The sequence below is a fragment of the Lampetra fluviatilis genome, chromosome 15 (assembly GCF_964198595.1).
Source record: "Lampetra fluviatilis chromosome 15, kcLamFluv1.1, whole genome shotgun sequence".
Taxonomy (NCBI): domain Eukaryota; kingdom Metazoa; phylum Chordata; class Hyperoartia; order Petromyzontiformes; family Petromyzontidae; genus Lampetra; species Lampetra fluviatilis.
The window spans coordinates 7,494,712-7,608,399 of NC_136289.1; the positions used below are offsets into that span (position 1 = coordinate 7,494,712).

General features: G+C 44.8%; 7 protein-coding genes across 13 annotated transcripts; 3 read left to right on the forward strand and 4 right to left on the reverse strand.

The window, feature by feature from the left end:
• Positions 1-4,073: 4,073 nt before the first annotated feature.
• On the reverse strand, positions 4,074-15,476 carry LOC144936144 (uncharacterized). The gene is made up of 7 exons (XM_078863041.1): positions 15,331-15,476; positions 10,813-10,946; positions 8,061-8,217; positions 7,219-7,507; positions 6,154-6,438; positions 5,098-5,331; positions 4,074-4,492 (listed from the first exon to the last, which is right to left on the reverse strand). The coding sequence occupies exons 2-7, from the start codon at positions 10,929-10,931 to the stop codon at positions 4,200-4,202; spliced, it is 1,377 nt and encodes a 458-aa protein (XP_078719167.1). The 5' UTR covers positions 10,932-10,946; positions 15,331-15,476; the 3' UTR covers positions 4,074-4,199.
• Positions 15,477-20,356: 4,880 nt separating this feature from the next.
• RPL9 (ribosomal protein L9) lies at positions 20,357-25,540 on the reverse strand. 2 transcript variants are annotated; one of them, XM_078863042.1, is made up of 8 exons: positions 25,435-25,540; positions 24,158-24,205; positions 23,638-23,753; positions 22,449-22,544; positions 21,698-21,830; positions 20,885-20,965; positions 20,621-20,737; positions 20,357-20,495 (listed from the first exon to the last, which is right to left on the reverse strand). In XM_078863042.1, the coding sequence occupies exons 2-7, from the start codon at positions 24,201-24,203 to the stop codon at positions 20,631-20,633; spliced, it is 579 nt and encodes a 192-aa protein (XP_078719168.1). In that variant the 5' UTR covers positions 24,204-24,205; positions 25,435-25,540; the 3' UTR covers positions 20,357-20,495; positions 20,621-20,630. The 2 variants fall into 2 exon arrangements, with proteins under 2 accessions (XP_078719168.1, XP_078719169.1); XM_078863043.1 differs by having other exon boundaries at positions 25,476-25,497.
• Positions 25,541-27,902: 2,362 nt separating this feature from the next.
• LIAS (lipoic acid synthetase) lies at positions 27,903-34,744 on the forward strand. Of its 2 annotated transcripts, none has more exons than XM_078863047.1 (11): positions 27,903-28,916; positions 29,649-29,788; positions 29,890-29,983; positions 30,126-30,206; positions 30,739-30,895; positions 31,325-31,382; positions 31,505-31,633; positions 31,994-32,139; positions 32,957-33,027; positions 33,795-33,906; positions 34,022-34,744. In XM_078863047.1, exons 1-11 carry the CDS (start codon positions 28,749-28,751, stop codon positions 34,075-34,077), a joined length of 1,212 nt encoding a protein of 403 aa, XP_078719173.1. In that variant the 5' UTR covers positions 27,903-28,748; the 3' UTR covers positions 34,078-34,744. The 2 variants fall into 2 exon arrangements, with proteins under 2 accessions (XP_078719173.1, XP_078719172.1); XM_078863046.1 differs by having other exon boundaries at positions 27,904-28,916; positions 29,640-29,788.
• A 986-nt stretch (positions 34,745-35,730) lies between these two features.
• Positions 35,731-46,343, reverse strand: UGDH (UDP-glucose 6-dehydrogenase). The gene is made up of 12 exons (XM_078863044.1): positions 46,173-46,343; positions 43,780-43,960; positions 42,839-42,940; positions 42,319-42,519; positions 40,847-41,044; positions 40,263-40,410; positions 39,119-39,213; positions 38,060-38,190; positions 37,728-37,867; positions 37,461-37,552; positions 36,576-36,686; positions 35,731-36,030 (listed from the first exon to the last, which is right to left on the reverse strand). Exons 2-12 carry the CDS (start codon positions 43,948-43,950, stop codon positions 35,920-35,922), a joined length of 1,500 nt encoding a protein of 499 aa, XP_078719170.1. The 5' UTR covers positions 43,951-43,960; positions 46,173-46,343; the 3' UTR covers positions 35,731-35,919.
• A 2,093-nt stretch (positions 46,344-48,436) lies between these two features.
• LOC144936149 (Rieske domain-containing protein-like) lies at positions 48,437-54,926 on the forward strand. 2 transcript variants are annotated; one of them, XM_078863052.1, is made up of 5 exons: positions 48,437-48,465; positions 52,300-52,383; positions 52,961-53,098; positions 53,729-53,763; positions 54,445-54,926. In XM_078863052.1, the coding sequence occupies exons 2-5, from the start codon at positions 52,347-52,349 to the stop codon at positions 54,709-54,711; spliced, it is 477 nt and encodes a 158-aa protein (XP_078719178.1). In that variant the 5' UTR covers positions 48,437-48,465; positions 52,300-52,346; the 3' UTR covers positions 54,712-54,926. The 2 variants fall into 2 exon arrangements, with proteins under 2 accessions (XP_078719178.1, XP_078719179.1); XM_078863053.1 differs by lacking the exon at positions 48,437-48,465 and adding an exon at positions 48,904-48,955.
• A 192-nt stretch (positions 54,927-55,118) lies between these two features.
• On the reverse strand, positions 55,119-92,899 carry RFC1 (replication factor C subunit 1). Of its 4 annotated transcripts, none has more exons than XM_078863049.1 (25): positions 92,849-92,899; positions 90,118-90,399; positions 82,904-83,042; positions 80,797-80,928; positions 76,140-76,450; positions 75,245-75,313; positions 74,598-74,684; positions 73,189-73,243; positions 72,130-72,353; positions 71,903-72,007; positions 70,935-71,114; positions 70,331-70,435; positions 69,513-70,002; positions 68,714-68,820; positions 67,799-67,913; positions 66,829-66,917; positions 66,297-66,434; positions 65,223-65,318; positions 63,355-63,453; positions 62,562-62,716; positions 61,014-61,131; positions 60,247-60,392; positions 59,484-59,697; positions 58,383-58,604; positions 55,119-57,064 (listed from the first exon to the last, which is right to left on the reverse strand). In XM_078863049.1, the coding sequence occupies exons 1-25, from the start codon at positions 92,849-92,851 to the stop codon at positions 56,918-56,920; spliced, it is 3,828 nt and encodes a 1,275-aa protein (XP_078719175.1). In that variant the 5' UTR covers positions 92,852-92,899; the 3' UTR covers positions 55,119-56,917. The 4 variants fall into 4 exon arrangements, with proteins under 4 accessions (XP_078719175.1, XP_078719174.1, XP_078719177.1 ...); XM_078863048.1 differs by having other exon boundaries at positions 74,598-74,687; XM_078863051.1 differs by lacking the exon at positions 75,245-75,313.
• Positions 92,900-92,920: 21 nt separating this feature from the next.
• Positions 92,921-113,178, forward strand: KLB (klotho beta). Its single transcript, XM_078863404.1, has 7 exons — positions 92,921-92,978; positions 99,425-100,263; positions 102,482-103,028; positions 105,494-105,756; positions 108,937-109,884; positions 111,092-111,293; positions 112,754-113,178. The coding sequence occupies exons 1-7, from the start codon at positions 92,921-92,923 to the stop codon at positions 113,152-113,154; spliced, it is 3,258 nt and encodes a 1,085-aa protein (XP_078719530.1). The 3' UTR covers positions 113,155-113,178.
• The last annotated feature ends 510 nt before the right edge of the window (positions 113,179-113,688 follow it).

Sequence of the window (113,688 nt, forward strand, 5' to 3'; positions counted from 1 at the left end):
TGTGTATACTGTATGGAGGTTCGCTCGTGATTGTCACGTGTAACTGTAAGAAACTTCGATCGTCATTGTTGCCAAGGTACAGACCGTATGGAGCTTTGCTTGGAATTGTTAACAGTGTATGGAATGTTGGGTACTTGCTTGTGATTGTTTACTATGTACGGATTGTCTGGAGTATGATTGTGTGTTGCCATGTGGGGACTGGATGGAGCATTGCGCCAAACGATTTACTGTACGAACTTCGTATACTGCATATACTGTATTAATCAATTCGGCGATTCTTGGCGTTTGTGTATAGTTTTTTTGCTCTCAAAATTCGAATGCCCTGAGTCCCATGGTTAATGTTGAAGGGGATTTAGAAATGACAGGTTCGGTTTGTTTCAAACTCGCTGGTTGGTTCCTGTCCGTTGTTGCACAGATGATGTCTTTTGTGCGGGAATGCTCCTTGTGTTCTATAGGGATCGGGGGTGCGTTTCCGTTAATTGCCGTCAAATTGCGTTGCTCTCCACTCGGTTGGTACAGCTGCATGCTGCAATGCGAGTCTCGGAGATGATGTGTACGGATACGAGATGTGAGGTGTATTGTTGTGACCATTGAATATTCGGGATCGTCACAAATTGTGCGTCCCTGTTCGGCATTGGATCAGTTCTGTGGGGGATCATAATTCACATTGTATGTGTTGTGATGGTGTTAAATTGCGATGGTGACATGCTGCCAGGGATTTGGAATTGTGCTGCTGGCTGTCACCTATCTTGGGGCGCAGGTCCTGACCAGGATGGCCCAGTGAGTGTTGCGTGTCTAACATGAACGTTGTGGTCCCGTCATGCAATGGCTGACGGCTTGACCTGACAGCCCGGAGATTGAAACACTCCGTGGTATGTCTAGCCTAGTGGGCTGTGTGCTCACAGGGCTCGGAGAGTGTGGTCCCGTCATGCAATGGCTGACGGCTTGACCTGACAGCCCGGAGATCGAGACACTCCGTGGCTTGTCTAGCCTAGTGGGCTGTGCGCTCACATGGCTCGGGGAGTGTGGTCCCGTCATGCAATGGCTGATGGCTTGACCTGACAGCCCGGAGATCGAGACACTCCGTGGCTTGTCTAGCCAAGTGGGCTGTGCGCTCACATGGCTCGGGGAGTGTGGTCCCGTCATGCTGTGTCTGACGGCTTGACCTGACAGCCCGGAGATCGAGACACTCCGTGGCTTGTCTAGCCTAGTGGGCTGTGCGCTCACATGGCTCAGAGAGTGTGGTCCCGTCATGCTGTCTGACAGCTTGACCTGACAGCCCGGAGATCGAGACACTCCGTGGCTTGTCTAGCCAAGTGGGCTGTGCGCTCACATGGCTCAGAGAGTGTGGTCCCATCATGCTGTGTCTGATGGCTTGACCTGGCGGCCCGGAGAGTGAGACACTCGGAGGTGCGTTGAAACAGTGGGCTGGAGATTCGTAAGGTTCAGGTGGAGTTGTCCTGTTACGTTGAGACTGTATCCCTCAGTTGTTAGGGTGCATGTTGTGCAATGAGTGAACGATGGGTCGTCTCAGCTCGGTCGGTACAGTTATATGCTGCGATGCGAGTCTTGGAGAGAGACTGGGTCGTCTCAGCTCGGTCGGTACAGCTATATGCTGCGATGCGAGTCTTGGAGAGAGACTGGGTCGTCTCAGCTCGGTCGGTACAGCTATATGCTGCGATGCGAGTCTTGGAGAGAGACTGGGTTAAAATCCCCCCCGATATGGCCGACGCGTGCTACTGGTTGTGACGCCGCGTCGGAAAGGCGGTGGGGTGGTAACATGGAAATTCCCCGCCCGATATGGCCGACGCGTGCTACTGGTTGTGACGCCGCGTCGGAAAGGCGGTGGGGTGGTAACATGGAAATTCCCCCCCCGATATGGCCGACGCGTGCTACTGGTTGTGACGCCGCGTCGGAAAGGCGGTGGGGTGGTAACATGGAAATCCCCCCCGATATGGCCGACGCGTGCTACTGGTCGTGACGCCACGTCGGAAAGGCGGGGGGGGTGCTAACGGGTGACTGTCATTGCATGCGTGATTCTAACGGGGGGGGGGCTGTGCTGGAGCGTAAATGGGTTAGCCAGTGTTCATGTATATTTGTTGTTAATTCCCCGTTTTCTATGCGGTTCCCTCTTACCCTCGTCGATTCTGTATATATTACGTGATTGTATTTCTTATCGGTCGCCGGTCATTTATTGATGTTGCTGGTTCGGAGGCACACCTTTTCGATGTATCACAGTTGTGTTACAGCCGGGGACGGCTGTGTGTTTATACAGGGGGGGGTGATGTAGTGACAGAACGGTCACTACTGTGTTGGCCTGTACGAAGGCTGTGGGCCCCAAGGGGGTGCCTGGCGGGTCACGTGGTGGAGGGATTCGGACCTTCCCAGGGGTGGGGGAAGTGGGGCGTGTCCTGGGAAGGGAGGCGTGGCCTGAAGAGAGCCAGCCACGCCGGGGCGGAGCCAGCCACGCGAAACCAAATATAAGCGTGGTGTGAAGGCAGAGCGGGGCTGCTGTTGTACTGTACTCCAAGGGGAAGACATCACGAGTCGTCAAGTCCCGAGTCGTCGTCCTGGGCCAGGCAGGCCGTTGCCTGCCTGGTCCAGTCTGTGTCGTGTTCCAGAGTGTTAGTGAGTTGAGGAAGGTGGTCACCACCTCATGTAGAGTGTTATATTATTTACCGTTTAATAAATAGTGTTGCCTCCAAGCTGCATGTGTGTGTGCACCTAATTAGAACCTACTACTACACATGCATCACCACCTAAAGACGCCAAATGTAACCAATACGATATTTAAGATACGTAATACCGCAATTATAGTACAAACGTAGACTACTGAACACTACTTTAGTTGTACTATAAATGGTGTCAAACATTTTCCCACTCTGCTACACAACCCTTACACCTGCAGCATCTGCAAAACTTGCAACACATTGTGCATACCACATTGAAAAGCATGGAAACAATCTATTGCCATCATCAGCCATGATCTATCTATATATATAAAATCGCGAATCTGTCTGTCTGTCTGTGTGTGTGTCTGTGTGTCGCCGGACCATACGCAGTTTCATTGGACGGCGGTTGCCCCTGGCAACGGGTAGCGATGCATTCGCTGCGGGGTGGACGCCATTTTTAATTCCCGTTAAAATATGCGCACGCATTAACACGCGACTCTGAGGTAAATTCATCAAAGTTTCACGTCCTCTTCACTCCCCTCCCCCCACCCCAATGTGTGCAATTACTATTATAGGGTCGGTAGATAATAAAATTATAGCGATTAGACAGTATTATTGTAGCGCGGGGGGGGGGGGGTGGCACCCGTACCCAGCCTCAGCCGGGTGGCCAATTTAGGCGAGGCCGGAGGCTCTGCACGGTACTAGGCCTCGACACCCCACCACCCTACAGCGGATCGGCGCGCCTCACTAAAACCCTACAACAGATCGGCACGCCTCACACAAACCCTACAACGGATCGGCGCGCCTCACTAAAACCCTACAGCGGATCGGCGCGCCTCACTAAAACCCTACAAGGGATCGGCGCGCCTCACTAAAACCCTACAACGGATCGGCGCGCCTCACACAAATCCTACAACGGATCGGTACGCCTCACACAAATCCTACAACGGATCGGCGCGCCTTACACAAACCCTACAACGGAAGCGTAACGCATTGTAGTGTCGTGGTTAGCGCGCCGCGCTACGAACCCGGAGACCCGAGTTCCATTCCTGCTCACGGCCACCACCGGTGACGATTATTTGAACCGGTCCTGGGCCTCCCCTAGGTCGACTCAGCCTCAAAACGAGTAACTGCTGTGGCGTATGAACATCGCCACTGGGGAGACAAAGGCGGCCGGGCGTGGTGGATCCAAGTCCCGGGCGAAGCTTTGTAGTACAGCTAGTTCACTGATAAAGGACCCTCCCCCCAAACTACCACCATCTCTCATGGTCTTGTTATGCAACATTCCACAGACAACCTCTGCTTCAATGTGATGTCAATAATTTGAAATACACTGTGCAAAGGGGAAGTTTTGTGATTAAATTGTAAATACATTGTAAAGAAATCGTTTTAAGAGGTAATTAAAGTATACATTTATCTCAATTTGTTATTATTTGCAGGATGTCAGATGTCCCCAATAACTATGAATGTTCTTCCAATAATTAGTCTGACTTTGGGAGGTTTTACTGTACCACAGGAAATTCTGAACTAAATTCCTAACTCACCTTCAGTCTCTGCAATAGCCTTATTGGCTTGGATATTTTGACGTAGAACTTGGCCCTTGCAATTCGAACCATCTCCTCCTTCAGAAAGGAAGCTATCTGTACCACCTGATGGTCCTTGCATGAGTCGGTCCTCTGAGTCCACTGTGTCAGACAGCTTCCCAGATGATGGCTTTGTCTTAGCACTGGCTGGTTTCTGGGAGGTACTGTCCAACTGTGAGCTGACAGCTGGACATTTAGATTTTTTCTTTGCCTTTGATTTCTTCCATGCATCACCACCTAAAGACGCCAAATGTAACCAATACGACATTTAAGATACGCAATACCGCAATTATAGTACAAACGTAGACTACTGAACACTACTTTAGTTGTACTATAAATGGTGTCAAACATTTTCCCACTGCTACACAACCCTTACACCTGCAGCATCTGCAAAACTTGCAACACATTGGGCAAAACCACATTGAAAAGCATGGAAACATTCAATTGCCATCATCATCAGCCATGATCTATTCACTGAAAAAGGACCCTCCCCCCAAAACTACCACCATCTCTCATGGTCTTGTTATGCAACATTCCACGTAGCTCTAGCATACGAGAAACACAAAATAAATTACTTGCAGATAACACGCAAGCAATTGGGAGTGATTTGCTGCACAACTCCTCTTATCTGTAAAACAAAATGTGCGGACAATTGGACACTATTCCATAGTAAAGGCATGGTTAAGGATATATTAATAAGAAAAAAATAGAGCTGCAGATAATTTCAGCTTTTGTGCATCTTTTACTGTTCCTGCGGATAATAGAAGTTGCAGGTAATATGGCCGTGGATGAAAGAAGTACTGTATTACTAACACATCTACCAAACTAGATTCCTCACTGACCTTCAATTTCTGAAACAGTTTTGTTGGCCTTGCAATCTCCTTCGGAAGGGAACGTTACTGCACCCCGCGATGATCCTGGCGCGGTGAGCTCTTCTGCGTTATACAGCTGCTCAGGTAATGGCTTCGTTTTTGCAGTGGCTGGTTGCTGTGATGGTGAGGAACTTCCTGACTGTGAGCTGACAGCTGGATCTTTAGGCTTTTTCTTCACCTTTGATTTCTTCAAAGTATCACCACCTTCAAGGCCAAATGTAACCATCGATATTCAAGATATGCAACAACACATTTACGGAAACAAAAGACTACTATATATAACGTTTGCACCTCTATCGTTCTGTGTGCACTTTTAAGTTTTTGTTCTATTTTATAGGTTAATGTGCATGTTTATTATCCAGAGCAAGTAATATGAATTTTTAAAACAAGTTCTTCTTTAGGCACAAAAGAACATGTCTTCTCTCCCGAGTCTCCTCATTCAATGTATTTAACTACTCTGTTCGTGGAATATCAATGTTGCTGTTACATCCTTGTAAATTGTTTTCACGTTTTGGTTTCTGAGAGCTGGGATGCATCAATTTTTACCCAAATAATTTTTTCATATTTTACAAAGGCTCAGCGTATTGACGGAACTCCTCTTATCCGCTGCGACCAATCGCATGGGTCCTATTACCCACGAATTGACTCCACTTATCTACGGTGAAAAATTGCAGATGAGTAATTTACCACTCATCTCCTGATTATTCACGAAAACATTGTGTCAAAGACGCACGAAGAAACACAAAATACATCATGTGCATATGACTCATGAGTAATTAAAAGTGATTTGCTGCACTACTGTCTGTAAAAAAAATTGCGGGCAATCGGACAGCATTCCGCAGAAAAGCTGCACATAACGGCAGATATATATAAAATCAGAAGAAACAGAGCCGGGGATAATTTTACTTTTCTTGAAACTTATTGCTCCCGTGGATAATACAAATTGCAGGTAATAGAACCATGGATGAGACGAGTTCACCTATACTATATATACCAATGTACCAAACTAGATGATTCCGCACTCACCTACAATCTCCAAAACAATTTTGTTGGACTGAATATTTTGATGTGGCACATGGCCCTTGCGATCCAAACCATCTCCCTCGGAAAGAGACATTTCTTCGCCGCCTGATGTTGCTTGGGAGATTTGGTCCTCTGAGTCCACCACCTCACACAGCTGCCCAGATGATGGCTCAGTCTTAGCAGTGGCTGGTAGCTCTGATGGTGAGGTACTTCCTGAATGCAAGCTGACAGCTGGATCTTGAGCTTTTTTATTTTTCTTCACCTTTGATTTCTCTCGTGTATCACCACCTTCAAGGCCAAATGTAACCATTATGATATTTAAGGTATGCAGCAACACAATTATAATACGAAATTCTGCTTGTCAAAATAAATTTAACAAAAATGTTAATATGCGAATATTTGGTTTAATGTTTCTACATCAGCAGCACCATACTATATTTCCAATATATGTTTCACAAGAGGCTATTTGTTAAACTACACAAATGTAGCAGTACTATTCGTTTTAGTTACTCTAAAGGGACTATAGAGAATTTGAACGATGCACAGTACAGTGGAGGGGGGAAGTATTGGTGCAATTAGCATACTTCACTATGACTGACAAGTTGAATTTCCAGCCACAGTTAATGTATTAATCAATGCTCATTGGCTCTTGGTCAGCAATATATCAATATGCTTTCAGAATAAAGTTTGAAATCAGTGAATATTACCAGCTATGATGTATGACTCACAAACATGGACAATAACAATGTAACAAATTAATAACTTTAAACACAGGTTTACAAATATGGATAAAAAAAGAGTTAAAAGTGCACAAATAAGTAGAAAGATATACATACTAGGAATTGCACTGATAGACGGAAAGGGAAAGCACTGGTCGTGGTATGTCAGTCAAAGAGTGAATGTGTCCAAGAATATGACCACTGTGGAGACAGACCAATGATATAAATCAGCTCAAGTGCTGAAGTGAGATGGATTGTGGCATTGTAGGATCTTCATTCAGCAGCTGATTGATAATTTTTAATGATCTGGTTCATGCTGAAGCACTATAATGTAAATTCCATAACTTACCACCCATCGGTGATAAATGTGGACCTTTATCTTCAACAAAAGTTGTCTCTTCTGTTCCCCCTGATGCCCCTTGTAGGGAGAGATTGTGCAGTGCATGCTGGTCACTTTGCTGCTCATCTTGAGACACAGAGGCCTGTCCATCTTGCACATTAGTGGGAGCTGAAACATTGTCCATATGTTGTTTATTATTTGTTTTCTTTTTTCTTCCACCTCCTAGCAGACCTAAGCAAACCTCTATATTTGTCCCATTGCCCACTCCAAAATTCTGCAAGGGACTGCCATGTAAAATCTGAAACACAATAATTTTTCCATTACTGCATTGCATCTTATTTGCCACGATATTTTGAAATGTAAGTTAATCTAAAACTGATCAACTGTGTAGTTATTTTAAAGTAGTGTTTATTAAACAATTTAGTGAGGCGGAAGGTGGTTAAGCACCTTGCGCTATGAACCTGGCATCCAGAGTTCGATTCCCAGCTATGGATAACACCAGTGGTGAACGATTTACGAACTAACTTTGGGCCCTCTTTCACCATTCCATTCTGCCCAATACAGGTACCAGCATAATTGTGAATAATGAAAAAACAACCCCTATGACTGACAAGGTGTGGGGAGGCCCTCATCCAGTAATGGATTGAAAAGGAACTGTACATTATTCATTACTAAATTATAAAGTACTGTACTAACCATAATTCAATAAGGATATAATGTAAATGTCTATTACATTTCTGTAATGATGGAAAATCACAATACAATGCAAGTATTTAAATTAATTAATAAGTACTAAGCAGCAACTGTACTGATTAACATGAACAATCGACCTGGACTGTTTGCTCTTTTACCTTTCTGCAGCCATAAAAAAATGATGCAATTGTTGGGATTTTAACCCCCTTTTCCCCAAGAGATTCAACAACATCTTCGAGAGTAGAAGCAGGGTTAACTGTTATTTCCCAAAGAAGGAGATCCACATCTCGTACATAAATGGAATATTCTGCAAGCCTAAAAAAGCAATTGGCAGCCAGAAATAAAAAAAAAAGTCAGCATTAGTCAGCAGTACATACTGTAAACAACTTTACATAATACTATACATAGAGCTTTGAACACAATCACATTTATCGTTCAGTCCTGATTACCTCTTGACCTTGGTTACACATTTAGAGACATGTAATGCAGTTAAAAAGTTAACATCACAAATTTAGGCAGAAAAGTCTCTCCCAGTCCCAGGACTCTTTATCAGGAGGGTCTTGCAAAGTTTTTACAGTTGGGGGCAAAGATTGTTCTGTGTATTCCAAATGATAATTTTTTTTTAATTCAGACTATTGATATCAGCACACATTTACCTACTCTTGCAAATTACATCATGGATCTTAACATTCACGGTGAAACAGACGGCACATTTTCGTATATTTACGGTGAGTTCACACGCAGTATTAGGCAGCGCAGGTTCTGGATTCAAACCGTGAACCCCTGCAACAAGCAGCAAAATGCACTACCTCTAGGTCATGTCACCGCCACTGTATAATGTAGCATATGACAGTATCCTTTAAAAAATGTGTACAGTGCTGTACTTACAGTAATCACTTTTTTTCTATTTATAGTATGGAAATGTCCCTAGGCAACCATGGCAGTTACGTTCGTGAAAAAAGCAAAACCGCGGTTGGCAAATAGAGGGTTAGGATAACCACGGCGGCGGTCACACTTGCCAAAGCCTAAGTTGCCCGAATTAGGTTTTGACGAATGTGTATTTTATCCACAAATAACATCCACAATAACATAGCTTTAAAAAACAACAATACATGTTCAAATATTCCATGACTCAAAAGAATTTTGTTTTATTTACCTTTAATACTGAGCATTGAATTTCATAGTGATGAAGATGGTGATGAAGATGACGTTGACGAGGTCATGGGGGAGGTGGTTATTAGAAGTGTCTTGATCTGTGGCCATGCCTATGTGAAGGTGGCTGGGTTACTTTGTGTGGGATTGGAAGGGTGAGCCGGTGTGTTGGGTATGTGGGACGCACACCCAGGATGATTGCTTTGGCTGTGTGGCGACCGCCCAGAGAGTGGGGTAATTGGGGAACAGCTGGATTTAATAACGGAATAATTCATTAATGGAGAGCTGTCTCTTTAAAGGGGGCTGAGCCAGAGATCGAAAAAGGTCTTGGGGGATGGTTGAGCTGGTGCCGTGGGTGCGGCTGGGTAGCGCTCTGCTATATTTTAAGCTGTTTTTAGGATAACTTTTACATTATTTTAAATCAAATAAAGAACACGTGATGGATACCACTCCTGCTGTGGCAGCTCCAATGAACTCTAAATGCACCACCTCATAACAGAAGGAAAAGGGGCTTTGCCCACCCACTTGGTTGCATGCTGAGGTTCCATGTTTAAAGGCAAAATTAATGCAAATAATTATAATTGAAGGTCAAGAAACATGGAATAATGCGTAGCAATACGACAACGTCCACACTACAACAACCACTATGCGAGAGAGAGTGTTGGTGGTGAGAAGGAAGCCGGTAGTGGGGGCTAGGAGATGAGATGATGCACGGAGGGGGAATACAGATACGGGTAATTTGAAATTACAAGTGGCAGCCGCCATGCTAAATCGCGGATACACGAAACTCCATACCGTGGTGAGCAAATTGTTATCACGAAGGAAAACCATGAGTACATAAATACCGCAGATGCAAAAAATCCGCTTTGGTGAGGGATTGCTGTATTTTTATGCACAAGTTATTGGTTTGCGTAAAATTAATTAGACCACTTTATTAACGATACAATTTATCCTCTAAATATGAGTGGATATACCAGGTCCTGCATCTAAGACGTTGTTTGGAGAATTATACAAGTATAACCCGTAAAAACAAAGTTTTTCACTATAAATCCTTTATATGTGTGGCATCGGGGCGGCTAGAGTCCTCTCGTCCTCTGGCTTGAGATGGCTGCCACCTATGGGTCAGAATATTGTCTGGCAGTATTAAACAATTGGTAATTAAAAAAATTTTCCCTAAAGTGTAAAATTTTGGAATTTTTTTTCACGAAAATGCATTGTCACGCGCAACGAGTCTGTGTGCAAAATGTCAGCTCGATTGGATCACGGGAAGTGGGTTAAAAAACGACCTAAAGATTTGCACGGTCCTAAGCAAGCAAGCGAACTTAATATAAAGGATTTAAAAATGGGACAAAGGTGACGAGATATTCACTACCTCGCCAGGTATACAGGAGGTCGTGGGTTCGATCCCGACTGAGTATGTTACATGTGCAAGTAAGCTCTATTGTGATGTGCTACTTTTCTCGGACAAATATTACAACTGATCCGTATTTATTGTAGGGGTAGTTTTATGTAAAAAAAATGTTGGATTAAAAGTACTACGTGGCCTCACATGAACAAATATGGATCATTGTCTTGGCTTGGAAACCTACGTTTTAAGTTATCTTAAATTTACAGTATTGTACTGTACTGATACACAATGGTTGCAGTATCTGTACTAGTTGTGTTATTACACTTTGTGTAGTGCGTCATGGACCTCAAATTGAGCTTGGCCTCTTAAAAAAATTTCCAACGAAAGGTGTCATTGTTTACAGCACCTACCATTGTGTTGTTTCTTGGAGCTCCCAAACTGTTGATTGTTGCACCTTGCGCAGTGGAGCTGCAACCTCAGTTTGACGGTTATGTAAAGGTTGCCAAACACGTTCGGTGCAGGAACACATTGTTGGTTGCTGTTCCTGTACAGAATGAAGAATACATTTGTTATGAGCCTTTGCTACACGGCACAGCAGAAATCCAATAATTAACGATTGGCTCCCGCAATTGGCAAAGCGGTGGATTTAAACTGCTTCGCAGACCGCAAATCGCGATCCAAGTGGAGCTGCAGGGAAAGCGAAAAACGATTAACATACGACAGATTTGCTCGTATTGAAGATTTGCTCCATTTGGATCTTAGAATAATACATTTATTGCGGATTAATTTATCAACTAGGCACGTACCGTGCATCCCCTGTATTCCTCAAGGTTTTTGCAGATTAATAAAATTTCAAGAATAACTCATCCCATAATCCACGACCCTACGCGTCGGCTAAAATGATTTTTTTCGTAATATAAGGTGAACCTCCATGGTATGCATGCTTCGGATTACAGGATTCGTTCATTCTTCCCCCCCCACCTCCCCCAATCAATGCTGATTATAAACACATTCCCACTTGTATTAAGATAACATGGGACATCAGAAAAGCTGACTGCAGTGCCTCGAGTCTTCACCTTTCTGATGTGACATAGCTTTTCATTTCAAACAAATTCCTGCGGAAGGAGCTGGTAGGAAGGTTGGGTTGCTCGGTAAATGGCCAGGGTCAACGGTGGCGTGGTGTATTCCGCAAATATGCCCGACTGTGAGGCACAAGCCGGCGTGAGTAGGTTAAACGTTGAGTTTTATAAGGGCACCACGGGGTGACCAGCCCCTCGACACCCAGCCCCTCCACACCCAGCCCCTCCCATCCCACCCCCACCCTCCCCACCCAGCCCCTCCCCACCCTCCCCTCCCCACCCAGCCCCTCCCCAGCCAGCCCCTCCCCACCCTCCCCTCCCCACCCAGCCCCTCCCCACCCTCCCCTCTACACCCAGCCCCACCCCTCCCATTTTTGGATGCATGACGGACGGACGGACACAATAATCCCCTGTGGGCTGGTGTAACCAGGAGGTTCCTACCAGTATTAACTCTGACGTGTACAATGCATCATCTTAATGCACAACACAGTTATTGTACAACTCAATGATTTTACATGACAATGTCGAAGACAAGTTGACATTAAAAGCACTGTACGTGCCAGGACATTTATTTTTATTTTAAATTTTTTTACGTTAAACGAAATAACTCTTTGCCGTCTAAAGCAACTGTCAACTGTACCACGTCTTGCAGCCCTGGATATTCATTATTCACAGCCAAAAGCGACTTAACCTCCCTGTTAATAATCTGTAATTGTACAAAATTGGCCAAAATTTAACACTCGGCATATCGCCTCCACCGACACCCCTCTATAAGAACGCTATATTTCGAATTAAAGCTTTCGTGACTGCAGGGATTCGTCTTCTTGGTTCTTTCGGTAAAGTCACGTAGAAGGGAAATAATAAAATAATAAAAATAAAACATAATAAAATATTTTTTAATTTTATTTATTTGTATTATTTTTACTTCATTATTTCCCTTCTACGTGACTTTACCGAAAGAACCAAGAAGACCGCTACAATGCCTCTCGCTGTACAGATTTCGTGTAAACGTTTAAATCGCCACCCTACACAACACCTTTGGTGGCATCTTTTTCACAAATCTACCGGCACGCCCCGAACCCGTGTCCAGAGGGCCTCCACCCCGCCGCTTTCTCGCTCAAGCGTTGCCAACACCGGGAAAAAAAATCACCAAAAAAACCTACACAAATGTTCGATAGATTTTGGCTCGATATACATTATTATTAAAACATTTGGCTGGACGATGTAGCAACAAAAAAATCCTTAAAACATGTCACGAGACACTTTAACAAATACTGCACAAGGCTGGTTTATGTCTTGTGACTCCCCAATTGACTACTCGCATTGTTTTTCCTTTACATATTCATGTCTGTCTTAAATAACCCTTACTTTAAAAAAACATTACGCTTTAGGAGGGAATGAGATGGCGGGTCACGAGTCATGTGAACCATTTGGCTGACAGTAACAGCACTGTGTTAAGCACAGCAAACTCACACAGTCCACACAACACGTACCTTATAGAATCCGCTCATGAATATACATAACAGTGTTATGTATATTGCGTCGCTCGGACACAATTGTCACGGGGGGAAAGAAAGAAAAACAACCTCAAAGGTCACAAAAAGCCACTAGCGACGCACCACCGAGTTTGCTACTCGCTGCTTCCGGGATTCTTATGACGGCAAAGAGGAAATCGCCTCCCACAAACTTCCCAAAGTCACCACCCATGGACACAGTCCAACAACCACTAACTAAACAGCACTGCCATGCTTGTCAAACCCTTGTCAGTGTCCTACCTTATTACAGACCAAGTCAGAACGTATTGGTCACCCCGTGCAACTTATAAATCTCATCTTTCATCCTACAAAGTCCCATCACAAGGAGAGTAACACAAACAAGTAGACACACAAAAATGCTCTTATTGAAACGGCTGTACGCCGTATGGACGTGAAAACTCAAAACCCTTGTGCAAGAATACGGGGTAAACCGTATGGGTTGACAGGTATGCTACTATACACTACACTATACACTACTATACACTACACTATACACTACACACTACTATACACTACTCTATACACTACTATGCACTACTTCATACCTGTCAACCCCTTGTCAGTGCCCTACATTATTACAGACCAAGTCAGAACTTATTGGTCACCCCGTGCAACTTATAAATCTCAACGTTCATCCCACAAATTCCCATCACAAGGAGAGAAACACAAACAAATAGACACACAAAAATGCTCTTATTGAAACGGCTGTACGCTGTATGGACGTGAAAACTCAATTCCCTTGTACAAGAATACGGGGTAAACCGTATGGGTTGACAGGTATGCTACTATACACTACACTCTACACTACTATACACTACACTATATACTACACACTACTATGCACTACTTCATACCTGTAAAACCCCTGTAAGTGCCCTACCTTATTACAGACAAATTGAGACATTATTGGTCACCCCGTGCCCTTATAAATCTCATCATTCATCCCACAAAGTCCCATCACAAGGGAAAAACACAAATAGACACAAACAATTGCCCGTATTGAAACGGTTGTACGCCGTATGGACCTAAAAACTAAATTTCCTTTTGGCTGGTGATGTTCGACAGGTCCAGGTATCGAACTCGTGCGGCCAGGTTAATGGCAGGATCGAGGACACGTGTACGATGTGTGGGTACCACTTCCTCCTACCTCTTCCAAGACGTATGTGGTGAGCGTTTAAGAGAAAACCAAATATGAAAAAATAATAGGGGCCGTCCATAAATGACGTCACGCGATTTTGGACGATTTGACCCCCCCCCGCCTCGTCACACGGCGTCACAAAAAGTCAGACCCCCCCCCCTCAAATATGACGTCAGAAAGCTCTGCCCCCCACCCAAACCATATTTCCATTTTGAAAATAAAACATGCTTCAAATCGCTTTAAACTATTGTCATTGTAGTGCGTATTTAATGTGGCGCTGCACTCTGATGATGTAGGAGTGTTGTTATAACAATTATTGTTGTTATAACAATTCCATATTTATTTAAATTTGCGCATTTTGATGTGACGTCACATTTCTCAACCCCCCCCCTCCTCGTCACACATCGTCACAAATGTCTGACCCCCCCCTCCCCCTAGGTGCGTGACGTCATTTATGGACGGCCTCATAGGCGTTTACCCTTTCTGAAACTGGTGTTGAGATGTTCAAACACCAAATGGATACATTTTACAAGGAATAAAGTACTGCATTAACCAATTGTGGTGAACATGCACACAACCATGCTGTGATAATAAGATGCCTTTGAAACTAATTGGCCTGCACCAGAGACAAGAGCCTTCTCTTTAGGGCCTCGTCTCACCACCAATGTCAGAGCATAGAACAACACCACAAGGTCAAATATATCCTCTAAGAGGGGTTCTCATGAAGCAGTCGCGTGATCAAATAAATGACATCTTTACCTTGTTTTACACACGCCACATGCACTGTGCAGTGCACGACTGTAGCCTTCTGAATTGTTAAAGAGGCTTACAAGTTAGTTTCGCATCCGAGGTGCGTATATGTACCGTACATAGCAATGTAATACCGTATACTGTAGTAAAATATGCACCAGCATACTAATTATAACTCACAATTTTCACGAGCTAGGCTGGAACCATGACCGACACGATGTGGGGGGAGGCCTTCAGCGAACAGAGGAATAACTACAAAACGGTGCCGTGAAAGGAGATCGATTTGCAAGTTGTTCCGCCTCTTACAAATGAAACCGTACGCTCGTCAACACAATGGGATACTTGTATAAGCAACGGTGAAGATAGCCGTCAAAAAAACAAAATAACGTATCTACCACGCATCTAATAATGCTTTGACACACGGACCTTGATCAATCCATGTCGCCGGATGGTTGTGAGCACACAAAAAGCCTCCGTCGTGTGCTCTCCCTGTCCACCCAGCAGCAGTAATAATAAAGCTGCCACAGCAGAAACTGCCCGACAGGAAATTCCAATCCCACACAGAACTCCCCCTCCCGGCCTCTCCCCCATCGTTTCCCCATAATGATGCATTTGTTACGTTTCAGTTCTGTTAAGCCATTAGGGGGTGCACATCATCATCATCCGTTCGTCAATATGTTGCACACTCGAAATGAAGGACGTGGGCCAGGTGCTCCAAATCGAGGACAAACACATTAATTGTGGTTAATCTGTAACAAGTAAACCTGTAAAAACAAAGTTTTTCACTATAAATCCTTTATATGCGTGGCATCGGGGCGGCTAGAGTCCTCTCGTCCTCTGGCTTGAGATGGCTGCCACCTATGGGGCAGATGATTGTCTGGCAGCATTAAACAATTGGTAATTAAATAATTAACTTTTTTCCCCTAAACAGTGTAGCATTTTGTAAAAAAAATTCACGAAAATGCACTGTCACGCACAACGAGTCTGTGTGCAAAATGTCAGCTCGATTGGATCACGGGAAGTGGGTTAAAAAACGACCGAAAGATTTGCACAGTCCTAAGCAAGCAAGCGAACTTAATATAAAGGATTTAAAAATGCAACAGCACGTGTGTCACACACAGCAACCGAGTCGCCATTAACAAAGTGACTGGTGTACAAGTCTGGTTAATCAATAACAGTTTCACATTGCCTTTAGTGGAAAAGACTGTATGGGTAAGAGGCGACTTTGGGGAAAAGTGGGCTACGATATGTGCTATGTGTGCATTTGATGTGCCATGAAGAGAGGTCATTGCCCAAACCATCGCTGTATATTTCTTTCTGAGGCCACTGTTATTGATGAATGCGTTTTGTTTATCGTGCACCACTGCCAACGCAGCTCCAGCAAATAATGTGTTTAATCATCAGCCATAATCCTCGGATTGCCACTTTTTTTTCCAGATATTTCTCAGCCAGCCTTCTTGAGCCACCAAAATAGCAGCTGTAATAAAAATAAGCAATGACCAAATCCACCACGAGACGAAGGCCTCACTACCAAGTCATTGCAATTTCTCCTGATCCTGCAATGTAAAAATCCACCTAACATCTGCACATTAACTTATTCCATTGCTGCATCTCCTCGGCACACATCCTCTAGGAACACGTTACATTCCTTGGCTCCCGGTCATTTTTTTTAACCGTGCGTCACAGCAACGTTTCCTGCCCAAAACCACTATGAAATGTATACTGTACAGTACATCGCATCAAATATTAAATTGACCCCTAACTGGGAAGTAACTATTGAGCAGTGTCATCAAATAAATGAGCATGGGGACGCCTTGCAAATTGGCAGAATTATCATTGTTTTTTTACCCTTTTATCTGGCAACAAAACTGACACCTTTTTTACAAGGAGTCATGTTTGCATTGACCACAATACCCACGGTCGGAATGCAAACAAAAAAAAACAACTCTGATAATGTATGCACTGTCCTTGAAATTGATTGGTCCACACCCGAGACAGCTTTTCTTAGAGCCGAGTCTCACATGGTGTTGGGCCAGATGACGCCAAAAGGCGCACAAATCAAAGACAATGCACCATCAGAGTATGAGAGCTCGGGGTAAAAGCATTTACGCAATTGGAACCTCCTTTGCCAGTAGAAAAATATGCTACTGGCAAAGGAGGTTCCAATGGTGTAAAAGTGGCAGAACTCTCTTATTCCCATTGTGCCAATCTCAAACAGTCGACATCTTCTCAGCGTGATATAACACTCACTTATCGTTTCAAACTGGATCTCAAAATAGGCCAAAACGTCGGCTATCATATACTTATCTTTTAAGGTAGTGTTATTGACGAATGTATTGAGTTTCTGGTGTGCTTGTGCACGGCAGCCAATGCAGCATCGCCAATTAATGTATCGTCCGTGTGCTGCTAAAGAGACCCAGAATGTCAAAATCCGTCCAGACTTAGCTTGCTTAAACAACGATCTCAACGCCAGTAGGATAATGGACTAAAACATTGTATTTACATGTGGAAAGAAAACAGATGTCTGCTTATACATTGCAATGCATGCAGTGTAATGCACGTATATGCACTTTGCGTCTTGAGGTAATTTGGCTTATAAGAGTGGCCAAGTGGTGTACAGCCATTCATCGTCACTCCACGACCGGATGAGGGCCTCTTCACATCGTGTGGGTCCTGGAGGTTATTTGGCCATACTTCTCCACACTTTTCAGTGCGGGTTTCCCACGGGTCCTAATATAAATACCAGAGGTGTGGACTCGAGTCATGCGACTTGGACTCGAGTCAGACTCGAGTCATGATTTTGATGACTTCAGACTCGACTTGGACTTGCCTCATCTTTGACTCGACTTGACTCGGGACTCGAGAGCAAAGACTTGAGACTTACTTGTGACTTGCACAACAATGACTTTGTCCCACCTCAGAGGTGTGGACTCGAGTCATGCGACTTGGACTCGAGTCAGACTCGAGTCATGATTTTGATGACTTCAGACTCGACTTGGGACTTGCCTCATCTTTGACTCGACTTGACTCGGGACTCGAGAGCAAAGACTTGAGACTTACTTGTGACTTGCACAACAATGACTTTGTCCCACCTCAGAGGTGTGGACTCGGGTCATGCGACTTGGACTCGAGTCAGACTCGAGTCATGATTTTGATGACTTCAGACTCGACTTGGACTTGCCTCATCTTTGATTCGACTTGACTCGGGACTCGAGAGCAAAGACTTGAGACTTACTTGTGACTTGCATAACAATGACTTTGTCCCACCTCTGATAAATACATTGCAACAATGGGTTTTGTTGCACGTTGATAATTTCTCTTCATTTGCTAATGGAATTGGCATCACAGCAGTTATACTGTGCACAGGACTGCATTTTATAGAGTATGTTAATTTGCTCGTATACTTTATGCTTTGTTAAATTCGAACAAGTTAAGAAAATTCATGCATGAATTTACAATGTGTACACATTTTTGGGGCAAAACATAATGCATTACTTTAATACTCTGCCGCAGTGCAATGAAAACACAGGTGTTTTTGTACAATGTTCCTTTTCATAACAAAGGGAATGTTTGTCTTACATGTTTGTGACAGGGAGGCCAGCTTACATAGTGAGGCCCTGAAGAGGCTCGGATTACACCCAATTCAGCAGAAGTCCCCAACCTGCCTTTATTTTCAGCACAGTGCCACAGTATACGAATGTTGGATACATGTGTAGTGTAACGGTGGATTCGAGTAATTAATGCACGGGGTTTCAGAGTTTATTTTGTACAACACTCCTCCTTTACGATCTATGAATGTAAATACCTATTCTACAATTACATAGCCTGTAAAGAGAGAGCCAGCTGTTAATGATTTTTTTTATTCGTCATGCTTTTTGAGAGAACTCCTCCGATACCATTACCCTATTACCCACGACTCCGGTTATCATCAGCAGTCGGGTCTGTGAAAAAAAACTGTAGCCCTATTCTTTGGATTAAAAATGGATAAGCCTGCATAAAATAGCATCCGCAATATTGGTCACCCACTTTACCATGGATTCGATTCCTCCTGTATTGTACAATATTTTTTTGTTCAGGGGCGCAATTAATTATTTCAACGGGCCTATGAAAAAAATGTATTGAAAGGTGCAATACTCACAAATAAGTGAGTCTTGCTTTCATGTGCATGTCAGTTCGCAAAAAAGCCTGGAGTTCAGCAACACCAGTAGCGCTACATTTTACGCTGTATTTTTCGGAAATGTTACTTTTAAAATTTGTACCAATTGTTATTTTTGTCATTTATGGTGAATTGTTGGAAACAATTATTCTAATTAGAAATGCTTGAATTCTTAAATTTTTACTTATCTGTTCAGTGCCCCCTTGTGACCGACTAGGCTCCTAAGCGCCGCATACCCCAAAGTTGCGCTCCTGCGCTACCGTGGTCTTAAATAAATGTAAATATTTTCTTAACATTTACGTCTTTCTTTGCTTTAGTGACAAAAAAACTGACTTTAAATTAACCTGCTTTATTCTAATACAAGTCCTGCAATTTCAAAATCCTCACTCCTGATCTGGTGAAATGGCCTAGCAGTAGCACGCTCATCACTTGTTGCAGGTTAGCGGTCTGAATCCAGCAGCCTTCACGATTAATACTGCGGGTGTATTAGCCGTAAATATACGTGCCGTCTGCTCTAATGTACATTTAAGACCCAATTACATAATTCACAAGCCTTAAGTACATAATAGCTACCGTTTCAGACAAGGGCCCTGCTTCATAGGAGGCCATGAGTGTATGAGTTCGACAGATTTGGGGAAATTTTCATCCAGCAGTGGTAAAATGTTATTAAAAATGTGTTATTCGGGAGATAAAGCACATGAAATCCCGACAATTATTTAGTTTGAACGAAATATTCTATACATAACACATGGGAGAGTACTATATAAAGTCTTGCCTAAAAACCCAGCCTTCCACATCTGACAAACGGTTTGAAATGAAATTAGCACTTTTCTTATTGTCCTAAAATGTCAACTCCTACATAAGTTCCAGAGCAGATGTAGAACCTGCCTTGAGGAATCGTCTCCCGGTCTTGTATTTACCAATGGCAGCTGCCGAGGAACAGCGGTACGACTAACGCAAAGACTTTACTATTTTGTATGTTATTTGCTCACAAAAACCTTCCCTAGATCATGGAAAGTATATAGGGAGTACTCCTGTACCTTAATTTGAAACATTTGAATAAGTGAGATAAATGACAAAGTAAAAACGTGACAACTCTTGAACTGAACTTTGAAAATAAATTACATGTACCGTTATATGTACGGTACTTCATTGTATGAAAATCTGTCACCAGATTTAATAAACGGTTTACCATCTTATTTTCTTGGTGAACCAATTGCTTAACCATATTGGAAATATGGTCAAATTACTTTATTGTATATTTAACTTGGGCACAAAAATGAAGCCAGACAATAATTTTATTTTTGTCATTTTATTGTGGAGAATGTCCGGTGGTAAGAACACAGAAAGGACTCCGTCTTCTGAGCACTTTCACCATTCGCAGCACTTCCTTGGAATGATGGAAATCATCATCCCCATGGCAGCTTGCGGAACCCTGCAATGGCAGTTACACACACATGTAGATTTAGAAAAAACTATTCAACACAAAACAGGAAAGCTAAAAGCAATCAAATGAGAGCTGAACACTTGCTGCCAAACAGAAGTGATGCGACAGGCTACCTTGGCTCATTTAGCTCTTGAGTTCCAGGACTGTGGTCTTCTCGCTCACGTAGATGCCATCGAGGAACTTGCGGATGTCCTTGTTTTTAACAGTGGTGGCCTGCTGAATGAGGGCAGCTGGGAAAAGACAATAACACGTATTAAGCCTTCACGCACACAACAATAAAATCAGGCCAGCACTCATACCAACGCAAGATTCACTACGTTTAACATTGGCAAATTATTGTATTCACGGTTACACATAATAGTTGCACATACACTCACCAGAATTTGAGACGAGTTCAATGTCATTCCCTTCAAGAATGAGCTCATCCTTCTGGTTGGTGGAGAGGGCACATGTCACACCTGTGCAAAAGAATATAGTTAGTGGCATGTTCTAAAAATTAAACATAGCTTCTCAATACCTCCCAGCTTACAGACACTAAGAAGCTAAAAAAGCCAGCAGCTGTCATATCATTTTCACAATTCATTTTCAAACAACACATCATGGTGTGCAAAGTCGTTGTATTAAATCTGTATTTCGGGCATGTAACGATTGACCAAATGATCCATTAAATCCAATTATAATGCTCATGAGGCATTCATTGGATTGCATTATCATATTTTCTTAGTCAAATAGAATGTCAAACCACTGTTGAACGAGGGTCTCCTCACACCCTGTCAGCCATAGGATATTTAAACCAAATAATACAATGCTGGCAAGTGCAAGTTGGCGGAGTTGGGGCCCAGGACTGATGGGAATTGAACTCAGGTCAGCGGATTCATGTGCGGGAACCACTGCCCCTTGGCTTCACGAATTTTATGCAATTGGTTTGTGGAAGCCTTACAGCCACTACTGATTCTACATGCACCATAATATAAATTAAATTGTGCCCGCAAATCAATGAATGATTATGTTGAGCAGACGAATCATTGCCTGCAGTCTATCAGCCAAAATTATTTTGTGTCCTCCAACATTACTTCGGAAAAACCCCTTTCACATTGGAGCCACCTGGTGGTTGAATCTAAGACAGCCATTTTCTTCCCTCGGAGCATCCCATATATTTAGTGTGTCCCTTATGTTTGGACTCCACATACCAGGCCTCATCTGCACGCGTCGCGTGTACTTCTCGCCCAGGAAGTTGCGGATCTCCACCAGCTTGCCAGTATCTTGGACCACCACATTGATGGGGAAGTGGGCATACACCGAGCGCATCTTGTACCGGAATCCCTAATTATATGCACAACACGGGGGTAGCACAAAAATCAGGTCAACATTTAAGTTTAGTTGTACTGTTACCTGGTGGAACATGTGCACAGGTAAACTATGTATATACAAATCATACGTAATAATAAACTAGACATCCCAATATACGCTTTTCCCAAAATACGAAGATACGTAATGTCACATTTATCCATGAATGCTTCAGTTTCAAGACTTATTCAAGATTTAAGAATAGGGTTTCCCCTTTTTTCTGGCAACAAAACAGGTGTTAAGATGTTAAAACACCAAACTGAAACCTTTTGCAAGGAATCATGTCTGCATTAACCACATCAACTTGTGGTGAAAATACCAAAAAAAACATGCTGACAGTATATGCATTGTCTTTGAAACCGACTGGTCCACACCAGAGACAGCTTTCTTTAGAGCCTAGTCTCAAACAGTGTTAGACCAGAGGACGCAAAAATTATTCAAGATTGTCGTGAATTGGGATGTTGGGAGATTTGACAAATTACATTTCAAGGTGTGCTATTTTGGATTTTGGAGAAAACCTGAGACGAGATAATTTAACCAAGATGAACATTAGGTCCTACGATCATAATACAACCACATCTGTTGTGAACTTACCAGCGTCACCCCCTTCATCATGTTCATCACGTGGCTACAGATGGTCCGCACCGTGGCAAGCTCCTTGCGATTGCCCCACCATTTCTCCACACGCAACTGCAGCCATGGAGGAAAATGTACCAAAGGCAATTTAAGGATATTGCCTTCAATTTTTGATTGTAATTACAATACTCTGCTGTTATTCAGATACATATCAACTGATATCCATGTAGTGACCCTGAAAAGCATATCTCTATGTATTCTTGATACCCCCCCAAAAATGCTTCCACTTATTGTTATAACAATAACCCAACATTTTTCTCTCTGGTTCTCAATGTGCATGTCATTTTATTCTGGAGAAATTTTAGTCTATAAATTTTAATTGTATTATGTTCATCTCAAAACCAGACCACACCATGTAAAAGTGTGTTAACAAACAAGTAATGCAATGGCTACTAAATAATAATTTAAGTAATGGCACAGGAGTTCAAAGTTCATGTGCCGCAAAACAAAGTAGACATTTTTGGATGTCAGGGATCCATAAAGTGACCTGGAAGCCAATCAGGGTTGGGGTGGCACAAAAAGGATGGAACCAAAGGGCCATAAAATTACATAATAGCTATCACATGATCATTAAGTTGTTGCACACCATATCAGCCGAATAGTAGTTTCTACCTGGGATGGCTTGAATACGTTTCACGTGAGGTAAGGCATGTTAAATTCACTTAACGTATGTCAATATTACAATATGAAATTATTCTCAATGTGTTAAAAACACACAAATTTGAATTGTACCCATAAAATGCACATTCTGCAGGTATGAGAATAGGTTTACCCCTTTTTTCTGGCAACAGGTGTTAAGATGTTAAAACACCAAACTGAAACCTTTTACAAGGAATCATGTCTGCATTAACCACAATACTTTTGGTCAGAATGCAAACAAAAAACACTGATAATATATGCATTGTCTTTGAAACTGATTGCTCCACACCAAAGACAATGCATATATTATCAGTGTTTTTTTCTTGTTACTGGCAAAGGAGGTCCCATTGATTCTGGGGGTATGTTAATATTATGGAAAGTTTTTCTAAATGATTAATCAAATTGTCTAGTCAATATTGCATTTACCCCCAAGTGAAGATTTTTTGCCAAGTGTGCTAACTCCCAATATGAATGGATTTTCCTGTATCCTACAGTTGACAAGCCTCACCTTCTTCTTGTTCTTGCCGAGCAAGCTCAACTCCAGATTGATGTGGTTGAACTCCCTCTTGAGGACTCCCCTGGGTCCTTTAACAGTCACTTTGCGCCCCTTCAACATCACCGTGACTGTGGGATAAAGGAGGAAAATAAATGTTAACATTGCTTCACGGCAAATGCAATGCTTTTGTGCGAGTCGTTTTGGCGTACTACCTTCCAACTAAGCTGAAGATCATCAACGCATCGACATCTATCCGATAATAAAATAACTAAGGGTTTGTAAAAATGTTGTTTCCAAAAAATCTTCGGCTCTTTTGGACTATTTTTCAGAAGTTTGGCTTAGAAGGTAACGTCTGCCTGCTTTATTTCTACATATTGTAAAACACCTTTCCGTTATGCCATAGATACTAAATAGTGAACTCTCGATTATCTCACGTAATGGTGGAAGGTGTGGCCTAGACAAAACAATTCTGAGTTACATCAAGAACACAAATGAAAATTGCAAGAGCCAAAGGGGGGGGGGGGTATCTCACCATTTTCGGGTATGTCCACGATCTGATTGCTCTGGATGGTCTTCATTGCTGCGGAACAAAAAAAATACAGACGCTCATTGATTTCACTTTGCAAAATATACACCCTTTTGAACCGTAGTTGAAATAACTTGAATTACATAAACATTTGTATACATAAGCAATTTTCTAATTATGATCACATCCAATGCAGGTTTTGACACCAACTATTTCATCAATCAACTAGTGGCCAACATCATTGCCCGATTGGAAACGCCTAAAAGTTAAAATATCTTTTTCCACAGATTTTGATAGGAAACTAATCAACAGCAAAGATATTCACGTCTTGCCTGGGTCGGCTATGATCAATGGCCAACCATCGGAACCGAAGCAAACAGGTTCAATTTTATAGTGTACTCCATGACAAGCACGTAAAAAATAATTGCGAATACTATGAAGCACTTTCCCATTAAAGCCAAAATGTTTGTTTATACAGGGCAACTCTGAATCAGTGCCAAGTAACAAGAATGGAAAATACGGTACAGTACCAACTACCGCGCCGGTATCAACATCGCACGCGGTAGTCGCTAGATTCGGAGTACAGTACTGGGAAGTTAAAAACCAATATAGGCCATTCTACTTAATACGCCTTAACTATTTTCCAAATAGATTTTTTTTACTAAAAACCACGCAAACTTTATACACCCGAGTTTTATCAACTAAAATTACGAGTGTTCATGTAAAACACTTTTGTCGATCAACTGCTGGATGAAGGCCTTCCCACGTCGTGCCGATCCATTGTTTTTTTTAATACTATACTTCAACCACGCTGGTCAGTGCGGGTTGACGACGGGGAGCATAGACGTGGGAGCATAGTATAATACAACGGATTTTGATGCACTGCCCTCTGCTACCCACAACGTATAACACATTTATGCATGATGGGGCACCCATACAAGCACCATCCCGGGCTCAATCCTGCTAGACTTCCTAGACCTGGTCGGCCGTATTCGCGGTGATTTGGTTATAATAGATTTGCTCTCTTTTGTAAAAAGTTACGAGAAGAAACTTGTAAGACACAACTTGGGTTGCCCATTGAGTTACACGTACAGCACCGCACTGTACTAAGCCACGCAAGGCCCCAATCGAGTCCTCCTCCGCGGTCGACAAACATCGACCTACAATAAAGAGCGCGCCCATTCCATCGGTGGCCAACATTACGTTAGTCGTGAACACAGTAAGTCGCAGAATGCAACGCGGCGTGTAGATTATTCGCGAGAAGGTGTAGCGAGGAGGATTACCGCGGATGCGAAGCGCGCAGGTAATGGAGCCGGGGCCTCACCTCCTCCGGGTCCGAGAGAGAAAGGACGGGCGCGCGCGCTGATTGGCCAGTCGAGATCCCGCCCGCGCGCGTGTTCTCGCGAGAGTTCGCGCAGGCGGTGACGTCACTCGAAAGGGTTTGAAATACGTGAACCATAAAAGACATTGGCCACAAGGATGAGGAGTGAATCGAATTGTGATGTTCGATAAACAAACGTGAAATTAAAAGCGATTGCTTGATTGAATATTGAGGTGGTGCTCAAATCCTGGCTTACAGCCCTGAGCCAGTGGTGGTAATTCCACATTCCTATGGCCGGGGCGAGTTTATCTACACGATAACTATTGTTGACTTATTATAAAAATGACTTAATGTAACAAATATATGGTCTAGTTATACTATTTTGCCCACAACATTTACGATTCGAGTCCGACGTTTCGCTGGTGATTACAACCAGCTTACAATCTCCAACAAACCTGTCAACACCAATTCAGTGCTTAGCTTATTACAGACCAATTCAGATGTTACTGGTCACCCCGTGCTCTCACTAACCTCAACATTCATCCTACAGTGCCATCACAAGGAAGAAACAAAAATAGACAATAAGTAATATTTTTTAAAAATGTTTTAAACACGCTTTAATGAAATGTACCGTATTCGTAATATCAGAACTCCACTACTCCAGGAAGTGGCCCCGAGGCTTGCCACGACATAAGGGGCCTTATTCTTAGGTTTTTTCGGTAAAGTCACGTAGGTAAAACATCAAAATTAATAAAAAAATAAAATAAAAATCACGACGTTTCGGAGGCAACACAAGTCTCCGTCATCAGGTGGGACCGTCACAGCCAGATTAGCTGCATCAAGTGAGGCAATGATTCAAGATGTAATCCCTTAAAAGCAAGTTGAGGGGGGAGGAGAGGGTGGGGAGCTCATCAGAATGTGGTAGCCAATGAATGGAACGTATCGGGAGGGAGGGGGGCGGGGCTCAAAGACGGCACGGAGTGCCACGTACAACGCATCGGGAGGGGGAGGGGGGCGGGGCCAAAAGGATGGACGAAGGCTTGGACGTGGTTGTGCGCAAGCAACTACTGCTGCACACGACAACGCATTGGACAGAGAGGGGGGGAGGGGAGGCCTGATACACATGATAGAAAAGAACGAAAATGACCATGTATAAACATGGGCATGTATAAACATGTGTATCAGGCCTCCCCTCCCCCCCTCTCTGTCCAATGCGTTGACGTGTGCAGCAGTAGTTGCTTGCGCACAACCACGTCCAAGCCGTCGTCCATCCTTTTGGCCCCGCCCCCCTCCCCCTCCCGATGCGTTGTACGTGGCACTCCGTGCCGTCTTTGAGCCCCGCCCCCCTCCCTCCCGATACGTTCCATTCATTGGCTACCACATTCTGATGAGCTCCCCCCCCCCCTCTCCTCCCCCTCAACTTGCTTTTAAGGGATTACATCTTGAATCATTGCCTCACTTGATGCAGCTAATCTGGCTGTGACGGTCCCACCTGATGACGGAGACTTGTGTTGCCTCCGAAACGTCGTGATTTTTATTTTATTTTTATTAATTGTGATGTTTTACCTACGTGACTTTACCGAAAAAACCTAAGAATATGAATCCTTGCAGTCACGAAAGCTTCAAATCTAGAATAAGGGGCCGTGGTCATTTACAGCCAACGTCAGTTGACCGTGGAAAATTAGAGCCAAACCGAAACATAACATATACAAATGATTGTTTATAACATGTTTTTATTTTTAATGATACAATATAGTCTTGTCATCAGTATGACATAAGTATACCAAGTTTGCAGTGGATACCACATTGGGAAGTGGGTTAAAATTTAGTTACAAAATTTGAGGATACAACAGAGCGATTATTGCTTGTGTTGCAGTCGAAACGTCGTGAGCATTTTATTGTTTAATATTTTGTATTATTTTCTTATTTCCCTTCTACGCGACTTTACCGAGAGAACCAAGAATATAACAACAAAGTGAGTTAAATAAAAAAGCGTGTAATAAAAACACGTTGCCGTGTTATTGAAACGTCTGTACGCCGTATGGACCTGAAAACGCAATTTATCTGTACACAATTACACGGTAGCCCTTATGAGTTTGGCAGCTACGAAGTAATACTCTATCCGCACGTTTTGCTTACGCGACAAACCTCTACTAATCTGGCCGTGTCGCGTGGAGGTGGTTTTAACGACACATTTATATTTGACACGATCTAAACCCGTCCAAACAACAACACCAACAACACCACAACCCCCTCTTGTTATGTATGGAGAATGTATTTGCTATAAAGCAGTTCAAGTTCATTGATTAGGTATGTATAGCCATGTGAGCCATTCGGCTCTTGAATCGGATGCAACCGCAACAAACAAAAAACAAAAACATGAACAGAAAACATCTTAAAGTGACTATGTGACTAAGTGCAAACAAAAAATCAAAGAAAAGACAGCAAAATATTGCAGAACAAGCACCAACGCTGTGTGCACAAATCCCAGTGGGATGCAAGTCAAACAACAACAATCACAAGACAACTTAGATTAAGGCCATCAGTCTAACTCCGTGCTACAACAAACAAACATGGACAAACCAAAAAACTTTTTTTTAAATCGTCACCGGCGATTTGGTGGCCGTGAGTGGGAATTGAATTGGGGGGTGGGGGGGTTCGTAGCGCTCACCGCGACTACAACACCACCGCTCCCCCACCGGGGGCGGCATCATCACCACCATCATCGGCACCATCGGCACCACCACCATCGTCATCGTCACCATCGTCATCGTGCCCCAGCAAGACCGGGCGAGTCGAGAGCCGATCGCGCGGCGGCGCTCGTCGCGAGCAATCGACGGCGGAGTTGATGGATGGCGGTGGTCACGTGTTAGTCGTCTTCTTCGTCGGCGTTGTCGGCGGTGGCGGCGGCTCACTTCTGTGAGCGCGCGGTGCGGCCACCTCCTCTGACACCACCACCAACAACAACCACCAAACAACATCAACCCCACAACCACCAACCACCACCCACACCACAACCACCAACAACACTAACACCACAACCAACCACCACCCACCACCAACCACCACCACAACCAACACCAAACACCACCCACCACAACCAACACCAAACACCACCCACCACCACCAACAACCACCACCAACAACACCAAACACCACCACCAACAACACCAAACACCACAACCACCACCAACACCACAACCACCAACCACCACCCCAACCACCCACCACCACCCCAACCACCCACCACCACCAACCACCTCGTCCCGTGCGACGATGCCGACCTCGTCGCGGGCCCCCTTGGCGCTGGGCCGCGAGCTGCTGCTGCTTCTCGTGGCCGCGACTCCGAGGAGGAGGCCGCCGCTGCCGCTGCTGGGCCCTGCGTGGCGCAGCAGCAGCGCGAACTCCGCGTCGACCTTGACGGAGGGCGGCCGAGAGCCGGCGGTGAGACGGGACCCCCCTCCCCCCTCTCTGTCTCTCTCTCTCTCTGCCTGGGATTCAGCCTGGCCATGACTGCCCACCTCCACCCACCCGGGTCCGTGGGTTGTCCGTGGGTTGTCCCTCTGGTGTTGACGTTGGGGTCCAGGCGGGTGTTGGTGCCTGACCCCCGTGGTCTGGTGCTGTACACTGATATCCTCGGCTGGTGCCTGCCTTTATTGAGGTCCTGACTTGGTAGATACAGTATCTTGTGTGTCTGTGGCGGTTACATAGAGGTCATGTCTGTTATATAGGTAAGATGTCTTGTCCGGTTCCTCCATCGAGTTTATTATTGGTGCTTATCCTTGAGGTCCTGGAAAGTAACGACAGTCCCTTGAAGTCTACTTCGAGGTCAACATTAATCTTCAGGATTTATATAGATGCTGCTGTGGGTGTTCAGGAGGTAATTGAGGGGACCCACGGGTCTCCAGGAGGTTCTCAGCCGTCTTGAGGCCCTAAACACGTCCCCTGTTGCTCATAAAAGTACTGTATTGTATCACTTGAGTCCCCATAGATATCCAGAAGATACCTAACCTTAATGCTCCCTCCCATGGCTCTCCCAGGATATCTAAAGGTGCACTTGGGACCTAATTCAGTCCCTTTTTTTTAGTTGCCATTGATCTCAATAGTGTCCTGTGTACATTACTTAAGTGCAAGTGTTTTTGTATTCCTTATATCCATGTCTGCAAGGCTGGGCAGAAGGAGAAAGTTGATGCCAGAAAACTAAAGCCGTTGCTGGAGGACGGGCCCGATCTGAAAGAGTTCTTGTCAGGAGAGTTGGCAGATCGGAGCAAATGGGATGAATATAAAGGGAATCTGATACGTGGAAAAGGAGAAAGGTAAGACTACTTGTGCACACAGAAGACGGCATCCACATTTTATTACAAAATAATACATTACTTGCATTTAACCCTCTTTTAAACTGATTCTATCTTTAAAGGCTAAGGCTGCCTCCATGGCTCAAAACGAAAATTCCAGTCGGAAAAAACTACAACCGATTGAAGAACACACTCCGGGAGCTGAATCTGCACACGGTAAATGCACTTTTTGTTACAGCTTACCGCTCTAGATTATAATACATCATTTGGGGTGACAAAATAATCCCCCAGATCGGGCATCTGCATTTAAGTGATGTTCATGTCCGTGTACATTCTCTGCCTCCCCCATTGCTCTTAGGTGTGTGAAGAGGCTCGATGCCCCAATATTGGTGAATGCTGGGGAGGAGGCGAGTATGCGACAGCCACCGCTACCATCATGGTACTTTTGTGATTTTTATGTTAGCATTTACTGAATGTATAAGTCATCATTATCGACATCCTCATCTCCCACTTCTACTTCTCCCACCATCTCTTGTCACCTTCATCTTTCTCTGTTGATTATAGCAACATCACAGCGGGAGTGGTGGTAACACATTCCTGCGGAGGGAGCTGGTTGGAACATTGGGTTGCTCGGTCAATGGCCAGGGTCAACGGTGGCGTGGTGCATACCGCAAATATGCCCGACTCTGAGGGCGGGCACAAACCGGCGTGAGTAGGTTAAACGTTGAGTTTTATAAGGGCACCACGGGGTGACCAGCCCCTCCCCACCCAGCCCCTCCCCACCCTCCCCACCCAGCCCCTCCCTGCACGACGGACACAATAATCCCCTGTGGGCTGGTGTAACCAGGAGGTTCCTACCAGTAATAATAATGTAAAACAGCACGGGGAGGTCGTGCCGGCGTGAGGTTTATGTGGGTGTCACGAGCGAGTGCACAGCTCTTGACAATGGTGGCACTGGCGGTGCGTTGCAGCTCATGGGAGACACGTGCACACGGGGCTGCCGCTTCTGCTCGGTGAAGACGGCGCGCGCGCCTCCTCCGCTTGACCCGGCCGAGCCGCACAAGACGGCGCACGCCATCGCCGCTTGGGGTCTCGACTACGTGGTGCTCACTTCGGTCGACCGCGACGGTGAGCGCGGTTGTTGAATGTGGTCTCTGGCTGTGGATGCATCGGCGTGTGAAGCCCGTAGTGCTCCGTAGGAAATAGCAAATGGATGTAAGTTCGAATGTTTTGTCTGCATTGGGTTGTAGTGACTCGGCGATACCCTCATACGATTCGATTGCATTGATTTTATGAATTGCACATCAGAGATTAATTAGGATTCATATTGTGGTCTGCTAAAGGAAATAGGAAGCGGGATTACTTAATTTTTGTTTGCAATTTAACAACAATGTGTAAACGATTAAGTAATGCAGATGCCGGCGCGAATTTTTGTAATGTTGCTGTACTTTATATACTGAAACACACGTACGTAAGTACACACCCTTGGCTTGCATAAGTCGCGAACATGTACACAGTGCAAACGCCTACCGCTAATAAAATATTTTCTTTCCCAAGACATATCTGACGGTGGTGCTGCGCACATCGCTGAGACCATTCAGCATCTCAAAGAAAAGTACGCTTCCCTTTTGATACAAATCCCATTCACTTCCTTTTTAGTCCCAAGAACGCATTTTTATGAATTAAAATAAACTTAAGAAATGTGTTTTTCTTCATTCCACGTCGGCTCATGCTCAGGAAGCCAGAGCTCCTGGTGGAGTGTCTCACGCCCGACTTCCGGGGTGACCTCGCGGCTGTGGCGACGGTGGCATCGTCGGGCCTGGATGTTTACGCGCACAACGTGGAGACCGTGCGGGAGCTGCAGAGGTGAGTGAACCACTCATGTTTTGGGAGCACGTGTGTTATCCCCGCATACACGTGTCTCTGGGTACTTTGTTTTCCTCCAATATGCAAAACATTCCTTATGTAATTGGTCAATTGTCCCACTGCAGAACCCTCCTGAAAAGGGTCCTGAGACTCGGTGAGGCTTTCCTGTAAAATAAATTACATTTATCTGTGTTTTTGGAGAGGATGATAAAGACTTGCATTTGTATCAGTTGCTTTGGAGATTTAAAGCACCCCTCTGTACTATTTAGTACGTCTGACATAACCCTGTACTTACAAGTGAGCTCATTGCTGGAGTTTAATTTTGGAGCTCTATGCTTGTGTAATGTTTACCATTTACAGGAAGGCACGAGACCCCCGCGCCAATATCGACCAATCACTGAGCGTCCTGAGGCATGCTAAGGCAGTGCAACCGAGCCTGCTCACCAAAACCTCCATCATGCTGGGCCTCGGAGAGACGGACGAGCAGGTGATTTCTACCATGAAAGGTGAGTGAGCAGCCCGACCAGACAGACAGGGAGTACTTACGTGAAACAAATGTGACACATGTGGGGCATGTCGGGGCTGGAGGGAAAATGCAACCAAAAAACAAGTAGCTTATATATACAGTAAAACCTTGGATTGCGAGCATAATTCGTTCCGGAAACGTGTTTGTAATCCAAAGCACTCGTATATCAAAGCACTCGTATATCAGTTTTGATCACGGGACGCCCGGCAGACAAAGCGTATACACGTACTACTCGTATTGCAAGACCTCGCTCGTTTATCAAATTAATATTTATTTAAAAAATGTGCTCGTTTTGCAAAACACTCGCAGACCAAGTTACTCGCAATCCAAGGTTTTACTGTATATAGAAATGCTGTGCCCTGGACTGGACAATGCAGGTTTTAAACTTTGTTGGTGAGAAAAAAAATCCGTTAAAATCACAAGTGCGTAGCTTTAGAATCCGTGATGTCACTGACTTTGCACGGATATGTTTTAATTAGTGAATGCATCGCTTTTGCTACAGTACCATGGGAGAGTACACAACCGTAATTTATTAACATCTTTTATTTTCTCACCATTAAATCTTGCCTTTTATCGAATATCCCGTGTCACACAGCCAGAGTACGTAACTATAAGGGCTGCTTATGGGTTGCGTCTTCCTTTAATAGAGCAAAGCAGAACATGGCACAGCAAGGATCAGCACCTGACCATGCAGCATAGTTGAACAATATTTCTATTATTGCGAGTGGAGAAAATTTACTTTATGACAGTGACGCATTACCTCTTGGCATTACATGTGCCATATGTTGTTGTGGCAGAAATCCGAGATGCTGGAGTTGACTGCCTGACGCTTGGGCAGTACATGCAGCCTACAAAACGACACCTAAAGGTATGGCTCTCGGGAGAGCTTATCAACAAGTCATGCATGTGCCTCTATCGAGCAGACCAGCTTTTTGCTACTTCCACCATTATTCACATGCAGACCATCACGTGTCACTTCAAATAACAATCAGAGAATACATATCGCATGCATGTCAATTAACTAGTAGACAATCGCTCTAGATCACATGACAAAAGCTGTGCCACTACTCTATGCTATACAAAAATACTGAGTAAGTCATTGACCAAACATTCAGCGTAAGTTCCATCTGAGAAGAGTCTTGAGGATAATTCAAAGGTTTCTTGAATAAAAGGTTATTCGTCTTTTAAAAAAACATGAATACAGTAATTGGGATCCCTAACTGAAAAGATGTAGCACAAACTGAACTAAGCAAGGGAGCATAGCTCACCTTGAATGGGGTGCACCTGAAATGGCCACATCGCCCTTTCCACTTGCCTTCCTTTTGGTTATCACAGACAATGCCATTGTTTGGGCAGAGTGCAGCCCATGCACTGTAGTGTAAAAGAATCCTGCAGCGAAATATTAATCCTATTCCAAACCCCAACTCTATCCATCCCCATAGTTTAAAAAAATATTTTATTATATTTCAATCAGAGACCAGTATAGAGCACAAACCACAAAATCCATCCCTATAGGTAATGAGCCCTTTAACACATGCATTACCCCCCATTGGGCCTCAAAGGGAAGTAATCGGCAGCAGAGCAACCATATTTTTAGCGCCTCTGCAGTGCAGGCCGTTTGTGTGCGGATGCCAGGTGGAGGAGTATGTGACCCCGGAGAAGTTCCAGCAGTGGGAGCATGTGGGGAAGGAGCTGGGCTTCATTTACACGGCCAGTGGACCACTCGTGCGGTCCTCCTACAAGGCTGGTGGGTGCCCCACGGGATCGGAAAATATGATTGCGTTTCAGAGCAGTGCGTCTCGATTGCCTTGTGCCAATGCGTTTCACTGACATCGCCTTGTGCCAATGCGTTTCATGTACAGGTGAGTTTTTTCTGAAGAACCTTCTGCAGCAGAGGAAAGTGGACGAACGTGCTTAATGCAGGGCGGTGAAGGCGCTTAAATGTGAAGGCTGCCGATGGAAATGAAAATTTGCTGTCTTTACAGCAGTGCCTACAACACAACACCATTGTATAGCTGCTCTTGAGGGTAGCCAAGGACAACAATGTAAGTCATTGGTGCAATTTATCCTCGGAATAATCATTGCGTTATTGTTTTCATTATAAAGCTACTTGCATGTTTCATCACCCTTTATTATTTCAGGGTTATGAGTTGCAGGATATACATTGTTTGCTTTGTAAAGGTGGTAGGGGTGGAAATAAGTCAGTTTAATCTTTTTGCTTATAAACTCCAAACATTGCACTGGAGCCTAAAACTCTACACATTATACATTACATCACTTCTAAGCATGGGAAACTGTTCAAAAGCTAACAGAATTAGTTGAAGCACTGCGGGTTAATTTGTATAAATGTACCATTTTGACTGCTGTGTCAAGCAACTGAATTGTAATAGCTTTAAATAGTTTTTTGCTTAAGGCCAATGATATAATTGTCAGCAAGTCAATGAATGTTTGATTGAATGCACTAGTATTTGTTGAATGAATTAACGTGACTCTTGGTCTATGATCAAAATAAACGAAAACGTAAACAATATTGCTTTTTATTGTTACAAAAACAACTACAGCATATTCCTGATTAAATGCTTGGAATGGTCCATGATTATAAAGATAATAAACGTGTAGGAATTAACATTTGACAATGTAATATACCATTAGAGTGTTAAAGTACCAACTGTGCTAAACATACAAAAATATGAATTTAAACAAATCGAAAAATTATTGCAGTATATGAATGCTCCCACTAATTAAATTAAAATCATTCAGTAACATTTTAAAAAAATCGGAGCTCATTACTGTTCAGGTTGAAAAGACAACACACAATTGTATGAATGTTTGGAGTTATTTGTTCCTCTGCAGCTAAACTCTGAACCCATGAACTATGAAACCACTGATTAATGTCAAGGTTGAACTGTGCCCATATGTAGAGAATAACTCTACTTCTCTCTGAACTAAAAAGTACAAAATACGTAAAATAATTCAAGTAAACCTTCAGTACACACGATACACATGGCAACCCTGGGAATACTCAACTTCAAGTGTTATGGTGACGCAGCCTGTGAGCTTAGAATTTCAGCTGTGTGTATAATAACATGTATGGCCAAGACATTTGATTAGCCACACAATAGGTATGGCCTTTCAACTTATCACAGCCAGGACAAAGGGCTTTAGATTACACTGGAATAGAGTGCTTGCAAACCCTAGCATTTTGAAAGGAGGAAATGCCTCATTGGACCACCGACCAAAATTCTACCACTCATAAGACAAAAAATCTGATGCAACAAGGTACAGCCAGCAGTAATAACTGCCTTGTGATTGGTGCAAATACGTCGTGAAGGCAGGACACTACCCCACTCTAAAAACTACAAACATTTGTACCCAAGCCTCTGCCAAATCCAAACACATCCAACATTTAAATCAACTGAAATGTGCAGTGGTGCATGGACTGTCAAGAATCCAGTTGAGCATCCGCAAGGCTTTATGTAGGTACATGTCCTGTTTAAACCACAGCGAGGTGCCTCTTGAGCGGATTTCACATTGGTAATAAAAAATTCGTATGATCAATACAATACATTATCAGTTGTTGGACTCGTCTCTTGAATGATTAAACATGCAACGATTTTGTCGTTTTGCCAAGCGCGTGGTAGGATTCGGGCAACGGCTCGGGCACCACGGCACATTTTCTCTCTTCCCTTCGCTCGTGCGGTTGGAGCTGTGCTGCCCGTGTGTCATGTGACTCGGAGCCCGGGCTCATACCTCCTCCCCCTCAGACCTTGGCGCGTTTCGCTGGAGGCGATTGCAGCTCCGTGTTCACGTCGGCGGCGCTTGGCGTGAACGGGATCCCGTTCTTCACCACGCGTTTCCCGATCGTCTCGATCTGCTCGCTCCGACACGTGGAAAGTGTCATGCATCATACGGAGCGAATATAGAGAGGCCGCGTTTCCAACATTTATTCTCGGTCATCAAGGCCAAGTGCCAATGATGTCTCCACAACTCAGTGTAGTTTAATTTATGCTGGCGGGCGGATCATGAAACTGCGACACAGTTGGCAAAAAGACCCCTACGGTCTGCGCTCAGTTTCGTCACCAACATCTGGCTTTAGTTCTTTGCCTTGGTCGCTGACCTCTGGGTGAGACTCCACTGCCCATCTCGGTGACCTGCCTTCCCCTTAACGTGACCTGCCGCCTATCAATCTATTTTTCCTGATTACATTTACAACGCTTTCTTACCATATATTCCAAAACTTAAAAGTTGCTTTCACTGAAATTCCAACCATCCGCTGCATTTAGGTCCAGAGATTTCTTTACCTTATTTGGGTAAAGCTGTCCAACGAACGATCGACGCAACATGGCTCGGAGGAATATAACACATTTCAAGTGTTTAACCGGAAATTATTTTAAACAATTTGAATCGTGGTAGCACCTGGAAGCCGATGTGCTGCAGCTTGTTGTGCAGCGTGTCCAAGATACGGCGGCCATCAAACAGGAACGCCGGCTTCAGCATGCCCCCGTAGATTCGTTCGTAGTCCAGCTCCTGACAGCGCGCGTCGACGAGGGCAGTAGCGACAGAAAAGGGGATGCCGTTCAGTCAGGTGCAACTGCCAGGATGGATGTTGCAGTGAAGCGAATGCAACCTCGAGTCGCTAATGCTGACATGAGGTAACGACAGGCGTTGAGTCAGCTGCTGGCCTTAACAGTAGCCACATTACAGGGACATTTAGCGTGATACACTTTGTAAGTAGAAAAATATTGAACTTCCTTCGCGCCGTACATAGCCAACCATGCTAATCAGAGGTGTAGGAAAATAACTGGCAGCAGTCATTAAATATCTACACTTTTATCCATGTATAGGTCTGTATCATTACCAATATAAAGTAACTGTTTTACTGTATATCCATCCAGACGGAGTTGGATGGATTTATCCAGCAGTGGATAGACAATGGCTGCTCCTGATGATGGTAACTTTTTCACTCTCACACTAGAGTAACTGCGCTATACAATGTTCTAGAAAGTCACATTTAATATATATTATACAGCACTACTAATATCCCCGTGAATAACCGTGGCAAATATCTCCTTGCCTGACATGTAGTTACTTCATCTCATTTGAGCTGTGCCATGTTTGTCAAGACAGGTTTTTTTCTCACTTGGCTGCTGATGATCATGACAATGTCAAGCACAAGCACTTTCAATACTGCCGGTAAAAGTAGCAGTCACGTCGGCCCCACTGTATACACGCGCGCGACACTCGGCAGTCGGGGCCTGGCGCCGAGTAAACGGCGAGCCTGAGCCCCAAGACGAAGCTCACCTTGAATAGGTCCCACTCAGTGCAGATGACGATGGCGTGAGCTCCCTCGCACGCCTCGTACGGGTCGCTCACGATCGTCACCAGCTGCGAAACTGACGGCAGAGGAAGGGAAATCAAAGGGCGGCTTCAATCCCCACACGTGACACATCGAGAAGAAGTCAGCATGCTCCGTCAGCAAGCTCCCAGCATCATGAAACGACCTCCACTTATTTCCGTGTTCGCTAGCCTGCTGTCGGACGGTGCGCGCGCAGCGATTCCTTGGCTCACCTCTCTCAGGCTCATCGCCGGAGATGGCCGGCTGTGAGAGGTCCTGCACGATCTGCTCCTTCTTCACTTTGGGGTCGTAGATCTGCAGGCGTGCGCCCTCGTCCATCAGGTACTTGCTGATGTAGATGCTCGAGGACTCCCTGTGGCAGAGGACATGGCACAGCGCTTGATGGGCACGATGCCCCGATAAGAGTGGGACATTTGCACCCACGAAAGCCACACGTGCATCGTGTATCCAAATCAATGAGAATGTAAACACAAAGCCAAGTTAATCGAAATTAAGGCCTCTGTAAAACGTTCATTCAAAGTAGATTTTTTTTCACGGTTCCCACCTTGTATCCCCCGTGTCCTTCTTGAACGCGAACCCGAGCAAAGCGATCTTCTTGTCTGTCACCGTGTTGAAGAGGCAGCCGATGATCCTGGTGGCGAAGCGCCGTCGCTGATACTCGTTGATCTCGATGACCTGAGCCGCCACAGAACCGGCGGGTTGAGGCAGTACGGCAGAACGAGTGCACGCAGGGAGGGGGATACGAGCAGGCACAAAGCACATCGGAGCAAACCAACTATGTTCACATGTCCTTTTCACTCCAAATGTGTAAACATGCCCATGTTTAAACTCAAAATATTCTGATAAAAAATACAGACTGCTGCCATGGCGCAATAGTTAGCACACTGGACTTGCAATCCAGAAGTTGTTAAACAATGGATCAGTTGAAACAATGGGTGAGTTGCTTCAATTCCCCTGCCTTTCTCCACCCAGCAGTACAAATGGGTACACCTCAGTTATTCGATTAGTAGGTTGCGTGCTCTCAATCTTTCTTGAATGGAGGCCCTTCTACCAGCTGGGCTGCTTTGCCTTTACCACCTTCACCCTTCAATAATAAGTCCTCCCCGGCTTGTCGGCCATGGGGGTTATTAGGTTATATGTCAAAAAGCTCAACAGTGCAAGTGGGTCAACACAGTGGAGTCCCAAGATCAGTTCAGATATCACTCCTCGCTGATGATAGTGGCTGCGAATCAATCTCAGACCGCCGGGTCCTTGACGCAGTGCGCTCACCACTCCACCACTGCTCCACCCAATGTTTAAAACAGGCAATGCAATTTGACATTGTACCTAACAGGAGATCGTGCTAATACGTCAATAACAATTTAACCACACTACCACCTGGTTAGGGTGAAGGACACGGATAAGGGAACACCTGATAGCCTATTGCTCAATACCGGTGAATGAAGCAAGAATAGAGTTCACTAAAAATTCTAGCACGCGAGGTGTAACTGGACAAAAGTGAGTCAACGACCGTTTCAAAATTGTAAGGCTATGGACGTAGTGGCACTAGGCTCATGTGCACATTGAGCTTTTTTTCCAGTGAGGAGTAGAGTGACGCACTCACCTGCTGCCAGTAACGTGCCACCTCTGGGAGGTTGAGTGCTTCACACAGGTAGACCAGATTGAGCACGTCCTTCTGGAAACAGCTGCCTCCAAAACCTGCATACAGCAGCGACAGCCACAAGACACGAAACATGCTAAATTGCAGTGCACTACGCTGCCACTGGGCCTAGGACCAAATCACCTGGAATGCACCCCAATGTCATTAGATCTCTAAAGCTAAGCAGGATTGAGCCTGGATCGTGCTTGGATGGGTAATCACCATCCACAAAACAGGTTGTCATTGGGCTTGCGGGGCTAAGTGGTGGGCAGCAGAGGGCAGAGCGGCAACATCCATTGTACTTCCATGCTCCCCTACATCACCAACCCACACTGACCAACGCGGTGAAGTATGGTCAAATAACCCACACCGTGTGGGCACCCCTCATCCAGCAGTGGATTGACAAAAGGACTGTACGTGTACATAAACTACACTGTTTATGTACACGTATATAAACGGTACAAGTACATAAACTGGGCAAAGCAGAATGAGGACAAGGGTATGGCAGTGCTCACAAATGACCGAATCAGAATATTTATTTATACTGGAGGAATAGATGTGCCAGTGAAATGTGCCAGTGAAGACAAGAATCCTGGGATCACTAGGACAACACGGACGTACGTGGGTGTGTGTAGACTCCCTCATCTACACCAGCCTGAGGGTGTGCATTGGTCTTGAGGGTGTGCGTGGCTGTATGGTCTGGTCACTTAATAGGGAGTGCAAATTCACGTACGCCTCAAGAGCACAGATGTATGGGTGAAGTGAGCTCCAGACCATGAGGAAAGCAAGGGAAAATGAGCAACTTCTCACAGAGTTAAGATTGAATGGGAGCTTCAATAGATAGACTCGGCTGCTGGAGCAAAGAGTGCGTGGAGAGTACAGTGAGATGAGACGGTAGGGGTAGGAGTCAATTGAGGATAGAGTTGAAAGGGAAGGGTAGTGGAATGCATGGAGGGTAGTGGAGTGAGATGAGAGGGTATCGAGGTAGAGTGCATGGAGGAGTTGTCAAGTAAATTTAATTTTTGTTTACAACAGGAGTGGAGAGGACAGTCAGGCGACGGGAGGGGTGTCACCCTGTCTATGGAGCCGTGTGGCCACATTCTCGTACCAACGCTGGCCTTGAGGAAGCAAGAGCCGATGCGCCGGTCGGTGCCAATGGCGTGCGCCACTTGCTCTACGTCAGCGCCCGTTGCTTCGCACACGGCGCTGATCGAGTTGATGCTGCTGATACGCTGAGCCAGGAACGCGTTGGCTGCCTGTGTGCACGCAAGGCCTTAACATTTTAAAAATCGCGTTATTCACTGTGAAAGCGTTTAAACTTTTTGATAAACGTTTACATTCATTGTAGATTTTTACCAAGCTATCGTCATATACCGTATAAAGATTACATATGGATCCGAGTACTGTGTAATGACTGTATATACATTGTAGCTGGAAAATGTTGGAAATATATCTGAAAAAATGAGAACTAGTCAAAGGGTTTCGGTGAATAAATTCACAGATGACGATGTTGACAACCGAGACAAACATATGACTTGTGATGCCATCGCATGATGACGGACGATAAAGAGAATAATGGAAATTCGATGACAATAAAAAAACAACCAAATCAACAAAACAATAACGTAACATGCAATACAAAGTGAGAAGCAAAAAACAGAAAAATAAACCAAATAAAAAGTAAAGGCGCACAAGTTTGGAGAGCTCTGAGGACCAGGTGTTGGTGGCGATGATCTTGTTGCTCGGCACCCAGTGCAGGTATACGGCACTCAGCGCCGTCACGGCGCGCTGGCCCTCGCTCGTCTCGTCACCGCCAATCAGAACGCGGTCCGGGTTCTTGAGGTCCCGGATTGCCGTGCCCTCCGCCAGGAACTCGGGGTTGGACAGCACCTACGATGGGCACGACGAAACAAATCGCAGCAAGTGTGCGTGGTCCATTAACGGACACACGTGTGTACAGCGTTGAGTTAGTCCCTTTGTCCCTCCCCGGGACAGAGAGTTCTCCTTCGAGGGATAAATTTGACTTGTGCTGGGCTTATATTGAGAGCTGAACTAGGAAGAGATTAAAATATAAAATTTAAGATTAAATTCCTAAACAAGCCATACCCAAGGTTAGTTTGCCGAGTTTGGTTAAGGAAGCCAGTTTGGTTAGTTTGGTTTACGAAGCCAGCTAGAGCTCCTGGTCATTAATCTGAGTCCCTATCACTTACATTAACTGTTAGTCACGTAACAATGTATTTATTGATACATGCATTACATGTTGTGTCAAAGAATCAATTATTTACAAGTTCTGCAAATCATACGTAAATATACCCTAACCTAAAGATGCAAACAAGACAACGTGATTCATATTTTTTTCAGCCGAACTCAAAAAGCAATGATTAATATTAACTGAGGAATGCTACAAGCTAAGAAAATACAATAAAGACGATACAAAGACAAACATTTATAAAAAATTTAAATTAATTACTTGAAATTCGAAAACCTACAGAATTTCCGGGGGGGAATGATCATTACACGTCTATGGTAAGTTGCCAAAACACAGTAAAGACCAAGACGTTTTCTTCTTCCCTTCATTCATGTAATGTTCTGACTCACCTCTACTGGGCATCTGTGAAAAAGAGCTTCATAACTCATCGGATTCCTCTAGTATAAATATTCTGATTTACTGTGCCGGTAACATGGCCGAGCGGTAGAGTGTCCTAACTTCCCAAATACGAAACATTTCCCACAAATTTGTGTCAAACTACTGCAGACTGCGCGGTGTCTGTGAAACAACATAGTGCCTTCGTGATAGGCTAACAATATAAAAATGGCACGAATTGATTTGTTTAACCCTTTCCCGTTCCGAGATGTGTGCAAGCTGTTGGGTGAGTCCTGTTAACCTCCGAATCTCGAGATGTGCAAGCGGTTCAATGTTAATTTTATTCAGAGACACAGCGCCGATTTTTTTAAAGACATCGTACTCACTGCAGAGAACTGTAGTGACACGATCGCACTCTCCGATAACGAGTGCCAAACTGTTTCCGCGCCCCCCCCCCCCGCATGGCCTTTTTACTTCCGATTCCATTCCGATGATGTAATTGTACGTCATTGGAACGGGAGAGCAGTGAGAGCCACTGCTTGGACCTCCACTGCCACCACGAGCAACCCCGTTAAAGCACCTGCAGGTGCAGGTCGGGCTTTGTGTTGGCGTCGAAGATGCGCTTGATGCTCTCGGCAGCGCGCACGGGCACAGTGCTCTTCTCCACCACAATCTTGTAGCCGGTGGAGAGGCCCACGATGCGGCGAGCGCACGCCTCGATGTACTTGAGGTCGGCCGCCCGGCCCTTGCCAATGCCGAAAGTCTTGGTGGGAGTGTTCACCTGTGGCACAATGCAAAATGCTTTTAGATTAACGATTTAGAAAGACTTCCCTTCCCCAACCGGCACGAACCAGCATGGCCAATTATGTTCAAACAGCCCCCCTATGACCAGCACTGTATGGGAAGGCCTTCATCTCGCTCTGGATTGACAATGGGATGTGATTAATATAATTATTATGAAATTTCACTCGGGATTTTACTTTTATTAGCCTAGTAAGGCAGATATGACCAATCTCCAATTAGGATTTTCTTTTCCCAGGTAGCTCCTATGCGTACTGGATAATCCATCGGACTATGATTTCTCACACCAACAAACCCACCGAGATGAAGATGAGGTCAGCTTCTTTGATGGCCACATCGATGTCCGTGGAGAAGAAGAGATTCTTGCCACGGCACGACTCCACCACCTCCTGCAGCCCCGGCTTCAAGCGAGGACAAGCCCAGAGCGAAAACAATGAGTCATCATCGGCGATTGTCTATCCACTGCTGACCTCCCCATGTCATCGCGAACCCTCACGGCCCTGTCAAGCCACAATACATCCCCCACTCCTGCACAGTTCTCATGGTTCTATCTCTACGTAGTCATCCATGCAGCCACATTATTTCCTTTGGCTGCCATTCCATCTACCAGTGTCATTTTTCAGTCATCATCGCTTCCAGCGAAGTGTCCTGACAAAGCTCACTTACTTTGCTTGAAGGCAAATATGACATCTGCAATGTACATTTGTTTTTAACTCCATGCACTCCTCTATCTATTACTCAGCATTATTAGTTGTAAACTATTTAGATTTAGTTTTACTGTTGTGTCAGGGATGCTGCTGCTATGTAATAATTAACACACTGGACTTGCAATGCAGAGATCACTGGTTTAATCTCCTGGCGTGACAGTTAAAAGTGGGCAAAGTTGCTTAAATCCCCCCACCTCTGTCCACCCAGCAGTATAATGAGGGGTGGGGTAAACTGTGGGTACTTGCGTCTCTTCTAAGACGTCTGGCCAGCGTAAAAGAGTAGGATAAACGCCCTCTCGAGGGGCTTGCCAAAGCTCCCCCTAGCTGACATCCTTTCGCAAGCTGCGGCATGAGCAATTAATCGTGGGGCTGCACCCTTTTCGCTCCATGTTTTGTCACCCACTTACTCGACATTGGTCGTTTTCCCGTTATGTAGAGCCAAACAAGGCCGATGGATACTGTCCTTGGGGCGGGGCGGGGCGGTGGACGAGAGTGGCATCAGGAGAGGGCATTAGGAGGGGGCAGCGTCTCACCTCGAAGATGGGCAGCGTGGGCGAGTTCCAGGCATGGATGCGCTGCTCGTTCACGTCGACGACGGTGACGCGCACCTCGGGGCACATGTGTGCGATCACGCTGCACGTGGGGCCGCCCACGTAGCCCGCGCCGATGCAGCAGATCTTGCGCACGACCACGTTCTCCGCCATCGAGTCGGGCCTGGTGCGCCGCAAGACAAACATATCCCCAACGTGTGGCATTCATCAGACTCAAAGGATGTTATTTCAGCCGGTAAGGCCCACTGGGCGAAACGGCTCTTAGATTGACGGCGATGGTGGCAGTTACAGGACATTGCAGGGTAGGAATGTGCAGGCTAACGGGAATAAAAACCAAAATTACTTTTTATTTCTACGAAACCCACGCCAACACTTGGCGCAAAAAGAACAGTTCTCTAAAAGAAATCAAACACAGTGTAAACGATCTAACGGAGTTTTGGATCCAATGATGTTAGCGAACACCTATTAAGGTCAGCACGAGTGGTGTGGCCAGCACCACATCTGGTAGCCTCTGTCCTGCCCAGTGCTGATGCGCACACACCGCACCAGGCTGAATCAACCGAGTGGAGACCCAGGATCCGTTCATATATTTAACAGGGATGTTTGGCTGTGGCAGGGAATCAAACTGGGGCCGCTGGGTTCGTAGAACTATGCCATTGCGCCCCAAACACACGATCCATACACACACACATACAGATGTCCACGTTTTTTTTTCCTACCCAAACACACAATCCTGTCTCTATTGGTTGTCATGTACAAAAGAAAAGTGAGCTCACTGCTGGATATTCCGGGGAGGAGGCAAGTGTGCCTTCGTTCTTACCAGATGTTAAGTCGGCTTAAGCAGAGCTGCTATTCTATTTGTGCGTATGGCAATACGTCCAGGAGCTAAATGGCCAGTGTCCACGTGTTGATAGCCATGACGAGAGGGCCTCAAACTGTGGAACACAAAAACGCACACGAACTCTCCTTTGTGATGCTACGAATGTGGCCACATGTGCGGCACCGTGTCATAAAATACGTTTTACAAATGACATTGGCCATGCAAATCTGTCCGGTCAGCCTGAATCATCCCTGTGTTAATAAAATGGTTGTAACTCCCAGAGTATCGGGGTGCACAATTTCAAACATGCAGAGAGTATTGCCAAATACTCGTGTGCTACGTAAAGTCAAAGTTTACGTAATTTGAGGAACGTCAAAAATCCTCCATTTCACCGACCCGCACTGACCAGCGTGGTGAAGTATGGCCAACCTCCCCATGACCGACACGGCGTGTGGCAGGCCTTGGGTTGACACAACACTGTGTACATTGTGCTTGACACTCGCATAGCTGTCAACCCATTACGGTTTACTCCGTATTCTTATGCAGGGAAATTGAGTTTTCAGGTCCATAAGGCGTACAGTCGTTTAAATACGGGCAAAAAAATGTGCTTTAATCTATTTGTTTGTTTCTCTCTCGTGATGGGACTTTGTGGGATGAACGTTGAGATTTTCTAAGGGCACGGGGTGACCAATAAGGTTTGAATTGGTCTGTAATAAAGTTGGCGCTGATAAGGGGTTGACAGGTTTGTAGTGGTGAGTGTACTCGTGGTGAGTGTACTAGTGGTGAGTGCAGTAGTGTACTAGCGGTGAGTGTACTAGTGGTGATTTGTCTATTAGTGTTGGTCTGTTATAAGGTAGGCGCTGACAAGGGGTTGACAGATATGCACTCAGGTCGTGAGGTTTGATGCTTTCCAGTGTACACAATAATTATTTCAATGCTCTCCACCATTCACTATCCTCCCTATCGCATTGCTACTGTTGTTGTTGTCAGCCTGTAGCGTTCTCCTGCGAGACAAACGCAACCCACATTTTATTACATTTCTTCCTTTTAGTTGTTATTGTCAAGTCGCGACTTCCGTACTCTTTGAATGAATCTGATACTCTTGCCTGCTCTCGGTAACCACTTCGTAATGAACGTGACTGGTGCGTTGGCTTAACCATGCATACAAAAACGCAACACGGGCGTCCAATAACAGCCTCACCATACATACGGAGCAAGATAACTTCAACACGTCAATAACTGCCTCTAATGAAAACATGTATGATATATTATTTTAACATAAACTATTACATGTTATTTAAAGCCAGTGTTGTAGACCGTTTTGTGCTAATTGTACACCATGACCAACGCAGAAAGCAACCATCGCCAAATAATGAGTTTAATACGGAAGAGCCGACGTTTCGGGGCTTTGCCCATTGCTCAAAGCAGGTAGCTAATGCCGATACATCTTCGGTTAGTAAGTCGTGCTCGTCATGTGGCGTGCCCATGTCTGTCGCCTTAACAAGCAACAGCATTGAGGTGCGTGTCAGGCGAGTTGAGGTGCGCTGCAACGTACTGTCTGTCTGTCTTCTGCTGTTACAAGACGTGAGATTCCACCCTCGCTCCGTCGCTGCTGCTGCTGTTGATGCTACAAGACGTGGAATTCCACCCTCGTTCTGTCGCTGCCGCTGCTGCTGCTGCAGGACGAGACGCAGCCACGTGGACTTCGCTCTCAGCTGATGGGGAGGGGGCGGGCCGGCGGGTCGCGGAGTGATGACGTCACGGCAACGACACGCGGAGACAACACAAATGACGTCAACACAAATAACGTCATTTTACGCGTAGGCCTATCGCGACCAATGTGATTGTGTCCGTAATAAGGAGGACAACTTATTCAGTTTTTAAGTTTCATTTATTAGGTAAAGCCCTGTGAGCCATTCGGCTCTTGAATCGGGTGCAACCGCAACAAACATTTCACATTTTTTGTGAAACAATTAACAATTATGGCTCATTAAGCTGGTTTGTAATCAACAGCGAAACGTCGTACTCGAGTTGTCAATGTTGTTGTGGGTTTACTCTCCAGCGCACCCATCCGATGAAATCTTCATTTGAAGCTTTCGTGACTGCAGGAATCCATACTCTTTGGTTCTTTCGGTAAAGTACTCTTGCTGATACTCTACCTGTACTATGTACTTCCAAAAAAAATCAGCAGACTACCTGCTGGATATCCTCACTTTTTCGAAGAACAAATGTGACCTAAGGTCTCATTTACCAGCTTCACATTCCCTATTGCCGTACAAATACTGGAGGAAGGGCCTTTGCTGTTGATGCCCCCAGGGTCTGGAACGCTATCGCCAATAAACTGCAATTCTAGATTTGAAGCTTTCGCGACTGCAAGGATTCATACTCTTAGATTTTTTCGGTAAAAAAATAAATAATGAAAAGTAATTTTTTTTTATTATTTCTTTTATTTTCATTATTTCTTTTTACCTACGTGACTTTACCGAAAAAACCTAAGAGAATAAACTGCAACTTGAGTCACTACCTGTGAGATCTTCACTCAAAACTGCTCTAGAGGAGCTGTACACCCCTAGCTGCCACTGCTATGGGGCCGTCCATAAATGACGTCACGCACCTAGGAGGAGGGGGGGGGGGTCAGACATTTGTGACGATGTGTGACGAGGGGGAGGGGGTTTGAGAAATGTGACGTCACATCAAAATGCGCAACTTTAAATAAATATAGACAACACGTTCTACTTAATTACATATACTTTTAATAAATGTTTTCTCCTGCAACATCAGAGTGCAGCGCCACATTAAATACACACTAAAATGACAATAGTTTAAAGCGATTTGAAGCATGTTTTATTTTCACAATGGAAATGTTTTTGGGGGGGGGGGGGGCAGAGCTTTGTGACGTCATATTTGAGGGGGGTCTGACTCTTTGTGACGCCGTGTGACGAGAGGGGGGTCAAAAATCGTCCAAAATCGCGTGACGTCATTTATGGACGGCCCCAATGCAGAGTGGCCTGAAATCAAATGCATAGCGCTGGATTACCGCTGCAAAGTATGATCTTGTTGTTTTTATTATAGTGTGCTGATCTTTAAAGGTGCATTGCAAATTTTTGATACTCATGCTGTTATGGAGTGACTCATGCTGCCAGCTATGGCTACACAGTTTGGTCGTACATGTTATGGATATCGTTTATTGTTCAAATTAAATCACAGTTCCTATGATCACTGTTACATTGTTTTTATAGCTTTATGTTGGTGATTTCGAAAACGTATGGTTTAGCCATGTTTGTTTGTTGAAGTGCAGAGCCTGATAACTTTCATCTAAATTGTCTTATGGTTGTTATTGTTTGACTTGCATCCCACTGGGATTTTTGCACACAGCGTTGGAATACGGAGCTTTTTCTGGAAGACTTTTCTGTTTTTTCCTGGATGTTTCTGTTGCGTGTAGTCACTTTCAGATGTTCTTCGTTCATGTTTTTGTTTGTTGCGGTTGCACACGAGTCAAGAGTCGCATGACTCACAGGGTTATACCGAATGAAACTGAAAAACAAATTGGCACGTTTTGTTTACACGACAAATCTCACCAATCGGCTGTGTCGGGTGGTGGCGGGTTTAACGACACATTTAAGTGATTTAACTCCCCCTACCTTTTTTTACGAATAAATGACGTCACGCACAAGAGACACACAAGTCACGGCACGGAGGGAAGGGGCCCATGAACGCGGTAATGCGTCATGTAATTGTGTGCGGCGTGACGTCATTCTCCAGAACATGCCTTGCATGTGACGTCACCAGGCGGGCGTGGCTTATTGCCTTTTGACGTCACTCCCGGCTGGGCACGCGAGGCGGAATTGGTACGAAGCGCCGGCAGCAGCGCACGAGCATCGCGATTGATTTAACGATCGATTATTTATTTGCAGACTCGTTTGTACTGTTTTATCTCCGCGCGATATGTTAACTGTTAATCGATGTGACCGAATCTTTAACAAAAATCGATTCGTATGCGATTATGATTAACGATCGATTTTTCCGGATCGTTTGGATTGTGTTGAACCTCCTTTGCCAGTAGCAAAATATGATAATTGTTTTTTTACCCTTTTATCTGGCAACAAAACTGACACCTTTTTTTTACAAGGAGTCATGTTTGCATTGACCACAATACCTGCGGTCCGAATGCAAAAAAAAAAACAACTCTGATAATATTCTTAGGTTTTTTCGGTAAAGTCACGTAGGTAAAACATCAAAATTAATAAAAATAAAATAAAATAAAAATCACGACGTTTCGGAGGCAACACAAGTCTCCGTCATCAGGTGGGACCGTCACAGCCGGATTAGCTGCATCAAGTGAGGCAATGATTCAAGATGTAATCCCTTAAAAGCAAGTTGAGGGGGAGGAGAGGGGGGGGCTCATCAGAATGTGGTAGCCAATGAATGGAACGTATCGGGAGGGAGGGGGGCGGCACTCAAAGACTGCACGGAGTGCCACGTACAACGCATCGGGAGGGAGAGGGGGGGCGGGGCCAAAAGAATGCACGACGGCGTGGACGCGGTTGCTGCTGCAAACGCCAACGCATTGGACAGAGGGGGAGGGGAGGCCTGATACACATGATAGAAGAAGAACGAAAATGCCCATGTTTATACCAATGCTGGCTGAACAATGAAGAGAGTACTGTTAAACACTGGGGATGTTAACACTCGGTAAAGTAAAGTAAAATAGTGCCTGTCAGATAAGATGGTCCAAAAAAGTGTAATTAAGTCTTTTTTGCGTGGTTGATAACATCTTTCCAATGATTACTAAGTTTGTACCCATCATCACCGTTGAAATTATGTCTGTGTTTGTATATTTGTATGGCTTCGTGTACAAACCTTTGATGGTAGCCGGGAGGTTTGCAGAGAACCTTGGTCTCGGAAAAGACAATTTCATGAGAGCCCACCGAGTTATAGCAATGATTGGCAACGGCCGAAGAATCAGTTCTGCCGTGTTTCAGATCTGACTTGTGCTCGCGGACACGATCAGAAACATGACGTTTCGTTTCTCCAATGTAGCAATCACCACAAATGCAACTCAATTTGTAGACTCCAGGATACTGTAAGTCAGGAACGACATCCTTCACAGATGGAATCAGATCACGGATTTTATGCACTGTACTGAATCGGACTTGGATCTTATGTTTGTTTAGAATTTTGGAGATCTTTTTGGTCACGCCTGCTATGTATGGTAACGTGATAGTTTTGGTCGGAGTTTCATGTGGCTGTTTCTGTGTGGTGGGAGAGACAGCTTGGCAGATAGTACGGTCAGAGTATCCATTCATCCTGAGGGCCCGATGTACATGTCTTAATTCACCGGTCAGGTGGTGTTGGTCAGAAATGCCATGGGCTCTGTGGTATAGCGTTTTGATGAGAGAATTCTTTTGAGATGGGTGGTGGGAATCCGGTTTCAAGTAGGAATCTGTGTGGGTGGCTTTCCTGTAGACAGAATGTCCCAAGGATCCGTCAGGCCTCCTCTCAAACAGAATATCCAAGAATGGTAGTTTACCGTCTTTCTCCACTTCCATGGTGAATCTGATGGATGGGTGTCTAGAATTGATGTGGTCCAAGAAGTGGTTCAATGCTGGGAGGCCATGTGGCCAGATGACAAAAGTGTCATCCACATACCTCTTCCACAGGGAAGGACGCAGGGTGGATGTCTGGATGGCGTCTGATTCAAACTTTTCCATGAACATGTTGGCTATAACTGGTGACAAGGGGGAGCCCATAGGGGTACCCTCATTCTGTTTGTAGAAGGTGCCATTCCAGGTAAAATAGGTGTTGGTGAGGCAATGCTTAACCAGCGCAGGTGCATCAGAATTCAATCCATGTTGGACTAAGTCCTCAATTATTGTTAGGGTGTCCGGTACTGGGACTTTGGTAAACAAAGATACTACATCAAAGCTGACTAGGATGTCATCAGTAGATAGTACCATGTCCTTAACCATAGAGACTAATTGGGTTGAGTTTACTGCCGAAGAGGTCTTTCCTGTGAAGGGGAGCAGAGTATCTGATAGAAAACGGGCTGATAATGTATGCACTGTCCTTGAAATTGATTGGTCCACACCCGAGACAGCTTTTCTTAGAGCCTAGTCTCACATGGTGTTGGACCAGATGACGTCGCCGACCGTGCTAATCGAAGGTGCGGGCGGAAGGACAACAAACTAAACGCAACAACAAGCAGTTCTAAATAAATTCGTTTTCTAGATTTAAAAGCGAATAGCTCCAGTGGTCTCATAATATCAGAAAATTTATACTGGAGAAATCCGATGAGCTTTAAATCTTGTTTTCACACATGTCCAGTAGTTTCACAGATGTCCAATATCGGAAGGGAGAGCGTTCCAGACGGCCGCGGAAGCGCATCCGAAAGCGCGCGATGCGGTGTTTCTGGACAGCTTCAATTGATGAGTGAATCGAAGAAAAAAATCGATTCGTATACGATCTGTTGCATGCATTCTTTGGGGCGTAACAATAGAATGTGATCGATTATGATTAACGATCGATCAACCATTGAATGGCAGATCATCCGCGACTGCGAGGTTCCGTCTATTGGTCTGAACGACCCACACCCATAGTTGTCTGGGTATTCACGGCACCACGGTGCCATTCTCGCAGGGAAAAGCTGCTGCCGTGGTTGCCGATGGACATCACTCGGCTTGTGATCCAGTGGGCCGTCAATTCCATTCAATTGAAATAATGGTGCAATTTTTTAAAATAAATAAAATGCTCTACCCCAAGCAGGTCGCGTGTGGCGGTGGGTACGCTCACCTCCTACCCTTCCACTTTGACAAGATCAGTATCTTATTCTTGGTTCTTTCAGTAAAGTCACGTAGAAGATAAATAATAAAAATAAAACAAAATTCTCACGTTTCGATTGCAACACAAGCAATCATCATCAGGTGTGAAAACCACAGCAAGACTTTTTTTTTTCAAAATTTGATAATTTTATTGCTTAATTTTTATTATTTGATGATTTCCCTTCTACGTGACTTTACCGAAAGAACCAAAGAGTATGGATTCCTGCAGTCTCGAAAGCTTCAAATAAAGATTGGAAGAGTCAAAGTGGAAGAGTAGACCAAATACCCTCTTGTAGTAGAGTTCGCTTTGGTGGATACCCCTTGAGCAAACATTTTAATGATAGGGGCTGCACTTTTACCATTATCACTGTAGCCAGGGTGGCAGAGAACCTCCTCGCGATCCAGGGACGACTCTTTTAAGTTATAACCACATTGAGGCGCTTAAGTCTATGACCATATCACCCGGATCGCGCCAGATCTCGGAAGCTACGCGTGTCTGAGCCATCAGAGGCTCAATATACTGTATACGTACACATTTTGTTGTGATGCAGTGGCTATGACCCGTCACTCTTGAGTTCTCCTTTGGCAAAACAAATACACGTTACGAGTGCTGAAGGTGATGGATTTAATTTACACCAGTAGCCACGCAAGACGCTTTATTTTATTCCTATGGTTATAGTACTATTTAGTACCATACTTTTCACCACAAGATTTCCGGTGTAAAAAAAAAGACTTTTTTTGTCAATCGGTTCACACCTAGTTATAAAGTTTGTTTGTACCTGTGTTTTTTTTTCTGTGCAAAACTGCCGAAAGTCCGGAAGTTTGACTTGGTCATGGAATCGGGGCTGATGTCTGTGTGTGCAGATAAAGGCCGGGTCTTGACATTTGACCAGACTGGTGGATGAGGCTCTATGACTTCAGAACATCAAGCAGATCAGCCAAGTCATGGTGACCCATTTATATCTTCCCACCCCACTCCAATTTTATCCAGACTGTTATCGGTGTAATTTCATGAAATGAATCCATGTGGCACGATTACCTGCTTCGTGGTTATAAATATGCATAGCCGATTTCAAAACAACCTTAATTGTCACAATCTCGCAGATAAGTGTAACCCTTAGTTAGAGTATTATTTGGGTCTTTCGGTAAAGCCACGTAGATAGAAAATAATAAAAAAGATATAAAAATATCACGACGTTTCGATCGCAACACAAGCAATCGTTATCAGGCGAAAAAATATAGCGGAAGAGCTGCTGAGGCAGAGAATGGCCCACAAAAACAGACATCACAGAATTACTTCTGCAATCCCAATAGGGGGCAGCACTTTTCCACCATCTCTGGTGAAGTGAGGTTCAACGGACGACGGTCAAAGCAATATTTGTAATTTTCAAAAGCTGGAATTTGGCGAAATTAAGTGCAAAACTATTTATTTGTGATTGTTTTTTGCGTGAAGTCATTAATACCTTGTCTGAGACTTGAGATCCCAGTCGAATCGCTTTGAGATAATATTCTATTTCTTTTAAAGACTCGCAGACCTGGCATCACTTGGGCTCTGCCACAGAGCTGGCAAGCGCGAGAAAGAAACGAGTTCGTGTTGGTGGCCGAGACATCGCTGTCTTCCACCACAAGGGACAGTTTTACGCCCTGGACTGGCGCTGCTATCGTGGGTCCCTTTGCTACGTTCGTGTGCACTGTGCAGCCAATGGGGTCATCGTCACTGATGTTGGGGAGGCTAAATTAGTTGTATCTGTATTTCTAGGGCTTATATTAGATATATATATTACAACCACAATTTACAACACTTGAAAAGTAAATCTTGACTTAAAAGTTTTCGTGACTGCAGGGATACATATTCTATGGGTCTTTCGGTAAAGCCACGTAGATAGAAAAATTATAAAAATATCACGACGTTTCGATCGCAACACAAGCAATCGTCTTCAGGTGAGAGAAGACGATTGCTTGTGTTGCGATCGAAACGTCGTGATATTTTTTATATTTTTCTATCTACGTGGCTTTACCGAAAGACCCATGAGAATACTTGAAAAGTAGCTATTAGGCACGATTGACCTTATATGGTTATAAATACTGTATGCATAAGAATAAGGTGGTCCAACGTTTTCAAAACAACCTTAATTTGACAAGCAGGATGTTATGGATTAATCTGCTTCCAAAACCATTGGCTTCATACAAGATTTCATATATTTTTGGAAATTGAACAAATTTAAACTGTGACAAGGACAATACTTAAAATGAAATTTAAGGTATGGTGCTAATCACTTGATTTCTTTTCCAGATGCAGGAGGACCTTTGCACCAGGGAGACATTGAGGTGAGAACGTCAAGTTGTGACATCAGGTTATAGACGGCTCCAACTCAGGCAGCAGGTGTACTACACAATTTAAGAGTCAAAATGCAGGTTAATCGTAAGAGATGTGGAGGAAAATAGGGTAGTTAAAATTGTATGAATAGGCTACAGGTGGAAAGTGGAAAGCGTCGGAGTGAAAATAAATTATTCATGAGAGGTTTTTGGGTTAGATTGCGCAGATTGTGAGATCTAACCCAAAAACCTCTTATGGATAACATTTGGTCGTGAAAGCTATGCATTAAACTAAAAACTACAAGATCTTAGCCCTTTCCCATTCAGAGACGTATGCAAGTTTCAGGGTGGGTCCTGTTCACCTCTGAATCTCGGAACGCGCAAGCGGCTCAAGAGTTAATTTTAGAGGCATATCACTGTTGTTTTAAAATACATTTTACCCACCGCAGAGAATTGAAGCGACATGACCGCACTCTGATAGCTGGCGCCAAACTGTGCCACATGCCCTCCCACATGACCTTATGGGAGCCTCAGTACCGATAAAGTTATATCTTAGTTTTTCTTCCGGTTTCGTTTTCATGATATACACATACGTCATCGAAACGGGAAAGGGTTAAGAGCTAGAATGACATTCAGAAAGGTCACTCGTAGGCAGAATAAACTTTTTTTTTACCAAGATGTGTTTATCTACAGGAGCTTCCGGATGGTACGGCTTGCCTTATCTGTCCCTGGCACGGCTACCGCATTGGGCTGGCATCTGGCGAGGGATTCTATAGGCCCGCAAATCCCACGGGTTCGGCGCCCACCAGCGACTGGTGCTCAAAGGGCGTACGTCAGCGCATGCACCATGTGGAGGTGCGGCCCGACGAGAGCGTACACGTGGCTCTCTCCGACCTCAAGTCACCCCGCGAGTCCGACCGATATGCTTCCCGCAAACCGAAGAAAGCAACATTCAAATAATGTGGAGATATATTTGAAACGACGAAACTGCTTTGATCAATTTTCTATCAAAGTGGGCGTTTGAGTCGAGACAATCATGCTCAACCTCTGTGCAAAAGTTGATAAAAGGTTTAGACATACATTTTTTATATTTGTAAATTAATGATGGAAAAAAGTCAGGGTTGCACTGCCTGAAAGGAAATGGACTTAAGGATTTTACATAAGCAATTGCATTTATTAGGCGCTTAAATCCCAGGACATCTCAAAGCATCGTACAAAGCGCAAAACCACGAAAATACAAAGGATAAAGTGGGCATAGTTAAAAATCTAAATATATATTTACATCCATTGTCAATCTGTTGTAGAATGCCTCCCCACAACATGTTGCGGGTTGTTTGACCGTACTTTATCACGCTGATCACTGGGGCCAAGGCGACACTGACTGGGAATCAAACTCAGGTTGCTGGGTTTACAGCTCAATGCCCTAACCACTGCAACCATCAATCCATCCCCACAGCTCAAACATTTTCTGTATGTACTGTATATTGCTAGGTTTATCATGTACAAATTGTTGCCTGCATATGGACCGAAACGGCACTTGAATTTCTTTCAATACTGGCAATTTATAAATGCATTACAATGTCACTTTAACTGTATGACATTTAAACAGTATAATGCTAAACATGTTCATGACAAGTGGACATTCACGGGCATGATTAAGTTTCACGCTTAACTATATCAGTAATAATTTTTTGTTAGATATGTGTTAGAACAAGTGAAATAACATCATATTTTTTGGAATGAACATATGAAGGTAAATAGTTCATGGTGACCATTGCCATTTACCTGTGGTAAAACGAGCAGAGAACCAGTGGCATAGCATTATTCAGGGCAATTCAGATTACAATAGCACACGTGAGCCGACACACAGTACGAATATGATGCATTGCTCAAGTGTTTATTGCTCATCTTGACATGCATGTTGAGCCCCAAATTTTTTGTTCACTGCAGGCAAGATGCCAAGCGAGACACACAAGTGACAAATGCGAATTTTTGTATGCAAAAGAGTCTTGATATTTTGACATTCCCACTCATAAAAATGGACTGGAGCTTTAGAAACAATCGAACAGCGTGCTGTGGTGATCCTTAGGAAAATTTGTTGTTTGAACAAAAGTTGGTTTTGGTAAAATGTTAATGGGTTTACTGGAGGTTGATTCCATCAAAAACATTGTTTTACAAAAATAACACTTTCTATCGGTCAGCTACAATACAGGTTTTCTAATAAGAAAATTTATTTTTACCTAAAAAACCTTGTTACAGCTTTCACCTAGGAAGAGCATACCTTTGTATAGTATGAGCTTATATGCAGAACACATACTTATTTACAAATTTGCAGCCTAGGACATGGTTTTAATGTATGGATCATGATGCACTGTGGAAAACCCATGAACCCACCTGCATCGTAAGACAAAGCAGCAACCTCAGTCCTATATACAATCACTACGAACTCCACAGTTACAAGTCAAAGAAAACAGGCCCAAGTGCAAGGATGAAACTGGGACAAACTCAACACCAACAGGAGTTGACTTTTACTTGTTCCTTTTCAGAAAACTGAAATACAGTCGTGCGAAACCTTAGCGATTACCCAACCAGTGTAAAATGGGTAAGATGTATGGTTTGTCAATGTCAAGTGATTTGGCTTCATAACGTTGATCGTAAAAGTCACGGCTCTCTCATGTGTTTCTGGGTTACACTGCGTGCTATTTGGCACGATGTCTGAAGTTTCACCTCACATGCTGGGAGCTTCATTTTGCTCCATGTGGTGCGAAACGTCCAACATCGTGTTGAACACATAGGTATCAGCGAGCTGTACAGGACAACTGCGAAAAACCTACGGAGGGTTGTATATCAAAAACATTTACAGCTCAAGTGTTTGGGAACCCACTAGAGGGTCGGGAGGATCTTGAGAAAATGCTGTGTGACTTTTAAATCCCAAACATTCCTGTAAAGAAAATCCAGAGGCATTCTAGTGAGCACCTCTCCTTCAACACACACATATCCCAGTGGACCTCCGAAAAAATTAAACACCACTTCTTTAGAGTTGATTCAACTGCATCATTGTGTGGGCATTTGGGACCACTCAAAGCCGCCGTGGTGCACTCATCATCAGCCAACTCCGGGCCCTGCGGTTCATCGTTATTTACAATCGGAAGTGACTCTGCGAGCGCTACTTTGTCTTTTTACCCTTCCCGACCCTGCTACTCGCTCCAGCCCTGCTGCTTGCCCTGCTGCTTGCCCCGGCCTTGCTGCTTGCCCCGGCCTTGCTGGGGGAGCTCGTTTCCTTGGATGCTTTTTTCGCTGGCTTCTTCTTTTGCTGTGGATCGACGTGAGAGTAAACGAGCATGATCACAGTGAGAATTGCTTTGTTACTTCAAAATGTACAATATCTTACATATGTTAGCATTAATGTGTAAATATACAGCCCGTTTGTCAAACCACTGCTAGATAAGCGCTTTTGCACACCGTGCAGGTCATGTACAATACTTCACCAAGCTGGTCAGTGTGGGTTGATGAAGGCGGGGAGCACAGATGGGGGGAGTATGGAATGGCTTTTTCTGTCCTGACCACCACATAGTCCCACATCCTATAACAACCTATTCTGAATGGTAGTCACCCATCCAAATAATATCCCAGGCTCAACTCGATGTAGCTTCTGAGATCTGTTAAGATCGGGCGAATTGCAAACGATTTGGCAATTCGCCTGGATACTATTCTTAAATGTTAATATTTAAGTTCGCTATGTTTTATCGTAGCATGTCTTCACATGTTTTTTCTTGCTCCTCTGCACGTTTGGATTTTAGCTGTTGTCATCAAGATTAACATGCTGCTTCAATGGGCACCCACCTAAAGTAGCTGTGATTGAAATTTTATAACGAAGCATTTGAGAAAACAACTGACTGAACATAAGCCAAAAACTGCCCGCAGGCCAGCGTGACCTTGTTAAAGCGGGGGGTATACAAAGTCAGGGGGGCAAACAACACAGTTAATGTTAAAATACTTTAAACAAATATTAAATGCTAAACAGAATAAATAAAACCGTTGAATGAATAAAAATACCATATGCTTCTGTCCATGCATTATGCTTTAGCTGTCACACCCTTGGATATACGGAGAGTGTGCGCGATGCCTATCACTTATATGTACCAATTGTAACGTCTTGTCTAGGCCCCTCAAACTACTGCAGACAATTTGTTTATCAAATGAAGCTCACAACTAATAATAAAGGGGTGTGAGCCAGGGCTCGGACCCCTCCAGTCCCGCCAACGTCACTAAGGCTACTGCAGTCACGGTAGGGGGCGCCACGGTGGTGACGTGTTAACTCCCTTGCCTGGTATACAGGAGCTTATGTGTTCGATCCTGACCCTGACACCTGTATCTTTGGAGTTTGCATGTTCTCCCTATGGTCACATGGATTTTTCTCCGGGTCCTCTGGGTTTTCTCTCCACATTTAGAACATGTGTTTTGAGTATTTGGCCTACTATACATTTCCATATGATGAGCCGCTTCATTGAGCTATGATTTGTGGTTATGTCGCTTCTGAAAAAGAGCTATATAGCTTCGTGGGCCTTACCCGGTAAAATAAACATAGTTTTAGTTTAGTTTATAGTTTAGTAAATGCCCCCCCCTCCCACCTTAATCATGGCGTCGGCGGAAATGTCCATGTCATCCTCGTGCTCGCTGGCCGAATCCGGCACAGCTGCAGCTCCATCGCCCTCTGCTCCGTCGAATCCTTCTCCCTCCTCGTTCGATCCACCCCCTCCAGGGCCTCGCCGCCCCTTCTTGGGGCCCACGGCCAGCGAGTACGGCGTGAGGTGCGATTCTTTGTTGTAGGCCCGAGTAAACGCCGCCTTGACCTGCGAGCCCACACACACGTGGGTGATATTGGAGATGTTGGCCGAGCGCCAGTGTACAGCCCTTGCTAGGTCTATGGAGTATAACTAAAATAAAAATATATGGGTCACTGCTGCATACCTCTCCCCACTGTTTGTCACTCTACTCCCTGCCAAGCACTCTCCACTCCACAAACCAAGACTTTTTATAGACAATCTGCATATACAGCACTGTCATTGAGAACTAATAAAAATAACATTCCATGCAGGTAAATAACATGAAAAACTTTTAATTATTGGGCAGTCAGCTTGATGCAATGATTTATCCATTAAAAACGTATTCAAGAGGAATGCATCAACCGTGCATGTGAGATTACTTAATATACACAAATGTTCCATTAGGATATTATAGATGAACGGCAGCATAGACAAAGCATCTGCAAAACAATACAAAAAGAGACCAAATAAATGACAAAAAAAAATCTTGAATCATGACAGAATTGTGACATCCAATTAATTGAAAGAGAGGGGTAAATGGTCACATGCCTATGAGGTTCATATGCACATCGGAGTGGCACTGATAAATAGAAAGATACCAATGGCTGTAACCACGAGTAATGGAAAAAGAGCCGAGGAGTCTCGTGTTGCACTGGAAGAGGAGCTCTGGAGGCATACATCGCGCAATCTAGGTTCTTGTTAACTTATACTGAAAACGCATTTCTTTAGAACAGCTTTTTTCTGTTTTTATTGTTGTCCTTCCCCCGCACCTCTGATTAGCATGCTTGGCTACGTACGGTGCGAAGGAAGTTCAACATACATGACATCCAGACAGTGAGTGCAGCATAAGGTAGAAAAAGGGGACTCCGGGGGGGGGGGGGGTAAAGCACACAGGGCCAAGCACACCTTAGGGTCAAGTTTGGCGAGAGGGTCGGTGCTGCCGTGGAAAGATGACACTTCCATGAGGCTGTCCACGTCCTCCTTGGTCAGGCAGTAGTCATCCATGAGGCTCAGTGTCTGCGCGACGCCCTCCGAGCCCCGCGTCTGCAGCGGCCGCGCCAGCTCGTTCCGCAGAGCGCCCAGGTATTCAAGGTTCACGGCGCGTTGGCACGCATGTGTCCTGCGCGACACGGCAAGCGACGAGACAGGTAATTGCTTGGTGAGGCTCGCTCACCCAGCGCAATGAGTGCTGCTGATTGACGACAGACGAAACGAACAAGTCTGAATGAAGACGCTAATTAAAATAATTTAAGAATGTTATGAGACATGAGTGCACTGACGACCAAAATTGGAGAATCATGAATGTATCCTATACTTAACCAACAGATTAAATAAACCCATTGAGACACATTAAACATGGCCTCTTTTGACCTAATAATTAATTTGCAATATGTTTATGAAAATATTTATATAATTGGCTGACCTGATAATATTGCAGAGGGGTGGGAGAGAAATTGTATGATCCTCTTACCAACATTTAATAGGAGGGGACCACACTTTTGATGGCTTTAGTCGACTAGACCAAGATAATAACTCGATGAAGACAAGACGAAAATTCCGTAGGCTGTCGCCAAGGAGACTAAGACTGATTAACATTTTTTTAAAATGCTGTCTAAACACCGCGACAGAGGGAGGGTGGAGGTAAGGGGAGCAGTGGTGGTGCCCGTACCGGAGGCTCATGTGCATGGTCAGCTCCTGCAAGATCCGCGCATTCTTGCCCGTTGTGGAGTGACGACCGAGCCAGCTCGGGAAACTGGGGAACTGCGACATGTAGCCCCTCATGAGCTCCCCCGGGATGACGCTCGCAAAAATGGCCTGTCCCGGGAGACGCGGTGGGGCGAACCAGACAGCCATTCCGTTACAACTTCACAGTCAGATTTTTAGTGACCCTTGCCTTATCTGCTCAATAATAGCAAGTCACTATCTCATCTCATTGCATGTCTCTGGAATTCCTGCCTTCCCCTGGCTGTATGCGGAAAGCAAGATGTTTTCCCTTCATTCAGGATACTTTCTCTGTTCTTCTCTGATTAACTATCGCTCTCCATGAAGCATCTTTCCTCTGGGCAAATGCCACTTGGCCACTTCTGAAAAGAACTGAAAAATTATTCTCTTTCCCATAGTGTGCATGTACCCCCCTGCCCAGTTGTACAATATCTGGAGATGAAGTTGCATTTAGATGCTATTTACATCCGAATTATATTTTTTGACAGTGGCCCCACCCTGTCTACTCCTCTGACAATCACACCAACTACTCAGGCAGCCCAGTGAGATACCCTGTATCATGAGTCGAGTGTGAAGTCAAAACATTCTTAGGACAAAATCCAAACATCTGTAAATGCTTCAAATCACCGGGATAGCCTTTTTGTAACTGATACTGTCCCGGCCAAACCAGAATGTTTGGTAACTCCTTAACAGCACACTCGGTAGCATTCTCACTTGTGTGGGCAGGAGGCCCCACGACTGATTGGAGCGAATCTGCCTGTCGACGAGGTCCCCCTGAGCGATGCTGTCGGCAGTCTTGCTCAGCAGGGTGAGGTGCTTCTTCATGTTGCCCCTGGTCACGCGTCAGAGCTACGTTATACACGGCAGTGATAAGATGGTAGGTGGAGGCATCCCTGCAATAGGCTCCACATGGCAGCAGCTGCGGCAGTACCTGCAACAGTACCTGCAAACAGCCTATGGGCGCAGGGTTTAAACACATAGGCAGCAACATAACCAGAGTGGCCATAAGGATCATTGAGATATACTTAATTTGGAGCTTTCGTGACTGCAGGAATTACTCTTTGGTTCTTTCGGTAAAGTCACGTATAAAGAGAAAATAATAAATTAAATACTAGCATACGACGTTTCGATTGCAACACAAGCAATCATCATCAGGTATAAATGAAATAGGAAGAACGTAATCAACCAGGTAGGGTGTTGACTGTTATGTTATCCGACTCTCTGTTGTATTACATTACATTTCTAAGTATACTAGATTTGTGTTTCTATTTCATTTATACCTGATGATGATTGCTTGTGTTGCAATCGAAACGTCGTATGCTAGTATTTAATTTATTATTTTCTCTTTATACGTGACTTTACCGAAAGAACCAAAGAGTAATCATTGAGATAGTGAAATTGCATGATGCTCATGAAGTCAACTCAGCCACTGTTAACAATATAAAACAACAAGGGGAGCCACTTATGACAGCTTGGGATGCTTATTCCACCACTACTCTTTGAACTCTATTATTAGTCATGGCTTGACTCTGACTTGGCCTCGAACACAGCTCAGCTCAGGTTTGAGCCGCTCAGTTACGTGGTTGGGATCATGCTAAAAGCCCAGCTCAAGTCAAGTTTGAGCCAGAGCCAAGCCTGAGGGAAGCTGTGACAAACAAGCAAACTGGAGCAGCTTCAACATTCGTGTCTCGTAAGTAGAACTTGTGCTGAACCAATGCTGCTGAAATTACGCACTCCCAGAAGACTGTGTGTATGTATGATGAACTTCTTTCGCACCGTATGTAGCCAACTGTGCTGACATCAATGACTTTTCAATATCGGACCCATTGATGATCCTGCTCATTTTTACCAACCTGCACTAATCATAGCTGTTAAGTATGGTCAAACGACTTCGACCAAATATATAAATATCTCCCTTCAGAAGAAACGAAAATCTACCGAGGTGCAATGGAGGCTGCTGATGAGTGATGCGGTGTGTGTTTGAGCGTGTCATCCAATATCCCAGCATGCTTGTGCATCTGTGTCTAAAAGTACATAACCATGCAATCGCCGGGACATATCGGTCCGAAAACAAATATTTCCAAATCTAAATGTTTGCATAAACATTTTTGCACTTTTTTATTGTTTTCTTTTACAGGCAACTTTGTACTACAGACAGATGGCCTTGAACAGTTTCGAGAAGCACTCGGGCAGCATGGGTGGCTGAGTGGGTGGCTAAGTGGGTGGCTCGCGAGCTCACACGCGCGATGTGCGCTGGCTCACCCTGCGGCCAGCGGCCGGACATGCACGTAGTTCTCTTGCACAAAGAGTGGCGCGATGGAGTAGTCGTGGAAGAAGAGGTCGGACTTGTCCATGAGCGACATGTGCTGCGTCTCCTCGTCAGCAATGAACACCTTGCGCGCCACGTCAAAGGGGCCCTGCGCATGCGCGCAAACACAGAACCAAACAAAGACAAAGATCCTCCTTGGAGCTTTTTACAGGCTGTTGGGGCAAGTGCTGTTGGCGAGCACCTATGAAGGGTTGGTACGGCACATGAAAGGTTATTGTGACCAGCATTACGTCTGGCCGCCAATCATTCCCCTGGTTTGATGTTTACACACCATGCCAAGTACTCGTTTAAGGATTTGTCGACCTCGGGGAGGCCCAGGACTCAGGTTCAGATAATAGTCACTGATGTTGCCAGTGGGACTAACCACTGCACTACCACTCCCCACCGACAGGCACAAAGATGCACACACACACACACAACACCGTCATCCACACTCATATAGAAATCGTCACAAAGTGCTTATGTGATATCACGCTCACTTGTGACTACAGCTGAAAGGAATATTGCCCGAACAAGTGACACCAGAGTAATGTTCCGTTCAAAGTTTGCACGTGATAGTTATCTTACAGATTTTACGATAACTATTACAGTTTCAACAGAACGTCTCAGTGGAAAAGCGACGACGTGAATCGTGTTGCGAGTGACGGAGACTCAAATGTGAAGGCAAAGACAGGCAGAGTCGATGGGCATACAAGCGAGGCTCGCTATTGTGAAAGTCTCAATCACCATTTTAAGGTCCTTCTTGGCACTTTTGGCGTCAGACTTGGCCTGGTCGTACGTGAGGGCCTTCTCTCGTGCCGACCACACACACAGGTTGTGCAGCACCTGTCCAAGAAAACGCACAGTGCGTATTATAAGCACATAACATTACTGCATAACATACATACAGGAGAGCAGCACAGTGGTATGGGGCGTGCCACGATTAAATGGATGGTTGCAAGTTCAAATCCCAGTTAGGGACAGAATTCATCCCTCCGAGTATGTATGTGTACATGTTACCTGGGACATAGCCTCGCATATACGCAGGGTAGCTAAATGTGTGTATTTATCCCTGGTTATAGCCGAGCATATAGACGGGGCCGCTATGTGTGGATGGCTACCGATTGGTCTCCATGAGGCCATCCAAGCCTCAAGGGTCTTCCCCTTCCCTTCTTGCCCGAATGCCACACTAGAATCGAGGTGGAATCTTTCCAATTGTGTGCACAGAGCAATGGTACTACCCACCTGTAATCAGTCAGAATTGCCATTCTGGTCAGGTAAAACTAGCAATGTTTACTTAGCTGAGCATACCAGAAGCTCTTAAAATCCAGTTTTATAACAGAAGTGCAACAGCATCTCATTCTATTGCACAAACCTTACATTGCAGTATTCCTGTTGGAATCCTATTTAACGTAATAAAAGACTTTTACATGGGATTCGCCCATAGAAGAAACATGATTTCAGCAGGAATTGCCCAAGGTAGATCCATAGGAATCGAATACAATTCCTGCAGGAATCGGCCAAATCGCTTTGTCCTTGGGATTGTGTGTGAATGTCACGGCAATGTTGAAATTGCTAAAACTGGTGAAGTCTGTAAACATAAAATTAGCACTTTCCCAGGTTCATGTGTGCAGGTATTTGCTGACTTGCAGCACCGTACGGTTTTATTATGCAAGTACTAAAACCGTGAACGTAGCAGTATCTGCAGAACATATCAACAGTAAAGAATATTTCCACAGCTCCACTATGAAATAATGAGACGACAGCAATAAAGGGCTCAGTCCAATTCATTTTCTAGTTTGATCTACACAAAGGGAGCACAGACACACTAAACTTATCACAATTAACATTCTTTAATGGCTCACTTTATGCTTGTGAGTCAACCTTTGTAATGCAATAATGTGATTATTGCATTAACCGTTTATAATGGCATCATGAGTTTGATAATCCCAAAATATTTCAACACTTGCACCCGCAACGTTATGCAATATAACTTTACAGTGCCTCTCATGCAGTCCATCTGACCTTGGATTCTAGATACAGCATTATTATGATGCAGAGCTGTGGCTATCAACTACTGAAATAATAAATTAATTTATAGATTATTAAATTACTAGCACTGCCCGCCCATTTGCATGCCCACAGGTCAGACAGCCAGCAAATCGTTTTTATAATTTAGCATCACATTTAAAAAAAATGACATCCAATATGTACATCATAAGCATTAATAATTTCTAGTGGTACTCGACCCAGGGTGGGCCAGGATTAATGATATCATCGTGTCAATGTCCCACGCTAGGCGTGAACTGCGGTGAGTTTCCAGCATTTTGCAGAAAAATAAACGAATAATTTCATCAAATTATTATCAATAACAATGTCAAATAAAAATGATATTATTAACTTGCATTATAAACTTTAAATCAATTGTATTACCAACACTGCTTGCAACATTAGAAACCTTTTACACCTGTGGGAACAACTGTTCTGCAATTCTGTAGACTTCGACCACAGCTGCCTAGAGTTGATGCAGTTTCCCAAGCAATGCTGCTCCATCAACCGCGATTCCAGGCTCGAGAAGTGAGAACACAACTGCGGGCATGGAGTGGCTACCAGACCTGTCGGATGTCCTGATTTGCTGCCAGGATGATCTCCTGCATGGCGGCCGGAGGGATCTTGAGGCCTTCCTTGAATGCCACGGACATCATGGCTCCCTGCCCCCGACATGCGGCCAGCAACAACAACAACGAGCGCAATTCACGCGTTAACTGGGTCGTAATAATAACAATAATGTACATGTACAACGCTTGTGTCAAACCCCTGCTGTCTGATGGCCTCCCCACACTGTACGGGTCATGGAGGTTATTAGATCATTCTTCACCAAGCTGGTCAGTGCGCGTTGCCCACAGCGTAGCCACCCAGGCCAAACACAGCCTGTTTTTGCACTGTGGTATCCCATCCAAGCACTATCCAGTATAATATGTTCAGAGGCAAATTATGAAAATAAGAATAATGTAATTTAATAATTAATTATTGTCTTTTTTTATCCAGGGAAGCTTCAATGCCTTTCAAGACACCTTTTCTGGAGGGCCCTGCAGTGGGCTGTGTGGCCAGTTCTTTTTAAATCCTTTATATTAAGTTCACATGCTTGCGTGCTTACGACCGTGCAAATCTTTCGGTCGTTTTTTAACCCACTTCCCGTGATCCAATCGAGCTGACATTTTGCACACAGACTCGTTGTGCGTGACAATTTATTTTCGTGAAAATTTTTTTCCAAAATTTTCCACTTTTTAGGGATTTTTTTTTTCATATTTAATTTAAAATACCAATGTGATAAAAATGAAACTCTTACTCAAGAAAAACAGAAATGAATAATAAAATAAAACCGATGCCACGCATATAAAGGATTTATAGTGAAAAACTTTGTTTTTACGGGTTAATTTTTTAATGATTACATTCAATGCAGAACAAAAATGGTGAAATTCCATGCAGACCAGAAAAAAAACATTCAAAGGTCTGCCATTCAAAAGGCACTGCCATTTTCTGGCTACTTCACAAACTATGAGAGTCTTAAAACTCTGCGTGAGCCACCCAAGCGCTGGGTTAAAGTCGCGGTCCACTATATCTAACTCATAGCTACACCAGGAAGAGATGACAACCAAAATGCTGATCGACTAGGCGGAAGCGGGCACCTTGATCTGCTCGACGCGTGGTCGTGGGAAGCGGAGGTCGAAGCAGTAGTTGGCGAGCGAGCGGATCTTTGCGTGGTTCCGATCGTTGCACATGCAGATGACGGGCACTTTGCTCTGCTTGATGAGCGCAATGAGCTCCTGTGAAATCACACGACAAAACACAGCACCACCCGCAACACGTGAAGGATGATTCACAGCCCGAGGCAACAATTTGACCTTGCAACATGTGACAGTGTATGCTGGCGTGACTACAATCTCACCCAGACTAGATTGGGGTGGTAGTTGTTCACTGCTAAACCTAGATTGTCATTTCATGATTAAATCTGGGTTTTATTGAAAAGTTATTTTTGTTCACAAGCAGATGAGACCCGCAATCAGTTAATAATGAAAACCACACAAGCATGGTCGAAAATAATCTAAGCTCTAATTATTACCAAACTATATAATTTTGATATAGTATATATGGAGCGGTGATACATGGGTTAGCGCAAAGTACTATGAACCCGGTGACCCGTGTGATGTGCCCGCTCACCTGCATGCCCCCCCGATCCTCGTTCCCAGCCATGCCGTCCACCTCGTCCATCAATAGAACGTGGCGGTCGCTCACTGTCTGTGCCGTGCCTGCACGCGACACCGCCGCAACCAAGAGACATCGCTTGCCCCATTAAGAACTTCACACGAAACCCAGGACCAGTGATTTTATCTTCCTTTTTTGGCTTTTTCCCAATTTTAAAGAACTATTTTCTATTTGACCAGGTAATGCCCACTGAGCTATATAGCTCTTTTTTCCCCGAAGCGACCTGGCCACAAATGACAGCTTAAGGAAGTGGCTTATGTGGATATTTATAGCAGCCAAATACTCTGAAATGGATGTTTCTAAATGTGGAGGGAAAAACTGGAGGACTTCAAGAAAAAGCCACGCAACCACAAGGAGAACATTCAAACTTCAAACATACAGGCATCAGGCTCGGGATCAAACCCACGGGCTCCTGCATACCAGGCGAGGTAGTTAACATCACGCCACCATGCCGCCCTTTTCATTCCAATTGCGCTGTAGATGTCAAGACACAAAGAATCCAATTGGATCTTTCACAGAGCAGTGTAGCCCTTCGTGCAATAAAATGGCCCACAGAAGCAGATATCACAGAACTACTTCTGAGATCTAATAGCGACAGGACTCACTGTGCCTATGACCATAAACAGCAAAGCAACATGCTTGGATGCTCTGTCTCCCGAGCACTGGCATTCAGATATACCGGGTACATTAGCACTGGTAAAAATGAAAACAATCGTTGTGGTACTGGCCACATAACTTCTGCGTGTGTCACGCTGACCTAAATAAATATTGGCTCACAGCAACAAAACACATCATGATTTGCTGAACAGGAGATCTTCATATTTTTATGAAATTGTATTTGCTTTTAAGTGTGTGCTCCAACGATGACGAAAGCACATTCTCGGGAACAATACATCAAAGCTGGTGTTTGTGAGCGAATACATGCCGTGGTAGAAGCCTTCAATGCTGGTGTTGCGCAAGCAAGTCGAGACCTCATTCTTCATGCTGTTCTTGCTGCGACGGTCACTCGCATTTAGCTCCACGAAACTCAAGCCCAGCTCCTGCCGCCAACACGTGCATACGCACATGTATAAAGATCGATCGTACAGTCTTGAGACTGTCCGGGCAAGTTCTGTTGTCAAGCCCCTACTAATCCCGACACGACTAAACTCAAAGACAAAGATCCCCCTCATAGCTTGAACAGACTGTTGGGGCAAGTGCCGTTAGCGAGCACCTATGAAGGCCGGCATGGCACATGAGGGGGTGGGTGGCCAACACCACTCCCGGCCGCCTTTGTCGAGGCTGAGTGGCTATATTTACCCACTACCCCACGTACTCATTTGAGGCTGAGTCGACCTAGGGGAAGCCCATAACCAGTTCAGATAATCTTCACTGGTGTTGGACGTGAGCGAGAATTGAACTCTGGTCACCGGGTTTGTAGCGCAGCGCGCTAACCGCTGCACTACCACTGCCCACGACTAAACATATAAATCCCCACAAACACAAATTCCCACACCCATATGCACAAACACAAAAACATGTACAAATGCAAAAGCACACATAGACACATGCACACCCCACACGCAGGCACCATTCACCACCCACCACACATACATACATACACACACACTGATCACCATCACATTCCATTGACCACCAACATTATTCATGCAGATCTCTCCAGGCAAAATACACGTACATGTCCACAGCATCATGACACGGCCGAATAAATGCGGCATTCTTGGTGTCGCGGTCTATCCCAGGTGGCAGGCAATTGTCACTTCTCATAACCCAAGAGGGTTCTTACGCAGAGAAGAGTGACATCACCTCCCAAGGGAGGCAGGTGGCTAGGACCTCTCACCTGGCACACGAGGGCGGCCGTTGTGGTTTTGCCTACGCCGGGAGGTCCTGACAGCAGCGCAGCCTTGAAACCAGAGCCATCATCCTTCCCGCCGAACCTGAACCTTCCTGCAGTGTCGAGAGAAGGGCCATGTTTGAAGAATAAATCATCTCATGTTTCGAGTGACCATTACGAGGATTACTAACATTATGGTTCTCAGTGTGATTTGGGAGGGAGCAGTGGTGCAAGAGATAGTTCACTGCGCTACAAATTAAGCTACCTGAGCTTGATTCCCAGCCACGGCTAACATCAGTGGTGAGTTGTATCTGAACCCAATCTGACTCACACTTATCACCATGTTGAACAACCCCCATTGTCCAGCAGTAGATTGAGGAAGAGCTGGATATTATTAGTTTCTACTTGTCATCAAAGTTAATTTTCAATCTCTGGCTCTGAAAAAAAAATTCAGTTAAGACAGTATTTGTTCATGGCAAAAGTGGAAGGGACATTTCAGCCAGTTCTTCACTACTGGCAACAGATGGTATGTTGAGGTGAGTCACGCCTCCCGTAAAGTCATGTGCGTGAAAACAACGCAAGGGGTAATACCTGTCTCAAACTTTTGAACAAGGGAAGATTTCTATATACCTGTACCCACTAAAATAGCCACACGAGATACCTTAGCTATTGTACTTGAGTCTCCATGGCTAGCAACGTAGAAATTCCTTCTAAACAGCACACAAATCCTACAGACGTAACTACCCTCTGCTGGCAAACCATCTGAGATCTAAGGCTCCTTGGAAAGCACGCATGGACTCCTCACCTACGCTAGGGGCGGCCTTCCTTCCACCGCCACTTGCGCCTCCGTGGTTGCTGTGCCAGGCGCGCAGCCAGCGCAGTAGTTTGTTGGCCGGGCTCTGGTCACCCTGTTGCCCGATGATGTTCTTCAGGGACTGTGGCCTGTAGCGGTCTACCCACAGCAGGCTGTCCCCTCCCACTTCGGGGCCACTGCCCTTCTTGGGGCTCCTGGTCTCAGCCGAGGGTCCTCTGCCCGTCACCCTCCCAGCCCAGCCAGTCTCCGTCCGCTCCGTTCTCCGCTGCTGCTCGGCAGCGGAGAAGAGCTGCTTCCGGGTCACGGTCGAGGTCTGGTTGGTGCCACCGGCCTCCTTCGTGGGCTTGTCTGGAGACGTGCTAGTTGGCTTGTCCGGTGAGGTCTTGGTCGGTTTCTCCGGTGAGGTTTTGGTCAGTTTGTCCGGAGATAACTTTGTCGGCTGGCTAGGAAACTTCTTGGCGGCGAATTTAGCCTTGGAAGCCTGCGCGCACGAGAGATAATCATGCGCTAGGGCTGGGAGTTGAATATCACCGCGCCTATCAAAGACACTTCATTTGCCATCAGCTTCACCTTAAGCAAAAACAGAGTGTAGTTCATCCGGTAGAGACCTTGTGGATGTTAGAAACTGTGAGCACAGTAGTGCGTGTTTTATAAACAGCAATTAGATCACAAGAACCTGCTAGAAATTTAATAATTGCGATTGTAAAGAGGATAATGTCTATTGTTACCGATCATTATAAGACAAATAACTTCTTTGTAAATTTAGATCAAAGTCACGGCAGTGCAAGGCTGAATGTCATAAGTCGGACCTCCGTCTCGGCGGCGATGGTGTACTTGCTCTTCTTTCCGGGACGTGTGCGGATCAACTCAAGCAGCCCATCCTCGTCCAACTGCTTCACTCGGCAGCTCTCGGCCTGGATCGGGGGTGACGGCACACACGGGCACACACGGCCACCCACACAGGCACACAAGCGCAGCCACACACACACACACGGGAATGGACAGGCATGCAAGTGCAGGCAAAGATTCACACAATCAGAACCATGCAGTCACATACATGCACAGACACACATGCACACACAGGGAAACAGAAGATTAGCTATTGTGGCCAATTCAGCTGAATCATAAAAATCCAATAAATCACAAAACAATATTCATGTAATGGATACGTGAATGTGTACAATATTGTTATTAGCAAATAAGTGTCCTGTCCACTGCAGCTGAGCTTTGTTAACCATGGGTTGCAGTTTAAACTGGCAGTGACGGTAAAATATCGGTAAAATATCCTCTGCTGGTGATTTCAAAGTGGTAGGCCTCATGTAGGCTACCGTCGGTTCCCCATCCCTGGTCCAGCGCATTCGCGTGCGTGCGTGCGTGGTCATCGGTGCCCGTGTGCGGATGAGCGCGCGGCACCTTGTCCAGCTTGGAATTGCCGGGGTCGCGGCCGACCACCAGGTAGTCGGTGCGCTTGCTCACGTTCCCCGTCACTTTGCCCCCGTAGCGCTCGACGAGCGAGCGAGCCTCTTCCCGCTCCAGCGACTCCAGCACGCCCGTGATCACGAACGTCAGCCCCTCCAGGCAGTTCTCCCCTCCCTTTGGCGGGATGGCAAACAAATAGCAGCCACACTTAAAAAATGGTGAAACGCCCCACCTGCAAATCTACCTCGTGAATTGATTAAATGGCGACAGGTTTATTTCCTGTAATTCCTGTTGCTATATGCTCCTTGTACCGTTCCTGTTCTGCTGTAATGTGCACTGATGCCTACTTTATTGGAGGGTGATATTGGCACATAAAATAAATATTGATTGATTGAGAATTCAGACGGTGAGAAAAATTAACTTCCTCAGAAAACGACTCCGAAAGGCACCTCTCGATGCCCTCCAAGTGTGTCCCCCAAACAGACAATTCGAGCTTTATACGTAATCTAAAACCTCAGAGTTGTGCTGGTTCTATGTTTCTGACCCTGCCACCAATCTACCGGATGACAGGTGCGTATCATTGCCACTGCGCATGTGAAGAAGCTTCTTTAAGGAGTCGGCAAGGAGCGGAGTAGGGTTAGCGCAACCACGGTGAAACGCAAAAACTGCACTTGTCATGATTCACAACTTTAACTATTATAGATTAAATGTATGCTCACAATAAAAGCAATGACGCCTGCATGTAAAAATAAAGCATTCACAATTCATAAAAATTACATTTCTTTCAGGCGAACACATAAACAAGGCAGAACATTCCAGACAGATAATGAGACAGACTGTACTAACAAGACAAAAAAAAGAACCGAATCTGACATAGAATGGTGTCCCTGAATCGTGACAATTCATCGTATCACGCCGAGCATGGGGAATAACTTGTTAAGTGCCGAGCGAACATTACATGCCTGTGGGATCTCCTTTGACCCGAGTGCGCGCGGACCATCCCGGCTGAGGTAGTGTCTGTATGCAGCCACGTTCTGCCGTTTCTTCTCAGAGTCTTCCAGGCCTTTCTGAAAAACCAAACGGGGAGGGTGATGGGCGAACCTAAGCCAGCAGCGTCGTGCTTGCCAAATCACTTGCTCATGTCAAATTCCACATCCGGCGAAAGTGGCATCTGTGTCGACAGTGTCACCTCAGACTTGGGCGAGGTCTCCGTGCTGCCCGTCCTGGCAGGAGAGCCCACGGCGGCACCCTTCGAACTCGGAGAACAGTCGATTTCCCTCTTAACCGGAGATAACTTCACCGCGGACAGAGGTACCGCTTTGAAGGGTGACCTTTTGGGTGCAACTTTTGGCTCGAACTTCACCAACGGTGGTGGAGCCGCTTTGGTTGGCTTCGCGGGTGACCTCTTCCTCACTAAAGGAGAAGCACAGGGATTAGTGTGTGCACAGATAAAAGTATACCCGTGCAAGGTGTAAGGACTCACGTGGACACATGGACTTACATCACGGAGCCTACTTTACAGTCCTCCTACAGGGTCAATAAGAACACATGCAAATTATGAACATTCTATGACAACAACAATTGGCTACATGAAAAACATGCTTATTATGTCTGCGGGGATGCATAGTTTAACAAATGCCAAGGTTCTGGATATTCATCAAATGTTTATCCAACAGCTCTTATCTGTTTTTTAACATTCGCCAACAAGTCCCCACTGCAACCTAATGTGGCTCGAAATGTGAGCAAATGTTTTGAATGCGGGTATCAGATTTGCTATTCAATTAAGTGCCCAGCAACTATCCTGATATCACTATTGCCAAAGCTACATTACTATAGTTATCAATACCGTAATTGTTTGAATTATCATACCATTATATCATCACATTATGAAAATCCAGTTATACTAATCATAGCATAGCGTAGTGGCCGATGGACAAGACTGGTGATAAAATGGCAGCCCAAGGAGAGAACCCATTTAAAAAGCGACTGCTGCAGAGATGGAGCGATGAGATCAATATCTGTGCAGGAGTGACACGTATGGTAGCAGCACTGGACTGACAGAGATGGTAAAGGTGTGGAGAGGTCTTCATCCAAAAGTGGATAAACAATGGCTGATAATAATGATGAATCTAAAAATCACCTCGTGAGACAATTCCATTAAACCAAACTCGCACTCCACTATGGTGGAGGATGAAGTCTCACTGAGGGCCCCTGAGCGTGTGAGAGTGTGTGACGGCGCGTCTCGTACATGCAGGTTGTTTTTCTGGCGTCTTGCTGCTGCGAGCAAATGACTCCACACGAGCCTGCGATAAACACAACACAGTGCGCGCATTCACTCGGTGCTCCAACCGAACGCCTTCCTCCACTAATCGTGTAACACGTGTCCCTTTCATGCATGCTAACACCAGGTGAACGTGTTTCCCCCGCTCTAGCACAGCTCATCTCCATTGGCGGACCTGAGCCAAGCGGAAATTCCACATTCCTATGGCGAGGGTTAATCTATTCACAAAAAAAACACCGCTGACTTTGCACGAAAGTGGTAGTTATATTATTTACTACAGAGGGATGATGGGCTAAGATGACCCTTAACTCGGATTTGAATTAGCAAATTTTCAGCCGAGCGAGTTAAGCGATCTAAGTGCAGCACCACCCGGCCAAATTAACATACTTCTTACTGCAAGTAGGCAACTTTTTAAGGGTTTGTAAAAAAGATGTTGATCAGGAAATTTTCACTGGTTCATGTAACCGGCCGCAGAACACTAGCCACAGGTGTCTTGCCCCACGGCAGATGGGGAGCGTACGTTCACAGGAAGTTCCTGTTTTTTATGCTAATGTTGGTCACGTGACCAGGAAGTGACGATGTTAGATTTCCACTGTACCACGCGGGCGTCAGCCATTACACAGATAAGTCAAGATGGCGGCACGCATCGCATCTCAGTGAGACCACAGCCGCACTTGTCCATTGTGGGAGCTTAAGAAGCATTATCTGTAAGTTGTTTATATTCCTATAATATTGGAAATGCTGTTGTAATGTTGGAATGACCGTTATAGCAATGTAAATGCCTTTATGGTGCCGTTAAGTTGTTGTAGTAAATACGAGGCCTAGTTAGTAACGAAGCCTGTGACTTTCCTTATTGTGGATGTTACTTGTGATTTAGTAGGTCGAGTCAGACTTGTGCCTATGTTGCGATCCTGAGAGTGATGACGAAGTATCTCATCCACAGTTTAGTGTTAAGTGTAATGCTGTACATTTGGGGTGCAGTGGGATGAATACACTATGTGCCTGTATGCAACGCACCAGCTTGTGCCTTTGTCTAGTTGTTCAGGGGTAATGTGGGGGCCTGGTCCTTCCAGGATCTATTGTTATCTGAGACAATGTTCTGATGCTGTGGTGTTCATTGTGTGGGTGTTTCCGAATTATAACAGATGCTGTATCTGTGTTTTCTCACCAGTTTTACCTGTTACAATCAATAAATGACGATCGGAGTTGGACGGTCATCCTGGCTCCGAGGGTTTATTGAACACATGGTTATCTACTCGACTAGCGGTGCAACGCAGCGCACAGCGAGGCCGAGATAACAGGATTTGTTCGCTGTAACACCACCCTACATATGCGTATCCATATTGCCGTGCTGGTCTTAGTCAGTGAGGCGGCACCTTCTTGTGCTGCGGAGCGACCTCCTCCTCATCCAACATGGCGAGCGTGCGCGCAAATTCCTCATCCTCGTGCAGCTGCTTCTCCAGCTGCTAAGAGGAGGAGGGGGGGGGGTAGGGTTCAGAGGGGTCAGAGGCCAACACACCGCCCTCGTCAGACAGCATGGACAAGCCCTGCGGGGAACATGTGTCCCAACGGTCGGATAGACGCAAGCACGGTGTGCAGCGTGCAAAGGAAAGCCCGCTAACTTTGCTGCTATCTGTCCTGTGCAGCACAGCGTCAGTTCGATCCTGTTTGGTAACTTCCAACACTTGGGTTAGTAAAGTAATTTAACACCGAGTCACCAACCTGTGTGCAATTAACTGTGTGTATCAACTCCATAAGTGTAAAAACTTTGCCTTTTAATGCAGTCCTGTGTATGTATATATATATTTGTATTCATAATTGGTGGCAGTGTTATCTGAACCGGTTTCTGGCGCCCATCCTACTCCTTCACCTACCCACAATGATTAGCATGATAAAGTATAGTCAGAAAACCCCCATTCCAATATGGCATTGAGAGGCCTGCGTCCAGCAATGGATTGACAATGGGCATTACAAAAATGCAGTATTATAATTCATAACTCTTTTTAAGGCTTAAGAGCCATACCTTGGAAACGTCATCTTGTGCAGATGTCGGCTCACTGGGGCTAAACGATTCATCAGTGCTGTCTGATCCCTGCAATAGCACAGTAATTTCATACAGTTACATAATATACTTATCATTGCAATTGGATTCATAACTCGGTGAATATTCCATGTCTGATCCCTGCAATAGCACAGTAATTTCATACAGTTACATAATATACTTATCATTGCAATTGGATTCATAACTCGGTGAATATTCCATGTCTGATCCCTGCAATAGCACAGTAATTTCATACAGTTACATAATATACTTATCATTGCAATTGGATTCATAACTCGGTGAATATTCCATGTCATAAAAAATTTCATGACGGCACAAATCCTGGTTTGCTAATTTCAATCATGGTCTACCTGCAATACACAAAGCATATGTAAAAAACAAGGCAATCTAAATATTGTGCCCTGGCTGAGTAAACTCAACAGGGATTATAAGTAGATGCAACTTAAAATGTCCCTCAGGTATTTCCTTTTATGCTAGGCTCACAACATTTTGTACTGCTCTTGTATGTAATTTCAGTAAAAAAAATTCTACATTTTTCTTACATCAACACTTTTTTTTATTGTTTGACGCATCTGTTTTGCTGTTTATCAATTTAGAGCCAGATCTCGCTTGAAAAAAAGACACCGCTTTCAGAGTGCTCTTACCTAGTTTAAACAGTCAATAACCAATGTATTGATCAATTAATCGGTAAAACACACCACCAGTGACACTTTGGCAATGCAGGCACAGCTTACAATCCAGATATCATGCGAGTTGTGGTGGTGAACACGGTAGACATGCAGGATAGAAAAATCCGCCGTCGCACCACCCAGTTTTAAACAACACAAGCACGCTGCGATTGGGAGGCAGCACTCACTGCTTTGCGCTTGGCCACAAGCGTGCGGTTGGAGCGCTGCACGGAGGTCGTGCCGAAGTATTCCGACACGGACGTGGGCACCAGCTTCACCGGCGACGGCTTCTTCTCCTCCACGTGCCGGCGCGATGCCGTGGCAGCAGCAGGCGCCGGCTGGGGTTTGTCACCGCGGCGGGGAGACCGCGGAAGAGCCCTCGGCTCGCTCGGCTTATTCTTGGGGCTCGATTTGGGTAGCCGCGCGTGCCCGTTTGGGACTTTGCCGGATGCCGGTTTCGTTTTGCCCTTCTTCATCTCAGGAGAGGAACTGTCTTCATCTGGCCATGGAGAAAATTTCATGTTACACAGTGGGCGCTTTTAAACGGGCTCGTCAGATAAACTGCAGTTTCTCACTGGAAGTGTAATGTTTGTAATAATGGGTCTTGACACAATAAGCGAAGGGCCACTGATGAATGGATCGGATGGCGATAATACTCTGTGATCCACATGGTCACAATTTTCAGCCTTCCTATCTTACTCTGCTACGAGGACCCAAAAGTGCAAACTTTTATCGGCTGTGTAGACAATGAAAGCAGCTTTAATAATTAAAAACGCTTATTCAATGGCATATGTATTAGAGAAGTTATATAGTTACGTATATATTCGTTTGCTAATTTCCATACAATCTAATGAAGTTGTTACATTTGTTTTTCCTCACTTTTGAACAAGGCTTCAGAGACATTCCACAGCACAATACTGGCAGCCTGCAGTTTAGTGAACAGCGCACTAAACAAACAACTAAGGTTCAAAAATCAGGGCTGTGGCCTTTTCTTTTTGTTCACGAGCAAAACGTGAACGCCTTTCAGTGCAGCCAGACGTCTGCTGTAATCCTCAGTGAGGGCCTTAACTCCCTCGACATCATAGCTGGTTTGGCCGTGAGAAATTGCAAAGGGTAAGTGTCCCTGAAGGTTTGATCATCCCCAACAGCCCTGGAAGCAAAGAGTTCACGGCCACTATCTGTTTGAGCCCACGATAAAGGGGTGCCCACGTTTATAGTACCTGCACTTTGTACTTTGCAAAACAAGACAATAAACATTTGCATTTACTCTGTTCATTTTTGTGAAGGGATACGCACAGGGTGGGAGGAGTTGTGCAGATTTCTGGGACAAAGTCCACCATATTGACGCTTCAATAATAGTGGCTTTCACAACAGATCAGATTGCAAATGCTGCCCTGGCTCGGCATGGTTCACTCCAAATGAAATGGAGTCAAGCAAAAATAAGGAGTCTTCTTGATCTCTCTAAACACACATTCACTCTTCCCACAGTGATGGTGCAAGCCGCACTTGACTGCAAAGATTATATGAAGCAACTACTTAATTACATTACATTTGTGTGAAATAGTTAATGGACTAATTACAAAAAATTTCTGAGCGGTATTAGAATTGAGCTTTTAGGTGCATCCCCCATTTTCTCATGAAAGTGGGACCCCTTGGGACCCTCACCTTTTGTTTTGTGTGCTTATTCCTCATGTCAAACAAAGACAAAGATCCCCCGTATAGCCTTAACAGACTGTTGGGGCAAGTGCTGTTAGCGAGCACCTATGGAGGCCGAAACGGTACACGAAGGGGGTGGGTGGCCAGCACCACGCCCGACCGCCTTTGTCTCCCAAGTGGCGATGTTTACACATCGCACCAGGTACTCATTTGATGCTGGGTCGACCTAGGGGAGGCCCAGGACCGGTTCAAATAATCGCCACTCGTGTTGGCCATGAACGGGAATCGAACTCGGGTCGCTGGGTTCATAGCGCAGCGTAGCGCTAACCACTACACTACTGAGCTTGTTGGTGCATTCCCCATTTTCTCATAAAAGTAGGACCCCTTCAGCTATTTGGGACCCTCACCTTTTGTCGTTTGCTTATTCTTCACGCCACCACTGCTTTCACATACAATATTTGTATTTACATGGTCTTCAAATTCGACTGCATCTCAAGACATTATATAGAAACAGAGGGTATATTTATCATGTAGAGAAAGGGTTTAGTATATATTGGGGTATAGTGGCCGCACAGTGGTTAGCACACTAAGTTATGAATCCGTTGCACTAAGTTTGAATTCCTGATGATGGCTAACCTCAGTGGCGAGTCATATCTGAAGCAGTCTAAGGCACCTCCTCTTCACCAATCCTGACCAGTGTCAAGGTAAAAAAAAAACCACCACGACAGGCACAGCATGGGGAGGGCTACATCCAGCAGTGGATAGAGAAAGGGCTGAAAATTATTGTTTTAATTGTATTACAATACATTAATCGCTTTTCAAAACAAACAATACCAGATCCTTTCTGATACATCTGTGGTTATTCAAATGCATACGTTCAATTCGGCAGTCAGAGCTAAGTCCTTCATTTGGACATCACGATTATAACCACGTAATCAATTGCACGAACGTAACATGAACATCACCTTCTGACTACACAATCAAGTGTCAAAGTCAATCGTAACCTACAAATGGCCAGATATGTTAAACCAAGCGTGTGCGCACATCTACATTGTGAGCATACTCCAAGCGCACTGCTGCAGTGCCCGAGCCCACAGCAAATTAGGCAAGCAAAGTATTCTTATCAGTCGGCAGCCTTGAACTTAAACTTCAGCTCGCACACTCAAGCTGAACATGCCCACCATGACTGCCCAATCACAGTTTAAGGCATCCGACCGTAGACAACTGTAACCAATGGTGAGTATCGTAGCAACGACATTTATGTGAACTAAACAGAGTGTTTTAGTAATATTCCTATTTGCATTTCAATACGTGCTCTTTGTGTTACAGGAAGAAACAAAATTAAACGGTAATTTCATTTACCATAGTTATTCTTTTGCTTAAAGTCCTTCAACTATTTCTTGTAACTATACTTCATTTCCACCGATTGTTATCACGACGATATTATCCGAAAATGTGCTTAAAGTTCATAATTTCTTAATTTGACACTATACTTTTGTTTTTACAATCCAAATTGTGGAGACCTTTTTTTAAAATAACTGTGGAGATCTGTAGTGAAAGTACCTTCTTGCGCGACTTCCCCTCTGATACGAATTTGTTACTTTATTAATATAATTTCAGGGTATATAGTGGTATATATGTTCCTTTATTTAGACTTTAGTTTGTGACAGCTTGCATCAATTTCCACCGAATCAAATTCCTCTGCATAATACCAAGAAGTATGTACCACATTTTGGTACATACTTGGTATTTGGGCTCAACATAAATGAGCAAACTAAAAGTCACGTGCAACAAGTTTTCAAAATAAGTTTAAATATTTGTTGGATGAACTGAACTGGAAAGACATCAAGAGTATGTGCATGGACCTTTAGCAATTGCTGAAGGTGTGGCCGGGGTTCAGAATTTTTAAATAAAGCAGCGGACGAGTGCAGGTTGCAGTGCTTTTACAAAATTAAACTTGATTTTGAAAAGCAACATACCTATGTGCTCAAGGAATAACGTTTTTAATCAGTACATATTACCCGCTGTGATAGATGAATCACAAACATGGACACTGATGAAGGTTATAGAACACATTTTACGAGTGCGCAAATAAGCTTGGAGGATTTGTGTGCTTGGGATTACACTGATAGAAAACGGGTCAAAGGAAAAACACATTTTGGATGTAATTTTAGTGGGCTGAGAGAGGACTGATCACGAGAAGGGATGATGACTGATAGTTTTCATGATTACATCAACATACATTAAGCATTAGGGATAGCATGAATCAAAATAGTTGTGTATGTCCAAACATTTTGTAACTGACATTTCATACATATGAAAGTGCAGGCAAACAGCACGTAAACATCTCCTGACTGGAAAAAATTAATTAAATATACAAACAGGTCATTTAAATCATTTACAGTCTTTGCTTTGGCCTTGACCTTAGTGAAGAGGGAGTGAGAGTGGGTGGCGTGGGGTAATAACCATGAGATGACTTTTCTTTTACTGTAAACCCAGTTATCAACGTCGGCCTTGACCATGAAGCTCCGATGACGTACTTAACCCCGACTCCAACAACGTAGGTAAAATACTCTGTGCGTGATGAGGCCAGCAGCGACAACGTGGCAGACACCCGAAAAAATACGACAGCATTATTCACATCTCTCGCTGCCAACTAAACAAGTCACGTTGCAGGCAAAAGCCACAAAAGCGTATATATGTAACTGCATACTTTGACGAGGCAATCAATGTACAGGATTCTGTTTAAGTCTGGTCCATGAAGGCATTATAAACTCGGTGTTGCAGTTGTATAGTGTACATTCTGCCCATCACTCGTTAACTCAAATATCCCACGATGTTATCCTCTACACAGCAAGCAGACACACTATTCTAGATTTGCAGTTTTTCGTTACTGCAAGGATCCATACTCTTTGGTTCTTTCGGTAAAGTCACGTAGGTCAAATTTTTTAAATAAATAAATAAGCCGCCCAAAGGTGCTTGAAATAAATAAACAATCCCGCTATCACAAATACAATCACAATTTTTTTTTCACCTAGTGACTTTACCAAAAGAACCAAAGATTAAGCAGACACACCACAAATAGATATACTGTAGCTCAGTGAAAGATCGCTTTGTAGACAAGTCGTATGGCCTCTTCACACTGCGATACGTGCAAAAGTAATGCAATTTGATCAAGGTTGTGCCTACCAGAATCGGGGATGGTCACCACTTTGCTCGTCTTGGAAGTCTTGGAGGTCTTGGTGGCAGCTGAGGTCTTCGTGGTGGATGAGGCAGAACTGTGGCTTTTCTTTTGCGGGGGAATCTCTTCCAAATCCGAATCTACACAGCACAACGTGCGGGTTCATTTTGTTTTTGAGAATATACAGATGATAATCTTCAACCTTGACGTAAAATTAGTGATTATAACTTGAAAACCCCTTTTCCACTGGTTCATCCAAACCAAGCCAGCATGGGGCCCTCATGGTACAGGTGGTTTTCCACTGGCTATTTGCCATGCCAAGTTGGAACCAAACCATGATAGACTATAAACTAAACTATTTTTTATTTTACTAGGTAAGGCCCACTGAGCTATACAGCTCTTTTTCACAAGTGACTTGGCCACAAATTATAGCTCAACGAAGTGGCTTATCACATGGAAATTTATAGCAGCCGAATACTCTAAACGAATGTTTATAAATGTGGAGGTAAATACCAGAGGACCCGGAGAAAAATCCACACGACCACGGGGAGAACATGCAAACTCCAAATATACAGGCGTCAGGATTGGGATCGAACCAACGACCTCCGCCATACCAGATGAGGGAGTTAACATCTCGCCACTGTGAATCAGACATCTGAATCTAGCACGGGGCCAGGCAGGGGCGCAGCTAATGACACTCTCATTGTATGTCACGTTAGTCAGTACACTGGGAGGACACAGTGTCATCCCACATGCGTCTTGAATAGTTCGTTGCATGTGACGTCAGCAGCATGGCTTGGATTCTGCAGTGGAATTTTTTTAGCAACTCCTGAGCTGCGCTGGGTTGGCTCAATACTGCCATGGCACAGCTCAGTTATACAATGAAAGAGAGATACAAGGCAAAATCAAGGAGCAGCAATTTGGGAACACGCATTGTTGAAAATGATTATGATATTCCAAAGACCATGTGACTCGAATTCACAAATATATGACGTATTTCACACAGCTCATGACGAACACATGACTGAGTACGTCTATATTGCTTTGGCCCATAAATGTTTCACCATCTGTTTGGCTATGCCAAGTAATAACTCCAAATATGATTTCACGATCGTCTATTGAGCCTAAAATAAAACCTGAATTGCTAATAAAAGTAAATAAATTAATGTCACGATAAAACCAGCAAAGCGTGACAATGTTTAACTAAAGAAAGGTTCATGTGAACATTGTAAATGTGCCAAGATAGTTTTATTTAAACATGTTGCGGCCCACCAACAGAAGCAAAAAGGAATGCAAACACAGCCGTGCAGCTCTGTTTTATTTACACGGCCTCCTTTAACTCGGCCCACCACTTAATCTCGCCTTCCACTTATTGAGGACCAAGGGCAAACACTTGTGAAATGACATGCTTGAGGCTCTCAGCAGAGCCACTGCTAATTTCGGGGATACCCTATCTCATTGGGGCATTCAGTGTTTGGGTTGAGCACTTTAAGCTCCCACACGCCAAGGAGTCTGTAAATTATGATCAGATTGCTGGGCTCCGAGAAAGGGGAAATGCCGTCATCCACAGTAGTGTATTTTGGTTTTCGTAGGTTTGCAAAAAACACTCCACATCTTCCCCGCACCTCCGATTAGCACGGTTGGCTACGTATGGTGCAAAAGAAGTTCAACATACATGCATATATACAACAGAAACATGATTTCAGTACGTAAATAACCCTGTAGAAAATGTGTTTAACTTGGATGGGAAGTTGCATTAGTGAGGGTGGATTTTAACTAATTAAATCCAGTTCATGTAATCATTAAACAAAGTTCTCCTCAATTAGTCTTCTAAGGCACAGCCAAAACAATCATCACGGTATTAGAAACATTGTTTAAAAAAACCTGTAATTTTCAGAGTATTTTGACCAATGTCAGTTCAATCATTCACGGAAGCCAAAATGCAATAGGATTTTCATTCATATAACTTCTAAATGCGACCGTATCTCTAAGGCGCGAGATACAGACATAGTGGTAGACATATGTTATAGAAAGAGGCAGTCAGTCTTAGGCAAAATAAATAGCTGGTCCCTGAGGCCCAGTATTTAAGGACTCAGGCTCCGGTGAGAAGCTTACCCGAGTCTGAAATGATTCCACGCTTTTTTCTGGCCTTCTGCTTTTTTGTGCCACCCTTTATGTCGTCTTCATCATCATCATCATCGCTGTCGTCGTCATCACTTTTGTCGGCTTTCTTTCCGCGGACGCGGCTCTTCAGCTGCAGAGCGACACAAATCGGACGTTCGTTAAACGCTGCCCGTACAGATCAAATGCCATAAGGAGGCAAGTGCCGCCCTAGCATCGTCCCAAGATAATAATAAAAAAAAAAGCCTTTTTTTACTTACACTACCCAGTTCTAGTTTAGCTAGGTGATCATATAATGTGGCATGACCATTTCATTAATAACAATATTCAGCGGCAGTTTTCCAAAATTGCAGTTTTTGCTACATTGTTCAAACTGCGTTTCATCACCAGATGAATAAACATTTAAGTAATGGAGACCTCGGTTCATAGCTTGCTGCTAATACTCATCACAGTGTGAATAGAGAACAAATACCTGGTGTATTTTTACTGCCTTCCCTCACTCGCTTAATCATTAAGCACATTTCCTTTAAACCGATAGGACTGTTTGAAAAATTGTGTAAATATTAAAGGCTTCTCGCCGTTTCTATTAATGAAGAGTAGGTGCAACGGTTTCCATTGACATAACCCACATGCACAAAAGTAAAATGTCCGAACTTAAATTAATGTGAAAACATAAACATCCCGTTTCCATGTTTTCCAACCTTCCTCAAACACTAAGGGCCATGTGTCCTGGTTTCAGTAAATATCCCTTCAAGATAATCAGGCATGTAACAATTTGGGGTTGCCATTCAGTTCAAGTACCGATTATCTTTTGTTTCAATTTAACCATCTCATTTGTATTTGTACAGTGTTGTTCACTGTCCACTTAACAATGACACACCATATGCTTCAATAAAAAATAATTAATTCTCACACTCCCGATTCGATGCAAGTATCGCAAAATAGCATTAATTTATTTTACTCCATGAATTGATACATTCGTTACATGCTTTTACCAATGTTACTTTTTTCTTTATGGTCGTATGTAATTTTACAGCCGTTTGTCAATCCAGTTGGATGATGGACTCCTTAAGCCATCATAATATAGGTTTAAGCCCTGCCGGTCATTGGACCAGACCTCACCACACTAGTCAAGGCGAGTTGGTGACGGGGGTGCCTCTGACAGGTTCAGATATCACTTGCCACAGTCATGCACGGAAAATGAACAGAGATCATAACGCAGGGCGCAAACCACTGCACCAACGCACAATCCCAATTTGAATTCACAACTGAATATTTCTAACCTGACGTTCAGCCCCATTTGTCTCTGGAGTTTAGATTTTATTATGATGCTTCAGACAACCGAATTGGAGTGTATTGTTTAAATAAATCATCATAATCCACCAATCTAAAAAGCCACTGCCAGAAGACCTTCCCGCACTGCCAGAGATATAAAATTCTTTGCCAAAAATAACACAGTTCTGTGGTGTTTTTAATGCCGTCATCAGAAATAATCATAAATACACGACACATGTTCTGCAGTATCCTGACACAGCAAACAATGTGGCAGAGCCTAGAGATTAACATGCCACTTCCCTAAATCACCCTAAAAATAATTTGATTAGAAAATAATACCCAAAATGCCAGGTGTCTCAGACACAGCTGCCGTGGAACAACTGTTCTTAATGTGACTGGATACTAATTCAAATTAAAAGATAATACTCCGCAAAACTCAAATTTAAAAGGTTATATTCTTACCAAATAATTTTGTCATCATCATAAGCCATAGTGAATCCACCACTGAATAAAGGCACCGCCATTCCTCACCATCCCATGAAACAATAATCCATAGAGCACCTGCACATTAGCCGGATCTCATCACTCCATCCTCGCAGTGGGATGCTACTTTTGGCTGCGTTGGTTTGTAATGCATTGTCCCCCTTGTGATTCATAATCAGTATTTATCCTGGAGAAATCCGATGAGCTATGAAGCTCTTTTTCACAGATTCAATGAACTGGTCAATAATGCACGGTCACAAATCGATGAAATAATTTTTTTTTTTATCTTCAGTATATCCCAGTGACTGGAGAAGTCATGTAAACCCATTATACAAACATATGAATAGAAAACCAAAAACACCAATTTGCAGACATGTTCAATGCACATGAGCCCATGGATGGATATTAATCGATAAAATAATGCATGGTTATACCATTAAGTGTCATTATCCAGCATCAGTAGCTGAGTTGGTAGAAAAGTGGGGAACCCACCGAAAAGCATGAGAGTTAATATCCAAATTACTCTTTGGTTCTTTCGGGAAAGTCACGTAGAAAGATATAAAATAAAATAATAATAGAATACGCCGTTTCGATTGCAACACAAGCAACCATCATCATATATTTCCAAGTTTACTATGTTTGTTTTCTCATTCATTTGTACCTGATGATGGTTGCTTGTGTTGCACTCGAAACGTCGTATTCGATTATTTAATAAAATGTATTTCTATGTGACTTTACCGAAATAACCAAAGAGTAATTCTTGCAGTCACGAAAGCTTCGAATCTAGTTTAATATCCAAATCATGTTTCGATTTAAAGCTTTCGTGACGGCAGGGATTCATCTTCTTGGTTCTTTCGGTAAGGTCACGTAAATACGCTGCCAAGCTTAGCAATGTTCATTGGAGCGCTGTCTTTCCGACAGCTCTGTTTCTTCACCTGAGGATGGCTGCTTGTGTTGTGGCCGAAACGTCGTGAGAATTTTATTTTATCATGTTTTATTTTTATTATATCCCTTCTACGTGACTTTACCGAAAGAACCAAGTAGATCCAAATCATGATCAACCTAGCCCCATCACGACTCCTAGGTCCATTAATATGAGTATAACTGAGTGAACGATAACTTAGTGGGACATCAACAGTAGATATTCTGCCATAGAAATATAGAATATCTAACACTGGCTCAAAACAGTTAACAAAAATGAACAATGCTCGGCACTCGTTTGAGGATGGGACAATTAGACATTTGAAATTTGACCAACACCATTTAAAACGCAATAATTGGATGCTTTCTCTAGAGGACTTCGATGGTGGGACGGTGGTTACCAAGTGTAATGAGGAGGCAGGCGGCCAAAATCCCTTCGAGGTTTACCGTTTTCCACCGCTGATAACGTCTACCTAACGGACTGCCTTATCGCTGGGGGTCACAGCTGCGTCACAGCGTCAACAGGTCTCCTTTCATTTACGGCCGCAATCATACACGTGCATTTCAAGCCAAAGCCGCTTACAACATTCAGCCCGCGCACACACACTGATGTGCAAGCAGTTTTTGGAATGTGGCTAGTGGAGGCATTCCTGCACCACTAGTGTTTGAGGTAAATAAACACATATATACAGGGCAGACAGGCAACACACAAGACAGTTCTGCTGAAATTCAAGAGCACACTCGTTATGTTGTGATGAATTACAAATTCATAACTGTTAACTGAGCTGTTCTGCAAATCACTATGGTAGTTTAACCATCCTCCAGTATGATCTAGGTTCTACAGCACAGGTAGGTGCATAATCTTCAGTCAACATGTTCTAAACTAGGTACATGGTAGTAGCACAACAGAAGCCATCAATCTAAAAGCTCAGGATTTACTCACCTGGTCTGTCCACACACTACTAAGAGCAGGATTGACAAGCACCATGAAAGCCTGTAAGAATACACATATACTCTTCTATTCATCCACGGGGTGGGGTGGAGCGGTGGTGCAATGGTTTCACGCACTGCGTTATGAACCTGGCAACTAGAGTTCAAATGCTGGCCACGGCTAGCATCCGTGATCTGCACTGGTCATGGACAAAATTCCCTTCATCAACCCGCACTGAGCAATGTGATACAGTATGGTTAAACAACCTCCATTCCCAACACAGGCCTTTATTCACAAGTGGATTAATAATAGGATGTAAATTATTGTTATAATTTTTATTCATCCACACAGTAGTCCTCACCTGCCATAAGAAGCCCAGTGGGGCATCACTCGAGTCTCCGTCGGAGTCTACGATCAAGTCATCCCAAAAGAAGGCACGCTCGCTCAGAGCTTGGCTGCAGTACCTCAAGCGGTTGAGTTGGCAGCAAACGCCTATGCCACTCTCCATGGCTCACTCTGTTTAATATCTATGCATCTGCCACTTACATTAGCCCACCAATTTGAACCAACTCCAACAAATTTGGCTTCCCACCTTAGGACAAACAATATCGTATGTGCAGTTTAAAATGTGCCGCAACAGCTCCACAACTCCGTTGTACTGCGAAGTACGTTAAAATGTGGGCAGGGCAGATTTTTGCCCGTGGTTTTAGGCGATGGGGGAGCTGACAACATCTCTGTGGTTGCTGCTGGCTTCCTGTATTCATAATGTTCATGCCTTTCCCATCTTTTTCCAATTGACACTGTGTTTAGATGTAAACTACTACTTATTTAACACTATAGCATCTACCCTCTCAAAACAGCTTCCCTTACAAAGGATAAGATATTTCAAGTAATATTATTTACAAAAATTTAGTGCACTTGAATGTGCTTCAAACAAATGATGATATTTGTTGGGAGGGACGCAACTGGAAAACACATTTATTTAAGGTGGACCACAATTTTTTATAAAAGTAATTAAATATTCAGACTACCAAGAGCAACCTTGAGTGCTTTGAGGAAAATTTACTTTATCATGAAAAGCAACATCAACATGCCGAAAGAAAGTTTTCAATTATTGAATTTATCAGAATCTTTATTTTAGAATCTTTAGAGTGGAGGAATCCGATGAGCTATGAAGCTCTTTTTCACAGCTGTCCATTAGGCTTCACAGATGTCCATTAGGTTTCACAGATATCTCTATATATGTAAAAGGTAAATTTGTGATTATATGTGTCTGTTCAAAATGTTTAGCGTACTTCCTGACATTCAACAAACTTGAAATTTGCCATGTGGGTACTTTCCAGACTGTGCACCATGCAAAAATTATAAAAATAGACTTTTGCATTTTTTGGGGGGGGGGGGGGGGCGCAATAATGCATATTTTTTGCACGGCAAGTGAGCTGTGACGTCACAACTCTGTCATGTGACCCGCGCATGTGTAGTGCTTAGCACGCTGCGCTACGAACCCGGCGACCCGAGTTCGATTCCCGCTCATGGCCACCACCGGTGACGATTATTTGAACCGGTCCTGGGCCTCCCCTAGGTAGACTCAGCCTCAAACGAGTAACTGGTGTGCTGTGTGAACATCGCCACTGGGGAGACAAAGGCGGCCGGGCGTGGTGAATCCAAGTCCCGGGCGAAGCTGGGTAGTAAAGCTAGTCTATATATAAAAGGGAAATTTGTGAATGTGTCTGTTCGAAATGTTTAGCATACTTCCCGACATGCAACAAACTTGAAATGTGGCATATGTGTAGCTTCCAGACTGTACACAATGCAAAAAGTATAAAAATAGACTTTTGTATTTTGGGGGGGCGGGCGCAATAATGGATATATTTTGGACGCAAGTGAGAGGTGACGTCACATCTGTGATGTCACCCGCATGCGGCAGCGTCACGCAGTGTGCCTGCTGACGTCACCCCCCCCCAAACCTCCGCGTAGGCCGTGTATTAATCCAAGACAAGAATCCAAGTCCCGGGCGAAGCCGGGTAGTAAAGCTAGTTAATGTGTACTACCTGCCATAAGTTTATGAATCGGAAACATGGATATCGACAAAGAAATGGAATAGAACCTGCAAAGTGTGCAAAAGAGAATGGACAGGTGTGTGCTTGGAATTGCAAAGAAGACAAAAAGAAGAATAAGTGGAATAATGGACAAACAGAAATTACAGACACCACATTGACTGAAGGAAAATGGACTTGGGCAGAACTTGAAAGAAGTGATGATGGCCAATGGTCGAGACTAAACCCCGACAGAACAGCCCTTGTGGATACGGCGCAATGAGATCTGCTCACATGCAGAAGCTATATGAATTGTTGCATGACAAAACCAAAAGTAATGATGACGACTTGAGGCTTTCATCCCACAAGAAGATAGCTTCCAGTTCATGCCAATGATGGCTGTGCTATACAATTAAACCATGACAGGTATTAAACCACAATTATAAAAAAATTCCTCTCTCACAATTAATACCAGCTTTACCATCAAGGGAATTCGCATAAATACATTTAGGGATTATTTTTGGCTTCGTATTTAAATAATGAAAGCCTCACAGCTATTTTCCATCAACTAAACGTGACAGGATAATAATACGACAAAGTAGATTTTTTGGTGATCTTCATACAGAGCATGCCAGGGAAATGTACAATAATAAAAAAAACTTAAATCTATTGGCCAATAAATCCAGCTTAAAATAAGCTAACTCAAAGAAATGTTACGACTTCAAATTTCAATACTGTATACATTCCCAATATGCAAGTGTTCATGATGTAGTAATGAACACAGAAAATGCTACGGTGCCTGTCACCTTATGGTGATTACACTGCTGAAAGGATGCATCTCGTGTGAGAATGTGTTTGCAAATGAACCCCAACATTTACCACACAGCTCAAGGAAGCAATAATGCATCTTTCTTCAGTAGCAACCTCGATACAATTTAATGGAACCACCATGTTCTCAGGGTTTTACTTAAACCCACTCTTTTTTACCACACCAATTTTCCTTTTGTGATGCAAATTTTTAAAAGCCCCAGAAATAAAGGCTATAAGGGTTCATACATCTTAGCTTCCAAAACAAGAGATTGCTACAACTGACGCCTACTTTCTCAAGACAGGCACCAGGCTCGTAGGAATTATTTACAATTTATACGAAATATACACTATTATATTGAGGCTAATTACAAAGACGCGGCAGTACAAACAAGACAGAACGGGAAACAATATAAACTGGGTGGTACAAATTACGACTATATTAATCGATTCTTTAATTGAATCGCGAGCCCAAATTGAGACAATTCATCGTTTCGGGTAAACGTTCATATGTCCGATTAGCACGGTTGGCTACGTATGGTACGAAAGTTCAACATACATATACAGATACCTAGCAAGCAGGACTAATTAATTTTCAACACTACACACGACCAACAAGGGTCAGTCACAAGCTGTACTATGGAACTTTTACTAAGCAAACTGCACACTTGACCGCCGTGTTTTTGCCAATCAATACGAGCACCTGCAAGCACACACATCCGCAAAGCACACACGTACGCAAAGCACACACACACCGTCTCCTCCTTGTGCCTCTTCCCACTGGCTGCTTTCGTGGCCGCCTTCGTGACCGCCTTCGTGACCGCCTTCGTGACCGCCTTCGTGACCGCCTTCGTGACCGCCTTCGTGTCTGCCTTCGTGACCGCCTTCGTGGTCGCCTTTGTTGCCTTTGCCACCGGCGGAGCTTTGCCTTTCGCTTTTGCCGCCGTTCGGCTGCCACCGCCACTGCTGCTGCTGCTGCTGCTGTTGCCACTAGCAGCGAGCTTCGCAGCTTGCGGTGCGAAAAACTTGCGGATGTCCTGCAATCAAGAGGTTCCCCCACAATGGGGATTATAATTGAGCACCTGAAGAAAGCGCTGAGTTTACTCAACAGCATTTTAGATTTTCACTTTTTTTTTAAGTTCCTCAAGAATCGATCCATCAGTGGACAATAACTGTACAACATTATTGTATGTTTTGCTGTTTATATTTAATATAGTAATTATTGCAGATAATGATTTGAATCACCGTTATGCAGGGCTTAATTTTTCAATCAATATTTTCTGGTTTGCTGGTAGCCCTGGAGATGACACTTGACCAGTAGGCACTGCCATCGTGAGAAGTACTGGATGGGGTATTCCAGAAGTGTAAATTTTACAGGTCCCTGACCCAGGCAGTCCCAGCTGAGACTAAGCCCTCACATTTCATTGAGGCCATCAATCAAAACAGATGAGCTGGAAAAACATCTAACCTTGTTAAATAATGGGTAAGAACCAAGTAATCACCTGAAATGGTTAGCTCAGATGGTTGAAACACAAACTATAATGGGAAAAAGCATCACTACGGGCCCTCATGTAAATTGCTGGAGTCCATGGTCATATCATTTGTAATTCGAGGATTGGTGGTACGCGACTCTTCCAATAATCCATAGGGACATTTATCCAGTAATCAAGATTTTTTTCTGGACCTCTTCCAGACTACGCCAACCTTATAATCCAGAGTTAAGTGGCTCATTAATCGCTAAATCCACGGTACATTGGGGCCGATTAAAAACGCTTTTGTGGCCCGCAAACTGTGATCTGTAGAAGTGAGCGAGGCTAACACGGAACCGCAGGACCAGTTACAGGAAAGGGCGGAGTTTAGTTATTTTTATTTAGTATTTTTTTGTTTCGTATCAGCACGGCTATTCTGCAAAACAGACTAGCCATGCTGACATTATTAGTTTTGTAGAAAGTAATTTTGCATTTAACGGACTAGAATAAAACATTTTGAACGTGCGAAATATCCTTCAGCATACATTAATGTGGCAGATGAGTAAAGCAAAAAAAACTCAATTTTTATAAACCGCAAGTTTATCGTGGATGAATGTTGGTGCTCGTCACGTGACCGTGCTTCGCATGTTATCTGCAAAATGTTGGTGGATTCATGGAGACATCCGACTCTTTCGTCCCATAATCCGCGGCACACCGCATTGGCGCCAAGACATGTAAGCGCATTACGAAACTAACCTCCACGGTGCGCCGCTTATTACAGGACCTGCGATATGAAACCCCAATATCACCGCGGATTAATGGAGAGCTGCTGTACATCAGCAAACAAAAACACGACTCATTGACAACCTCACATGGTTAATGGCCCTTCCCTAAGCAGCGGCGTTAGCAAGTAATTGCAGGGCTGCACTTGTAAACGCCACCGCTGATAGCGTGCCCTCGACTACGAGGGAGTTCAAGAGCTTCCCTTTGGCCAGACGTCTTGTTTTGAGATGGTGGTGTGGGTGCACAGAGGTGGCGGGTGAGGTTTAAGAAACTTGCCAATTATAAGGGGGATATAATCAAACCGGTGACCACTGCATTGGGATGCAAACATCAATACTACCAAACGGTTAAACGAATCTCAACAGATTGTTACGCGATACACAAATAGCTTCATCCAGAGCATAACGACTTATCCATACCATGTCAAATTAAAAAAAAACTATATAATTGCCTAAAATTAAATAATGAATCTCATGTATGCAATTAAGGATCCTATTCCAAATGGGATACACGATTCTAGATTTGAAACTTTCGTGACTGCAATGATTCATACTCTTAGGTTTTTATTATTTTTTATTTCTATTATTATTTCTATTACTTTTATTATTATTTTACCTACGTGACTTTACCGAAAAAAACCTAAGAGTAGGAAGGAATACACGATGTCAATGTTATTAATTCACGCGGAAAATGGATATCGGCTGAACGCGCGAACTAAACTCGACCCACGCCAACGTAGTTGAAGCAAAGTACTTCACCTAAAAGGATGGCGCAACGAATGATCTCATATCAGTGTCGTACGGTCACAGAATAACATCTCAAGAGAAGGCGAATCTCAACTCTCGCTTGATTGACACTAAAGGACTCCCGAGCAAAACGACAGCCCCTCGACCGCAACTCCTTGCTGCAGATACGGCCTCGCCACACCTGCCGCCACAACGATCACACCCACACCTGGTGAAACGTTAATTGCAGCAATTGTAAATGATTAAGTAACAAATACGCCAACAATAATCTGTCGCAGACATGAACTCGTGTTGCTAGCAAGGGGCGCGCATGTCACCAGAAGACAGTAACGAGCGCTGAGGCTCACGTTGGGGCCACGCAGCAACCACAACTGCTCCCCTGGCTGAGAGCGTTGCTGTAGTTGTGTGTATAGCCGCCTGTGTGTTATTCGCTGTAGCTGTGTCTGTATGTTGCTGTTGTTGCTGCTACTATCGTTGTTGATTCTCACCATGGGCCCAGCTGACGCGGGTGGGACCCTTGCCCCGGTTCGCGCCAAAACCACCTCGACGCGCATGCGCAGATGGGCGTGTCTACGGTGGCGCGGAGGCGCGAGGGCGCGTCTGACGCACGTGGAACGCGTACGCGTAAATGGGCGCCCCCTACCTAATAGGGGCTGTTGTATGTACGGTATAAATATTAATTAATGCGTTGATTTAACTTCCCACGTTTCTTTTAATATTGTGTTTGTAATGTTGGTATCTCTATGTAGTAATACGCATTGTTTAAATATTGTAAATTACGTTTTTGTGTGAAAAAGGGTAACTTTAGATGCTGTCGGAACGAATTAAGGCTTTAACGTGTATATTCGTGGGTCTTTCTGTAAATTCACGGAGATAGGTTAAAATAAAATAACAAAAAAACTACGACGTTTCGATCGCAACAACACAAGCGGTCGTCTTCCTGTTATTTTCTTTGAACCTATCCACGTGACTTTACCGAAAGACCCAAGAATATGAATACCTGCAGTCACGAAAGCTTCAAGTCAACCTTTAACGTGTATTTCCTGTACTCGCTTAACGACCAGATCACTTAACGACCGGTTTCGTGGCACCAATTGCCGTCGTTAAGAGGGGTTCTACTGTAGATGTGGGCATTGTAAATACAGATCCGTACGTAGAGTCTTACGCTAAAGCTTGCTTGCGCATTTGGATAGTGCGAGTGAGAATCGATTCTTTGCCAGATACAGGATTTATACATGACACACAATTTTCATTAGCGTCGTTGTGGAGAATATAAATTAACAACATGTACCCTGTACATATCCCCTTTTCCGTATAAAAATCTAAAATCATTTTTATACGCAAATCATCGGCCCCACGGCCTTCTGGGAGTGCATAAATTCAGCTACATTTATTCACAACTAAACCATGGACCGGTTTCGACGCTTAGAGTTTCATGATACTTGTGTCATTACCAGAATCATCTGGCAGTTCAGCATCGATTCGAGCAAGCCTGACTCCGCTGATGAGACACTGAATATCGAAACCGGTCCAGTTTGCTTGGACACTATGTATTGTAGCTATGAAAGATGGGTCCCCTATTTAAGCGCCCAGCTGAATGTATATGTTGTGCTACTCGTGCCAAAATAAACCTTAACCTGTAGAAACCAAAGCCCATCACGCATTAGATGGCATGACACTCCAAGGTCCGCACATCAGGCAGTTTAAACGAACCCAAAGCGATTGAATGGCTCAATCACTTATAACTTAATCTTTAATAGTTACTTCATTTGGCCAACCTTCAACGCTTTGTCAATCAAACCAAGAGCAGGAAAAACCGCTCTCACCTGGACTTAATGAGCTGATGCGTCAGATAAGACGACGAGCAGACAGCATTGTGTCCTTAACACGCTGGCGTCGCTCTCTTTTCAAGCCGCACAACCAGTTGTGTGTGTATGCAAAATCTCAACTTAAGTCCATTAATTGATATTGGCCCAGAATCTGATCATGTGTGTAGTGTCAGTATACGCACGAGGTTATTGTGGACTGGGTAACACCAGCGTGTGCGCGCCCTGTTTGTACACAAGACTAACCTGTTCCACTGTTTTCATGTTTGCCCTTCAGCTCTGACGGATAGAAACGTGTGTACGGAGACGACGAATTCTAAACGTCTCAGCCGAACCTCGCTTGACACACGATATTCCATGCAATAGCCACAGCTCGGCGTCTAATGCCGCGGTGGGTAAGTTGTATAACCTACGGCCCCTTCCTTTGGGCAGAAGTTGCCCAGGCGAATCCGCTTGAGAAAGCCCCACCGCCACATGATGCCCAACACTTCGAAACGATTCGTTCATCCGTCACCGCAAGGATTCAGTCGCACTAAATCGATTCCTTTGGATTGCACTCTCATGGTGCTAATCTCTCATGAACACTGCTGTTGTGCGCATATGCGGGCATGATACTCTTATGGAAGCTCATTCATGCTAATCTCCCTCCCTAATCCATCTCTCCATAATCTCCCCCATTAACACAACTGACGTGCTTATGTCCGTGGATGGAATTCCTTTTCCAGCTCAGACCTCGCCTGCTTGCCCATCACCACATATATAATCTTGTTGTAACAGCTCTCTCGCTGGTGCAGCAGTTCTACTGCTGATTATATTTTTTCCGCCTGAGGACGAACGCTTGTGTTGCGATCGAAATGTGATTTCTTTTATTTTATACCTACGTGACTTTACCGAAATAACCAAAGAGTATGGAAACCCGACGTTTATAATTTCACACGTGCTCAGTCACACGGACGCCACTGCAATGCCAAACTTGTACGCGGGATGAACGAAACGTTATTCTCGCGTTTCGATTCGACGACGCTAATGTGTGTTTATGTTGTGGCCCCCAAAGGTATAATATGAAAGTCCTGTTTCGTCCCTCCATAAGGGAAAAGGCTCCCTCCCACCCCTTGTCTAAATTCACGAGGTAGAGGGGACCGATTGTAATATAAACTCTATCAAGGCACGCCTTGTATGGCGAGTTGTCGTGGCGTGTCATGTTACAAACATTATTATCCATCAGCAAGACTTTTAAAACGAGCCCGTCTCATTGACGCCCGTGAGTGACTCGCTGTAGTCTTTGTTATAGCACCTCCCGTAGTTTAAAGTTAACATTTGTCTTGTGTATATATACTCAACGCAGTGCATAGTTGCACTTACTGCCTCGGCACATGCCCGTGCGTGTCTGCCGTTGCTCAATGGATATTGCTTAGACTGAGATTGGAACACAAGATTGACGAATGTTACGGTACATTCAGTGTAATATAATTGTCAGTAGGTATTAGGCACATGCTTATCTTGCACGTATGAACACCTGGCAATTATATACGGGGTTCTTAAGACGTCCCCGTCCGTCCTTCCCTCTGGCCAGCCAGCAAATCTTACAAAAAAGTACTGTTGTATGAAATTCCAATAACAATGCACATCCTTTAGTCTATTCACTGCTGGATGAAGGCTTCTCTTTGCCGTGTCGGCCATGGGGGGGGGGGGGGGGCTTTGACCATACTTCACCACGATGATGAAGGGAAGACAGTGAAAAATGTAACTCGCTACTGATGTTAGCCGTGGCCGGGAGTCCAACTCAGTTTTGCAGGGTTCATAGCGCGCAGTCTGCAAGATGTTTTGTCACCGCTCAACCCTCGGTGTAATACATAAATGATATGAATATAAAATTTCGATTTAAAGCTTTCGTGACTGCAGGGATTCATCTTCTTGGTTCTTTCGGTAAAGTCGTAAATTGTATTTTATTATGTTTTATTTTGTATTATTTTATTATTTCCCTTCTACGTGACTTTACCGAAAGAACCAAGACGATATGAATATTGTATTATTATTCTTTTTATTTTCACCTACGTGACTTTACCGAAAGAACAAAAGAGTATGGATCCTTGCAGTCACGAAAACTTCAAATCTAGAATTATTGTATGGTGATGAATATTGACGAACGTAGTTATTGTAACACGTAAGTTGTGTTTATTATTCATAACGGAGCGAATGATTAAGTTATGCATTACTATGTAATATTGCGTCGAACTAAGACCCATATCGTGAAGAGACGACCTTGCCTATCAGTTCAGAAGTTCACCAACATTGATGAATGCCAGGTCTGACCGCTGATGAGAAACCGTGTGTCGAACCCGGCCGTAAGTTTTCTTTTCTTGAACCAATGCTGATGATGCATTAGCAGAACACTGTGTACAACATGTATCTTCTTTCACGTGGAGACGGATATGTGAACGAGACATTGCAAATGTATTCATTAATAAGTAGGATGATTTAAATACGAGTATTCACCCTTCGCCTGTATCTAAGCACGCTTATGACTTGATTGTATCAGTTAAGCCCCGACGCAGCGGTCCCACACGACGCTGTGTTCAATTCCCCGATCACGGATAACATCAGTGGCGAGTGATATCTAAATCGCTCATGGGCCACTGCCCTTAACCAACCCGAACCGACCAGAATGGTGAAGTATGGTCGTGTACACCAACAGCTCGCACGACTAACACGACGTGAGGAGGCCTTCGCGTCAACGCCGTAATTATAATATATATTGGGGGGGGACACATCCCAATATTCAAATATGCTCAAAATGCCCCCCCCCCCCAATATATTGCTATAAAAGAGATTTCTGTTTATATGATTGTGGTTATGGTTGTAGTTTATTAATCCCTAATCTCTGCCATTACATACAATGAAACAAGAAAAGGTTAAAAAAAACAGAGCAATGTAATACAATACACTATTAGACATTATTGTAAAAAAAAGTCCATCCTGTGTGTTCGTGAATTTTTTAATATTTTAGGCAGGAAATGGCAGGAAATTCGTTTTCAATTTTAGATATTTTTCTGGGGGGGGGACCCCCAGACCCCCTGGAAGATTTGGTCCCCCCCAATGTTGACTCCATGGCTACGGCCTTGCTTTGCGTCCAGCAGTGGATTGACGAAGGGCTGTACGTTATCATGAAGCTGATATAAAGATAATGTTCTGATGTTCTATCAATTACGTTGGCCATAGTATTAATGTACGACGTAATTCTTACCCGAAATGAACTGACTATAGACTCTACACGTACATTTTCAGCTTGTTTAACCTAATCAGCATGCATATGCATTGACATTAGATTTCAATTACAGTAATTGCTCATGTTTACCAAATCAGATGCGATCCCATTGAGATGCATTGCCCTTTTTGGCGAGGGAGTTCCCTATTTACAAATAAACACACACCCCGATCTTGATAACATTTAAGAAACACAGCAGAGGCAGACAGGTCGGTGGTAGACGAGGTTGAAAAGCAAAAGACAAAGATCCCCCGTGTAGTCTGCATAGAGTGTTGGGCCAAGTGCTGTTCGCGAGTAGCACCTATGAAGGCCGGCACGGCACACGAGGGGGTTGGGTGGCCAGCACCACGCCCGGCCGCCTTTGTCTCCCCAGTGGCGATGTTTACACCCACACCCAGGTACTCATTTGAGGCTGAGTCGACCTAGAAGATGCCCAGGACCCGGCTCGCCGGGTTTGTAGCCGTAGCGCGTTAACCACTACACTGCATACTCTTAGGTTTTTTCGGTAAGTCACGTATTATTTATTTTTTGATTATTTATTTTTACCTACGTGACTTTTCCGAAAAAACCTAAGAGTATGAATCCTTGCAGTCACGAAAGCTTCAAATCTAGAATCACTACACTACACACAGATCTAGAGGAGGTGTTGTGTGCCATTTCCACGCCCGGCCACCTTTGTCTCCCCACTGCTGGTACAGTATTCATACCTCGGCAGGTATTAGGGGAGGCCCAATGACACGTTCTGACACCACTTGTCACCGATGGTAGCCGTGGTAGGGATTTGAACCCAGGTGGCCGTGGCTTGTTGCGCAATGCTAGAACCACTGCGCCACAAACAGATGCGCAGAGCCTTTACAATTCTGTTGGCGAGCACCTATTAAGGCATCTCTCTGTTGTCCCCATTGCTGATATTTTTGACGCACCGCACCAGGCACTTGTGTTGTTGTTGCTCCGGGGACCGGCAGATCGACGATCGATGTTCGATCGACGCGTTGATAGTATTCACCGTGATTTCTCGCTTAGCAGAGTTGGCCGGCAACGATCACACACACCCACCCTGACACACCACCTTAAACGCTCATTAAAATTACAATAAGCCGTTGCTTTGCATCTTTACATCAGCCACACGAAAGAAAGTCATTTGAGACGAGGTTGGTTTCAGAGAAGGTCCAGGACCGGTTCAGGAATCACTCGCTTCTGATGCCACCCGTGGCCGAGAATCAGAAGCGCGCAAAGACAAAGACCCCCCGTGTAGACTTAACAGACTGGCGGGTCAAGTGCTGTTACCTTACAGCACCTATGAAGGCCGGCACGGCACACGAGGGGGTGGGTGGCCAGCACCACGCCCGGCCGCATTTGTCTCCCTAGTGGCGATGTACTCATTTGAGACATAGTTGACTGGGTGTGGGAGGCCCAGGACCGGTTCAAATATTCACCACTGTTATTGATCGTGAGCGGGGAATCGAACTCGGGTCGCCCGAGTTCGTGGCGCAGCGCGCTAACCGCTGCGCCACCGCTCACATACATACACACGCACACGCACCTGTTATCAACTAGCGGGCAGGGGGGGGGCGAGCGAGATAGGCTTTTGTGGGGTGACGGGGGATAGTTTTGGGGGTTGGGGCTCGCTGTGTGTTTGCGTCAATAGTCAATAACTGGGTAATAATTGATGGAGCAGAGCGCCAGGGCGGGCGACCAAGCGGGTCCCTCCTTGCGCGCCGCTCAGTAGCGGGGAATGCGCACGCGAGGTGGAGGTGTGGGCGTCAGGTATTGGGCACTGATGTTCACGTAACGTTATCTTACGAAGGGTTATGGTGGCAGGTATTTTTACAGGGGCACGCACGCACGCACGCGTCACGGACTGGTATTAATTCAGGGTTGTTCCTTAAAGCACTCACCACGCACGAATAATAGAAGCGAGACACGTTTTTGTTGCGCGGTTGTTGGAGGGCGCGCAATCCAACGCAGGTGAGCACTTCGGTGCACACGCACCTGTGCCTGTCAACAAAGTGGACAACTTAGACCATGGATATTTGATGCGTTCTGCGCGCTCGCCGATGGGACAATGACAACGTCAAATATCACACCGCTGGTCTGCCTCTTCCTGCTGCTCCACCAGCCTCACCACCGGCATGTCCACGCCAAGCCATCGGACGGCATGAAGGCTTGGGAGAAGTTCAGCTCGGGTTCCACCACGTCCCCTCCAGCCGACGAGGTGCGATTCCCCGAGGGCTTTTCGTGGTCCGTGGGCACGGCCGCCTACCAGGTGGAGGGCGCCTGGGACGCGGATGGCAAAGCCGCCTCCATCTGGGACAAGTTCACACACGGGCACCCAGAGATGTTCGATGGCTCCAGCGGGGACGTGGCGAGCGACGGCTACCACCACGCGGAAGAGGACGTGGAAGCGCTGCGTTGGCTCGGCGTGAGCCACTACAAATTCTCCATCTCGTGGCCTCGGCTCCTGCCCAACGCCTCGGCGTCAGAGCCCAGTGCGGCAGGGCTGCGCTTCTACAACGAGACCATCGACCTGCTGGTGCGCGCAGGGATCCGTCCCGTGGTCACCCTCTACCACTGGGACCTGCCGCAAGCCCTACAGGAGCGCCACGGCGGGTGGCTGAGTGAGGCCACGGTGGACGCGTTCGCGGAGTACGCAGAGTTCTGCTTCCGAGCGTTCGGGGACCGCGTGCACACCTGGTTCACGGTTCACAACCCGTACGCGGTGGCGTGGCACGGCTACGGGAGCGGCACGCACGCGCCCGGGATCAGAGACCCCGGCATCTCTCCCTACGTGGTGGCTCACAATCTCATCAAGGTGGGTGGGGTGGGGTCGGGGGGAGGGTTGCATGCCATACATCCACCACCATCGTGATCATTATCCATGAAATGTAATTATTCTTAGCACAGCATGTGTCTAAGTACATGCGCATAATGCGATCTCCACGTCTCTGTTGTATACATCACATCATCGCATAGTCTATAGGTCCATGTGCGTGTCATACGATTATACAATCACTGTTATATGCACAATCACGTATAACATGGCATATGATCCCACAATCCCACGTGTACATATCACGCATCTTCCATACACATCCTTGTACGCAGTGTATATATCAACAGTGTAACACGTCCTTGCATAGATCACAAAATTATCATACAATCACTTACGTCCATGGATGTATCGTATGCGCATTCCATTCCCCACATCCTTGTGAATGTGCACTTACATGGGATGTAATACACCTCCACGTCCTCGGAAACACCATAAAATGTCAGGTGTCATCATATGAACTTGTAGTCTCTAAGGCAATGTACTCATCGGCTAATGGAATATAGACGATCTGAACTCGGCAATAGATTAACATCTATCGATGTGCTAGAACGGCTGTTAAGCCGAACTTTACGACTTTCGCTTGGAAAATCATAAAACGAAACTTTCTAAAAAACGATGTCAACTATTTTTTATTTCACCAGGTAAGGCCCACTGAGCTATATAGCTCTTTTTCAGATGCGACCTGACCACAAATGATAGCCTAATGAAGTGGCTTATCACGTGGAAATTGATAGCAACCAAATACTCTAAATGCATGTTGATTCTAAACGTGGAGGGAAAAACCGGAGGACCCGGAGAAAAATCCACGCGACCACGGGGAGAACACGCACACTCCAAAAATACAGGTGTCAGGGTCTGGATCGAACCCACGGCCTCCTGCATACCAGGCGAGGTAGTCAACATCTCGCTACCTTGGCGCTCCAATCACAGCACAGAGGTTGATTGGTCTCACTCGCCGGGCAGCGTAAGCCAAAAGTTCCTTCCTCAATTTACCATCCCTGGAGTACGGGTGATGATAAAAACCGTAATGTTGGGTCGAGATAACACAGAGAGAGAATGTGCCTGGTTCAGCGCTCCACATATTGTATAATTTATATAAAAGTATATGCAAGTCTACGGTAATTGTCCTCGCATTGAAATGAGACTTGGGTTGGTCGTTGTACTGAGCCTATAGCGAAAATTCCGGATTCCTATGATGGATGACCATTCTTGACTTTGCAGAATGTGCAACTCAGCCGTACAGATTCTCTGCGCACAATTGTGCATTGCTCATCTGTCACATATGCACATAAACATAACACTTACAATACTTATAACAATCATGTAATGCACAGTAACGTAATAACACTATGTGGGGGGGGGGGTGAACTGAGGTGGTGGTAGATATGTTGAGGAAGGTGGGTGCGTGGGACAGGAGGGAAAGGGAGTCAGACTCAGAATCTTTATTTAGGCTGGGGGAATCCGATGAGCTATGAAGCTCTTTTTCACAGATGTCCAGATTGAGTCTTCGTATATAAAGTATATGACAAACCAATATATTTTTTGTTGTTCAAGTAAAAAGCAAAAGCATCAAAAACATGTTTCTTTTAAAATCAAAAACATATCGAGGGAGGACAACACTTAAGGAAATTGTCCTTATTTATAGTTCAGAATAGAATATTGTACAAACGACACGACACGTAACAATGTGAGAATCACAATCATGACCCAGAATTGTCATCATCCATTCAATCATGGGCTGGAGATTGTTATATACGTGGAGGTCATCTGTTCATTGTCTGGAGGTCGTTTTTGACCTTAAGAGATGTCAGGCCAGTTATCAAGTCTCACCAATTCCTCCTCCTCCAATATTTGAATATTTTCCAGAAATCTTTACTCCATCGTAACCATTATCTAGTATGAGGTGACCTCAAGTTCGTTTCCTTTCACTCAATGTAGGACCAATCCCTCCAGGTTGTCTCCGTCTCTTCTATTTACGCATCCAAAATATCCCCAACTTCCTGCAATTATGTTTAATAAGTTATATGGCTTTCAAACCTGCACCAACACGTAAAGATGTGTTTTTTTTTTCAGTCCATAAAAGCCGCATGTGAGAGACCTCTCCTAGAAAAGCACTGCCTTTGCACAGATTCTCGCCTGTCGTTTAAGGCTAACCGACGGTCACTCTGCGACCTGCGATCCCGCATCTCTGTCACAGGCGCACGCCCGTGCCTACCGCATCTACCAGCGCCACTTCAAGCCCACGCAGGGCGGCGAGGTGTCGCTGGTGCTCGGCTCGCACTGGGTGGAGCCGCGAGGAGGCAGCCACAGCCCCAACGCTGCCGCCGGCGACGGTGGAACCAGCGCATCCAATATCGTCGCGTGCCAGCGCTCGCTCGACTCGGCGCTGGGCTGGTTCGCACGGCCCATCTTCCATGACGGCGACTACCCGGCCAGCATGCGCAACGAGCTCGGCGCGCGTCTGCCCACGTTCAGTCTGTCCGAGCGGGACGAGGTGCGCGGCTCGGCCGACTTCTTCGCACTCGCGTTCGGCCCCACCAACTTCGAGCGGCTGGAGGTGGCACGGCGCGCAGGGCAGGAGGCGGCGTTGCGGCTGAGGCCTCTGCTCAGCTGGGTGTCACTCGAGTACGACCGGCCGCGCATCGTGCTCGCCGAGAGCGGGTGGTTCTCGGATGGCGATGGGGGCACGCGTGACACCGCCAACATGTACATGCTCAAGAGCTTCCTGAACGACGCCCTGCGAGGTAGGGCAGTGTCATGCATCGAACCTCCTTAGTGCGGTTGGCTACGTACGGTGCGAAAGATGCTCAATGTACATGCATGCATATTCGTGTCACCGCTGTCATCATCATCACCATTATCAAGGTGGTGGGGTGTGCCTCAGAGGTCAGAGTGCTGAGGTTGCAACGTTGATTTGCTAGGTTTGATTCAAGATTTCAGCTGCCTGCGTTTTTACCAGGTTCTAAAGTGTGCTGAGCTGAAGGCATCAGTCCGGTTGTACGCTTAATTAAGCAAAATCAACATTCCACGAAGAAATATCAGTTTGAATGGTATTTCATCATGTGGTGAACATTTCTGTCTGTAGCAAGGCAAGTGGGAAATTGCAGTGAATAAGAGGTCACTTGAAGAAATTTTAGAAAGTTCCACGATATCTCCTTCTACTGACCGTTTTCTAATGTTATGGAATTTGTTTTAATCTAATAACATGATGCCAATAGCACGTTTTGGTAAAAATTTGGGGCATAAAATCCCCATCATCTTCTTCATCAGTCACAACAGCAAAACTCTAGCAGATGAGCAAGATGATCCATAATTGGTTTATTTTGGGATAGATCGTGTGGCGTTAATAAAATCGAATTGATCATGAAAGCCTTCATATAAAATTATATGTTTGAGGAAACTGGAATGCCAACTCAAGTATTGTTTATGAATGTTTCAGGTCACAGCAATTCCTTACTTGAACGAGCTGCCGTGTCACTTTCATTCGTATTTCATAATTATTACCATCATCTTACTCTTTTTCAATAACAGCAGGCCTCACTGTTGATACCAACAACTGTCTGGCTCGGTACCAATTTTATACTTTTGATTGTAACAAGTAATAATTTGGTTACAGGAGTAACTTGTTGATTTGTTATACCTATGTTGGTGGTTAAGGATGAACCTTTTCTTTTTTTAAGAATAACCATAGCAAGGCCCTCTAGCTGAGTCTTCTGGGTCAACAGGTTTGATTAGTTTACCCAAAATAAAATTAACAGAAGTGCCGCCAAATACAACAGCGGTTGTGCAATTGGCAGGCTGGTCCCCAACATCGTCACGTGGAACTGCCACCACTGACTGATGCCTTTCAATCGAAATCAGTATCAGTACCACCTCGTGCTTTTCGTTAGTGTCAGCACACTGACACTGTTTCAATGACGGGAAGCGTTCAACTGCAACACACAGCGCGGCAGAACGAGGCCTGGAGAGAATTGGGTGATCGCCACGGCTTTGCCCCGGCTCAATATTATCGTTCAGTGAGGCAATTAATTAGATTCTGGCAACCGTCAGACTCTCCAGGAGCAAGTAATAACTTACAAAGCTGCTGCAAGCGCTTTCTAACCTACATCATGGAATAGCCTACCCACCACTGCTTGTCAAGGAGTCCTCTCTGGCAGTCAGATCGAGACCAATCTAAAGACGTTATACTTATTCAGAAAAAATCTGTAGACAAACAGCATCCTTTAATGGCTTTGCTTGAAACGTAGACAGCACTTTGTAGTAGTTACTATTGTTACTACTACTAAGCCATTATTAAAGTGTTTTCTCCATAGGCAAATATATGATAACAAATGGTTGTTCGGGGACGCCTGTGGCGCCCCTCACAACCACTTACGGCCTTCGGCCAGGAAAGCCACACGAACGACGCATTCACGCAAGCACCCGATGCTCCGTTTTGAAGTTGTAAAATGAAACATCTTTGAATTGTATTATCTTTTGAATTAGAAAATTGTATTTCTTAATTAAAAGCTTATATCATTTTACATCTGGAAGACTTAATTGAAAACGACATTTCGTGTGAATTTTCTCTCGTCGTTAAGTAGATGGCCTTGCTGGGGGTTCGGTTCGATGCAGAATTTCACCTGTTTGGGATTGCGGGATCGAGATAAGGCGACACAGCTGCTGGCCGTGCGAGAAAACCGCCGTCTGCAGATCGATTCCAACGTCATCGAACGTCTGTCCCTGCGCCTCCGTCGTTCATGCAGGGGGCGCGTAGGTTTGCAGCGCCCCCTGCATGAAAACGACGGAAAGTGCAGCGTTCATCATAGATAGATAAAGTTGTGCGCTTATATATAATGTCCTGATATTCTTTGGGACTTTTCTTAATACTTTATGAAGCGCAATGTAAATAATAAAATGATGGTGATGCCACTGATGGTGCTGCTCTGTGGCTGACTGTGCTGTAGATCAGTGGTCTTCATTGCAAGGCCCGCGGGCCAGGAGACAGCCCCTGTTGGCCTTTAGTGCAGCCCCTGATGTGCGGCCACTGACAATACACAAATGTGAAAACACCACATCGTGCTGTCAAACCCAATGGTATAAAATGCGTGGCGGACCTCACACTGAAAATTTGTGAAAAACAGTGCTGTAGATGATGCCGGTGATAAAGCCGTTGCCACCACCGATGATGATGATGATGCAGCTCACACGGACCCCTGTTACCCTGCAGCCGTGCGCGAGGACGGGGTGAGGCTTGAAGGCTTCACAGCCTGGTCGCTGCTCGACGGCTTCGAGTGGGGCCACGGCTTCCGGCTGCGGCGCGGCCTGATGCACGTCGATTTCACGTCGCCCGGACGCGCGCGCCGGCCCAAATCGTCGGCGCAGCTCTACCGTCAGGTCATCGCCCGCAACGGCTTCCCCGAGCCTGAGCCGCCCCTGTACGGCACGTTCCCCAGCACCTTCTCTTGGGGAGTGACGGAGGGCATCGTTGAGGTGAGCGTGTGGCAAAAAAAATGATAGAATGGTGATCCCCCCCCCCCGCCGCCGAATCCGTGACATTTCATGGAATTGCTGCGGGAGGGCAAATGGTTACATGCATATCAATTGTTACATAATCCACCTGTGCCCTTTACTCAAGACTGGAAAAACTGAGGCAGAATTGTATAGCTTCCACAGCCGGAGCCACGAGACACCGCTTGCTTCAGCCCAACCACACCATTCCTCATTACCTAATTTGAGACTCTTTCACTATAAACCGCTGATGGTAATTTGGCAATTAATGTCTTAATGGTGACAGTAGATAATCCCTGTTCTCATCCTGGACCCCCACTTCACCAACACACACGGACCAGGAAGGTGAAATATGGTCAGATAACCCCTATAACCGACATGGTATGGGGAGGCCCTCACCCAACAGTCGATGGAGAAAGGAATGAATATCATATTCATTTCTATAGTATATTGATGTAAGATGAATATGAAATATATTTAAGTTGGGGAGGCTTTCATCTAGCAGTGGATTGATCATGGCTGATGATAATGGTCACCAAAATACGTTCTAAATAATCTACGTAAATTGCTTCAAATAAAGACGTTTTAAGGATACCCATGAGTTTTCAAAACGATATCAAGTTGGACATTCAACCGAGATGTGGCCATACGTATTAAAAAAAACAAGTTAAATGAACTATGCACCCAAATGCCACATTTACAGATGTCAGGTGTAATTTATTACGTAACTGGCACCAGCGTTTATTGGGTTGTTGTGCAATTTTACCGCCTCGATATCTGTTAATTTCTTACAAGGTTTACTGGCAGGCTACGAATCATGGTTTTGATATGATGCAATGAAACTTTTAACAACACGACAAGAATCACATGGGGCTTTTAAGTATCTGCCGAATGTAAATCTACTCGGAGACAGCACAACCTCCGATTAGCACAGTTGGCTACGTATAGTGGAAAAGAAGTTCAATATACATACAGTGTAAACATATAATGTAGTGTACAATGGTAGTGTACACTCCAGGCAGAAAAATCGTGCGGCTGATCTTCATTGGGAACACCGCGTGGCCTGGGACCCTCGAAGGGACGCTTGGGAAACAAGATGGAAATAACACGGCACCGCGTGTGTTCAGTACAGTTACAATGCAGTACAATTACGATGTGTTCAGTACAGTTACGATGCAGTACAATTACTATGTGTTCAGTACAGTTACGATGCGTACAGGAATATCGCAGTTAACCGCGAATGGTTGAGCCACAGGGGCGCCGATTGGTGAACTGTGCCTCAATAAATTTGTCGCGAAGCTGCAAAAAAGCAATAACTGAACCCGCGAGAGGAGGGGAGGTTTTGCTGTATTCGGTAATGCGGGTATAGTGGCTGATATATTTTACAGCCCTGAATCAATCCACTGCTGGATGAAGCCCTCCCGGTGTCACAACTTCGTCATGCTGGTCAGCGTGTGTTGGGGGAGTTGAGGGCCAGGATCAGTTCAGATGTCACTCGCCACTGATGGTAGCCGTGCCTGGGAATCGAGCTCGAGTAGCTGGGTTCATAGCAGAGCGCACAAATCGCTATGCCACCGCTCTACCCATCATTTCAACTTCCAGCTGTGATACCTTCAGAGCTGGACCGTATGTGCATGGCACCAGATAATTAACATGACACAAAGTAGATGTTTCTAAAAACAGCATGGCACTAAACATGTTACGCTTTTACATGAAAACATTTCAAAGTGCATTATTCATTAACCTGTCTCCTTCACAGGCAGACAACCGCGTAGACAGAGGGAGTTCACAGACTGATTGGTGGCGTGGCCCAGCCAAAGATATTTGCCTAACAAAAGGAGAAAAATGCTTGGCTGCTGACCTGCGCTGTGATACCCAATTGTGATGTTTATCAGCACGTGGCATCAAGACCAGCCCTGCCGTTATCAAGCACACAGAGGCTCATTAAACAAGGGTGGCTGCCTCTCCACTTACCTGCACATAACTCTTTGCATTTGGGATTAATCCGAGAGCTCTAAGGCAAACTGTGCAGACCCAGAGGTGCGCAGACATTTTCGATTTTTTTTCTACTCGGGAGAGAGAGAGCGGAATGTTCGCTGCCTTCTGCAGTGGAAATATTCCAAGAATGCAGAGGACTCGAACAAAGGCTTTGCAGTGCTATCAGAAATTAATTTATTGAGATTGGCCTTGCTTGGTATGTCGACAAAAAAAGGCTTGGCACTGCAAACGCTTTAAAAAAAAACGATCATTGGCCTCCAGCACAGGTTTCTGTATGGCGGTCAATAGACGGGGAAGGGGGGGGATGTAGCCTGTTGGCCAAGGCCTCCCAAACACTGTGATGACATCGATGAGTTCCTGAACAAACTTATTAAATCCAGACAAAACACCCGTAATTGAGTTTAGTGAGCTGGTGATCTGAGCATCATCACCAATGACTGCACGTGAAAACGATTGCATTATAATGTTGTTTTTACGTGGTTTGGCTAAATTCCAGCTCCAAACACTGCCGTTTGATTGACAAGCGATGAACACTCTTTGCAGGGGAAATTAAAGGTGTGCCCCTAGTGTCGATATGGAGGCCTATTTAATTAACTTTTAAGTTAGTTCTGTCATGTCTTCTTCCTGGGCTATTCTCTGCACAGGGTAATGCATTGCTAAGCCCCAGAGTTTTGAGATTTTGCAACATTCTTGATTTGAAGCTTTAGTGACTGCAGGAATCCATACTCTTTGGTTCTTTCGGTAAAGTCACGTAGGTATAAAATAAAATAAATCACGACGTTTCGTGCGCAACACAAGCGTCCATCAGGTGAGAAAGCATGGTCTGCTGCTGAGGCAGACTGTTTTAAAAGGTTTGAAATGGGTGTAGCTCAAGGGTCATATATGCGACATGACGCCAATAGCACGATTGGAATGCAATTGGACAAAATCATGTTAAAGAACGTTATATACGAAGCATATTATCACTTGCAAGGTATCCATCCCGCTGGAGTACTGCTTCAAAAATCAGATGTCGGACTCCCCTATTGATTGTAGCACTCATTTACTTCCACTTGCTCTGTATTCCTCCCGAACAAAACGCATGCGGGGAAAGCACTGCGCTGATGCAGTAGGCAAGCAGGCAAGCGAGCATGCTTCACGCACGTGCTTTTTATCCTGCTCCAGGTGGAGGAGTCCCCTTCGTCGGTGCAGTTTGCCGACACGAGCGTCTACCGATGGGACGTCCACCACTCGGGGAAACTGCTGCAGCTGCCGGGCCTCAAGATGCAACCGCGTCCGTCGCAGTGTACCGACTTCACAAGCATCAGGAGCACCGTGAGCCTACTGCGGCGCACCGGCGTCACAGCGTACCGCTTCTCGCTCAGCTGGTCTCTGCTGCTGCCCTCAGGCGACCCCGGGAGGCCCAACCACGCCGCACTGCGCTACTACCGCTGCCTCGCCACCGAGCTGCGGCAACACGCCATCGAGCCAGTGGTTACGCTGTACCACCCATCGCACCGCCACGTGGGCCTCCCCCGGGTCCTGAATGACGCCGGTGGCTGGCTCAATGTCTCCGCGGTGGAGGCGTTTGCGGCGTACGCGCGCCTCTGCTTCGGCGAGCTGGGCGGTGCCGTGCGCACATGGCTGACGATCAACGAACCCAGCGCGGCCGCTCACGCCGAGGGCAGCCCTGGCTCCGCCTATGCCAGGGCTCACAACCTGATCCGGGCACACGCTCGGGCCTGGCGGGTCTACGACGTGGAGTTCCGTGCAGAGCAGGGCGGCCAAGTATCCCTGGCACTGCGGGCCGACTGGTACCAGGCGGCCGACCTGTTCGCGGGCGAGGACGCCGCCGCCACTGCCGAGCGCGCCATGCTGTTCGACCTGGGCTGGTTCGCGGAGCCGATTTTCGGCACGGGGGATTACCCGCAGGAGGTGCGCTCTTGGATCGCCCGTCGCAGGCAGCTCAACCTCACAGAGTCACGGGTGCCGAGCTTCACGGAAGAGGAGAAGGCGGCCGTGCGGGGAGCATACGACTTCATCGCACTCAACCACTTCACCACGAGGCTGGTTCTGCACGATGAGAAGCCAGGCTCGAGCCAAGAGGTCGACCGCGCCGTGAACATCATCAAGGTTTGTGCCCAAAACTCAGATGCCGTGTGGACTCCCTCACCATTCCACTTTGTAGCGTCACGGCCCAGCGCATCCACTCAGTGTGTTGCCAACTCTTCAAAGTGGAAAGTTGCCAAACAAATCTCAAAAAGTCACTAGGTATCATTAGATCAACCCTTCTAAAGTAATCAAAAATATCACTAGACAATTTAGCAAGTATTAAACAAAGCAAACTGATAGATAGTCAAAACACATATTGGTAATGACATCACTACACAATATACCAAACATTAAATATAGTAAATTGATAATGGGACCTCCCTTGCCGGTATCAAATATTAGAATAGGTTTTACCCTTTCTGGCAATAAAACAGGTGTTAAGATGTTAAAACACCAAACTGAAACCTTTTGCAAGGAATAAAAAAAACATGCTCATAGTATGTTTTTTTGTTTGCATGTTCACCACAAGTATATGTGGTTAATGCAGACATGATTCCTCGAAAAAGGTTTCAGTTTTAATTTTTAACATCTTAACACCTGTTTTATTGCCAGAAAAAGTAAAACCTATTCTTATATAGTAAATTGATATAGAATCCTTAATGCGCACCGGGGAATCACTGCTAAATCTACAGTGTCCTCATCACAGAAATTTTCTAGATTTGTCACTCATAGCTTTGGCAAATGCTTTTTCTAGGGAAACCAAAATAGTCGCTAGATGTAGCGACAAAATCGTCAAGCTATTGACGCTGGTCCACTAAACCCAACCCAGTTACTGGTTTGGAGTCATCGTTGCATAAAGCCCGTCCGAGTAAGTGGCCATCGCCAATGACACGGTCCTCCTGGGATGACTAGCACGGTTGGCTATGTACGGCGCGACATAAGTTCAACATCTTCTTGGTGCTTTCGGTATAGTCACGTAGAAGGGAAGTAATAAAATAATAAAAATAAAACATAATAAAATAATTCTCACGACGTTTCGGCCACAACGCCTGAAGACGCTGTCGCCTCGACAGACCTGGTTTTCACCTGAGGACGGCTGCTTGCGTTGTGGCCGAAACGTCGTGAGAATTATTTTATTATGTTTTATTTTTATTATTGTATTACTTCCCTTCTACGTGATGACTTTACCGAAAGAACCAAGAAGATGAATCCCTGCAGTCACGAAAGCTTTAAATCGAAATATAAGTTCAACATTCATACATACAGGTACATGACCTCTCCCTGGCAGGACATGACATGGTTGCGGTCGGCGGGCGGGCTGGCAGTGGCGCCGTGGGGGCTGCGTGCGATGCTGGGGTGGGTGGCGCAGCGCTATGGATCCAGGGGCGCCGTCATCCTCGTCACCGCCAACGGTGTGGACGACCGGGCCCCCTCGAACGACCGCTTGAGGGTGCTCTACCACCAGCGCTACATCAACGAGATGCTCAAGGGTAATGCGGAATGAACGACAACGATCGCTCCTGTCGATCGCACCCTCATTAGTGCTGCTTGTTGCTGGCCGTATGGGCCTGTGCTCAACGAATGTGATAAAAAAAATTACATAACAAGTATAACCCGTAAAAACAAAGTTCTTCACTATAAATCCTTTATATGCGTGGCGGCTAGACTCCTCTCGTCCTCTGGCTTGAGATGGCTGCCACCTATGGGTCAGATGATTGCATCGCATCATTAAGCAATTGGTAATTAAATATAATATTTTTGTCCTAAAAAGTGTAAAATTTTGGAAAAAAATGTTCACGAACATTAATTGTCACACACAACGAGTCTGTGTGGAAAATGTCAGCTCGATTGGATCACGGGAAGTGGGTTAAAAAACGACCGAAAGATTTGCACGGTCCTAAGCAAGCAAGCGAACTTAATATAAAGGATTTAAAAATCAAAGCTTATCCCAGCGTGAGGGTTGAGTGGTATTAATCTCCCAAGTATCACTTTGCTGGAGTTAATTATACTATTAATGTCGTTATAATCGATCAATAAAATACTTTTGCACTCACAATACGTGCATCAAATCATGCGTGTGATCATATATTATTTACAACATATGTAAATGATATGCAAACATTATCTTTATACTATTGAAACAGACAGAACAAAGGAAACAGATGGCACAGACAGCACTGTCCTACTTATCAGACAGAACAAACGAGACGAAAAGAATGTGACTCTTGAATTGAGTCGTGACCTCATGTCATGAATTGTGGAGTGATGAATCATTGCATGCGCATAGCTACAACTGTGATATACATGTGAAGCTATTTGTCAATCCACCGCTGGATGAGAGCCTCCCCACGCCATGTGGGTTGTGGTGGTTAGTTGGCCATACTACACCAAGCCAGTCAATACATGTTGCCAAAGGTGGAGAGCAAAGATGTAAGGGTACCGAAGTACAGTACAATCTAAAGAAATAGAGAAAACGTTTAAATTCAAAGCTTCTACTTGTCTTCCACCAATCTCAATACTGTACACTAATTAAATGCGTTAACCTGCTCTGTAAGATACAGAGCCATCGCTTTCACCTTCGTCAATCAACTGTTGAGAAATAAGTACGAGGCTCGTTATCAATGAGTTCGTTATTTTGAAAAATCACAAATTAGTTCGTTATTTAGAAATGAATCACAAATTAGTTCCTTATTTAGAAAAATCACAAATTACTTCATTACTTAGAAAAATCACAAATTAGTTCGTTATTTAGAAAAATCACAAATTAGCTCATTATTTAGAAATGGATCACCCTGTATTTTTTCCTCTCTGCCAGGATAGAAGGGCTAAAGGCCAAAACGTCGCTTTCTGTATACGTTTTCCTGTTTCGGGCAGTGTTATTGATGCATGCGTTAAGTCTTTGTTACGTGACCCTTTATCTTCTTGTTGGTATCATCGTCACCGTCTGCAGCGTACCGGCTGGACGGGGTGCGCGTGGGCGGCTACTTCGCGTGGACACTTCGCGACAAGGTGGCCCCGCTCTCCGGACTCTACGCCTCCCCGTACTACGACACGGCTGCCAAGGCCTCGCTGGGGCGGTACCGTGCCACCATCGCCGCCAACGGCTTCCCGGAACCGGCGGGGGTCAGCGACATTGGCGACGACGATGGGGCGACCTCGCCCGGCGGGACGCCACAAGCTGGCACCTTGTGCCCGGCCTGTTTGTTCTTCCGAGCGAAGGGGCACGTGGTGTTCTTCTCGAGTTGCCTGCTTTCCAGCGCGCTGCTGCTCGTCATCTTCTGCGTCTACCGACGCAAGCGACGGAAACTCTACCCGTCGCTCAAGCGAAAGGAGAACTCCTACTGTGCTTAGTTGATGAATGGCGTTGTAGAAGAGAGGGGAAGGAGAGATCACGTGTGGATAATATGAAACAAATATCACTGCTGTGCTGTAGAACAGTTACAATTTATTTAAGAGATTATCGACAAAAGTTCTTAAAATTTTATTCTGTTTGAATTTGTTATGCTCAGGGTGATACAGTACTAAGGAAATAATTGCTATTTGTAACGATTCACCCACCGCCTCGTCCCAGCTTGGTGAGAATTGTTACAATTTGGGATTGCGGTTCGATCGAAAAACTAATTATTTTCAGTGTAGTTTTTACTGTGTTATTCCTATAATTTATTTTTTTAATCTTACGTGTCAAGTTTTTATCTCACTCAATTAGCCTAAATGTAATGTTAATATATCATCCGCACATAATTTGCCCTTAATGTGTAAATGATAATTTCTTACACACACAATTCGATGCCCGTATCGTGAGCACACAAATTGTTTCACGTTGACCAAGCAACGGGTCGTTACATGCCTAATCAGTACGCAGGGTTTCAACATTGTGTTCGGTGA

Coding starts and splice junctions, on each gene's coding strand:
- LOC144936144 (XM_078863041.1), bottom strand. CDS start 10,931: ATGTGTTCCTGCACCGAACGTGTTTGGCAACCTTTACATAACCGTCAA. Junction 8,218..10,812: donor CTCCAAGAAACAACACAATG/GTAGGTGCTGTA, acceptor TTGCTTTTTTAG/GCTTGCAGAATATTCCATTT. Junction 5,332..6,153: donor AATTGTTTTGGAGATTGTAG/GTGAGTGCGGAA, acceptor TTGGCCTTGAAG/GTGGTGATACTTTGAAGAAA.
- RPL9 (XM_078863042.1), bottom strand. CDS start 24,203: ATGAAGACCATCCAGAGCAATCAGATCGTGGACATACCCGAAAATG. Junction 22,545..23,637: donor TCGGCAAGAACAAGAAGAAG/GTGAGGCTTGTC, acceptor CCATGGCTGCAG/TTGCGTGTGGAGAAATGGTG. Junction 21,831..22,448: donor TGATGAAGGGGGTGACGCTG/GTAAGTTCACAA, acceptor GCATATAATTAG/GGATTCCGGTACAAGATGCG.
- LIAS (XM_078863046.1), top strand. CDS start 28,749: ATGCCGACCTCGTCGCGGGCCCCCTTGGCGCTGGGCCGCGAGCTGCTG. Junction 29,984..30,125: donor GGGAGCTGAATCTGCACACG/GTAAATGCACTT, acceptor CATTGCTCTTAG/GTGTGTGAAGAGGCTCGATG. Junction 33,028..33,794: donor CTACAAAACGACACCTAAAG/GTATGGCTCTCG, acceptor TGCGGATGCCAG/GTGGAGGAGTATGTGACCCC.
- UGDH (XM_078863044.1), bottom strand. CDS start 43,950: ATGGCGGAGAACGTGGTCGTGCGCAAGATCTGCTGCATCGGCGCGGGC. Junction 41,045..42,318: donor AGCCCGACCTGCACCTGCAG/GTGCTTTAACGG, acceptor TGCCCATCGTAG/GTGCTGTCCAACCCCGAGTT. Junction 36,031..36,575: donor TGCAGCACATCGGCTTCCAG/GTGCTACCACGA, acceptor CGGAGCGAGCAG/ATCGAGACGATCGGGAAACG.
- LOC144936149 (XM_078863052.1), top strand. CDS start 52,347: ATGACTTCAGAACATCAAGCAGATCAGCCAAGTCATG. Junction 52,384..52,960: donor AGCAGATCAGCCAAGTCATG/GTGACCCATTTA, acceptor TTTCTTTTAAAG/ACTCGCAGACCTGGCATCAC. Junction 53,099..53,728: donor CCTGGACTGGCGCTGCTATC/GTGGGTCCCTTT, acceptor TTTCTTTTCCAG/ATGCAGGAGGACCTTTGCAC.
- RFC1 (XM_078863048.1), bottom strand. Junction 80,929..82,903: donor TGGAATCATTTCAGACTCGG/GTAAGCTTCTCA, acceptor TGTGCTGTGTAG/ATTCGGATTTGGAAGAGATT. Junction 76,451..80,796: donor GGTGACCATCCCCGATTCTG/GTAGGCACAACC, acceptor CTCCATGGCCAG/ATGAAGACAGTTCCTCTCCT.
- KLB (XM_078863404.1), top strand. CDS start 92,921: ATGGGCGTGTCTACGGTGGCGCGGAGGCGCGAGGGCGCGTCTGACGCA. Junction 105,757..108,936: donor TGACGGAGGGCATCGTTGAG/GTGAGCGTGTGG, acceptor ATCCTGCTCCAG/GTGGAGGAGTCCCCTTCGTC. Junction 111,294..112,753: donor CATCAACGAGATGCTCAAGG/GTAATGCGGAAT, acceptor CACCGTCTGCAG/CGTACCGGCTGGACGGGGTG.